The following is a 144,179-nucleotide window of genomic DNA, read 5'->3' as shown; positions in this document are numbered from 1 at the left end:
AATTGGACGAAATATAACAAAATATAAATATTTATTTTCCTCGGATCATTCTGAAATGTAAAATAGTAAAAGATATGTACAAGGCTAGTTGACAAAAATTAATAGTAGAGCTGAGACAAATTTTCTCAGGACTCTCTGAAATCTAAAACAATAAAGAATATAAGCCTATGAAGCATAAAAAAACATATTTGTCTATTATCGATTATTATATCCAGAGATTCTAATAGGTATCTATTATCAGGTATCTTTGTTTTATTTTACGCGTGAAACAAGCATTTTGCCAACGAAATAATTCAGTTTATTCGAAATGAAATTCTCTCACGGTCGAACGTTTCCACCGAACCCGCATCAAAATTTTCCCGGACACTGATCATCGGCAATGGCGAGCACACAAATTTCAGACACACGAACCAACGCGATATTTGTCGAAGAATTAAATTTGCATGCTCAATATGCTTTTCATTATTCGATATTCGGCCGAATTTCACAGAACGTGGCTGTGTTTACCGAGATCCTACATTGTTGAATCAATGATCGAACATTTATCTTGAAATTTCATTCACGTTTATCTTCTAAACGAACTACCCTATCAGGACACATGACTTACAATCCACATTATCTCTTCGCATCAATAAAATTTTTATTTATTAATGGCTTGGATATTCGTCGTCGTTTGGATTTATTATCGTTCGTCATTATTGCTTCCCGAATCAATTATCGAGTTCATGTATCATAATTTCCAGACGTGACCGCGATAAGCAAGCTACGGTTCAAACAATTTTCAATTGCGTCATTGCGTCACAATATATGTGTGCGTGTGCGACGCGATAGTTTCGCGATAATAAATCGGTTCTCGAAACCAGCTGTGCCCCAACTCCACGAACTTCCGTATTAACATTACTCCACCGTATTATACACGTGCGTGCAAAGCAGATGCACGAGCAGCTAGCCAATCTGAAACCTCTTACGCACGATTCCAGATCGAAAAATCAAGATCCAACCCCAATGAGATCATGGAACGAATAAAAGCTGACGTTTCTTTGCAAATAAACGGGGTGGCCGGCCTTGTTTCTCAGTCTGTCGGTCATCGACTCGCTTTCAAATTTTTGCAGATCGACGATAAAATATTCGAGGGGCAATGTATGAAATCTTGAAGGTTTGTAAATTTCGTGAGGTAATTATTGTTTTATAGTGCCTGATTGTGATAGTGGAGATTGCTTTGAAATTTTGTTAGACTCTAGACGAAAGTCGAATGTATTTTTCTTTTTTTTTTTTTTTTTGTTTGCAGTTGAGTCACGTACGACTATGCTGTAGAATTCTGCATTGAACGGAAATTAATCAGATTTTGATCCAGTCTTTTGAAGAATAAAATATAATTTTAATTTATAGCTTCCTTTGGTAAAATTGTTTCTCTATGATCTTGTGGCATATGAACTGTTAATTTCAAAGTCTTCTATTATGTTTGCATCTCACATACAACATTCCACATTTGAATGAAATCATTTGTAAATGAATTGTTTAGAAACTATTAAGTGGAGCAAGAAGTTCGTTCGCTTCTTATTAATATATGGTAGATATATATTTGCAAGAACGTTATAAGAATTGCTTAAAAACTGTAAAGATATTTCAATTTATAGAAAAATAGGATAAATAAATTACTCCTTGGTTAAATAGATTTTATGTAGAAATAGAAGTTGACGTGCTATTGTAAGAGAACGTAAATGAATTAATTGCTCAATTTAATATAATATAGCTAACTTTACACATTGAAAGGTGGAAAAAAATGATGAAATTACAGATACTTTAAAAAATTTATCTTGAAAGTTTGATTCATTTACGTCATCTGCTTTAGTAAATAATCTTGTGAAAGTTAAGCAGTTGTGTTTTTCAAGTTAAACGTTAGTTAAAAAATGAAGGTGATTAGTTTAGCTGGAGAATTTTTAACGTTCAGGAAAAGGGTAAGCACTTTAAAACTAAGTATTCTACGATTTTATTTCGGGTATCCAACATTAGTAAATAAATGTATAATGCGCTACGCTAAACTGCAGTTTTGTCCCTGGGCTGGTATATTATTGCGTAGCCATGAAGGACCCCTGAGTTACAAGAACGCCGTAGTAAAGACCCCTCCGTAATTCTGCATCTGCAAACTCTGGACTCAGAAGTTTCGACGAGGGTTGACTGGCTTCTACAATAAAACTGGCCACGGCCTTGAATTTCTTTTCTTTAATTTTATTTTTTCTCTTGTCACGACCGATGATCACAATTTACCGTTAACGTTCCTTATAGCACTTTTTACTAAGTGTTTTATTACTAGATCGGTTATCGAGGAAATACTAAAGCGTTTACATCAAAGTATAGTATTGTGACAAATGATGATATGTTCTATTGTAAATCGTACTCGAGAGATGTGATATTATGCGTTAACTATCGCATACAAAGATTAAACGACAACGTTGTTGCGTAAGAAGACAAAGGAAGAAAATAGAGTCATCAATAATTTGTGTTTTGGAATCGTTCCTTTGTATTTCAGGCTGTTATGTAGGTACTCAACAATAAGATCTGATTTGAATCAACATATCAGATTTGTAGCGGCACATAAGCTAGAGGACAATTTGAATCATGTTGTTGTTTTGCCTCGGAGTATCAACATCGTTAGGGCATACATAATGTAATAATAAATAAACTCCGGGCAAACAATGTCGCCGCTATGTGCAACCATCAAACTAAGACGATTAATTATTTTTAAATATATTTAACTGTTTCAATATCAAGTAATCTCGTCATTTAAACCACACGATCAACCATCCTCTACAGATTTAAACATAAAAGCCTTAAGAAGATTACTTATAACGATTTTGAAAGACTTCCCTTAAACTTTACAGGTTAATTTTCTGCAGATTCAAAGTAGTAAAAATTACAAATAGAAGAATCAATCTCAAACTTTCTTACAAATCTAATTTTCGAAATGAAGCCTTATATAATGGAACAAAAATTATTACAAATCTCGAACTTAAACAAATTTACATCCAGAATTATTACATATATGTATTTTCATCCTTAAGAATTTTCTTCTTCATTATTCCAACTACAGAAACCAATTCCCAAGCATGTGCTATGTATGTCCCAAATATGTACTCAATATACCGAAATGGTGACAATCACAATCCATGCTACAACAATTTTCGGAATTTGAAACGGTCTGATGAAAAAGTTCTCATCATCCAGCATGAAATATATTTTCATTCCCATGATCCACAGTTTCCCATAAATATTCGGAGCTAGCTGTCATAACGGAAGGCGTTCGGTCAGATGTCGCGACCTCCTCATTAACCCCAACAGGCTGCTTAAAAGAGAGAAAGAGAGGCAAGAGCTGGAGTGGTACGCTTGACCACAAAACCTCTTGAGGAAGATCAAGAAGGCGAAGCCAGAGTCTAAATTTGGAACGCCCACCCTCTGCTACGAGAATCGATCTTGAGATACACCTGCAGCGAAAGGTCCGACAGGAAGGAAGCACAACACCGTCCCCTAGAATCTTGAAAATCTTTGCTTCCGCTGGCCGAGCGTGGGCTTCCTAGTTTCACAGGGATCCACTTAATCTATTTCTTTCTTCGAGCCGGTTCCCTCGACCGTCTTAAAATTAATTTACTTTCACACGATTAATCCCGACTGTATTACGATCGCCTTACGGGTTGTCGGGATCCATGTAAGTACACGCGAATCGATCGAGCTGAGTATAAAGAGTGTGAACGAAGACTGAGTGAAACCGAGAGTCGCCAAAAAAGTCGTTTTTTGTACGGAAGATATAAGGTTTCGTGGTGTGTGAAAGGATGTTAAGCTGAGAATATTGCACGCAAAAAATACTGAATGATATAGAAGTCATTGATAAAATTGCTTTAATTTGTTTTATGTACATACGCATTATGCATTACGAATAAAAAGATAGAGGCTTTCAATACAATAGAATTAATTTGTCTTCGATATCTTCCCCACTACTATGCTTACACAAGAATTATTTATACCACATAATGTCCCCCTGTATATCATACAACTTTTGTACGAACATTTTTTCGATAGTTTCAATACCTCGCGAGATTTTCACCGCTCCCATTTAAATTTAAAACCTCGTATATGATATTATTTCTTAAATATCTTAAATTGTTGTAATTTCGCAAATTTCTAAGTTTTAATGTATGAGAAACTATGAATGATTATCTTTTTGGCATCTTTTGCATGTGAACATTATATAGTAATCTTTTGAAATCGTAAAAAGATTCTACAAAGAATATAAATAATTGGTAATAATAATTGTATCGGATTTTTCATATTAGCATTAATAAAGGAGTAAGGTTTTTTCCATCAATATATGACTGTACTCTGATATTTTTAAAATGATTCATCTTTCAAAAATTAAACAAAGAAATATTAATGATTGATAAATTGCGTCACGTATTTTTACGTATATCGCGCTTCATTCTACAGCACTTCATTCTACAAAAAAAACTCGGATACAATTTTAATTGTGTCAGAAAGGCAGTGTGTTAGTAGCGCATCTCTATATAGCAGCAGTGTAAGATCCGTTTGAAAAAATGCGTGTGTGGGGTCGTTTTTAGCCGACATCTGGATTACCGTCGCAGGGAAATGCTTAGATTGTGAAATACAGGAAAATATAACTCGTTTCCGTGGGAGTTCAATGAAAAAATGTCTCGTTTGCGCGACAGACGGTGCCATTTATTACCATGGGGTATTTGTTTCAACGGGTGGGGTAAAATATCCATGAATTCTGTTGTAATAAAAAAAATCAACCGTCTGCTTGTTTTACATATGCTTTCAGGCTTGTCATACACTAAAATTACTTCAGGATATTTTTTTCTGACATTTCAAAGATCAAAGATTTCTTCTATACATTTCATTCAAACAAAGTGATAGAAATATAATTTTTAATAATTAAGAAGCATTGTGAATATTAAATATTATCGAAGGTTTATGTTTATAGTGTCATCGTATTCATTGCAAGGAGAATTGAAGATCTATCGTATAATGCTTCTAAAAATCTCAATCGTAGATCGAAAGAACCCTATTCAACTAAATTAGGTCAGTGTGCCGTGCCGCTGGGAATTGGGTCGTGTGCTGGACACACGCAAGGAAAACGATTACAATAGTGAATTCAGTCAGGTAATACTGAAGGTAGCTATCTTCGGAAGTACTGGAACCGATTTTGTATCGAAACAAATCCAGCTCAATAGCTACATGCGTGACAAATCTAACAATTGATTTTAAAGAGGTTTTTCAATTCTCGTTACTCGCCTTTGTACTATATTTTATAACTTTTAACAAAGTAAAATCAAACCAACTCTTTCAGAAACACTTATAAAAATATAGTTATTGAATATATACATAGTAAAAACAACTACATAAATTGCGGATGTTTCTACAAATTAACATTTTTATGAATATAAATAAAAGAATGGAAGCTAATTAGAGGTTTGGATTACCTTCTAAATTTTCTAAAGAGTATTTTACATTGAATATTGTTTATATTCATGTATATACTGGCTATAAAAGGTATTAGCACAAATTATTTTTCATAATATCAAATTTTTTTAGATATATGATAAAAATAAAGCGAAATTCAAGATATTTCAATTTAATGAATTATACTGCAAGTTTTACAATAGATGCAATAACATGGCAATATCTTTTGTTTATTCTAATATTTTTCTTATATTATGTGCATATTGTGCAATTTTGCATTTTAAAATTCCTAGAAATACACAAAAATTCATAGTGCTAAAATGCTAATCACTAAATGAATTTTCACCTCTCGATAAAGTTCATATCACCTTCCCAAAAGCTCATTCATAAAATCCAAAGGAATTGAGCATCCAGTTGCATCGCGTTCCCAACAAATCACCTAGGAAATGTCGTGCATCCGAAACCTCTGCCTTGGTCCACCTCTCGCAGTTACGTCTACCCCTTTGCATCTCTGTGCACACCTAGTCACCCTGTATTCTTAGTATACTCCCTCCTTTTCCGGAGAATGCTCAGCTCGGCTGGCTCGTAGAAGTTCGTAGCTGGCTCCTCAGCGTAGCGTAAGGAATCACCTGGCTTGGGTTCCCACGTTTCTGCGATTCGCGTTTCGCTTCACCCTTTTCGCCTTATATTCCGTCGTTCGCTTCTGGTCCTCGGCCGTGCCGGGGGATATTCCGAGCACCCGTAATGCCGCACACGATGGAAAAGGGGGATTCCACCTGGTGGGGGAAGGAACGGTGAAAAGAAAAAGAGAAAGGAGAAATGAAAAAGAGAGAAGCACAGTGACGAGAACGGGAAAGAAGGAAGGTGGAAAAAAAGAAAACGAGTCGTGCCTCGTGCATCCATTATGGGGCCCTGACCGCTACGAAAGTGCGCGTGGCTGACACACGAGGGACCTGCGATAGGGAGCCGGCGTTTTATTGGCGAGGGAAAAAGAAAACGGTGCTAAGTCGGGATCGTTTCGTCAAACGGGCAGGTATGTATTTGCATAGAAAGGCAGAAATTTCATTATGGCCGCCCTAAGACGTAGCGTTTCCCTTCGAGGATCGTGGGAGGTTGCCAAGACCTTTGTGGAAATTCTTTATAAACTTTATACCATTCAGGATATCTGCCTGGTAAATGAGTGACGTTTACAGTAAGCTCGTTTCTCGATTTATGGTTTTATGACATGTACTTCGGGAAGCGTTCCAGAATGCAACTTTGGCCTGACGAATAGGTCTGCGACGAAAAAGTGAGTTATGTGGAAGTTTACGAAATTAATTAACACGTTGTCTGTCACGGGAATTTTATATATATTTTGTATATATAAATATTTTATATATTTAAATATATTTAAATATATATAAAATATTATGTATAAAAACAATATATATAAATATAAAAAATATATATTTTTTTATATATATACATATATTGTTTTGTCCGCAATATATTGAAATACCATTTCATTTTTGCAAAATATTATATATATTATATTATTTTATACTGTGTTTATATATTACATCGTATTTGTGCACTTGCTTGTAACAATGCCACTGTCTAAGTTATTCATATCGCTGAAAATTTTTTGGTCCATGAAATTTATCACATTTTAATAATTCTAAAAAATTGAATAAAACCGTTCCATAATAGGTAACTATCGTGGCAGGCAACATGTTAAAAATATGTAGCTATGAGTAGATGTTAGTAATGTAGAAAATCTATATAGGAATGTACAGATATAAAATTTGTTGCAAAATAGTATTGCGTGAAACTAATAGTAATGTGAAAAGCGATCCTAAGTATATGGCGTGAAAATAATATTCGAAATATAATAAAGTAACAAGCCAGCTACATAAATTCTAACGTGAAGTTAGAAGACTATCCACAAATCATCCGAGAAATATTTCTCGTTAATGAATCATTGGTCTTCGTAGTGTTCCATGACGAAGTTGAGATTAAGAATTCTTGAGACTGTTATGAGTATAGTAATTCAATCTTTTCAACACATCCGGCACAACTAGGACCACAGGGTCCAAACATGCGAGGTGAACGGTATTAAGAATCTGTTCACGAGTCCGTTAAAATCATTCGGCGGCCGATCTTTAGGAAATACGATCTGTTTAGTCTTTGCTGCTTGAAAATGAACCCCTGTCGTTTTTTCGTGGGACCAGGAGCAGAAAACTGTCTGCTTCAACCGCATGAACGATAATCCGCAACAGGAATTGTTTCGTATTGTTCTTGTAATTGCCTCCGTTTCCAAGAATGTTAAGATTTGCTAGCGAGGGTTAAGTCATCCCTTTCTGAATTGAGAATCTCAACCGGACGTAACGAAAGTTATGTTTCTGCTATTGAACATGATCTGCTAATGATCTTGCAATACAAGCTATCTTTTTTTAGTTTAGTAACAGATGAAGATCATACGTGATAAATATGAGTGCATTTTTGTGAATTCTATAAATTTTGGTGATTAACAGGCAATAGTTTATTATAATATGGTTGGAAGAAGAACCAATTCGTTACATTCGAAGATATAAATTTATGAAATTTCGTAAATGATATTTTGTAAAAGAAGTTTTGTAATGGATCAAGAATATTATAATAACATTTTTTTAAATATAATAAATTCCACTTTGTAAAATTACATGGTGCATATGTATACTTCTTATTTTATAGTTCTTCCTTTTTCACTATAATGTAACAGTGACTCACGAAAATATTCGAACGGTCTTAGAAAATGCGTTCATATATATGTTACACGATGCATTTTAAAATCTCATTATCTCTGCAATAAGACACGACTATCATGATTATATTGGTAAAATTTGAAACAAATCTGAAAATGTACGCATATAGAAGACGTGAGATATTAGTTGGAAGTATTCACCTTGCAATTATCACCAAGGTATTGAAACAGTCAATTATTAACTACATTAATTAATAACCCAATATGCGAAACTATTCTTAGCGCAAATTGTATGTTGAAGACTAATATTTAACTGTCTACTAATTTTTCATTAATATACATCTGCATTAAATGTCTTGTAATTTCTATATAAATCTTCAGATTGGTTTCAAATTTTACTATTATGATGGCAATAGTGTATCCTCTGTGTTAACAAAATTTCAAAAATTTCACATGATGCACATAATATATCCATAACAAAATTCTGTGGCGAATGTTAGGACACTGGTGAGCCATTTTATTGAAGTAAATATCTTTAAACTTAGCATAGCACAACATAGCTGACTCTAGCATTCCTGTAGATCTTCAGCTGAAAAGTCACGAGCAGTAGATTGCACAAGCGAGAGACAAAGGACTTGGCGAAAGCAGCGAGGGATATCACGTTGGGCCCGCTTTCGAAGCCGGTTGTCGTCTGCCGTGATTTCAGCGAGGTCGACTCACAACCTCACGGCAGGTTGCTACAGCGACGTCAGCTACGACCTGGTCACAGGAGAGCGCCAACGAGAGCGGCGACGCGCACAACCTTGGTCCTCGTGGAGGCGCTCCTCGCAGTCAAGCGCCTCCAGAGAGAGAGAGAGAGCTGGTGAGAACACACCGCGCCACGCGTTCCCACCATCCTTCTCGGCAGTCTTCGTCCATCTCTTCGGACGTGTTCGGCTTTGGGTTCCCGATATCGGCGCCTGGGTTCCTCTATACGACGGGCCCGTGGTCTGCCTTTTTGTTGCTCAAAATTGGCAGCTTCGCCGGGCCCCTGTTTGCTCAGCCAAACGCCAATGATCAAGATGTCGCAATAAAGCTTCGCAACTAGTTGCACGATAAAGATTCTTGCGACCTATGTTGAAAGCAGGGAGGGTTAATTTACGCCAGAACGGATTTGGACAGATGTGTTGTCTTAGGATTAGACGAATCTCCTTAGGAAATGGAAATTTATGATTTCAAAGTAGATTCTCTTTTTCGGGCTGCAGCTTTTTAGGGATGGTACAGTTCGTGTGACTTCTTCTTATTGAAGAGATATCTTTGGATAAAGTAGCAGATTCTTCGTAGAATCGGAAGTTTGTGTTGCTAAAGTTTGTTATTATTTACAATTTTATGTTATTAATTTCCATTAATGTAAATACATACATATTTGGATAAAATATTAATTTCTCGTGTATTTAGATATTTATGGCCCTGTAGATTCTTTCTCGGATCACTCAATGACTTTTTGCGTTGCTTCGCTTCCTTAATGTAGAAATGTCTTGAGATCCAATTTTCTATATAATTCCTCACTTTGAATAATTTCAGAGCTGCTAAAAATATATATATGTTTTTTTATTATTTTGCACATATCATACTTTATTCTTAACGAATTATAATCCAGGTATACATTATCCTCTTCCGTTTAATCAGCCATGTTCCCTGGAAAATTCTATATTCAGCAATTTCTATTTCTAAGACACAAATAATCTACCATTAATGACTGACCTAGCTTAATTTCCGACAATTCTCCATATAACAGAATACTCTACCTACGAAACCACCCATTAAAAACTCAGTTTTAATTCTGACTGATAGAAATTACCATTTAAATATCCGCAGGGGTTCGCAGGCCATAGTTAAGAGAGGATTATATCCCTTATTTCTTTGAATTTTAAGGCGTCGAAGGATCAACCGAGGCAACAATTAAAAAGGACGATGTTCAGATCGAATGATTCCTTGTGCAAGCATCTGCTGTCCACGATGATGTAACACGACGTTTCAACAATAGCTCGTTCGTTGAAGCGGCGATCGACAGGTCCCGTTCCTCGAAAAGCAGCTCTATGCAAATTTTCCAGGACGTCCCATCGGGGGACACGGCACCTTCGGTGAAATTTGTCACTTTAGACGAGTTAGTTCACGTAAGTAAACCGGCTACTAGGCCCGCAGAAATCGCCGCTGCTTGTCTCGCAACGAGAACAGAGGTATTGTCTACGCTTTAGTTTATGCGAGAAGGCTGCTTCGTTTGAAGAAAAAAAAAAAAAAAAAAGAAAAAAGAAACGAGCGTAGCCTTTCTATTGCTTTGGGTTAGGTCTTAGCAGCTTCGTTTATTTCGGTGCTGTGCATTATTCGATGTTGCGAAGCCTTCTTTGGAACACGAAGGTCTAATTGGAGCGAAGAGAGTACGGCGAAGAATATAGTATTAATGGTATAGCTATGTCGAGAGTAAACTTTCCTGCGGTGTAGAATATTCTTGCAGTGAACTTTTCTGCAGTATAGAATATTCCTCCATTCTAATAAGTTTAAAAATAGCAGACTGCCTTGCTACACTCTAAACTAATTCATCGTTACTTTATACATATGGAAGTTATTAATAGTTTTCCTCTTTAATATTGCGCATAGTTCAAAATTTGATCTTTAACATCTTTCAATTCAATATCTTCAGCATCTTCAATACCCCAATATAATTAATTTTTTACAAGAATCAATGCTAAGTTCAGGAATTACTTTCGAATAATCTTTACGTCAAAAGGCAAGGAATTAACAAGTCTTACGGCATATCACTGTGATTATCCTAACTTTCGGAAACCCAATAGTAACCCAAACCTTTTCTTTTGGAATAGAAAGATGAATAGGTGGCTAACTTAATACAAGATAATTCTGAATGAAAAATTCTCATAAATCTTTATGTCTCTGAAATGTCACAACATTTATACTTCATATTTTTTGATGTAATTCGATGCTAACTAAGATGGTTGCATCAGCTGGAGGAAATATTCTCGTGCTTCGAGCCTGAGGCATTGAACAATGTACCAGTCCAGTAGGAATCGCAGGGATCCTTCTTACAGCAATCTTCGATTTGAAATGGCCTTCGGCTCCCAAAAATAACGGCACGCGCCAGAAGTCTGCCTGCAATAGATTTATTGATTTGCGGAATGCAGCTGGAGCGAAGAAACTGATGACGCACGAGGAAGACGTGGTTGACCTGTTTCGATTATGTAAAATTCTAGGAAAACGTTTTTAATTATCTATTTTTGTATCTCGATTCGGGACAGGAATAACAGAAACATGCGAAAAATTTGTTAGAAATAAATTATTAAAAATTTTGTCATCCTTAATATAGAAGATATAGGTGTCATTATAAGCTTAAAAATAGTTTTTCCATTTAGAATTGACTAGAATGAATTTATTATTTACATGCAATTAATAGACAGGAAACAATTTTAATGCAGATATAATCATAGCAATCAATTTTCTAATTTCATACTATCGTTAATAATGACCCTTAAGCTCTATTCATAAAAAGTATCACGTCTTCCAGTCCATGACTACAATTTGATATTAATTACAACAAATATACATCCTTATAAACTGTCTATGCTTTTAAAGGAAACATACCATTTAAACAACCCAACAAAAATATCTCTAACCTCGTCAACAATTCCTTCCTGCTTGAGTACTGCCAGAAATCGTGACAAAAGTCAATCTTAGCGGGATACACGGATCACTTCAAGATGCACGCGCTATCCACCCAGGTTTTAGATCCTTGCCTCTTATTCCGACCTATAGGGAAACCCCTTAACAACATTCGTCCAAGAAGGGTGCCGCGGCCTTCTTCGACCCTATGTTAAGAGGACCACAAACCATGAGCGAAGAAGGGTACATGCACAATGGTTACGCAAAATACATTTCTTGCCGGTAGTGAAAGGAAGGGGATCGCTTGGCACGCGACCAACGTCACCTGCCTACGTTTCTCTACGGCCTACCGAAGTCCTTGTATCGATTTTCTTCCACATGCAGCTGCGATGTCGTGCTTTCTTGCGTCGATCAGCGGACCGAAACGATTTCGTGTCGTTATCTGTTTCTGGACGACATATGGCAGAAACGTTGAGATTCTACTAAGTTTCGTGGGATTTCTTGAGGTGATTTCGCGCTACCTTCACTTGAAAATCCGAAGGCGTTTCCGTGCACCTGCTACTACTTGCTACGATTTGAATAAATTGCTTTCCAGGTTACATATGGTCCGCTAAAAATTTTCTCTGCCCCTTCAACCTTCGTTTCTTAGGATTTTATGTTTTATCCGAAAATTCATTGTGTATTCAAAATATTGAAATGTAAAATGCAAATGTAAGAAAATGTGATTGAATGGTGTTTTATTATGAAGAGGTGGTAGTTCTAAAAGGTTAATGTCATTTGTCTGGGACGTTGTCGCTGATTGTTTCTTTTCAAGAATCTTCTTCACTGTTTATTAACACCTTGCTGATAGAAGTCATACTTGAGATGCCATGTGTCTTAACTGTTAGTGTCGTATAATGATGTCTACAGACATTGTTTGACACCAAAGAGCAGTTGCTTCTCATCATACTATAAAGATATTTCAATTCTAAAATTACACAAATTGTGTCATTTCTTATTTATTTTGTATACAGAGAAGTAAGAAAATTAAATGTTGTTTCAATCGAACATTTCGTAAATCAAGAACTTAGGTTAACTTCCATTTATTAATTTGTTTATTACGTACGGGTCTTTTAGCAATTGTTACCAAAGAACCAACCAAGAACATCTACCTATCTTTGCATTTGAATTATTTACTTTATTATTTAATATTTAATATACATATATCTTTATCAGACGTTACTACCAAAAACAACACGAAAAACTAAACCACGTTTCAATTTTGCTACCCAAGCATAAATTCCGTATGACCACACTCTGCATTCCTCAGTTACCTCGAATTTTCCGAAACCCCTATCAAATCAAATTTCCTCCCATCGAACAAGAAAAAAAGTAGAGAAAAAGAAGCCGAAGAAGAAACGAAACTAGAGGACTTAGCATTTTGAATGGCCCCTCGCAGTCCGCAATAATCGTCTCTTTGATCAATTCTCGAGACCGCCACGCGAAGTCACACGAAGGAATCCCAGCACACATCAGAGACCGTGCTGATAAATGCCCGAAAAATTCCAGGTGTAAGTGACACCGGGCCAAAAGAGGAACGCGTGCCGTTTTCCCACGTGTGCACCCCTCGCGTGTGCGCCCCGCGCAATTCCACTTCATTCTCCTCGCACCATCTCCCCTGCTCCTTCTTCTTGCCGCTTCTCCTTCGAGTTGTGATTTCTTCCCCCTTGATCCACGACCACACACACATACACAGTCTGCAGATGTGCTCGAGATTTCGTGGCCCCCTTCGGTCGATCGACGTCACGCCACATGACGTGTGCATGGCATGACGTCACGAGCATGTGCCACGAAAACTCACGTGACGTAAGAAATAGGGGTGCACGAGGTAATCATTTCTTTCTATTCTTTTCTTCTTCTCTGCCCTTTCTTCCTTTATTTTGAGAGTCGTCCAGGCTGATGATCCCTGGGGGTCGTGGGATCGTGAAATTTGCAGATGCAATGTACGACAGATGCGAACGAGCACGTGTGCGTCTTGATACGTGTTTCTTACGTATGCACCGAGCAGGAAGCGTGTGCTATCGAAACACCGAGGGATTCCGAGCAAAGACGGGCGAGAACGAGTTTTTGTTCCGGTTTTCGACGTTTTTATGATATTTTGGAAATAAGTGAAGAATGGAAGAATGAAAAGAACGAGTCTGGGGTAGGATGTAATGAATCGCAGGAGTTTAGTAAGTAGATCCATGTTACGTAACTTTTGCAAATCGAGAGATTTCTTCTTTATGTACTCGGAGTGAAATCGGTAAAAGAAATATTTAGATCGCACATGTTAAGTTTCATTTTTCGTTTCTTCGAAATGGTACATAATGAGACCATAGTGTCTTAACTATCGAGCTTTCTATCGAAGGCGGTCAATGAAATTTCGCTCGTCACACTATGTCCATTGTCTGTTTCATCTGTCTATATTACGTCAAATACATACATTATATTACGTACAATTTTATATTCAAATAGCGGGTGTATTTTGGTAGCTAATAAAACCACGTCATACTATTGTTGTATAGTTAGAAATAAATTTCAAATAAAAATTTAGAAAACTTATGAAAATTATGAAAACTGAATGAATTTTTATGTTACAACATTGTTTGCGAATCAGAGTCCAGAGTCCAGTTGTACCGAATGAGTCATTTCAGAGCTAAATTACCATTGTTATTTTTTTTTCATATTATACATAAATGCAATGCAATCTAATATTTCTGGAATATTCTCGGAGAATAAGCTGCGGTGAAATTATTATATAGACGAAGAGTATTCTATGCATCTGTGCTCAAAGAGCGAAGTGATTCTACGTGCCCTCGTATTTTTCAAGAGTAGGTTAATCTTTCTCGACATACAGGATGCGTACAACAGCTGGCAGAGCGGACTTGTTATTGTTAAATTTAGGATTATGCAAAATATGCCGGAATATTCTGCAGTTTGCTTAACTGGCACATGCATTTGCATCTAAAGACGCGAGGTCTTGCTCTTTACTCGATAATTAGAGTACTATTTTCTACGATAATCCTGTTTTTCCACAGAGAAAGAAATTAACGAGCTTAGATGTTCGATACTAAATTAAATATTATTAATAGGTTATCATGGCAGATCTTCGATCATTAAAGTATCGCCGGTGTGCTATTATATTGAAATCGTTCGCCATGAGAATTCGATACCAGGTGCTTCCACCATACACATGACATGTGCATGATTGCGAGGCTATCGTTATGGGAATGTTTCAGTTCAGATACAAAAGCAACTTTGTTTTTGTTATGTACAGGCGTCGGTAAAATAGTGAAACTTATAAAACTATTTGAAATCAATTACATACATTTTTTAACTGATTCGTCAAAATTGATACAAAGCTACGAGCCCGGGCTATTTGGAAATAGCTATCGGGGTTTAATCAAAATTCTATTTGAAATTTAAAAATTTACGGTGAAGTATTGCACTGTCAAAGATAGTATTATTAAAATTTATTAGGTATCAAACGCTGAAATTATGTAATTCTATATCTGAATTTCTTTAAAAAATGCAACAAATCTTGGTAATAATTCTTAATCATTATTAACCCTATTGTTTCAAAAATTTCACGTAATTTTATTACGCTATTAACTGGTTAAATTTTAATTATTATGGTCATATTTTCTGTTTTTTTAAAAATGTTTATGGTTGCTTCAATTAATTCTGCTCGTTCGAGAACCATAAAGAAGCGAGAAGTGCGCTTTTAAACCAGCAGGTAGCACGATGCGACTTTAATTTATATTTAACGAGAAATAATTACGCATTTACATACGACATCGTGTGTTGGACCACCGTGAGAATGCGCGATGAGTTATCAGCACAATTCCCATGGATGCCTCAACACCTGGCAGAATGCGGTCGAGGTGGGAAAAGTTTTGTCCTTAAAAAGCCGGGATCCGGTCGCAATGGTAGGTTCCAACGTTTGTTCCTATAGACAATAATTGTCTGTTAATAACGTCCGGTGGGTCGGTGACGCACATGGCAAATAGTTTAACTCGTTGTGACAGATGTTATTAGATGAGCCTCGTTTTAAAGAGGCGTGTTACGCATTGAATATGATTAATTGTTCAAAAATATAAATATACAGTAGATCAATACAATTTTTAGATATTACGAAGTATAATCAAAGTATGATCCTTATTGTTTGTATAAATATTTTATAAAAAGATTAGATAATTATAGTTACGGTGTAGTTTAATATATTTTAATTTTTAATAAGCGTTACGAAATAAATTGACGTCTTATTGTAAATGAAATTAATTAATATTTCATAGATAAGGTGCAAGATAGGTCTATCATTCAATATACTTTTTGCCTTATTCGTTCTAGGTTTAAAACACCTTTTCATGTTAGTGTCATTTTCAATTTTATCGATTCAGTATAGAACATGATTGTAGCGCCAGTAGTGGTTGGAACTAAAACTACGGACATAGACAAGACATACGCTATAAAATTAATGTAGATGTTTTATATATATCTCTACATGTACTTATTGCAAGGATAATTAAGTGTAATTACAAGTAGAATTAGAATTTAGTATTCTAATTGGTAATAGCTCGGAAAGTAAGATTTTAGAAATAAATAGGTATAAATAGGAATTAAGATAATTATATTTTATCTAGACGAAATCTTCTATATCATCTGTTAGTAATTTAGTATTTTTAGATACAAGTACATCGACTAAGGACTAATAGGATAGACGTGATCACTAACGACATACAGAATCTTTCTTGTACTTCGTCTGTGGTAAGGTTGGTGATCCTCAAAACATAGGATTAGAATACGATTCGATCGTCAACTTGAAAAAGCACTGAATGTCGTATCTATTCCTGTAGCTCGTTTGTAAACTTACACGCATTTTTTCTAATTAACTGTAGATTATTACCTGCTGTAGGTCTATAGAAGATGTAGCATTCTCTAAAGCTTCAAGCGCTTTCCGTTAGGTGTCGAATCGAACTTACGTTAGTGGTTCTCATTTAAAAATATATTAAATATACCAAACCCTTATCCAATATCCAATACCCAAACCCTTTACAAAAATTAATAAGAAAACAATAGCGATTGAAAAACCACGTCTTAAACAATTACAACGGATATAGCAACATATTTTTCTCGATATATTTACATATGTATTCTCCTTCTTTATAGCCATCATAAAAATTCTACCAATTCATAGAAATACGAAAAACGTATAACATTTCTGTATAAACTGTCTGTAAGTAATATGTTTAATACAATTTCCTGTACACATCACGAAATCTAGAAGTATGTGAAAACTGTAAATCTTCGCACCGGAAGCAACGCCTTTTTATAACGGACACAAGGCATCATTTTAAGAACGCATCACAGGTAAGAAAAATTCTTTTCATATTCTGGAGCATACAGCTTCCGGAATGCATTTCAAGGAAAAGAAATCCTGTTATGTAATACAGTTAGTTTCTTATGAAATTCTTCACCTGCTGTGATCTCGCAGTTATTACAATTGATCCCATGTCGCAACAGCGACATATGTACAGGAAACAGACATTTTTGTTCTCAGATATCCAATGTATTATGTACGCTTATCTCTTTCTAACGACTAAATACTCTCATCAATTCTTAATATCCATTCCATAAAATTTTTATTTTTAAGATCCATTTATTCCCATTCGATGTTTATTTCTTAGGAAAATATTCCAAGAGAAGACTGAAAATTAGTGTTTTAATCTCTACAAATTCTTAATAAATTGTATAATAAATGATGACTTCTCAGAAAAGTAGCAGTTCTTCTTCCAGCGAATTATGAGCTCGTCTTCCTCGTTTCGTGTATCATTCAAGTATCATTTTGCATCAATCGAATAAATCAAAATAATTTCTTTTATAATTTCCATGCATACTAGATAAAATATATCAGAATGTTTTCTCCTTATTATATATTACATTCTTTTTTTTTTATACACGCGTAATTCATGATAGTTTAGTTTTAAATAAGAAGATCGTAAAAAAATTAAATCATCCCCGAAAAGAAATCTTCCTCGGTTCTCGTAAATGATATTCAAGTAGCATCATCATTGATAATTCGAATGGAGTACCTTCAATAGCAGACTTCACTCACCATGATTATAATTTTCTTTTCGTGATAATTAAAAATACTTCGTCTCCTTTTCCGTGAAATTATACGCCAAGTATTTGCACAGCCTGTTTTCTCAGAAACAGTACAAAGTAACCAGGCGTGTGTGTGGTCGAAAATTAAACACATAATAACCTGCATCCTCGTGGATATCCGTCGCATTTAGCCACACTCGTGGCTCCCTTTTTTATAGCGTGCTACGAATACTGGCTCGCCGCGCTCCTCGTTAGCCCAATTTTACGATCTAGCTCCAACAACCGTTATTTTTCGTAATTCCGTGGCCAATTACGCCACTATAGTTTCGATGCTCTAAAACTGCGTCGGCCAGGGTAATTACATCGGTTGCAGCGTTTTATGGACTGCGACTATACGGACCGTGCCGTGTTTCTCCCACTCTCCCCCGTTCACCGAATCACCGAAATTGATTGTAATAACCGAGCGAAATTACGAATGCCATGCTATTACAGAGTAATTCGCGGAAAAAAGTCCGAAAAAGAACAACCCTACCATTCACGGCGTGCGTTACGACCTAGCAAATGGATTTTCATACTCTATATTCTATATAGATACTTTGTTTTTCTTTCCTCCCTATTTAACTGATATTTTAACCCCGATTGTTATACAATTTTTGACTCATTTAAATGTGATTTTTATTAATATTACCTTAAGCCGAGTTTAGGGAAATTAATAGGTAGGAGAAAAAACTTGGCGTTGTAATTGGGGCGAATATTATGGAGGATAGATAATATTTGCTTCCTGTTTTTTGAATAGAGATCATTAAAAACATTAAAATATCCTCTAGGAGGAATAAACCTATATTCCTGTGATTTATCGAGTAATATTCGTTTATGTATTTGATTACTCTCCCCTTGAAGACTCAAGGTTATCTCCTTGAACTTCAACTACCAGCATTCATTAGTCAAATGGACCGGCGCAAGGAAAATTAATAGGATATACAGCGCGTCCAATTAGACCTTCTGGTTTCAGCAAAGGAGGAGGGCTCATAATTGCTTCTAAGGACATGATGAACTGCCTGTCTTTTTCGAGTCTTATAAACTACCGAATACAGAATTTCCACTTAAAAACCGATAAGCATTCATTGTCCAGAGTCGTCAGACTTCTTCATCACTCTCTTCTTCAAGTATTTCGAATTTGCTAAATCGTATTGTGTTATAAGTAACGTATAGCTATACATTAAATTATACAAAATAATTTACTAATTATAGTAATATATCAAGTTAGTACTTTTATGATATGTCTAATCTATTTCAAAATTCTTTATTATGCCCTAATGAAATTTGAAGAAAGTAATCAAATGAAGTACGATTTTACAATAAAAGCTTTCAAATCACTATGGAAGTGAGACATCTTAATTTGGATATTCTAACATCTTGCTACGCCTACTTTTCTGTAATTAAACTACTATATGGAAGAAATTCGTATAGTAATACAAACACAAATACAAACAAAATAGCTGAAATAAATTTGCCACATTTCACGTTTCAACTCTATTAATACGTTGGCCGTCATGCTGGTCATCGATGATCCACATTACTACATTTTTAACTCTATTCCAGCTAATGCCGGATATATCCGGCATGCATGAAATGATCCACACAGTCTAACATTGACTATTTCTAGCATACGCGGACTCATTTATTAATGAATGTCAATTTAATATCACAATTACATCACTTTACTACATCAATTTAATATAGCATTTAAAACTGTAAATATAAGAATAAAATTAAATAATATAATGTTGCAAGCATGTAAAAACAATATAAACATTTATACAGTAATTGCGATTCGTCAAAATATAACACTAGCAGTTAAATAATTGTCACGTTGCTTGCCTTATTTATTAATATAAAAATGATTATTATGCTTTCCCTCGCATATTACTTAGTCTATAGTTACATATTTTAATATACCTAATGTACCCAATTCTTTCTCAAATATTTTTTGAAAAAATTTCATCATCCGCAATATGCAATATACGTATAGTGATATCCGCCGTTATGAAATGGTTAAAATGACTAAAATAAGATAAACTTCATGGACTAAAAAGTTCTCAATAATGCGAATGATTTGTCAGGAAAAGCGCGCAAATTTATTTTGCAAAAATGAAATAGTGATACGATACTATGGTACTATGGTGTAGCGTATGCCAATATATTACGGCTGCCTGGGCAAGATATACAAAATTTGTATGACAGTCAACGTGTTAAATCATATTCAACGAAGCACAAAAAAGATGTTCTCAATTAAGATAATTTAAACATCCTCGTATCTTTCTACGCTCTCTCCTTTAAATTTTAATTTCCCCCGTTCGAGTACATCTTCCAGGATACTCGTGGCGATAAATTAAAATCAGCTAGATCCGTAGGAAGTATAATACCAGCATACAGTGCTCTAACAAAAGAAGAGTAGATACACGAACGCAATTAATGCTACTCATAGCGGTTGCGTGTTTAACAAGTTCGCCTTAATTGCACGACGCGGTGCTGAGCCTCACCCTCACTGTTCCTCGAGAGAGAATCGCACGGGGCGAGCGCGTGGGACTTGCTCCGCAGGATCGAAACACGTGGTAGGCATCGGTTCACGAACAAATCCGAGAATTACCGAGTACGAACGACCAGAGGAACGCACGATCCACGTGTGGAGAGCGTGCCACGCGTGTACGGGTATTTGTTGGTGGGGGAACCCGTACAACGGATGGAAATGGAAGGGGATCCATTGCATTCCACGAAATGACCACTGGACTCCTGTAGTCCCGTGGCGGCCTCTTGAAGACGTTCAGGGAAGCGAAGCAAACGTCCTGCTTCGCGTTTCGATCGTAAGAAAGTTTTACTTTAATGCTTTATCTTTAGAGATTTAATAAAAAGGCTGGAAATTTGGGGAGGAATTTTTTACTATGTTAGAATTTGTTACGATTAAGAGTTTGTGGAGTGGTGGTTTAAGATTTATGAGATACAGTGGCTACAGAAAGTTTTCGTACACCATTCGATTTATTACAGTATTTGTATAACAATTAATTGAGTTTAATTGTATTAAGCTTCATATCATTTAATAGTACTCTCATATTACGAAAATGAATGAAATGGAAATATGAAACCTGATACTTAATTGTAAAATAAAGGAAAATAAATCTGAAATCGGGGAGTTTTGCCTTTTGAGAATTAAAGGAAGAGTTTCCTTCTTCCGAAAATGTTTTTTTTTTAATTTCGTTACATAAAAATATAATTAACATTTGGTTCTCAAGAAACAAGTAAATCACTTGCATTAGTTCATTCATCGCAAGAAGATGACATAAACAATGGTAAATTCTAAAGTCCATTACCTTTGTATACTTTACAATTTATGGAGTTGATTAACGTAGCTCCTGAACGGCTGAATTACAAAAACAAAAAGAACGTCCGATTAAGAAATAAATGATGCTTTTAATGATCGATTACATATATTTATTCTCATCTGAATGAAAATGTCGAAAGAGAATGTATTCCAAAAAATCGAGGGAAAATATATATTACAAAATATATTATATACAAAATATAAAGTATTTGTATATATGTATAATATGGCTTCTGAACGATTCAAACGTTTCTCGACGTAAGAAAAGGAGGAGACAAAAATAAAATGGATAAGTTTCTTCCTTCTTCGGTTCATCTACAGTTTTTCAGTTTAAAAATACCATCCAAATTTCTTCATCGTTACCATACATACAGAATACAATTTCCCCTTGTGGCTTCTCTATCGAAGGAAACGGAGAAACACGGAGAAAAACGGCTCTGTCCAGCGGTCGCGAATGTCTCACAGAGAAGGCATGCAGCGCGCAAAATGACCCGACTCGCTTTTTCCCGTAGTAAAAGTTAATTCGAACTTTTTGCCGGGTCCAGCTCGCGGTCTCGCTGAGCTCAGGTCGCGATCTTACCGTGTGTCCAGATATTTTGATGAGCAGAAACACAGTGGACCTGCCAGAGAATCATAATTTGAATTAGCTGCGAGAACCGAGGTTAATGATCCCTAAAGAGCAAAACCACGATGTCTGAATACACGAGCCGACGACATTACGCTGATTTTACAAAAAAGCGCCTCACCGCTATCCTGTGCAAACACACAAAATTCGTTTTTCTTTTATTGCGCTACTATACCGATAAACGTCGTCCAATTTAGTGCTCACCTCGTATTAATCGAGAAGAAACTAATGAGAACTGCTACAATCGTCGCGCCAATTACTATTGCTAATATTATCGTTACATTTACTTTGGTTGAATCGAATGTCACGTTTGATTATCATTTTGTGATACGACTAAATGAGTCAGATTAAAGAAATACGTATGTATTTGATATATCTCTTATATATACTGTGTATGTAATATATCCATCCTTCCGGATTGGGAGCTACATAATTGTATTTACTATCGATAAAACAAGCTTCTAATGAAATTTCTAATTTTTTTGATTGAGTAGGTATGTTATGAGGAGACATTTTAATAATAATGAGATAAAGATGTTATCAGATTGCACTGGGAATATTTTGATGAGTATCTATTTCTGAAATATTATTTCCTATTAATTAGTAGGATTAGAATAGGATTATAGAAAGATGTTCGTATAAATAAAAAGCTATTGTTCGGGATAAAAAAATTATCTTGGATAATGATTGATAGAATAATTGGTAAATAGATATAAGAAAATACCATCGAAGAAATATCTCTAAGCATACGTGTGTTACATTATTTCTATCGAAAGAATAAAAAATAATTACATTCTTTTAATTCAATAAATTTATGTTTGGGAAGATTAACATTTAAGGAAACAATAATTCCTATCTACTACCAACCCCAAAATTTCCTTTTCATTATTCATAATTCATCTACCGTCAATAGCTCCTTCAATCCCAATTTTCACTACACAATACACATCCTCTGAAACTTGAATTTCAAAATACGAGCTCGAGTTCACCTCCAGGGAATTACAATCCGCTTGTTGACGATGCATTACAAGACCATCGATAGTTTATGAATATCTACAAGCATGAACGATCAGCGTGGCATACGAAACCGAGTTGTCGGCATTTCCTGACTCACAGAAAAGTCTCGGTAGAACCAACAAAGAGGAAGGGAGGAGAAAGAAAAAAAATATGAAAGAAAGTCTGAAGATCTAATCGCAGTCCGGTGACGTGAGTTACGTGGGTAACCGTTGTCGGCGAGAGACAAAAGTGAGCTGGTGCTCGGCTTCAGGAGCCCCATGCCGCACGATCAGCAACACCCTTAGCCGCCATATCGCTGGTTTCATCATATTTATACACCTTGCCAGGTTGTGGCTTTCTTCGCGCCGTTTGAGGCTTCACATGGCGTTTCGCTTGTTCGTTGCGTGCTCTCCATCTTGATACGCCTCATCATAAGTGTCATCGACGTTCCGTGCACGTAACATACGCGCGACACTTTCCGGGACGGCCCTCGTGAGAACTTCAGGGACGATCGATCCTCCATGTTATCGGTGAATTCCAATTGATTCGCGGTTCGGTAGGAAATCGTGTTCAGAAAAAAAATGGTTGGTTCTATGGAAATTTGGGAGTATAATATGTATGTGGAGAGGGGAACGTAAGGGTCGAGGTGAATGTTTATGAGCGATGTGAAGAGGGAATGATAACGATTCCTATAAATATTCTTTTGGTACTAAGAAGTAGGGAAATGTGCAAGCATCGCGTATTTATCTAGGTTAGGTAGATATTGAAGTAAGGGGAAAATATGTTAACTTGTATAATATAAAATGTTTGAAGCATTATTTACGTAGATTATATAAAAAATTAAGTGGTTTGTTTGTATTATGATTTAAATACAATGAATCTCAATTTTATTATTTTTTGTTTGAAATAGTATTGGATGCCTTTTAGTATCCTCTTTAGATTTAATTAGTATAATAGTATTGATATATATAGCGCTTCGAAACTGAATATACATTTATAAAAAAGATAAAAAATGAAAGATTGAGAATCTTACTAAAAAATCCACATCCGACTATTAGAGAACTTACGAAATAATTTATTACGATTTTAACAGCACTTCGATTAACAGACATACTCTTACGAATACTAAAGTTATATTTATAAATCGAAAGGAACGGGCAATTATATTACTTCATAGAACGGTAATAGTATGGTACATTACTACAGAATCGATATAAAAATTTTTAGAGAATACGTACCGTTCATTAACCCATACTTTCTGATACTTTTCATCGTAACTTACGAAGGACATAAAGAATCTATATGGTGGTTCCGATTTTACCAACCATAATGAATTTTTCAATTAAAAAAGATGTAATCTTATACAGCCGGCACAGATTGCTTTGATGCAATTGAACGCACGTTATAATTGATATCCCTATCCTAAATGAACGTACATTTAATTAACATTCCAGCGGTAATTAATTCGTGAAAGTTTGTTAGAATCGGAGGAAGGATTACGTCACTAGTGGACCGGAGAGCTGATGAGTTTCACGAAATTACACGTGGCCACGAGGCAATTTTTTCTTTCCGAGAGAGTCCAATATTTTTACACTTCCAGCAAAGGGGTTAATTACGATCTACGAGGGTCAAGGGGGAAGAGTCTCTCTAGAGGAGGATCGAGGCCGCTCTTTGCTTTTTGGCTTTGCCGATTTTACACGGGGAAGATAGATGAGCCAATTACGGAATCGACGAAATTTCACACCGTGGACGAAAATTCATTAGGGAGGTCCGTGAGCATAAATAAATTTCGTACACCTTTCCACGCCCATTCAGACAAAGGCAGGTGTCGGCGTGGTTTCTCGCTACGGACGACCACGTGATTCCAGGATGGATTTACAATTTCAGGAACCTTTCAAGGGAAAGCTTTTCGTTGAGCTTGTAGGAATCCAGAGAATTCTTCAAAATGACGATTACTCGGTTTCTCGGCATCGGTTACATGGTAAGAACACGTAAGGAGAGAGAAAAATTTAGATAACGAAGCAATACAATCCGTAAAACTGTAGTTTCTTCGACACGTCGAAGCTGTTCTTTTAGTGGAGAAATGGGCCGGTGTTGATGTGAATGGTTTGAACAGATCTCATAATATCAGGAAATTAGTTCGACTAGATAAATAGAGATGTTTAAGTAATTAAAACATACCCTATAAATTAGCTGAATTTTTTGAATTAGACGTGTTAGAAAAATCAATTTTATTAAGTGCGTCTATCCATTATATAGGTTAATTAGATGCATCAAATAGATCACCTCTGATAAACTAGAATCATTCAACGAACCACGGATAACGTATAGATAAGTTCAATTAAAATAAATATCTATTCAGAGTAATTTAATAATCTGGTCTTCAAACTTGTCAAGAATTAACTTCGTCAATACCGTTAATAAATGTCTAATCTGATCCTAGAAAGAATTTTCTGGCTCAAAATTTACACGTGACAAGCAACAAAGACAACGATTTTTAATTAAGAATATTACAACAAGAATACTCAATATGATTTTTTTTTTCAAAGAAGGAAGATTTCGCGGGAAACGAAATAGGTCAGGATGTTCCACGTAACTGGCGGGTATCTTCCCCTTATTCCGTGAATTTTTTATCTGGCAAGAAAGAGAAAGATAGTGAACGGTGTTTTTTATTTCATGGCCGGTCTTCATGAGCGGTATACTCGTAAATTCATCTTTTAAACCCTCAGCAACGTCTTCTCGCTGAGTCGGAGACTTCTTAGAGGCCGTCGAGACTCATTTATTATTCAGATTTATAGCCAGACTCGAACTGACTCCCACAGATCGGCAGGTCTTTGCGAAAGTCTCCAGTGGCCGCGAGGCCCTTGAAGAGAGAGAACCTTGGAAATTCGACGTTTTTGCATACGACACGATCTTCGCTCGATTCGAATGAAAGCGGCGCATAACAAGCGACTCGCGTCGGATCTTTGTGCCCGCCTTTTGCAGAACACGCGTCTCGCTGATCTTTCTGAACGAACAATCCCACGTATCTTATATCCTGTGTGTACCACCGCAAACTTGCTACAATTCCAAAGCTGTTACTGTAGTAACGACATACTGTATATTCGAACGAGTGCTTTAAACCATTCACACTAACACGAAACTTTAAGCGAACCACCATCGAGAGAGAGGAGATCCATCGGGAGTCCCCTAAAAACCGGGCAAACTCGTTAAACCTTGTCGCTGAGGCAACGTCCTCTAATCGCAATGAAAGCACGATACACGAGGCTGACTCGTTTTCGTTCAAGCCCATTGCCAGGGAGCAATAAAAATAATTAAACAATCGCGAGAAACGAGCAGTGACAGCCGGCTGGAATTCTTCGAGCCGGCATTCGAACGTTTTACGTGGTTTGGGCGGCGAGGGACTTTAGAAGAGAGGGAGAGAGCAGCGTGCGCGAGAACCGGCGACGGCGAACAGACGGAGAACGGATGGAAAGAGAGGAGAAGGCAAAAGCGGCGAATGGATGGACAGACGGACACGAGGCAGACAGTATCGGATTGATCTTACCGAGTGAACCCAATTACCCACCGAACGGCCAGATTTATTGTTCAGACGAGGCCCTGACTGAGGGCTCCTGATGGCCCGATGGTGGCAGCCACTCTTTACGACGGCCCTGGGTCCTCTCCTGGACCAACGCGATCCACTGGATCCACCGGTGTGCTCTCGAAGGGAGTCGTGTCGCTTTGCTCACCCAATTATCAGCGGGTCTGACAACGTAGAACTAAACCTTCTGCGTTTGACCGCTACCGTATCAAACATCGAGCCTTTCTACGCTATGAGCCGTAGGTGCCAAGCGATTCGATCGAATCTCGGGATTCCCGGAGACCCGCAATGGATCATAAACAATACATAATTGACGTGATTTATCGGTTGGCCTGGACTATCTTCGCGGTCACGCGAGTGATCGACGCAGATACGTATCTCGTCAGCGGTGCTCCAATGGATTGGAGTCTCGATAGTCTCTCGCTCGATCGCGATTTCCTATCGTAGAGTTTAACTTGTAATGCTGTAGCTAGCGGGAGAGCTAGATTCAGCGATGTGGTTTCCAGACCTATCGCTTTGGATTCAACTCGATAGGCTTTTGCGTAACTGCAATTATCGCTTGAATACTTGTCGGTATACGACAAGATAGAGGATTGTTCCTGGAAACGCAGGGCGTGTTTCTTATGTTCGATTAATTTGTTAATGCTGTTCGACCGGTGGTTATGGAGATAATTGGTGCGAACGCTGAATGGTTGGATAAATGCTACCGTTAATGAAGGGAACGCGCGTGGTAGCTTTTACACAAGATATATCCGACGATAAACTACAGCTAGCTAGAGGCTAGCGGTGCAAGTTTACGTTTGATGGAAGAATATGTTGCTAGACAAGTTGCAGTTTGCTAACTTGTAGTGTGTTTTTGTGGGAGCTGCTATGCTAATCGCGCATGGTATTTTCTTTGCAATGTTCAGATTAATTCGAAATAGGAAAGATTCCTTTCACTCAACGCTGTTTAAGTAAAATAGGCAGCTTGATAATGTATGTAGATGTCATAATTTGATTTAGATGACGACGCAGTAGTATTATGTAATTTTTAATAAGGTGGGTTATGCATATTTTTAAATCTATCATACGCGGAGTATATTATCAATTCATGGATAAGTATACCGGCTTTTTAGTTACATTTTTGCGTAATAAAATTTTCTGCTAAATTTCATAACACTTATTGAGGATAGTTACTAATAATAAAAAGAGACATTCATATTTATTGTAGCACATCGTAGGTGTAATCAGTAGATTACAGTAAACTACATTGGATGCGGACGATCTATTATATCATCTATGAGAAATTAAAAGTGAAAGATTGTACCAAAAATAAAAAATATCTGAAATATCTCAAATAAAGTATTTGTTATAATATTTAGAAAAAGAATAAATTCTAAAAAATTCAAAAATGCAAAAGAAGCACAAAACGAGGAAGCTGGTTTAGGAGGCCCAACCCCATAACCAGAAGTTTTAATAGCTTTAATATTTAATCTCCAAAACTAAAGTTGGCTGAAAATAGAGCGTTTCCGCGTCGTCAAAAGTGGCGTTTGGCCTGACGCGCGAGAGTTATGCAGATCGACGACAAAGGGGTGCCTGTTTGGCGAACGGCTGCAGCTGGCTGTCAGAGAGGGCGGGCATACTTTAGTCGAATGGGACCAAAGTGGAAGGATTCAGGCTCTTTGCGAAGCCGCCGCTGCGCTGCTGTCTCCGACGCACCGCCGCGATGCTAACTGACGCCTTAGAGGCCACTGATTGAAGTATTTATTGCCCTAGCCCCGGCTGCCTCGCCTTTATGCCCGTGTAATGATCCACTTTTGCATGCAGCCCTTATCTACGCAGCCTCCTGTGTGGCAATCTTCGGTCATGTCCACTTCTCCTTGGTCCACGTAGAAACCCTTCTTCTTCCGTCTTGCGTCCATTCTTCTTGCTTTCCCAGATTACGAGCAAACTTTTTAATTTCTTTATCCGCCGGCTCCAGAGAGATCAACAGAGATTTCTTGCCACGGATCATTTGCTGGGAATGGAAATTGCAACGGAGTTGGCGTGCCCTGGCCGCGGCAAAAAAGTTCCCTTTTTGCCTCGTGCGTGGACTCCACCACCGATTACGTTTCTGATCTTCACAGTTAGAGTGTTCCTCTTTCATGAAACCACCTGTAAAAATGTTTTTTATGTGGAGTAGCAGTGTAATTAAATTCGTGATGGTTAAAATTTGTGTAGAAGAGATATTTGACAAAATTTCAAGAAGTAAGAGAAATGTTTTAGTTCGTTCTAAATATTAATTTCGTTAATCTATTCTTTACTTTTCTCAAATCTTCTTCTTTCAAGTAAAAGGTTCCATAGTTGAAGAATCGCATCCATTTAGCATACAAAATATCCCTCTTTCTTTTTGGCACAATTTAATTTAGCAGAAATGTTTCAATGTAAACGTCAAAAAGGTATTTCTATAGAAAATTTTCATAGCAAAATCCAAGACTAAAAATTTACAACTTTCAAGCAGCTACCGAAATATCAATGTTCTTCCAATCCTATCTGATCTCACTTTCTCTTCATCCCCCGATTAAACTGTTCACAGTGTCATTTTCCAATCGATTTCACGATGATCGAATTAGAATATCAGAACGTATCCTAAACACATCATCACTAAATGGGCGAATCTGTTTTATTAGTAGTAATCAAAGTCCACTGACTGGTTTTGAACTATTACAACTGGTTCCGTTTATTGCAAACTGGAGAAACGTGTCACGCGCAACTCGTTCCTCTTTGTAAGCAGTTGCTATCGGGTACCGTGCCGATGTTATTGAAATCCATCTACGTAACACCGGGCCATGAACAACAGTCCAAAGAATTAAAAAAGAAAGCGAAAAATGGAAAAAAGAGGAAACGATAAGAAGGAACCGGCGATCGTAAATCAAGTGCGCTTACGCGATCCGCGGCGTCTCGCGTAGAGAGGCAAGGGAAGGCAAGAAGTTGAAACTGAAACGTCGAAAGAGGCTGGCAGTCCTATAATTATATTATTACCCGCTGCGTAGCTCATGACTGCGAAGCCAATTTGTCTTCGGCCGCAACGAGTTCGTGCAATTTGTGATTTATCACTGTCCCTCGCCCTCCCCCTCTCCTCGCGCCTTTTCCTCTTGTCCGAGCCCGCCGCGGCACACAGTTCGAAACCGTATAATTTCTACAGCGTCGCGCGGATCCTACCGAGCGGATTCCGCTCGCCAGACGTCCATTCTGTTCTCGATACGACTGACTCAAGAGGAAGTTGCCAAAATGAGTTACATAGATAAATGATCCTTCAGTCGGTTACGAGCCGATCGCAGCAATCTCTCGGTTGCTTCCTCTTCTAAAGAAGACCTTACGCAACCACAGATCTCTATGCGCTTGAAAATGATTCTGAGCATAGAACTTTGATCACAAATGTAGATAAATTTCAACGCTGGATTATATATTTAAACGATGCATCATGTAATACGTGCAGATCACGATCTAAACTTAATAAAGATTTTTTTTCAATATATCCTTATGCTTTTATATACGTATCTCATTTAAAAATTGTGGACCCGAATATGAAAGTAGAGCAGCGCACTTTAAACTTGACCATTACAAAGATATAATACAGTTACGATTTTCTTTAATTGCTATAAGTTATGACCCTTACTATGACCCTTACTATGTATATTGTCATATAGAGACTACAAGTGTTCAATTCTTAAGCATTAGCTCTCTGCTGATTATTATGTTATTGTATTATGGTATTGTATTGTATGTATTGTATAAGCTATTGTATTCAAAATTGTAATTTTATGTGGCAATAAATGCAAAATAAAAGGGGGGGGGGGAGAAAAACGGAAAAAGGAAGGTGTGACCTTTGAAGAATACTCCTTCAGGTTAAGTATTCTTTAATTCAAAATTCAATCCCTGAGTTTTCAATTTTTCTTTGATTATCGAAGTATTTAAAGCTCCTCTACGCTATTAAATACAACTTCCTAGTCCTGATAATCTGATATAGACAGAGTCTACCTTCCTGTGTTTTTTTACACATGAAAAAGTAATTCATAATGTTGAATTTCAAAGGTCAATTTTAAAGATGGGAAATTGCAATTTCTTCCTCGCTTTCACAGAAAGATAAATTTCAGCACTTACACAGTTTTAAGAGAACACCGAAGAATTAATTGCAGCAATACGAAAAAGAGAACAGTATAAAAGGATATTAAAAAGACAGCCTCGGTAACTAAAGTTAGCAGCGAAAGAACATATGAAAAAGAGATTCCAATAATATAGAACGCAACGGAAGAATAAAAACGTTAAAATGTTGAGATCGCATCAATGGAAGAATCCACACTACATTAACAAATAAAAAAGATGTTACATCAGTACAACGAGCAATGCAACGACATAAAAAAGGAAATTGCAACAGCCATTTTCTTTCTGGTGTATTTATGGCAGGGCAAATACACCAGAAAGATATTCCAGAACTAAAAAGATAGCAAAAAGAAACACCTTGTAGAACCCATTCAGACACCAAAAATCATATATATATAAATAAAAAAAAACCCTCATCTCCACCGAAAGATAAAAGTATAACCGTCAAAGTGTTTCGGCCAGGGGGTCAGTTTAATGACACCCAGAGCGACGGATGAAGAACGATCGCACGAAATCGGAGCGGTACGAGAGCGAATGTTGCGAATCACACGTTGCCCGCTAGATGATAAATCGCGGGGCGGCTCTGTGGAGTTCACCACGCGATAATTAAAATCGGTCGATTATAAGTGCATTTGGCCGCGGTAATAGTCGGTTGCCCCGAATTCCCTTAAATAGCTACGTCTCAATTAGAGTTTCTTCCCTTACAGTTTTCGTGGCCTCATCCCCATGTTAGTCCGATGCTCGCGTTTAATTGGTCGCGCAGTTTTAACGGAATGCAAAGGGAACTCCGGTGGCTTTCAGGGAACAGAAGAGAGCAATTACCCTGGAATTAGAGCGGTGGCAATTTCAGTGCACGAATTACGCGTGCGAAAGAAATCCTCCAACTCTCCGAACGAGGAGAAGAAGAATGTCAGCGTTCTGAAGCCTCTTCGAGTCCTTCTCGGACAGGAGAAAATGTTGAAAACTTTGGCAGAAGAGAAGGCTTCGTGTCCTTCTTCTCTCTTCCCCGAACGGTTGATTAACGTTCCCCAGAGATCGACCGCTTCCATGAATACAGATGGCAAAATGAAAAGTTTGTTTGCAACAGCTGTTGTCCCTCGGGCTCGAATTAAATCAATTACGCATCTCGTCCTCTTTCATGTTTTACGGTCGTTGCGATTTTGTTCCTTGAACTACTTCACCCTAGGAAACCCTGATAGGGAAAGAGAATCAACTGCTCGTTTGACTCATTTTTATTGAAGCTGTTCCTTTCATTGCATTTTTCTAACTTTCTGTAGCTTTTATTGTTTCCTACTTTACCCACCGTTTGGATGGGAGCACCGATTGTAATTAAATTCTAGTGTCATTGAATATCATGGAAATGGTGTACATTTTATTTGCTCATATTATTTTAGCCCTTGCCACGTCGTTGTTAAGTTATGAGCAGCAGAAAATATACTGAACATGACTCCTGGAATTTTATATGTCAGGATTAATAGAAATTTCATTTTCAAATAAATTTCTGTCTGGAAAGAGGAAAATCTTTCGTCCTGAAAGATATATTCGATAAAATACATCCTTATCTATTGCATTTAAACCCTATACTTATCTTGAACGAAACCAAAATATATTTTCCTAGTCTCCACAAACATCTAGACTGCAAACGTTTATACAAATCAGGAACAAAATTAAACATATGGAATCTAAGCAGAGATTCATTTCACCCTCGAATAATACTTTATATAGGTACCTATCTACATATATCTGCGTATTAGGTATGTGCACTCTGTATATTTTTTCACCTTTAAATTTCGCATAAATGCATAGAAATGCATAATCTATTTATTACTAACGTGTGTCTAAATTTCTAAACCTTCTAAAGTTGTCCAAGTTTCTCTCTCCCACCCCAAATTTGAAACTTCCATAGGTAAACAGTTTCGAGGTCCACCGTTTTTCCTATTCGTTGGTCACGACGAATTACCGATTTCATCGGTGCAAATTAAATTTTCACGTGACGCCGTTGCTGGCCCCGGTCATTAAAAGTGAATTTAGTCGAGATTGGAGCCCGGTGAAAAGCAGGGCATAATGGCGCGTGGTCGAAAAAAGGCGAAATGGCGGGACGGTAGCGTAGAGAAAAAACCGAGGCACCGTGTAGACAGGAGGCTCGCGCGCGAACCCGACAATGAGATTTGCATTTTTATGCACGGGTGTCGTCCGAAATTTTGTGGCAGAGCGTTTTTGTCTGGGACGAGGGGCCGGTCGGGCACGCGACGAAAAACCGCGTATGGTCATTTTAAATTCATTAGGCGATTCTGAACGGGGCCATGAGTGAATCTGGCCGCTATAGGGGGAGGAAGGACGATTTACCGCCGCTTTCCGGCCCGCACGCCGTGATTCTTCGTAATTATTTTCAGTCTTGTTCCTCTGGCGGATCAAAGCGTGTACGGATACGAAGTTTTGAATGGACCGGGGCGCATAATGGCTCTAAAATTCGTCCGTAATTACCCGGGAGTTCAACGGGTGCGCGGGGAAAAAATTTCAATTTACCCGCGAGTACGAGAAACAGGTCCAGCCATCGAGGAATAAATTGTTCTGCGCCAAGACGGTCTGCCTTCTTTGGGGGTGTTCGCGGTTATCTGCGACTTGACAATTTGGTTTTGTTACTGTTTCTTCTGGCTGATATTATTATAATTTACATATGTTTCTCAATGCTTGAAGATAATTAATGTCTACGCATATCTATCCCGGCACAGAAAAGAATAAATGTTCTCATTCAAATTAGATCCTTATATACAAAATTTATGTTAAAAATTCGCAGATAGTTTATAGTTAAAAAATACGTTTCCTGCAAGAAATTTAAACATTACTCCTATCTTTTCTTATTTATTTTATTAATTTAATTTACTTTCTTAAATTATTACATGAACAGCTTGGAAGCCACATGCTCACCGTAATAAATTGAAAAATACAGAAAAATGACGTTACATACATTGTTTTTTAAATTTACAAATCCCCTAGAATTAAATAGTAACCGTGTCCTTATATGGATGAAATGAAGAAGCGAATGAAAGGCGAAGCTGATCAGTTTGGCTCCTAAAAGATTTATATATTTTATTGACTATATATGTAATAATAAAAATACAGATACAGAGTCTGTAGACGAGCATAAACATTAATTTTGTTTACAGTAAAAATTGAATGTTTAAAATATATTTTATTAAAAAAATCTTCATATTTTGTATCGATATAAGAAACGATTCGTATCCTTCGTTTTACTCTCATTCGATAGCCCATGGATCCAGCTAATCAGCTTAAAGTTGGTCGATTTTCAACCAGTCCCGCGAAATTTGCACAGGACCGACTTTTTCGACGAACATCAGGATTGTTCGTTACATCTAAGTGTCTAACAAGCCGAAGATACGGGAGCCACGTACTGCAACGTCGAGTTAATTAATTCGCGTAATAAGGGCGGGCAACTGTGTGCACGGCCATCCGCTTAATTAGGTAATGATCCGATCCATTGAAGTTGAATGCGACTTTCGATCAATCTCCACGGCGAGCCTAATTATCGCAATCGACCGGCAGATGTAAAGTTATCTTTGGCATCTAGGAATCTTACGATTCTCGTATACTCTTTTTCCAATCGGAGAGCTCGAGTACGATTGCTCGGAGTTAATTTAGTCTGTTGGGATCACGGAGATTCTGCAACATCGGCAATCGAATCGTCATGGTCGATTTATATCTCGCAGATCGTTATCGCTGATATTTACTTTCATCTGTCTCGATTGAAACGGCTCGGTTAATTGTGCTAAAATTGAATTAAACGGATTGGACCTTACTTAGGACGAACGTTAATTAGGAATACGAGTTCTAGAAATTAAACAGATTCTTTTGTGAAACGGTGCTTTGAGAATTTTGTGCCTAGCAAGATGAAAAAATCTCTAATAAATTTGTGGGGTGTCCAATAAATTCCTGTTGCAGAGCATTGATTTATGGAATCGTTTTACTAATAAAGCGCTTCGTTGAAAAGTACATATCTACGTAATAAAACGCTTTTAATATATTAATTACTCTATTTCAACCATCCATAAGCAGTTATTAATTTACTCATTGAAATTGAAATATAATTATATTTCAAATAAATTAATATAGAATATTACGCTACATTTTAGAATATAAAATATCTTTTACATTTCAGATTTTGTTTGCCATCTGTCAACTACCATAAGACTAATTAAAAAAAAATCACAATATAGAAGAACGTTATTAATTCTCTGTAAATAACGCTCAGTATCTAACAATTCAATATTTCATTAAATCTGAAAAATTTCGATGCGTACATATTTGCATTTATCGATATGAAATAAAATTTCAGAAAATATTGCGCGTTTTATTAACAACCACCCGTGTCGCGTCTTCCACGGAAGAAAGCACGAAAAGAACCAGTTGTACCTGTCACTACCTTACCTGTCCGGCTTTTACACCAAAAAACTTTTGCAACGTAAATTGCCTTCGAGTCTCTACAGTGCTTCTCGATAAAGTACCGCGTGGCCAGAGGTTCGTAGCACATTGCCGCAGTGTGCAACCCTCTTGTATCTCGTTGCATCTAGCGATGGGCATTTCATGCGATTTCCTCAGAATTTTCAATCAAATTTATCGATACCCATACCGTACACATTCCACAGGTAATAAAATATCGATTGCTTCCAGAATCGGGGAGATCTTCGAAGATGCAAACGACGGAGATTTCTGTCCACCTGCACAGTTAAGATTTTTTTTATATGTCGATACCTCGACGATACTGGAAACTGAAGTTTATTGGAATGTACCATATGGATGAATGAATTTTATTACATTCTGTACAACCTTCTTTAAGTTTCCTTTATACTGTTTTGAAGTTTGAAGATCCGGGTAGGAATTACAAAACTAATGATAAATTTAAAAAATTCAAAATTAAGAATATAATTATACAGTTTCTTTAATAGCGAAACTGTAAAATTTAATAAACGTACAGCATAATTAATTTTGTGCAATAGATAATTCAAGGGATTTAATTAAATTTAATTAATATAAGTTTGTAGTAAATAAAATTTAATATGTCGTCCCGTTAACCTTAATAAAAAATATTGAATAACGTAAAATAAAATACAAAATAAAGTAAAAATAAAAATATTGTAAATTAAAATGTAAACAGAAACAAAATCATATGAAAATTTGATTCTTCCTCCAAAATAATTATTCTCCATTTACTTTTAAACATTTAAAATAAATATACAAGCAAAGTAACAGAATCCACTAACTTTTTATATTTAATTACTAATATTTGATACTTCCACCAGCAAAAAACTTGACTCGAATTCCAGTACACCTTGCTCCCATCGCTAGATCCAAGGCGAGCCAATCCGTGTTTTCTGCGGGACCTCGTCGTTAGAAGGATGTTACGAGAAAGAAAGCGAGACCACGAGAACGGAGAGAGAGGCGAAGGTGAAAGGGGAGCGTGCAGAGAGTGTGTGAGAAGGATTGCCAGAGATGCTGGGTTCACGGTGACCTGTGACCCGCACGGTAACTCACCGCCCACGTTGCACCTGCTTCGCCGACTATCGCGCTGCTTTATTGGTTTATCTCGACTGGCTCGAGGGGTTTATGAACTCCCACAGGGTGAGATTTTACGTGAACCTCGTCCTCCGTGTACCACCTTCTGGGAACTGGTTATATGTAGGTCTTAACCCTTTTATTTCCTTCTTATTTCTCGCCGTTTTTACGACTAGTCTCGCTGATATTCCAGGTTGAATTACGCTATGTCGATAATGAACTTCAAGACCACCCTATTGGTAGGAAAGTTTATTCTATAATTGTATATTCAGTTTATTTGAGTACGACGCAATTGCTGAAAGGAATTAGTTCATTAGCGATGATTTTTTTTGTATTTCTTCTAGTTTCATATAATTCTTTTCTTACAATTGAATTTTTAGCTTTTCTGCTTCGTCTTGGCACCTATTTATTCTGCTTTTGAATTAACTTGAAAATTCTTCGCTCTTTCCTCTTTGAATAATTTCTATCAACAAATATATCGCATAATAAACATCACATTCAGTGGATACTTCTTAACCTGTAATTAAAAATCTTTCCTGTTGTACGTCGCTTATATATCAACTTATTTAATGTAAATATAGTTGTGTAATATTCGAACCTTTCACTCAAAACTTTTTCATTATTTCAGAATATAATTCATTTCGGAGTAAAATAGGCGCTAAAAATTTTTATTCCGATACGAATCAATTTTTAAACAGTTCACCTTCACGCGCGTACTTTTAAAAATTGGAACAAATATCTGCTATCGAGCAAACGAAGCATTGTTGTTATCAAAAAATTAAAGTCCACACGAGTAACAGTATGTAGAATCAAAAACTCGTTAAAGAACATCGATACAGATATGAATAAGATTGCTATAATTAGATCGTTAAATATTCTCACTCATATAAAAGCGTATACATGTATGTATCTACAAGGTTTCGCGTATTTGCGGTGAGCATAGACTCTGCCTCGCGATTATCTTATTTATTGTCGCATCGATGACTATTATTAGCGGTAAATTTCTACTTTAAAGCGGAGATAGCGGCACGATGAATGCACGGTGCCACACACGATGGTCTTTCGAAATTACCATGGCTGTTAGTAATTAGTTGTGCGATATGTTGGTTCAAGTTGCTTCTGTAGGATGCTCTTTCGCGGAATTTTTTAGATAGAAGCGGAATGTACTCAACGAATTTTATCGATATCGTTGAAATTAATTATCAAACAGTGCCTGCAGACTAAAATGTTCGTAGGAAATATGCGATTTCAGTGTTCAATTCGCTTGTATCACGATGGTTCGTTCCTTTGCCTTCTTTTATAGGCGTGCTAATTAAAAATCATTGTTTACGTTTCCTCGTTAATTTCGGGAATGCAGTACAATTTTACTACCTTTGTGTGTCTCGCGACTTTTATATCTTTTTATTGAATTAAACGATGGTCGTGGTAGAACAAATGCATGTTTTTCAAAAAATTATATTTCTCTACTACTTCTTTCAACTGTCACCATAGTTTTCTCAAATTAAAGATTTCTAGCATTCTAGATTACACTGGCTCAAGAAATTTTAAAGAATTAGTGAAGTAAAACCATAATATTCAATTCTACTTAAAAGATAAAAGACGCCATCTGACTAAAAAAAATAAAAATAAATATCTTTAAAGCTCTATATTTTAGATCTTTGACTTAAAAATCTCTAAAATTTAAATTGGAAAAAAGTTTCAAAGAAATAGGGTTTAAAATAAAACGCCATAGAAGGATTAAAAGTTGAGGGTAAGTGATCCAGTTCTTTGGGAGAGTACAACAATCTGGAGCACGATCGTGAAACACTCGTTTGATTTCAGTAAAAATACTTGGTCGCCATTATCGCAATCCTGCCGATTGTTCCATTGCGAAGGACGAATCGAAGAGACTGTTCTTTCCGACGATAACACTAAAGATACAAACTTAACTGGTTTGGTCTCGATAAGGGAAACAGACGAAATAGTGTAGTGTGTATCTGAAGTTATTTCTTTTATTGCTATCGCTTAATCTGTACCATTAACGATTATGAAAACGATGTTACACAGACTCTCCATGTTATTTCTTTAAAAGTAGAAACTCGTTTGTTCCTACTTCCAATAATTAGAGTTGGATAGTTCGAAGAAAATTTGGTTTGACCGATATGTAAAAATGTGGTATTAGATTGCGACGTGTATTCGTTCTATTTTCAGCGTTCATATAATAAATCTAAAAACAGGACAAATTTATGTTAAAACTCAATATTATTTTAATTTTCAATGAATGTTCTTTGTTATCTTCCCAAATCGTGAAAGTTTTACATTTTGAAAGTACTAGTAGATAATATTTAATTGAAAGAAAGTGTAAAATTTTCATTCTAAAAATCTGAATAAGATAGAGATAAGGTACGATGCTCTTTGCATTTGAAAAGATTCTCTAAATATTACAGAACCTTTTTCTAATTAACCTTTGTCTTATTTATATAAAATATCTTTTTTAGTTAACGCTCCGTAACCTACTTTTCCTATTAGCATAGTTAACAACGTTATTTAAAAATATTAGATATTGTGCGAGAAAATGCATTGTTTTGCGAATCGTATCCCATCGAGTCGTCGCTCGCGTGCGAATTACAATCGGCGCGAACGATATCAATGTTGTAGCACGCGCGAGTACTCGCTCGCGCCACGAGATTACCAGAACGTCCGCGAAATATACACACGATGGACCACACAGAATATCACCTGCAGTGCGGCTTTTGCACGTGATACACAGGATAATACGTAACGCGTGAGTCGCTCGACCGGACTCACGGCATAATTCGCGGCTTCCGGGCGAATACAGGACCGTTCTGAGTAAGGCATTATCGAATTTCAGATTCGATTCAGCCAGCCCTCCGCCCGTGTACGCCATCGCGTATAAATATTTAACGTGCCGATCGTTTCATTTGGCCCTGAAATACGGCCAGTAATTTTCGATCAGTCCGTATTCAGGATGGTTGGCGTATATAAAAAGCAAAACAAAATTTGTACATCGGAAAACGTAGAAATGTGGAATATTTTTGTCTTAAGAAATTGTAACATTTCTAATTCTTTAAATTTTTCAGTTTAAGATATTAAAAGAGATATGTCCTGAATTATTATCAAAATGTTTGCTGAATAATAGAATCTGACAAAAGTATATGCTGATAGTTATGTACTAAACATATCTAATCTTATATGTACGGATAAAATATGTACTTTCATAAATGATTCTCTCCAAATACAAAAAAATAACAAAACTGAATATTACACGATGAATGTTTCCCTCGCTCGTTGAGCACAGCCGTATTTAAAGAATCAAAGAAAAATTCCAAATAATTTCCAAATAGTGACCAAATTATCTACGAAAAGAAATTACAAGGAGAATTGTAAGCAAAACTAGAAGTAAAAATACGTTAAAAAATCCTTTTTATAAGTATCCCAAGTAGATAGTAGATAGTCCGAAACTAATTTTACCGCGGTAAACGAATATTTTACTCCGACGTCCGTGCAAATTCCCAATATACAGTTCGGCATTCTTTTCCCAGCGGCCTTGAACAAATTGCAATTATCGAGTGGATCGTAGATCAATGAATTTTTCACTGAATACGCGAACGAAATGATCGAGTAGCCATTACGAAGCGCTGCTCTCCCGCGGAGACTCTTTTTGTCCGTGATCGTAATTAAGTTCGCGAGCTTGATAGAGACAGCGTTTTAATTAACGTCTTGCATTAAACTGCCGATCAAGTGAAGGTGACGCCACTAAAAGAGACCTCGGCATCCAAGTTCCCGATGAGATTGACCCGTCAAACAGGTGATGCCGATGAGGCCGCGTGTCGGCATTTTTGCAGACGCCTTTGACCGCCGGCTATGCCTTGGCTATCTTCGATCGACCGAGCAAAATCGGATCGAGCCACCATCATTTCCCGTTACCACGTTTCGGTCTCATCGGTTTCACGACATTACTATCATCAGCGTGAAACTTCTCGTCGGATATAGTATCGTCGCGCGATCACCTGTTTGCCGCGAGAGATAATAATAAACTGAACGATCTCGTTCGAGGCGACCGGTATCGATCGGAAAGTCTCTTTTATAAAGGGCTAGGGAATTGCTGAGGCTCGTGGTTAATGGTTTAATTGAAATACAGGAAGAGGCTGCGCTCGCGCGAGGATCTTCCAATGGAGAATACAAGTGGCTTTTGAGGATATAAAACGTTTTATAATACGATGATAGCATGGTAGATAAAGTCTGAGTTTTAATTGGAAATTTTCCAGAACATGCGATTTAATTCGTTCCGTGGTGAAATTGAATTTTTTGGAGAATTTTGAAGATGCGAGAAGCTTATTCGATATTTTGCAATTAAAAGCTCACGAAGTTAGGAGTACCAGAAGCGATTGACGAGGAGAAGCATCTCACGGTTCATCTTTACAAACACGAGTACCACACGTCCATCAAATCTCCTCTGAAAAGCACACGAGCAGAGCCTCCCTGTTGAAGTAAGACGTCTCGCAATGTAATCGAAGTTATGCATGCGCGCGGTTGCGGTCAGCCACGGGCGTAATTGAAGGAAGCGATTTTTTCCGAGGGTGGCCACCACCACTTCATTAAGTTCCACGCGGGACCGAAGATTATCGATTTCGTTCGGTACCGATATCGAGCCACAGCATCGTGATCTCTATCAGTTCACCGGTCTCTCAAAATCGACCTCCCAACCAGGCCTCCTGTTCGTTGCAACAAGAGGGGCAAAACGATCTCAACATAATGAAATAACCATAAACATGCTTGCACCATTATCGAAGTATCTTCTTCGGTGGCCGTCCGCTTTGGGTCTACCGGTCACTGGAAGCCGCTTCTACGCCAGCTTTAATGCGAATTCTGAACAAATTCCGAGGGCACTCGCGGCCGCGATATCGTGAAAACCAGGTACCAGTCCTCAGAATTCGTGTATCACCGCAGTTTATTGTATTGCCCCGGTAGCAGGAGAATATAAGTATCGATATAGCCGTGATGAAACGCGTGGGAAACACCAAAGTGATTCCCGCGTGTATGCTCAATGCGTCGATAGGATTGCTCTTTTTAATGAATTAATTTCTGCCTCGATCTGGGAACGTGTTCTCTCGAGGATGATTTAATGAAAGGCGAGATGAGATTTCTTCTCTGGAGGTGGAGAGACTCGATGGTCCTACACCTTCATGTTTCTTGCAAGGGTGAAGTTGGGTTGTTTCTTACAGGCAGTTTCTCTATGAAGTTGGGCTGTTTCTTATAGACTGCTTTTCTGTGAAGTTGGGCTGCGGTTTACATATCATTTCTCTATGAAATAAGGCTCTTTATATAGGGTAGATTTCGTTATTTTAAGACACTGAAAACAACATTGAAAGAATTGGAAAGAATTTTATAAATGCCACTTATAAGAAATATGGAAGGCACTGATTATTATACTTTAAGTATAGGTTCAATTTTATTGCCGAATAGTTTTACCGATTAAACGAATATTTCATAAAATAAATTTCTCGTTTTCGGTGATGCTAAATATTTAGCGTCCATAGAAGTCACGGTTATACGTCCTTTCGTGGTGTATGCATATATAAAAATTCAAATGCTACAATAAAAAAATGGGCATACATGAATGCAGAAATCCCCGCCTCCGCAACTGGAAAGGAATGACTTCGTTTCAGCTGATGGCAGCATGAAACTTGGCATTATAATTATAATTGTTTATTCGACTATGAAATACGAGGGTAATTTCAGATGTCGTTAAAGGCTATTAAGTGGAATAAGCACTACGACCAAGCCAGATACACATTCTTCCATCTTCCCCGTGGTGCAACGCCGTAAATCTACCTTTATAGCCGTCGAATTCGCCCTGCGAATTCTCTTGTTCTGCCATTCGGAAGATCCTCCGAAATTCGCGCGCGATTATTGCTTTACATTGTCAGTTTTTAATAGCTGGATCCGCATAAAATAACTACTTACATTCGTCTCTGAGTCATAATTCGTACGAGATGCATTTGGAATACAGAAACGAAAGGAATATTTACTACAAAATTGATCTATACAATGTATCGTAAAAGTGATTTTTAGAAAACTGGTTTAGAAGATATGTATGTTGTTATACTGATGCCAAGTGTGGATGAAAAAATTATTTCAGTTTTTATCAAGCTGAGACGTGAAAAGAACGTATGTATTCAATGTTGTCAGTGGACATTATATTTATAATGGTTCTGTAAGTCCCAAACAAATTAATGTATGACATGATATTTTAAAAATTAAATAGACACTGTAATAAATATTGCTGTAGATCGTAATGTTAAAGATTTCGAATTGTTCCAAGGTAGATGAATTAATTCTCAACTACTGAGTTGATACTGATCATCTTATCCATTCTTCTTAAACTTGTTGCGATCATCGAATTCTTTATGTCTCAATCTCATTTTCGTTTCAATGGAGAAAATAACTCTTAATCATTAAAGAAAATCTTCAGCATAGAACTTTAAACGAAAAATCGGGCATATCCATAACGATTCTCTCGTATCTTCTTTAAATTTGAAAAATCTTCTTCCGATAAAAAGATATGGTTCGATGAAAAATGACCCGAGATACGCACGGAGCTTACAAATTCTTAGCAACGATCAAACACTCATTAATTTCACATAACGACTCTAGACATTTCAATATCTAACGTACAACATTTTCAACTTCCAACATCTTTACCAATTTGCTCTTCGCGCCAATCCAAAGTCATGTACTCGTCTCGCGACGTCGTCCCATCTGAATCTTCGATTTAAGCACTCGTAAAGTTGTCGCATTTGCGAAACATAAATGCTAATGCCACACAGCGGCGTGCAGAGGTCTCTGTGATGAATAGCAACACGACCGGTCGGTGTTAGTCGCGGCTTGTTCCTATATTTTTTCGTGGCTCGTGAAATTAATTGGAAATTAAGCGCGCTGCCACGGCAACGATGATTCGCCGTTTTCTGACCATAGGTCTCCCTTTTCTCCAACAGACGGTCCGGCCCCCATGTATGTATATCTTTGATCTACGACAGCTCGTTTCTAGTTATTGGCCGTTCATGGAGATCCCCTTTCGCGGTGTTCGGCCGCGCATAAATTATCAAGATGTGGAAACAGGACTGAGAAGCTCCGAGACGGCGTTCGCGCGTTAAGGCTTCGTGCTGTCAACTTTTATTGAGACTACGGCAGAGTGTAAATTCAATTAAGTCGGGGGAACGCGAGTATGCACGCTGTTTAATGATTACTCGACATGGGTATGTAACGTGGAACGAATTGCAGTTGTGAGCATGGTGGAGTTGATCACGATTGCGAATGCAGGTAGCCGTTAGTAGCTTCGACTACCGTAAACTCGTTTTCGTAAAGCTGCTTGGGCGAAATTCGAGTTATCATTAGGAGAATTCACGCGTCGTGTTGGGTGAGCAGCTGGGAAATATTCTGCCTTTGACTGGGATCATATGTTGCGTAGCGTTGTGGTGGAAACTTAGTGACGGAGAAGTTCGAGTTTACGCGAAGTACCATCTGCTTGACGGTTTGAAGTATGATGTAAAAGAAATTGAAATTTATGCAGTGTCATGCGACTCCAGGCTTCTATATTTATAGAAACTAACTTTGTAATTGAAAGCTTCGATAAGGATTCTGTCATCTATTGAAACTTCGCATAGTCGACGAAATAATAAAATTCTCCTTTCGTCGAATTTGTATATAGTACCTAGAATAATTTGATTTTTAATCAATGAACTATACATTTTTGATGACGTAGAGTAAACTCCTATTTCTTTTAAATCACATACCTTTCTCGTTGTTAACATGTTGTGACCAATTATTAAGTTACAATTACTCCTGATTGATATTATAAAGATATTGCCAACGATAGAATATGAATCATACAGTACTTCTTCATCCATCTACAATGTATTAAATTAGCTTATAACTTACGATACCAAATTGTGTCTGCTCCAAAATTATTTTTCCTTATTATACACTCTGCGTGTACCCAATGAGGTATTAAACTATCAAATCTTAATGCCGAAAACAAAGGTCTTTCGATCTTAGAGTAACAGAACCTTGTATGAATATACCACCATAATACATGTTGTTCGACGTAAAAATGGTTACTAATGAACTTAGCAGTTGGTGTGACTTTAAATAACAATAACAGAAACAACAAATTATCTTCCCAATAATATACAGAAAAAATTCTCTTTCTTTTAAGGAACAGAATTCCCGTTCGTTGCTATGGATTTTCGATTTTTCTTAACTCGAAACGTGATCGTACTGTGAGCTAGTCCAATTAAACGTTTAATAAGTTTCCAGTAGTACGAAATGTCTGCAACAGCAATAATCTTCGAAAGTTTCATTAAACTTAATAACTTTAATTTTACGAAGGAGTCGTACTTTTGAAATTACACGCTGCCTCACGTAGAGAAAATTCGATTGTTGGTTACGTTCATAATAATTCGAGCAATTCCAAGACTATAGTCTGTTATTAGCGAACTTTATGGATTGGCACGGATTGTAATTAGGTCTTTATCGATGATTACGCTGGCACGCAGATTTTTATGGTTTCCATTCGCCGGATGATTGGGCATAGATTGGTAGGTGAATATGGCGCAGGTATAGGTGCTAAATGCTTTCAGTGGTATATCGAAACAAAAGCTCTCGCGATAATTATTGGCCAGCAACGGGATGAGATATCGTTAATGTCCAATAAATTAGGAGGAACGATGATACTAACAAGTATTACAAACGATTAAACTTGTTTCTAATAAACACCTGACCAACGTCCAATGGTTCCATAAATATTTCCCGCGATTGGGAATTTAATTGACCTCGGATTAATGATCGTGATAACTATGACGGCCGTTTATATTTGAAAATATTGATATTCCACAATTGCATACTGTACTTCGCGATTTCTGGCAGCACAGTTCACATTTTACGTTAATAGCTTCTTAATTTTAATACTGCAAATTTTTTTTCTAATTCTTTACTAATTTAAGTAACATAAATAGTTATGTAACATATTTGTGACCCTTCGGGTTTTGATCGTGTTTGTAACAAGAATATGTTGCGCTTTTTTCCAACATTTCGGGAACGTTCCAATTCATCTCTTCAGAGCAGATTTGAAAAACACGATCATAACATGGGTAACCATTAGTATGCAGTCGTGAAAGTTTAAAATCTAAAATAAATAATTATAATTTTAGTAATCTTGCAATAAACTATTTCCAATCGAAAGTTTAATAAAGAATTGCGATTGTATAATTTTTGCTCCTTTTTAAAGATCCCACAAAAAAGATGATAATTACATGATAACGACATAAAAACGACAAAGTATATAACATTTGTTTGGCTGTGTTATTCAATACGATATAAAGAAAGAGTTTCACGAGGCGGCATCAATATCGAACGATCCCCGGAACAAGGCCATCGTCCTTTTTCATCCCGGCTGTAAATTGATTTCGTGTGGTGGCGATATTTCATACCGTGTCGCGTTCTTCATCTGTCATTCTCGCTGTTCTCTTCTGAACATGAATCACGGCCTGAAAGAGAATCATTTCACCGACAACATATGAGCGTTGCGGGCTGCCGTGATGCCAGTACTAATGAATGAACGGAAGCTACGAGCATGGGCCCTACTATCCTCGCCAAGATGGTAGATAAGATTCAATTACATGGAAAAAAGCACGATACAAATAAAGACGCGTAATCAACCTGATCTTTTATCTGCTTTGTATTTTCGCCGCGTCAGAAGTTTCATTTCAGACTATTCGTGTGTTAGTAGATTTTTATCTTATGATAGGAAAGTGGCTTTCATAGGAAATTGTTCATAATTTAATAAGGAATAGGAGAAAATTGTATATACGAGACAGAGGAAAATAATTATTGAGAGAACAGCAGGAAATGTGATAAAATAAAACTCGAGGTCACTAGGCTAAAAAAGAAAATATTTTAATACTAAATAGAGTAATTTATCATTCACGACTTAAAAATCAGATTACTTTCACATTCGTATTTATTATTCATTGCATCGCCTTTCGACTATATCTGCAACCTGGTGCAGGCCACAACCGGTAGAACTTTATCAAGATATCGAATCAATTTAAAAGATGCTATTTAAAAGAAGCCACTGAAGCCAGAGTAAAAGGGGGCGAGTGTGTTTCTTATTGAAAATCTGAGAATGTCAATGGCGTTTGACGTGGCTGAATACATAAATCGCTTTCTTGCTCGGTTTCACTTTAAAGATAACGAGTAAGAGAACAGGTTTTGTAAGCGGCTGTACGTGCTGCCGGGCGTTACATAGTGAAGACAGCGATGATCGTGTGATAACGCACAACCTGGTCTTACGTCTCGAAGAATCATTGTAGTAGCTACAGTTCGTGCTAGCCATTTCCGGCAGATCTTGCATCGTTACGTGCGAGTAAAAAAGCGAAATCTCCTAGTATCGATTCAGGAACGAACGAACGAGAATTAATCGAGTAAGCTCGATCGTTAAGGGTAATAAAGTTACAAACACGAAACCTACTTCCTAATAACATTTTCTAAACATTTATTACTTTATTGTACTGTTATAAGTATTTGGTACTCTGTTACTATGCTTTTTAAAATTAAATCTGGAATCATAATTCATTTTATAGCTTTGATATACCATTCATAGACTGCGAGCATTTATGCATTTGTATGAAATTTAAAGATGCAAGGTTATATGAAATATCCAAACTACGGTATTCGTTGTTATATTTAAAGATTGAAATAAATTTCTGTGTATAGTTAGATCTTATTTCTGTGGTTGTATTCGTTGAAACACGAATTTGAATCAAGAACCGCAGTTAAGTTACTTAATATTTAGAAAATTTCAAGGATTCACAAACCTGAAAGGTTAGAAACTTCGAAGAATCTAAAAGGATCTAAAAATCTACGATCTACCAATTTCCTTCACACACGTAGTCCTACCATTCACATTATACAAGATATCATCTACCTTAGCATTCGCCATCAACCTTTAAAGAAACATTTCCTTCGACAATCTATCGACCAATATACTCGCTAGTGGCCGTCTATAAAAATTAATTAGTATCGAATTAAACGATCAATAGACGTCGAGATTTCGCGCGAACGTCGACTAAATATCAAACGGGCAAGGATCAAGCGGATCTAATCTAGGAACGCTTGGATCCACCGGGTCCTAAACCTGGAACCGGTCGCCAAGGCTGCTCGTTCCCGTCACGGCCTGGCCCATTTTTCAAAATCGTAATTGCATTTTTTATCCTGCTCGCGGCCTACCAGTATCCCCCCTCCTCTTCTCGTCGTTCCTCACCGTGTTCTCTCCTCTCGTGTGTGCTACGTTGCTGCTGTTGCTGCCACTTCTGCGGGCCCCGTGGCCCGGGAGGCAGGCATCCATATTCATACGGAATAAGGTGCAATTAAACTCCGCGAGGTGTCAGCTACGAGGAGGGCATTAATCACGCAACAAAGCCACATTTGACGCACTAACCGCCGCGGATAGCATTACACATGGCCCGCGTAATAAGCCCGCATTACGATGGAATGATAATTTCACTCTGAGATTCGTAACGATTCGATCGTTCCAGCTTGGAAATGTTACCTTAGAATCTCGTCTTTGTTACTTCGTACCCTTATCTTTTCTTGTATTTTAAGGTTCTGCTTCTTTCTGCTTCTTTATTTCTTTTAGAGGGTGTTCAAGCATGATAAAGTCGCAGGTGTAAACGAGTTCTTGGTCATATCGCTATGGCGAATCTTTTTTTGGAGAGAGCAAATTGTATATGAGTTAAAATAGAAGTTGAAATGGTGGGAGCAACGACGAAACAAAATAAAAGAAGAATAGATAACGACAGAACGACAACGTAGCATCTCATATTTTAAGCCGACCTTAAATAAGAAAGAAGTACATTAGTGAAACATCTCTTACATTTGTAATAAATACGTAATATAATCATTTTAACGATTTAATATTGTACATGTCTACGATTACTGAATAGTAGCCGAGCCTAACATAGTATTGTATAAGTCTATGAAATAAAACTGTATACTATGTTAGTCGCTGATTCTTAGAGGACTATACGACTTTAAATAAATAAAATAAAAAGAACAATAATGTTGAAAAATTTCCAATTTACTCCCTACATCCATCCCACGAAAGAAATAAATGTAATTCAGAATACTCGTATTTTACAAAGAAAGCGATCGTGTAAAATTACTCCAAGTCCCGTTACTCTGGTTTGTCCCAAATTTTTAGTCGGTAGGTAGATACGTTCCATGAAAATTTCATAAGGTAATTCAGGCTTATAAGACCTCCACTGTGGATGTTGTCCGCTCGTCGCGGCTTTTATTTTTACTTCCCCGTTTGCTCCACGACATAATGCCTCACAATGTAAAAATACTCGCAAACGCTTGAACAAATTATGCCGCAGGTGGCCCCCGAGAGGGAAAGTAATGTCTACATTTACACGCAAGCATGCAAATTGCCTGGTGAATTTATTACTTATAAATGTGAGATTATTCGCTGGTGATTCATCTTTATTATAACTGCGCGCTCACCGGGGTTGCGGCTTAATTTCTTTTCACCATATTTTTACCCGTGATTGATAATCGGTCTCACGACATTGCATCACGTTGGCGACGAAAAGTTGCATGGTTATAACGAAATGAAAGTCCGGAGACGATTTAAGTACATCGAGGGGGAGAATCATGGCAGTCAGGGTTAATCATCGGTGAAATGAACGGCTGCCTAATCTACGGACTTCAAATCGGTCGATGATTTAGGAGGAACGCGCGATTTATCTCCTCGTTATTGTACCCTCGGATCGAAATTACTCGTTCAGCCTGTGACGATCGATACCACCGATCCTTGATGCGGTCACTGTCCCATAAGCAGAACGCAATAATCTCTTCGAGAGAAATTGGTTTCGCCGGACATTGAAAATTCTACTTTTTCATTTACACGATGAATATAAACAATGTTCTTATAAGGTGGTATTCCTACGATACGATCGAGAAGAGTTGATAGAAGAGTTCATAATCAATATCAAAAAACAATAAATATATTGTATATTTCACGAGAAAAATCAAAGAAAGATTGATATCGTACAGTATATTACTTAAATAAATGGATATTCTTCAAATCCACTTATTTCAATTAAGATCAAATTTGCCTATTCACATGAATGCAATAGAAGAATTCCTCTAATTCGAGGAATTTTCGAGATACTAAATCAAATATATTTATCATCCTTTTAAGAATTTTTAAAAAAAATATGACTGATTGCTGATAAAAGAAAATACCTGTGAAACATATATTTTTTTAAACTAATAAATACCAAACTAATACCAATAGATTATATACCAATAAATCAAAACCAATAAATGTCGTATGTGTAAATAAAACGAAAATAGCGTAAGTACTTGCATTAATTTTTGGAACATACCATTATTTCTCGTCCCAGTTCTTCATATAATACAAATTCTCATAAAACAGTCTTTTTTAAAGAATTTAATGACCATATTATACAGAAGTTACTTGCACAAAGCACAAAATACTCTCTTAATTTTATAACATAAAGTTGTCCGTTTGCGGTTAAAGAACTACGTTTATCATGCGAGCGTTACATTTAAAAATATAAAGGAGTTCGCGCGAAAAAACAAGACCGGCCCGCACAACGAAGCTCGCTAATTATTTCAAGCGGACTTTTTCACCAGGACAGTCGGCAATTAAGCGTCCCCAGTCAACTGGTTAAATTGTACGCTTTTCCACGCGTTTTTATTTCTACCTGGCCTGGTGTGGTTCGTTGTGCGTGTATGATTAATTAACAGCCCTGAGAGGAACGACAGACTGTGATTAAGGATACGTCGACCGTAGTAATAATTGTGCTCCTACTTTTAGCGACTCGAAAAATTCGCGTTCGATGACGCCAAAGTTCATTGGAACAACTTCCAAAGACTTCTAAACGTTTTCGTCCTTTTTCTTTCTTCTTTCCCCTCTGCTTGGTCTGCTCGCTATTCGAAAGGAAAGGAAGAAAGCGCAAATCACGATCCGATGGTTCGTTGGCTCTGTCGAAGGTCGTGAAACGCGTGAAAGCGGCCGTGGTAGAGGAAACTTTCATCTACAAAGTCTCGTAGGTGTGATCCTTCATAATAGCGTGTCAACGACGCGAAACGTTACGAATCAATTTGTACGGGTCTAGAAGACGACTCACGAACACCGAAATAATGTTTCACGGTATGGTTTGGATCGAGTTCCAGGGAGAAGGAGAGAGGGAAGGTTGTCTCGAATAGCCCTAGGACACAAGGGAGGAGTGACTTCGATGGAATTCATCGTGTCGATGGGGATCGCCGATTGTAATAAAAAGGAAATGCTGAATGTCATGCCAGCATCGTTCCACGAACTTGCGATTTTCGAGGGGCGGCGGTGCAGATTAGCATGAATGCGGCGTTAACGGGTGGATGTACCTTCCTGCAGGCAAATCGGGAATAACAGTGACTGATGTTGTATTAATACGTTCTTCGTTTTACGGGTGGATTGTATGGATGGTCAGGTGCTACGAAAAAGGTTTCTGAAAAGCTTTGTACAGAATTTTGCGTCATGCAAGTTGAAAGCACAAATGGTCACATCTGTCGAACGATATTGCTGAATAAATTTTTTGGTGTTTTACAACGATATCGCGAAGATACATTGTTAGTCATATTTGTTCAATGATATTATATAATAAAATTTGTTGACGAGATTGTAGAGACATTTACATATCCTTTCTTATATCTTCAGATTGGAAATTATTGTTACGGGATAATTTGACGTTTATGTCTGTGTGTGTCATATATTCTGAAGAGATTCTCATTTATATAAGAATTCTGCAGTGAGTAAACTGGTAGAGAAGACTGCGGTTAACCAACATTTAAAAACTTTTATTAAAAATTCATAAAATAATTGACTACTTTCTTCTGTTGCAATGATACTAAAAGACGGATAAATAATCACCATTCAAAGATGGAAACAATATCCAGCCCAGCCCACATCTATATTCCTTACATTTATACAGTTTACACCTCACACTGTATACCATCTCCTTCTACCAATTCCGACACTCTTACATCACACTTTACGGTTCAATAAATAAATCGATCTCTGTTTCTTCCGCCATCTTTCAACTTAACCGCCAATAGCCGATCGAACGATTTGAAACTTCTCCATCCTTCCATCGAGAAGCAACCATTCACTGCTCCACCGAAAGTGTTACGTAAAGTTCCTTAACGGTGCCCGGCAGCGATCGTTGAGAAGAGAGGAGCATCAGGAACGAAGCCAGTGGAAGGAAGCAGACATCTCCTCGCTCGTAAACAACGAATCCTTTTCAGAAGGGACGAACGAAGCCCGCGAAGTGGCGCATCTGCCGGCTCGTTATCTAATGGCGGCTCATGCCGGCCGATAATTGAGCCCGCTGCCACCTGAGGCGAGGCTCCAATAGATGCTGCCTTATTAGGCTCGATGCTGCGTAGTCCGCGGTAGCCAACCCACGAATCGGTGTTATATATCGATTCTTGATTAAAATCCACCCTCCGGCTGCCACCTCATTACGCCTTCCTCTCCGTCATTTCCAACTTCTTCGAGTTCCTCGTTTATCTCGATATCTGTTTGTGTTTCCACGAAATTGAAAAATCTATCGGAGGTGACAGAAAGAGTTGCCTTATCGCGAAGACTATCGTTGAGTTAAGAAACGAGCGTAGAACCGGGTGTAGGAAGCAGGTGCAAAGTGATACTCGACCTTACGAAGCTGATCTTCGTAAGATATTTGTTGACCATGAGATCTTTAACTTTGGATCAAGGGGAAGTTTTCTTAGCGTGGGATGAAGATGGGATGAAGGGTCGTAAGAAATTGAAATGTCGAATTTATAGTAGAAGTCTAGACTTCGTAGTTATAGTTTGGCAACTTAGCTTTCGAGAAAATTCTGACACATAGTGTAGTTTGAACTTGAAAGAAACAAGTTAAATATTTTAAAATAGCCATTAGTGCAAATATTACGAGTAGAATATATTAGTTCAATATTCTAGCCGTCTAGATGCTCTTGCATGACATAAAGTTTCTATTTCTTAGTGCTTCAATAAATGTTTACTGCGCAAGTAACTACTATTAATTAAATAGGGTAATCAAATATCGAGCAATTTGAAAAGTTTACACAAATATCGTGCAAATTTCTAGTATACTAAGTATACTACATTTCTAAAATCCAATAGTTTCACAACTACCACTTCGAAATCCAATACCTCGAACCACAGTGCTAACTTCGATTAATCCTAAATTATCTGAACCACTTCCTCGAGAACTGAGTCTTGCAACAACGCTAATTGGAGTGAGCTATCGAGGCTCGAATTACCGGCCACCCAGAACGGTTTCAATCCATTGCAACGATCCCAGGCAATTTATTGATCCCGTCGATTCTGTCGATGAAACGCTTCTTAACAAGCTTTCCGCATGAACTCGCGCCACCAGGATAAGCAAATTGTTGCCAGGTCACTGAGTAACCTTATCTACGATACAATTACGATATCAGCTTGTCCAGCAACGTTGTAGTTACATCGACTGATAGAAAGTATTCCGACGTTGCGTGAGTTACTGGGGTTGTAAGTCTCCCTTGGAGGTGCCCGTATGCATAGAAACCGACAACCGTAATAAATATACGCGACTGAATCGAGTTGCATCGCGACGGAAACGCTGGATACAAGCCAGATTATACCTTCTTCTCCGTACGAGTAGATTCTGCCTTTATGAAGGCTAAAACGTGTATTTCATTGATAAATTATAGCTTTTTTTAAAGATAAAAGTTACGGAGGAGTTGCTAGTTTCTGTGGGAAGGTTGAGTAGAATCTATGAATGCAGCAATATGTTAACTCGACATTTTCAGATTTTCAATTTCTCAAACGTAATAATCTCTTTATTTGCGGATCTTCGTATTTATATCAATTTGAGACAATCTATTTGCTTGAAAACTTACTCTTTCAAACTGTGCCTTTGATGAACATATGTGATCAACCTGCGTGATTATAGAACTTTCTTATTGCAGAATGATCTGATAAATAGACCAATGAAGACCATATGCAAAGAGTTTACACGACAAGACGGAATATTTCAATAATTAGCAATATAATCTGTATTTTCGCGAGAAGACTTTTTTATACTTTATGCTAAAAAAAACTTCCGTTAGGATTATTTTCCAATAGTCAACGATAATACGCTTACAACGAAAGCAACGATTTCTATAAAGTTAAATACAAGCTGCAAAATGTACAGTAAAGAGAAAAATAAGTGGAATCTGCAACAATGGGACTCCCACGAAAACTTTCACCAAGACCGACGATAATCCCGGTCATGTTTATGGCGACCACTTAGCATGTCCATGGGACTGTTGAATAAGGGAACGAATGGAAATAAACAGACACGCGTAAATAATGCAAAACGAGGAACGGACGAAAAATTGACGGTCTCCGGCGTAGGCTGGCCGATCGCGTATTCACCGATTTTTCATACAATATCCCATTTTCGCGAGCGTCGCCGCTTCGTCTGCATATAAGATGATATCGAGGCGTATGGTTTCACCATCCCTCGGGGAATCGGGCAGGATCGTGTCAATAAATCGGATGGCGTGCGCGAGCGCCCGACCAAAGAGGAAGAAACACTGTTGCACGAAGAGAGTGTGTGCAACGAGAGAACATCTTGAAGGATCGACAATGTACAGTGGCTCCCAGGCATGATCGTACGCGATCGAGAACAGCAACCAGTCACGGCATTTCGAAGATTTAGCTCGAGGTTTCAGGAAGCATTTTGCACCTCCCCTAATCCAGTTATGAAACCGTGCTTCGGGATTTGACCATCTGTTCCGGGCTGTCTTTATAAATCGTTCGAGTTCCGACTAGTAGCTTTTTATAGTTAATAGTAATAATAGCCCATTTGGTTAATATTTCTTGTGCTTCTGGTACAATATGTACTTTCAACTTTTTTATAGGACGTAAATATTAATTTTAAAATCACCATAGTTGGTGATTCGTTCAAGTTTTTCTACACCACACCGCGAAGGAATTAAATTGCTATTTAAAAGTGTTTATAAAATGTTTCATATGTGTATCCTCTTCCCGTTTTTTTACTCTATTGTGCATCAATTCACAATCTGTTTTCGTCACAAAATTAAGACTTTTTCCAATGCGAAAAAATTAAATTAGTATTTATCGACAGAAATTTTCGTGGATGTGTTTTCCTTCTTTTGTTTCATTCATTTTGTATATCAACATATTACCCTTTTTTTCGCATATACCTATTTCCAATTCCATAGCTATTTCCGTCAAAAGTGGGAATATTCACGATATAACCATTTACGGGTTCTCTGGAAATCCTGTATTACATCGTAGTAATACATCTCGAGTCACCGGTGCAATCGATCGTAAATATACGTACACCATCTAACACAAGATCTAAGGGAGCAAAACTGTTGGAAGGCTTTCTGGATAACGATGTCATCAAGCTTTTTGCCTGTTGACCAACACTGCACACGTACAACGAGTCATTAGAATGGTACATCCTGGGACTGCAGAGGAATTTCGACCGCGGCAATAATATAATAAATCGGCGAAAAAGACGTATGTACGGGTTTTGGTTGGCGGATGGAATAGCTGGCGCGCGGTTATCGGGCTGCTGCATTCCCGATTCAATGTTTACGAGGCCGGTTGGACGAAATTTATGAAAATTATTCGCGGCTACCTCGATTTCGCGTATTCATGCGCCAATGTCTCTCTCTCTCTTTTCCTTTCCCTCTCCTTCTCTCTGTCTCTCTTTCTCTCTCTGTGTTTCGATTCATGAACGTAGCAACGACATCCGGCCGGACCTTGTGTTCCCATTGTTCTGCCCGCGACATGTCGAAATTTCCATACGCGACGCGGGGTTATCCAATAAAGTCGGACGGAGATATTCCCGCTGACTTCACTCGACTTACTCACCCGGAAGTTTCTACACCGTTGTGTTCTACCTTTTGTCGATGCACCTCGTGTTGCCTTTTGTATGCGCTACTCGTCGACTGTATCGTTTTCAGGATAAACTATTATGCGAATAGCCTACAGGGTAATTTCGGCGACTGATGGTTAAATTGCACCGTCCTTGATATGGATTTGAAACTCTAATTCTAGTTCAGTTTGCTGGCGGTGATTGTGTAACTCGATGGTACCAGTGTGTTGTATTAGTGGATCGAGGCGCTAAGTTTTAGACTCCAGAGAATTCGCAGAGTCAGCTAATTCTAGAAGGATCGACCTACACGATAGTTTTGAAATAATCTAAGTGTTTACTTCACATTGGTGAAGTTTAAAGATAGAGAATTTAGCAAAAAGTTTTTGAATGAGATTATATACAGTGCGACACAGAAGTGTTCGTATCATCATAACAATTTTCATCAGTGAAAATAATAATTAATTAAGTTTAGTTATATCGATCGACATACATCATCATTGATAAGAATTTTGATATTTGCATCGTAAAAAATAGTATTCCTTCGAAGTCGACAATCAGAAGCGTATGAACATTTCTATAACTCGCAATATTAGAATATTTTCGAATTATTTTCATAATCTTGAAATTGCAATTCTTTATTAAAAAGTAAGAAAGTTCTTAAAAAGTCAGCAAAATTTGAATCACGCTTGATAAGTATTAAATATATTAATTTTCCAAGCCTGAAAGCTGATTTTACGAGCATAAGGAAAGTTTGCAATATGGGAGTCAATTATCAGGAAATCGATAAATTATCCATTACATGTTTTTACATTTACAACCACACAAGTATCGCATGGTAAAAAGTGTTATTTCACGTGGCTACATTTACTTTCTTCCTGTTTACTTTACACGTGCAAACACGAATGGATTCTCATGAACGGAAGAGAGAAATAAAAAGGGGAATCGAATGGAACCCGAGTGTGTTTCCATCGAGATAAACGCGAGCATTGCGGTGACTATCGTCTCCCTTCACTGACCATGTTCTTCATATCCCACGGGTTTCGCTGCTATCGGCGTTTCTTCATCCGTGACCGGAAATATACTTCTTGCCGTGTAAAAACGAGATGTAGAGAGCCGTATGTCGACCACAGACTCATCAGGATTATTGTACTCTAGCGGGTGTTCGTATAATTTCAGTTGCTTTAATGTCTCTCATTTTGGTTGATATCTCATAGTCCAAAGAATTTCAATATCAGAAAAAGATTCGCCCATTCTGAATTATTGTTTTAACTTTTTTAGACGAATGAAATAAAATACTAGTTAAATGAACTTGAATCGTAAATAGTAAGAATGACGATGGAAAAATCATTTTATTTGTATTTTCTGCAACATCAAAGTGTCTTAAAGAACATAGAACTACAAAAATGCAACTTTCCCACTCAAATATTTCTCTTAGCATGTAGTTTCGAGCAGTGAGATATTGTCAGAAATGTTTGAAAATATAATAAATCATCCAGTTCGTCTTTTTTCATTTCAAATTCTAATTATTCCGAACGTTTCCTCGGTTTTGAAACTCATCTCCCCTTCCTCAAAACTAATCACTCGTACAAACTATAACACCCTCAGCCCTCCCAGCGAAACTCGTATAATTTCAACTTCTGAATTTGAGCTACTCCTTCCAATCCCTCGTTGTCAGAAGCTACGTGTTCAAGCAGCTCGTCTATCGAAACTTCAGAAACTTGAACAGACAGGAAGTTGAGTTCGCAGATAATTCAGCGTGAAACAGCCACTTTTGCGAGCCGACTGTCAACCTTCCTGAAAAACGATCTTTCAGAAACGGAGAGGGAGGGAGGGAGGGAGGGAGAGAGAGAGAGAGAGAGAGAGAAAGAGGAAGAGAATAAAAAAGAGAGCAAAAGCAGGCCTCGTTCTGTGAGCGTCAGTCGAAAGATTGCTGAACGCTTCTTTCTTTCTTTCCATGTTTTTCAGCCGGCTGGTGATTCACGCAGTTCGATCGTCCAGCATTTTTATTCGCGAACGAGATAGCGCTAATGGCGCCCGCTGAGTTACGCGCTTCCATGGCCGCTGGTTAACCGGATGCTCGGTTATCCAGCCGTCAACCTGCCAGGGGTACCACCTGCTGCGAGTAACCTGCGCTGGACACGTTCCTAAATCCCAGATATGGCACGTAGGGGATTGCTTCTCCTCCTGTTTTCAGCCACCCTCCTTTTTTTCACCTCTACTATACTTTTTTCAGATTAAGAATACCGGGGTTCGATTTGAGTGTGCAGTTAATGAGCACAGTCTGCTGTTTGAATTGATTACCCCAGTGTAATTAGGGTAGGTATTGTATAAACCGGAATATGTTTTCACAGAGGTTTTTGCTTCGGAGAGACATTTTATTACCTCGTGAATAATTATTTGCTTGAATTAAGTTTTTATAACGTGTACTATTGTATGCATTGCTATGTATTGCTATGTATTGTATGTGTTGCTTCCAATTAAGGTTTCGAAGACAGTTTTGTTTCAGAAGTTATTGCTTTTTCCTTTCAGTATAATTATGAATCTTTGCCATTAAGTTAGTATGTTTATTTATGCAATTATTTTTATATTATTATTATAATATGATTTCTTTCTAAGAACAACTTTTTGTTGAATGTGTATGGACTAGAATATCCTATTGAATTTTCCATTACTTGAATGTAATTAAGATTTATTACGTTTCCTTCATGATTATAGGTTTCATGTCCGTAACTAATTGTAACAATTTGAATACAATTCGGAAGACGTAAACGTACGTGTCATCGGGAATTTCTATTTTATTGTGGATAACGCCTAGGTACACGTTATAGAAAAGCCGATTTTCGTCTCCAGGGATCGCCTTTGATTTTGTATGCTGCATTGAATGTGTTAAACTTTCTAACTGTGCATGACTCCCTCAATTTTCTTCGTGCATTTCTTTTTCAACGAATCTCGTTAGAGTTTCATATTTTCAACATTCCATCTTGACATTTTTTCTTGAACCTTGTTTGAACATTCCTATTTCTCTTTCGAAACCTTGATGTCACAGAAAGATTGCCCGAAAGTGGTCTAAAATTCCATACATAAAATTCCACAGAGTTCTCTGCTCCGTCTATTTCCATCTCTACATTAGTTCTACTAATATAATTCTCCTTTATCTTCCACCTTAATGTCCCTCCATATAAATTTGTAAAAAATTTCTAACCAAAAATTACACATTCACGAGCAAAATTCAATCTTCGACTTTATTCCTCGTTGAAACTTTTCCCTTCTTCTTCCGTTGTTCATGCTACTATTAAGTTAGTTGTAAAGTCGAACAGAGTTGCCAGGCGATTCCGCTTTGAAGGCCAATTAAGGCCGATTCGAAGGATCCACGCAGCTTCTGTTCCCTCCCCTGGTTGTTCGCGATCGGGTCCAATAAATTCGTCTTTTTTATATCGGTCGCTATTAAGCCTCTTACGCGACCAGTTAAAATTTTATTTTCCTTCATTATTTATTCTCGAACGACGCAGGATCCCGCAGCGCAACGCGCAACATTCTCCTGTTGACGCTAATTGAACAGGGTCTCGGAATAATGCAACGATCTATCGGCGATGCCGCTCCCGGCTTTTCCCGCGGGAATCAATCAGAACTGCTTCCCTCGCCTGGAGAACCGTGCACCTCGATGTCATTGCTTAATGGACGAAGCTCAGTGAATCAAGAGAACGCGACTAATTCGTGGCTCCACTTGATTGACCGATCCAATTTTCGATGCTAACCGACGTAGAGATACCATGTCGAGATTATTACACCGAGATTTAGGTAAATCGATTAATTGTTGCTTTGTATTACGGGCAGGTTTGAAGTTTCGAAATTTCTATATCGGATCACAGTGAAATTTTAAACATTAGTCAAGAATAATGGATATTTAATTTGCGTGAAAGAAGAAATAGAAAATTAGAAAGTAAGTTAACGGCTTTTACTTATTTATGGAAAATTTGGAGATGCAAAAATAGGTAGAATGCAGATAATCTGCAGGAACGCTTAAAATATCCAAAGTATAGTAATACTGTAATAGCTTTTGTAGTAAATAAAATAATTTAATGTAAGTACCAGATTTTTGATTGTATTAGTGAAAATATGAATTAGGATAAATATCTGCAATCCAGTGATAAGTGATAAAATTAATTCTGAATAGATTAATCTAAAAATTCGTACTAGTTCGTAACACTAACCACATTTTTATTGTATCGTAATGGAATTTTATGTATCGGTAGAACGATACATGTATGCAATCGATATCGAGAAAATTTCAACTTGAAAAGATAGAATAGAAAATTAAAAAGCAGTAAGAAAGATGAAATTAGTAGTGATTATATCGATAGATCTACGAATTTCAGTCTCAAAATTACGAAATTTCCTTATTAACGTTAATTAAACGAGTCATAACGTTTTCTTGATCCCCGAATGCCTTCCCACCGGAGCCAATCAGAAACAAGCCGCGCAAAAACCCGGATTTATGGCCAGTAGGCGGTACAGTGAGGATCTCGAGACACCAAAGAACTACCAACTCACACAAGAACTACACCAGAAATTTAGCTAGATAAAGGGGTTGAAAAATGGATCCTCTAGAACTAGTAGAACTCGAATAAACCAAACGATCAAATAAAACAAATATGGAAAAAGGAGAGATACAAAGAAAGAGGTAGAAAAAAGAAGATATAAAGAATGAAAAAAAGGTAGAAGAGTACGAAGAAGCGGAGAGAAATATCTCTCGTGTTCCCTGAAGAGGATCAGCGTCGCAGGTAATTACTTCGCGGCTGCACCGAGAAGACGATTTTTTGCCGGCATGCTAAGTGTGTTCCTTAATTGAATTAAAGGTTATTTAATATGCTTTTAGCCCGCTATCTTGGATCCCCTTACATACTCCTAGAAACACGAAGGGATCCGATCGATCGAGGTAGCCACGTCGTGGTACCTTCTCTCCTCTTCACCAAACCACCGTATACGCTTTTCTCTTCCTTCGTCGGCGGTCTGTCTCCCTAGCGAAACGTCACCCATAAACCTGCTACGTCCTGAATTATGTCGGGGCCTTATCGAAAATACGGGCTTAATTTCTGGCCGCCGTCGCGTCGTTTCGATTACAAAGCGAGAGGCTCGCTCGCCGAGGGAGAGATTTAATTGATGCGAACAGCCAGCCGATTGTCTCTCTTGGCCCGGCGCTGTGTTCCATCAGTGCTGCTGTAAATCCTCGAGAAATTAACGATTCCGCGCCAGACCGTCACCGTTTCAGCCGCTGTCCTTTTATTTCGGACCACCGACTTTTGGCGATCGTAGAGTACAGAAGTTTGATAGTTTAGTGGAATAATCTGAATGGTGGAATTTTTGGGACATTCCTCTGTTAAAATAATGATTCAATGCACACTGTGACCGTTTAAGCGATTTTTCCTCTATTTGGAACTGAATTTGATGATCATTGAATATAAAAGTTTAATAGTTTAGTAGATTTTGAACGATGAAATCATTGAAAATTTTATACGGATAAATCTTTTTGTAAAGTTAATACGACTCAGCATCAAACCATAGCTGTTTAAATGATTGTTTCTTTACTTAAAACTTGAATTCGATTATGACAGAATATAGTTTGATGGACTCTAAATGTAAAGCAGATAAACATAAAGATTTTCTAAATTACTTTAACAAGTCTCTCAACCTTTTCATATAACTAATATAACCAATACTAATTTAAACATGGCAAAATGATTTTCCAATCCGCGGACAATTATTCTCTTTTAGTCAGTGCCGGTGCACCGCCCAATGTTTAATCGACGTGACATTTTTCACGCCGTTGCCGCGAAATTAATCGGCTGCTGAAAAACAAATTTGAATATCAAATGACCGGGCTACCGGATACTAAATTACGAAAGTGGCCGCACGCTGTGACAAGAAGTTTCAACGACATACGCCAAAGTATTCCGCGAATACGTGCCTTAAATCAGGTCGCTGGTATCGGTCCTCGAGTATATAGAGGGACAACCGGTGGCGGTTGCGATCCATGGACCGATTTACGGGGTGGTTAAATAGCCGATGTAATTTATCCAGCCTCAAAGAGTAAATAACCTTCTGGTTGGCCACTAATTACCACCGGTTTACCACGAAATATCGACCCAAATCAACCTTCTGTCAATCTACTGGATGTAGGACCTGATGTTCCCAGACCTTTTGAAGATGATTTAAGTTAATAGAATGCAGAAATTTTCAATCAAAATTGATCAAAACATCTTTTATAATTAACTTGTTGAAAATAAATTGTTTAGAATTAAAGATATTACTATAAATGTTCAGAGAATATAATAGTAAATATTGTAGTAAGTAATTATGAATGTAAAAGTAAGAACAAGATGTCCTATAAACGTAGGCTTACGAATATTTCCTTAGCATAGTTAATAAAAATATGAAATTATAGTTTCAATTCAGATTGACAATGTTTGTCTCGATTCCATTTCAAAGTGCTCAGTTGTAAAAAGTGAATTCATTATATTTGTAAATTTCTAATTTTAATTTCAGTGAATGCATTACAAATAACTGGCTCCAATTCCTGCAATATATTTATTTTATTTTTAGAGAATGTGCTATTATAATCCTGTAGAACCAAACTAGAACAACCAGTGACACTTCCACGTGGCACAAAAATACCCCTTGCATAAATTTGCACAAACTTTTTGTGATTCTATTTTATCAGAAAAGAATTAAAACTCTTTACCAGTACCTACAAATTTTTAATAAACTGATCAAGAACAAATTTAACAACGAGTGTACTATTTACTAAGTAAAATTACCATAAACTAGTACCACACCTATTCTTGCCAAAAAATCAACACGAACATCGCTCCCTGCTTCGACTCCAATTAAATTAATTATCTCCAATTAACCTCGATTTCTCCCATCTCCCTAAACTTAACCAGACCGTGTAAACGCAGTTTATTAAAGGTACACAAAGGAGTTGGTCACGGTAGGGTATGGGTACCATTACCAGCCCGGTGAACTCGATTTCAAATCGAGCCTGCTTATTATTTCGGAGAGATCCCCGCTGTCGGATCTTTACGTAAGCCGACGTGGTGTCAATCAGACTGACACGAGCCACATGCAAGGCAGTCACGATCGTTAAATCGGGCAACAGTACACACTGGCCGTGCACGAATGAGAAGTCAGCTTCTCGCGTTAATTGTTGCAATCACTCTTCTGGCAGTAGCGCAGTAGTTACCTATAAGGAAACCGTGCAGACGATCGACTCCACTGAAAGACGCCAGAGGTTCAAAAACGAACATCGAAAGCGGAGGATGCGAATCGGAGGATGCAACACTGTTGTGGTACGATGCATTGTGTTGCGTTACTGAAAATCGATTTTACGGTCTTCCAACTCGAGGAGTTCTTTATCTGATCCCGTGGTTGCGATAGGATAGCAGTGTTTCATTCATCAAAAGAGAAGCTTGGTTCGTTCTAGCTTCGTGTTAGATTGGAGAGTTCGTTGGTGAGCTCTATTGGTCGGCTGTTGGAAATTTTTATCTTATTATGCGCTTTCTTTTTGTCGGTGGAGGCTGTATATACCTAAATTGATATAATTTTGATGAGAAATTTATCTCGGTTTTAATGATTAAATTGAGAAATGAAGCTTTACTGTAATTTATAATTGTCCAATATTCAATAATTCACCGCGGCTTATTAAATATTCAAATTACATATTAAATAATCTATTGGTATTAATCAGTATATGCGAAATTATTCATTAATTTCGACAGCACGAATTCATTTGATCCGTCGAAGATTTTAAGAATAAACTTATTTCGTGAAAATAAACTTAATACTTGTACTTTTAATTATACAAACTTATAAATTCGTTCTACTTGGTCCAAGAATAATTCATTCAAAGGCTTCTCTCTATAAATATATAATATTCAAAGCTATTGCCTACAGAAAAATAATCTACTAGTCTTGAATACAATGCTCAAGATTACTTTCTAGGTGGAAAGTGAATTAGATCGAAGATAACAATTCGCTTCGATACGCAGTTAATCGTGTGGACTGACGTTAAAGAACCAGAAAAGTTAAAAATTTCGACACAGTCTACGGGAACAGAACGGCCGAGGTATCATATTTCTGGTTGAATCTAATTTATTCCGACAGACGAACAGTCAAAGATTTCTAGATTCCGTCCTACCTGCGAGACTTTCTTAAATTGCCAAGCCGAAAGATTTCTTTGGAGGAGGAGAAGTTATTACCAACCAGCGGGGTGTCCGACTATTTCATGTTACTACGTTCGAATAACAATTACACGCCGAGCAATTATATTTTCCCCAGTGATGTCGGTCCCAACAAAGATTGACAGGTATCATTTGTCTGTCAGAAACGACGCGAATAATTAACGTCCTCCTTCCACTCGCCCGTCTCTAATTAAAGGACCGATTGGTTCGTACACGAGACGATCATCAACGTCATTGCCTATTTTTAAAGCTGCAAATCGATATGATTCAAATGTGGTAGTTGCAGGGTCGTCGAATATTGCGAGATACTATCGTATCGTATTCTTATAGAAGCAGTAGCTTTTGATATCATATGACGAAACTTGTTTTTTCTTTTTTATTTGAAAGATTCTATCGTATAATTGTTTTTACATAAGTAAGAGCTTTCTAAACATTATTTGATAAATATCGTTTTGTTCTGTTTGACTCAAGAATACTGAAAACTGGAACTTTTAGGTTTATGTCTTCTCTAGAAGTAAAAGGAAGCTAACTAATTGTTGAATTAGTAGATAGAAGGTTCATAGACTTAAAAAATTTGTAAAATATGTAATTATGTACTATTAAAGAGTGAAAGACGTCGTAAGTGGCAAAGTAGTACAAGTAAATGATAAGTGTACCAAATATTTAAAAAAAGCTTTTAAAAGTAAAATACTTGAAGAAGCTGTAAAAAAATAATCCTTCGAAGAAAAATCTTTCGAAGCGTGCTCAAAAAATGTCCAAAAAGTTATTAAACGAGCATGTGAAGGAATATTTAAAAACTTGAAATGATGTAAAAGAATATTCTTAAAGAAATCATCACTACTAAACAACACCAAGCCTTCGATGAGAAGTATTACTCATATTATACCAAAAAATCGAAGAAAAATAGCAAAAAGAAGTGTCGCGAGGGGGCAATTTAACCGCTCCTAGTCGTAGGTGGTAGCCGTGTCGCGTTTTCAAAGGCTGGATTCTCCGTCAACTTTCGATAATTAATCAACGATGGAAGATCACTATCACGGCTGAATTATCCACGTGTAAACTAGCCGTGTGGCTTGTACCTCTATTGTACGAGCATTCAACCCTTCCATTGTGACCGCATGAGAAATCGTCCGACGTTCGAACGGTTCCGTGGGTTTTGTTTTACTTGGAACGCTTCCTGCGAGACGCGTGCAGACCTCCTGCTTCAGCTTCCCTCGGGAAGCAATGTATCGCGCCGTAATATAACGACGAGGAAACGGTGGGATCGGTTTGTCGGGGCATACTAAACGCCTCGTTGGAATATCTCATCTCGACGTGCGACGCGGTAAATTGTCGTGAACGAATGGGAGGCGAACGTGAAATGTGATATTTACATTGTAAATAGTTTTACACTAGAACCTCTTCTTCTGCTAGAGATGCGAACATTTTTAACTGTTGTGAGAGGCAGAAATTGCTTCGACCTTTTTCATTTGAGATACACAGGCTCACGAAAGTATTCGAACATTTGTACACACTTTTCATGTTATATGTGATATTTTTTAATTTCATTAATACTGCAATAATGAGACTCGATTGTTAATGACTGCATTGGTAAAGTTTGAAATAAATCTGACAAAATATATAGAGTATATTTTACAAAGGTTACAAAAACATTTTAACAATTAATTATTCATTACATAAATAAATCTCAATATACACTGCAGCCATATTTAACGCTCATTATACGTTTAAGATAGTTATTTATACTGTGTATTACTTTTTTATTACATACATATATGTTCGTAACAGATAAAAATACCCTGCAATTTTCGTATACATTCTCAGATCGGTTGCAAATTTGCCCAATATAAGAATTGGACAGTCGAGTCTCATTACAGCGCTAATGAAATTTCAAAACGTTTTATGAAACAATTCTGTGGTAAATTTCCAAATATTTTTATGAGCCAACATATATTGCAGAGACATCGGTTTCGCGTAAATTTTCTCTTTGTTCGGGGAGGAAGCACAAAATTTTTTCGCTAAAGTGTAATGAATACAGGCCACGTCCCACAATTCGCTTCGCCACAAACGACCTCCGTTAGCTTGAAAATTTATCCTGAAAACACTCGCCATAAAAAGAACGGCTTCCACATTTTCAGGACTTTACGTATCCGTAATTAACCAAGGTCTGTTCGCAGGTGTTTTTAAACGCGCGAAAACAGCGTGTCCCGGTTTCCTCGTGGACCAAGTAGCATATTCGTGTCTTTTATAAAAATGTCCACCTCGTCGTTCGTAATTATCCCGGACATCGTTGATGAGATCGCTGGGAGCAACGAGGAATGAAGCAACGTCTCGTCGCGAGATCTACGCCAATTATGTAAATTCGTCCGACCAATTAAGCTTTTCATATTTTTTTCTCCATTTTGCTCTTTCCTTCAACCACGTAGGACGGTCATCGTACATCACTGCACGCTTCTCTTTTTCATCGTCGAAATCACACGTAACCTAACTGGCGTACCTTTAATTCGAAAATTATGACTGGCGCGTGGAATAATTTGAACGCGTTGATCGTTATCGTTGGACTGAAGGGTGCTGCAGCAGGGGGTGGAATGGATGACGCGGAAGAACCGTTGTAACACTGCTCGTTTTCGAGCTGAACCCTTAAACGTCCACGTCGAAACGTTGGACGACCAATCATCACGGACACCGTTCACTGACTGAGATAAGGATCAGGGGAAAATCATAAAAGTTTGCTTTTTCGGACAGCTTGCTCCTCTGCATACTAATTTTAACCGTTCCATAAGGATTAGTTGTAAATTATACCTTTATGTTGCTTCCATTCGAGTTGATTGGCTCGTAAACAGCGTATAGGTAATTTAGTTCGAATGGTTGTTGTCATTAGATACTGCCTTTTGGAAGTCGTAAACGAATACTTCTAAGGGGTTAAATAGAGTTTTATAGGAAATTAATCTCGCAAATTTTAACTATAGAGTATCTATACGAAATTTAGTGACATTTAAAGTTTCATTATCGATCAGAAGTCATTTTCAAACCGCTTGTCACCTTTTTTTTATTCCAAATAAAGTGGAAGTCAGATATTGAGTTTTGAGAGAGATAGAATTGAGTCTTAATGGAGTCGTAAAATTCCTATAGGTGTCACGAAATATTTTTATCTTCCATGCTGCGAAAACAACTAACTTGTTCCAAGTCCGAAAGGTGTCCAAGATGACGGATGGGTGGTCACGAAGAATGCCGTAGGACAACGATATTCCTTAAGAATCTCCACGAGAAAACACCTGCCCTGTACAAACAATTTTTCATCGTAACCATTCCTCGCGTCTTACATCGTTTCTGGTTGTCCGCATCCTCCACGTTGGATCTACGATATCCATCCATCCATCTACTTGCTGCAGAGAATTTTGGTGTTCTTTCCGTTATCATCTCGATTTTATTACTTATCTGACTTTGTTTTCCGTATGCTCCATTAATTTGTAGCATTGCTACTCTTGTTAAAGGTTCCAACCATTGTCAGAAGTTAAATTCAAACGACACTTTAATTATTAACATCCATAATAGTATTCTCAAATACACTTTAATTTTAAAAACAGAACGGATCGATTATTATAAATCTTCGATGATATTTCACGTTACAAAGAATTTCTGGTAACTCAAATCAGAATCATGGTTTAAATCTTATTTGTTTCATTAAAATTATGCGAAGATCTTGAGATTTTATAACAGTGCATCCAAGTTCTAAATATTTTTAGTAAGCAGAACAGAATATCAACGGTGCATCAAATTGATCAAATTTTTTACCGATTCACAAATATTGTAACCAACTATGAAATATCCACAATACAACGAATCTGCATTTTAATTCTCATACACACCTACGCCTGAGTTTCGATACTTCGCTCGATATCGACGAAACACGTGTTAATATCTTCTCATATCGCCATAATAATTTCCCATTGGCTTCTTTTGGTGTTTGCCTCACTATTGACTTCCATCGAATCCTGGCATAATCCTCGCCATGCATTCCAGCTCAGGCGTGTCGAAACGAACAGAAGTAACATGTTTTAGTTCCTCTTTTCTCTCATGACACCAGGGGATCCCATTGTATAGCAACGTTTGTGTACAAAATACAGTATTTACACGTTCAGAGATGATCATTAGTGTTCATTGTTGACGATATATATGTCGAATAGTCCCTAACGCTTCATTCTGATGTTCTGGCACGTTCTAAAGAGATCAGTTTTGAAAGATTTCGTGAAATCGCCATACCGTGCTTCCGGCCTCGTTATCGCGTACTCGCTAAGTGAAAGACACCTCGGTTGAGTCACGTTTCCTACATAAATACAGCCTTTTCCTACCTTTAACTGTTGACACATGAGAAACCCACCTTGTGCGTACAACTGAAGGAGTAACGATCAGCAAACCTAATTCAGACATCAATCTTTGCCGTAGGTGATGCTTCTTTTCTTTATCTGGCGTTTACATTAACACCTTTTAATACTTTCAACGGTATTCTTTATTTGAAGCTACTCAAAGCTCTTGACATTCTGCACAAGTGTTCTATATTCCGCTTAAGTAGCACAGAATTTTATTCATCGATACATTAGAGGTGACTTCGAAGAGATTGCTATTTCCCACAACTTCCTTCATTAAATTAAAATTCGGTATGTATAGAGAATATAAAATGTGTTAATTCAAGTACTATTTCTTATCAGATTGTATTATATCAAATCTTTTTCTTTTGTTTTAAAACTTACTAAGATTTTTGCTTAAAATTTACTACGAGTCATTAAATGTATGTTTAAAGGTACAAAAATATTTTGGGCCACAAGATGTATAATTTTGTGATCATAAAAACCATATCATATCTGTCATCGCATAAACACATTTCCGTTTAAATATTTAAAGCCTTCATATACTTTTTTCATTTACATTATACCAACTTCCATCATAAATTTTCCATCAAGCACTTGTTATTTTTAAAATTCCACTTAAAATTCGTTAATTTAACCATCGTTACCAGAGTTACTTAGCGCACGAGATTAAAAGCTCGCAATTAGTAAGTATTCTGGGCAGTGGAGAAACATCCGGATCCTCTGTGGGGTTTTAATAATTGGAGCACGTGGAACGCGATACGACCACGCACAGGAGTGAAGTACGTGAGCGTAGCCGAGCGACATGCCGGTAGAGTACTTAAATCTGAAGAAGCCTGAGGGGAGGCGAACGAGAAAGGAAAGCATCGGCCCTTGGAAGGCGGTGCAATTACAAGCAGCGACTTTTAATGGACCTGCCGGGAAATATTCTGCCCGTTTTCGCCGTGCCACACGTACCTACGCTCTGTTCGGACAAGACAATTAAAATTAATTGTCCTTCTTGTTACTGTACACCGATCACCTGAAAATATTCCGTCTCTTGTTCCCCAGCTGTTCCATGGGTTCACTTTTTGCGGGTTCCCTTCGCCAAGGAATGGAGTTTCGCTCACGTTGGGGAATGTTGAATTTTACTCCTCTTTTTTTTTTTCGAAAATTTTACCTCTGTGAAGGTTTCGAAATTCGTCTTTCAATAATCCCGTGAAGAATGGAATTATCAGAAAATATTAAATAAATTAATCTTAATCATCTCAATTAGAAATTCTTTGTCATCAATTTATTAGAAAATGAGACACTATATTCGTCCACAAATGCAATGTTTCAACTCATTCTAATTCTACATCTTTCAATAATTAAAAAACGCAAGAACTAGGATTCTTATTAGAAACTTCAGATTTTTCAGATCATTAATGTATCACAAACAAGACATCAGAAAATAAGCCACGTGTTTAAGATTTTGAGTTTGGTATATTGATAGAAATTCGTAGAAAAATATTCGGCTTATTTTTTAATTATTGTAAAATTCCAGACATGTAAGTAAAAGTTTATAGAACTTTCTCAGAACGTAGTACATAATTAGAATTCTCTTAAACAACCGACAATTCTTATTTTCCGTAATGACTATCCATAATATAGGTGACTTTGTACTAAATTAAAGAATGTTTTTCTCCTAGAATTTCATATACCCGTTACATATTCATGGTATAAGTATTGTCGAATAATTAACGCACCAGTGATTAAATCACTGATGTATCATCGAATTGTCAGACTACGATGATAATAATCTCGAACCTTGTTCGCGCGTAATACTTTCCACAGTATAATATCATAACTTCCTTTAAGAAATATATTTGACAAACTGGTCGATAAGCTCCTTCGAATTCATGGCTTGTACACGTTGGTAAAGAGTTAATAAGTGCGGAATCAATGTCAGGAATCCGATTAAGTATACGAAGCAACTTCTGCCGAGCGAGTGCCATCAATTTACTTTCCTCGCAGCAGATAGGTGTGCTCGTAATTACCAGCCACTTAATTAAAAGCGAAATTTCCTGATCACCTGTTGATCGTCAACTCGTTTTGGCTTCGCGCAGCCATGGAGGGAATACACGGCATAACATGATTAAGGCAATTTATAAAATCCAGCTTAATTCCACAGGATTCGCAGCAGTCTCGCGTTTAATAGCTGTAATTATGGGGTGTAGTTTTGCACCTTTTCAGACCGCCCTTTGATGCCATGCTATTTATTCCAACTTTGTCTAATTGCGCAACTGCATAACGTATGCCAAAAAATCAGTCGTTGAGTTTCAAACTTGATGGTCCATAGGGTTATTCCAGTAATTTTCTCGTTTTTGGTATTTTTTCTTGCTGCAATTAAAGTACACAATGTTTCTTCACTTTTTCATTACGCATACATTACATATATGTATCACATACTTTAAAGATTGATAGTATCTCATAATATACAACGAGTTTGGTTATTCCGTAGGAATACTTAAATAGAATTTTAAAGCGATGTTTAAGCCGAGTTAAGTGATATTAATATCACGCTATAATAATATGTGGAAAATTCAATATTTCATCTTAAAACAGATATCATTAATAGAAATATAGTCATTGAAAATAAATTTTCTGCGATATGATTGACGCAGCATTCCTGGCACTGATAGATCATTCGAATATGAGGTGCCATTGCTCTCGGATCATTAAGGCTGTTTAAAAATTTCACGTAATCATCGAGGTTATATCATTGATGCTCGAGGTTATATAAAAAATAGAAAAGTTATCATGACCATGTTAGTAGCACTTAAAATAATAATTAAAGCTATGTCAAGGAAGTCATAAATTGACTTTTAAAGCCTTCATGGTTATGTTATTTATCGACAAAGTAGAAAACTCTCAAATTTATTTCGAAGTCATAAAGGTGCAACGTATGCGGCTAAAGTATATGAGTATACACTCTATACTGCATCTCATTTGCATCAGTATAATTAAGAGTAGAGGTTGTTCGCAAAAGCAGTATATTAAATCTCTTCTGACAATCATCCATATTTCAAAATTCATTGTAATACTTTGTTACATCCAACGTAGATATTATTTTCACTTTCTGTCCTGAATTCGCGTTCCAAGCTTTTGCGGAACGTTTTACATTGTTCGTGGTTGCAATGGAAACCATTTGGATTAAAGTTGCCCAGGAAAGGCGTATGGTATCCAATTTCCGCCATGAAGGCAGGTGTAAAATGTCGCAATTAATTCTCAGCTTGAAAAATTCTCCTTCATTTACTGGCGCGAAAGTGGAAACTCGTCTTTTCAATAAACTGAAACTTAAATTTCTCTATCAACGATGCTAATTCATCTCCAGGATGAATAGTTCAGCGTAATTATTTGATGTTATCGGACGTTAAATGTGAAAAATATTGTAGATCGACGTTTATCTTCTCTATAACAGCAAGTTGTTGTAAGAGACTTCTTGTATCAAGAATCGTCCACTTCAAGGATCGCGTAGCTATCGCGAACACGGCTAGAAGATCGTTGCAACAAGGTTGCGAAACAAGACGATTAATGATCGGAGATCGTCGATCGAGGGAGATCATGGGAATCGGAACGTTGGTCGAGCTCCAGGCGTCAAATGCATCTGCATCGATCGATCGAACACGTCTGCCTCGTAAATTTCTTCAACGATATCGCGGGAAGTTCAGTAATGAGACGTCCATTATTTTTACTATCCTCGAATCACCGGTCGAATCGTTCGACTGTCGCAATTGAATCCCGTATTCTGGCGCTGTCAAGCAAACCAGCTGGAACTTCGATAGATCCTCGCGATAGAAACGGTGAAAGGCAAAGCTGGACTGTTTTCGTTCAAGTTATCGATTTAGCGTAGATTGAATTTTTGACACGATTGTTTCAATCGTTACAGAATTTATTTTTTTTATAACACAAAGGGATTTAATCAAAGGACTTTTATCAGTACGAAATTTGCATTCATCTTTTATCAGCGATTTCACATACCCAACTAAATTTTTTTATACTCGTCCAATAAAATATTTGACTCTTTCGAGATACAAGAAAGTGTAATTAATTTTGCAGAACGGCCTATAGTTAGTTAATAATTTCATAATTTGTTGAAATTTCTACAAATTTTTGTACTATTTTTAACTAATAACTTCATGTAACTGAATTTTTATAATACGAAGTGGTATAATATTAACTTTTTACGAGTATATTCAAGCAATTATATACTGCCTCAATTACTTCACAATGAAATCTTCCCATAAAAAATTTCCCATAAATACGAGCAATCACTGATAAAAAGGGGTAGGTAATCGTTAACCGTAATTAAATAAAACATTACTACACAAAAAAAGAATTTTAATACAACTTCAACAAGCACGATCACAACGTCAAAACCTCGGAACATCTTTCAGCATTTACATCGTGGCAACCGTAACAATTGAACGATGAAGATGAGACAGGACCTGATCGAGACGTTCGATGCGGTGACAGAAGAAGGCAACGAATTTCACGTTTTCCTAACAAAATTCTACGATCGATTAGCCCGATAAAGAAGCAATTCCCTGGCAGGAAAGTTCGCGTCACGATAAATCACTGTCGAGGTAAGTAGAGGGCGGTAATCGACGTCCAGGCGAAACTCGTGGCGCGTTCTATCCGCCAATAAAACGCGCAGTAATTGGCTCTTAATAATCTCGTCATGACTTGGGACTGTGAGCCTGATCGGGATGCCCGCCACAGTGCTCTGTTATTATCTGCGACGATTTAATTACAAAATTAATGCGCCCTATTAACCGAGTAAGCACGGGCAAACGGTCGAACCGTGAACGAGGGATAGAAAGGGAAAGGAAAGAGTAATTTCAGAGTATCCTGTGACGGACTGTGTTCTTGGAAAATGATACTGAAGCGTAGAGTGCTTAGATGTGATGGTCATTAGACGTGAGTCCTCCAATGTCACTTCAGATAGTAGAGTAAGATAGAATTATTTGAGTCAGAAGAATTTTTCAATTAAGTTAACAATACGTAATTTACTTTATAATTCATCAAATTTGGTTATGAATAGATGATGGATATTTATGCGAATTAATATTTTTATAAGCGCTACCCTACGCAGAAATTTACTTTACATGTTAAATATTATAATGAGTATTCCGTTTCGGGTATTTCATATATTTTTTTATATTATGTATATTTTATGTATATTCCGTGAATTTTTGCTCCTTAATATTTTAAAAGTCTGATTATGAGCAATTTTTTACCTAACCCCAATCTACAGTGGCCGACTAAGCTATTCGAACATTTGTAAACATCCATTTATGAATATATTATGCGTGTTATATGAAACATTTTTAAATCTCATTACGTGAAACTACAGTTACTACAGTTTTACGTGGAATTGTATTTTGCAAGCTACTATGTAGGGACTGCAGTATCTCGTTACTACATTTCCTTTTATTTTTTGTATTCCTTTTGTGACTCTCATGCTTGAAACATAATTATACCATTTTTATAAGGACCTAGTTTCATTGAAAAATGTTCATTTGTCTACTGGTAAGAAATACGTAGTAACAGTTAAGGCAATTTTTGCTAGTTTTATTGTAGGTGAATTTTTGCATATTCAAATTTATCCTGTTCCAGTGTTGGAGAACTTTCAGCATGGAAAAATTTCTAGCAGAAATTTGACTATCCAAATATTTTTCACTACCATGCCCTAACTCAATCGCATATGTTTGTTTGCGTTTATATTTCATATTCTACGTATTTTCCCGATGCTTTACGTCGATGCGAGATATCTTATGTTTAATTTAATTTAATTTAATTTCAAATAACGTATATACGATGTAGTTAAAACAATTTATGAGTGAAAAAGAAATGGTGATCAAACATTGGAAGGACTATAGAAATAACATTAAATCGAAACACGAGTCTTGTAGAAAGAACGTTATCAGATTGAAAATAAAGAATAAAATTTTAATTAATTCTTGAGTAAATAACAATGAACGAAAATTAAATAAATTATACATAATTTAACACAGTGTGTAAATTCGGTGTTTTACATGTTTCGTACAGCAAATGAACTGAAAAATACAACCTTACAATTTGTTGAAGCAGCAGATATGGAACACAAGGTTTCATTTTATGATCAGCACGCGATATCGAGTAAATGTAAACTCGATAACGACGTAAGTGCACGTTTTGTATAGCTGGTAATACCCCCGCTGTGCTATTGGTTTTAATTAAAAGGCCGATTTATCTTGCCACGGATTACTACGTGCCGATTACAAAACAGGGTATCGTCGCGTATAACGGGCGGTTTTCGTTTGACGATCGCCACGGCTGATATCGGTTCGTTTAATTTTAATCGGCATCACTCATCCGTTAATGCAATCAAAAGAAATAATTCAAAATGTTTGGTACGCGTAACACGTTGCGATTCCTAAACCGGATAAAACCAAAATAAAAGGTATTTTCTTTTATGTAAATCCGAATATGGGAGCACTATTTTTAATTGTAGAAAGTCCAATTACATCCGGATAATTCGTTAGCAATGATTATTCACGATATAACAATCTGAAATCTTTCCATTTTGTATGTGTATGAACGAATGAATATTTTTCTTTGTTTGATATAATTCTGGATTGATCTTTAATAATTATTTTTAATGCATAAAAATAAGAACCAAATGTTGAAAGACTGGAAAACTAATATGAATGCATTTTGTTCAGATATGAGATATTTATTAGATTGTTCGGAAACTTCGTAGTGTTTTTGATGTAATTATTAAATTGGCAGAGACTTTCTCTTTTCTCTGTTGCATTCGAACAATACATTCTGCCCTTACTCGAAAGAAATAATGTATTTATTCAATGAAATGTAAATCGTATGAAAGTACATTTTCTTTAGATATTGCTTGACTTTCACTATGAATTTTTCGAACAACTTAATATTTACATACAGGAGATGATACAAAAAATCTATACTCACCAAGTCATAAAATGTATAAGTAACAAACTTTAATCTGTTCTCGATTAAAAAATTGTTTCTCTTATGTCATCTGTCTGAACAGACTTCCAAACAGACCACACAGAAACTGTGGTATAACACAATAAGGTATCAGCTTCACAATGTGCAACAAATACAAAACGAACTTAGTTAATCAATTAAAGATTCAGTTCCACCTGTGAGATAAAAAATTTATTAATAAATTTTTGACAGGTTTTTTTTGAGTCAGAATGGACTTGGCGAAAAAAGCCAGATAAGATAATGAATTATTCATGGATATGTCTCTTTCGCATGTTCTTATGTTCGACCACCGGGGTATGGTTACTGTTCGAAATCGCAGTTGCTACACAGACCACCCTGAAAATCGTATTAGGTTAATATACCACGCAAAATCACGCTTATAATGATTGGATAGCAACGGTTGTTACGAATCCAATGGTTTCGCCGTGTTTCTTTCGACCAATTGCATCGAAGCATAGTGTTGATCGGTTTCGTTCTCGCTAATATCGAATATGTGTGGAACGGTTTAACATCCGTGATTCCTTCCACTGAAACGATTCTTTAGTTCGATTCAGAAGAGTAATCACGGAATCTAACGAAAACTATCAATTTTCGTGATAAAATCAACGAGGTTCTATAATTTCGTCGAGTTTTAATTCGAAATAGCTTCTACTTTCACGGATCACTGTAACAAAGTTAAATTGAGTTTGGGAAGCGCGAATGAAAAGTCCGATCTGTCCCAATAATTCAGAAAATCTCGTAGTCAACCCATCCAGCAACTTTTATCTTATATTACATACTATGTTGTCCATAACTTTTTAAGTGGCAGTTCTCGGAAATAGTCTGTGGTTATTCATCATTTTTACATCTCTCTTTGACATTCTCGCGTGTTCTTTTTATCTTCCAATGAAACTTCGACTCCATCAATACGAGTATTCCATCCTACATCCAATAGGTAGGTTATTCATATACACAAGAAACATACACGATATATATATGAAGTTTTCGGAAATAGTTTAAAAAGATTAAACTTCCAAAAAGACTTTATTTCACCTTAATTCATTCCATCTTTCCGAAATTTCAATTAGCGCTCTACTGAAGTGAACACCTACTCATTGAACATATTCATCTCAACGTAAAGTTCTATTATACGAAATATTATATGAAATGGAAGTATCAATGAATTTCTATTGTACAATACGGTCAAACAAACAAGCTTCTATTATTAGTTTATTTAATTGTAACAACTGCCATTAAATTGTACAAATGATATCAATGGTGAACAAAATCAATCTCGAAACGCCCCAAATTGTTTCAGTATTACACATCACATGTTACATTAAAATTGTTATTTTGAGATGCTCGAAACCTCCCTTACGCAAGCAGACAGAGAACAATCTTAATCTGGTATGAAAGAATCTTCGGCTTTCGCAATCGAGACGATTAAAGATTGCCATAAACAGCTTTAGACTGCGTTGCGTTACTTCGTACATTGTTTTCGCGGGCGTGTTTGCCTCAGAAAATTTTCCCTGCATGTCAACGAAGCGGGCAGGTGTTTCTGTCGGTTCCTTCACGGTCGTCGCGTGGCAGAAGCGGGGTCGAGGCGAGACCAAAGCGAACTCCAAGCATTACCGGCTCTCTGCCTCCTCTTTTCTTTCGTTTTCTGTCTCTGTTCTTCTTCAGAGATCGAACGAAGAACCCTCTCTGCTCCCTTTTTCTCTCTTCTTTTATCTTAGAACATGTAACTCCGATCTTCCTTGTTTCAGATTCTTTCTAGCGTCTTCTCCTCTTTCGTCTGAGTTTGTGTGCTCCGTTCTCTGTCGTGGCGAGTGCCTTGGTCCCTCTCTGGTTCTCCAGAAGAACGAGAACTGCCATTAGAAGCACTCCGTTCCATGTAATTTGACCACGGACAATGTGGACCACACGAAGCGCGATGCTTACCTACGCTACGGTACGCAGAGGTTCTCACAATTGCTAGTTAATTCGCAATATTATTTATATTGAAATTGTAGGGATTCATTTTGCGAGAAGAATATAGTAAATCTTAAGTTTTGTTATGTAAATTTCGATCAATTTCAATTAATTTGTTTAGAAACTTTTTTTCAAATTCAATCCTTTTTGTAACTTTTAAACGAAAATTTAACTTTATAAATATCAATACGATGTTCATATTTTTGTAATTGATTAATTGAATTTGCGTTGACATTTCTCTTACATCAAATTGAACGAAATAACGACCAGTTCCAGATAGAATGACAAAAGATGTAATAAATTCTGACCCCGTATATTTTAAATTCTCGTCTGAATATTTTTTAATTTTATCAAAATTCATATAAGAATTTAAAATACAATTTTAATTAATCCTAGTCTCATAAAAAGTATAAAATTCTTCACTCATAACAAAAATTTAATACACCTCGTATTTTGATGTAGAAATTAAAAATTTTAAAATATCTTGTTATTTGGTATTTTCCTAACTCAACAAGAAAATAATTTTGACACTTATTATCTCAATCCAATGGATTTTTTGACATACATACAGAATGTTCAAGTTAAAGAAACACATTCAAAATACGGTACTCTTAATTGCGGCATTGAAATCATGCACGATCGAGGCTACATCGGTAAATCCTCGATAAACCGATGAAATTACGTCATATTGGTTGCACAGCGAGAACAGGACGGATTCTTTTCACGTTCCATTGCGAGGCAGGTGCACAATCATAAAGCGTGTTTCGATGAAATGTTTCGCGACCAAGCTTCATGCCTTACATTATTACTGCATTACCGCTGATGCATCGTTGGTTGCAAGCATACGTTATTATAGTGTTGGTTCGCGTTCGATACTTGAAAATCTCGATGTCGTACGATCGCGAAATTACAGTACACAGTCATAAAGGCGTACCTTTGGAACGTACAATTGTCCAGAATGACGAGTCGTCAACGTGGCATTATCATTATTAATTAATCACGAATCCATTACGAAACCGGATTCTTAGTAATTTCAGGACGTATAATTGAAATTTATTTCATTTTTGGGTATTAAACTGAACTGAAAATAACGTAGGAAAAACATTAATTGATACATCTTCCTGTAGAATTATCAAACAAGTATTTCTTGTGATAACATTCATTAGGTAACCTAATGGCTGGACTGCGTTTACTCTAACTGAAGGATGCAGCATAATTAAGATTTAATATTCTAGATGAATATAATGGATTAATTTTATTGTTCACGTTTGAGCATCACTGAAGACAGATGCTACTTCTCTATGCAAAGCAAAATCGCTGTTCTTCGGTGTTCACCAGTCTTTGAAACCAGAATCCACGCGCGCGCATATAATTATAAGACGATCATCATCGTTCTCCTCGTCACCAGAAGGATCTTAACGTTCCGTTCGCCGCCGAGAACGTTCCAAACCATCTGCAGAATTGCCTATTCATTATATTCGAGCGCGACCTTAGGACATTACACGAATCGAGTCCCATCGCTAATGAATCATAATTTAATAGCAATCAAGCGACACGAAAATGTCTTATTTTCCAAAGACCGAAGAGGTCTGTGTTAATAAACAGAGATAGGTATAACAAACGTCTTTCGGAAGATGATCGTGCGTCAAGATTTCGTTATGCAAATATGCAGACGGAATTTTATTTTACGTACAAGGAATCCAGACGCGCGTTTGATCATCAATCACTTTCTGTCAAATTTGCAAAATAACTTCGATGCGATTATCATTCAATTCGCCGATACTCAGGTAGAAATCATGTATCTGAATATGGTATGATGAAGAAAATTATCCGACGTTGTCGATGCTTTGCTGAATCACTATGGTTTTCATTGTAACACACGACTTTCTGTTACAGGTGCGAGATATTCATTTCTCGTAAGACAGCACAATGGCTTTTTAATAGATGTGCAAATTGCCTTGAGAAAATAATAAAATTCAGCTACGTTTTTCTCTCCGAGATAAATTGAAAATATTAATGGATGAAGACATTAGATTGCATAATGAACTGTTGGAGATATTATTTCATTGATAGCAGGATTCTTCGATTTTTATATTAAATCTGTGAAAAGAATAGTTTGTCAAAGCCACTATTAATTCTATAGGAAACAGACATAACGTCGAAATTTGCGAAGCAATCAACTTCTACCATCTGCTATCGCGTTCAATCGTGTTTTCATTAAAGAAATCATTTTGCACAGGGAGGTCACAACGTCATCAAATGCGCCGCTCTCTGGTGGAGGTCCATGTTGCGATTAATGAAGGTACTGCCGAATCACTGACCGAAGATAGAAGCTGTTGCACATGCGAGCGGACATGGTAGGCACTTTTGACTGACTTTCAATTAGGCTTCTTTGACCATGACAGAGGTTCTCAATTCGCTTTATAGAACGTTTGTTATTATTTAATTGCAAATCTATTCTTACTATCATAGCAACTCATAATAACTTAATAGTGATCAAATTTAATAACTTCAAAAACATAACCAAACAGAAGATTAAAAGATATTCGGAAACATATACGCAATGTTAAATTACTGTTTAAAAGTAACATATCTATTTATGATTTGTTACGGTTTTTACTATTTTTAGAACAAAAAGTGAAATAATGAATTTTTGTTATATTCTAAAGTATAATTTGCTAGTGACAATAGAAAAATATTTGGAACGGGTGCAAATTTCTAGTGTACACGAATTTCACGGTGTAAACATCCATGTAGCCGTAATGTTCGAAAAATCAGAAAATTACGCGAGCCGAAAAGGATAAGTGCCGTACGAAAATACCTCATTTGCATACCTTTGACTCTCTCTTTCTCTGCCGCCGTAATAAAACATCCTTAAAGAACGGCCCGCCACCGATACACGTTCCTATAGATCGCGCCTTAATTGGCGGAATATGCCTTACGTAATCAATTCAAAGGCTAATTGGAGTTATAGGGATATCAGATTTGGGTAATTAAGAAAGGACACTTGATTACATTACATGCAAGCGGTTCAGCAACTAAGGAGAAAGATCCAAAGTTCCAGCAAAGAACGGTAAAATTAAAAATTGCTCAAATTATTGCTTATTGCTCGAAATTACTAAACACAACCCTTTCAGAGTATGCACTTTGGAAACAGTTAATTATTGCAATTTAAAAAATTCTTTTTTAGGCGCCTCTTCTCGTACCATTGATTACGTCGAATCGAGATTTGCAGTGAAGAGTTCCGTACTATTTTAACACCCAGTAATCCATGAATTCTTCAAGACGTGTCATCTATGTTCTCCCATAATCATCATGAATCATTGCTATTACTTGTGAGCACACGGTAAAGCTTTCTTTAAATCTAATACACGTTCTTGATTTGATCTTGCAGTATCGTCCGATTTAAAAATACTTCCTATTTTATAGATACTGAATTTAAAAAATCATTAATCGCGTAACAATTATATCAATTGTTATTCTTCAAATTTATCTACCATTTTCACCAATTTTTATTATTCTAAACTCCAAAAGTCTTCGTTAATGATATTATTGCTTCTCTAGGTGGATTATTAATGTATTAAATTATTTGTATAGCTAGGTCCTGATTGCAATAAAAGGAAACGATGGGTATTGCAGCGATGGTAATTTTTTATTAGCTGTGATGTTTTGCGAAACAATTCCTGGCGTGGTTTTTGTGAAAAGAAACCGTGTATCGCGAGGACCATGCACTCACAGAATCACGTCCGTCCGTGGTAGGGTCAGGACCCCGGTTTCCCACAGATTACGACGAGGCATGCTCAGCAGGGAATGCCATTACATTCGCGATCGCCGATCTTTATGATTCCATCCAGCCAAAAAGGTCGGGCCAATCTTAAAACCACCCCACCAGCAAACCTCACTGACAGCTACGAGTCGTGCCACAATCTCGGAACAAGTCAACCAATCTCTCTTTTTACATAAATGTATAGCAATATTTAGGAAAAAAGTAATACCGTCCTATATATGTACCATGTGTAAATTTGTGAAAATATAGTGAATTTTTCCTTAAATTAATTTTTGGGTATAATTTGTTTCTTCATCATTCATATTAAGTACACTATTGTAATATCTCACCTAAACGTATTTCGCAATAATTTTCTTCTTTCGTATTTCTTTTGCAGGATATCTTATTAATCAACGAATTTGCTAAATAATAAATTCAGATGTAGATGTTAATTGGTAATGAAGAATACCGAATAGAGAAAGGTTTCCCAATCGACATTTATGTAATGGGCATATCATATAGTTATACTACTGCGACACTGTTATTGCGGGTGTTGAAGTCCTCAAACATTAGCCCGGCGCTTTCGCTCGAAGCTTTCGCTTTTCGACATTTAATCGTATCAATCCCAAACCACAAGCAGTTATTACCTTACATTCTATACTTTACCTACCACAGATCACTGTTAACAAATATTTATAATTTATTGAGAAAAGTAACTTCTGTGCTCAAAGAATCTCTAACCCTTATGCATAGAGTAATGTAGTAAATACTCCAAATTACTTCGATAAATTGCATGAAATAAAAATGGAGTCTTTAACAAATACTTTACATTAAAACACCAACAAGCATTTTACAAACTGTATTGTATGCATTATGTATTTGTGGTTCTTCAGGTTTCAGTTATGTTTTTGTTAGTACATTGTGCTTTATTCATGAAACGTTGGAAGTATGTCATCTAATTATCACGACAAAAATTTAAATTTTAAACTTAAAATTTTTGCGAAATTTCGTGGCCCTTTTAGAAAAATTTTACACACAGATCGTCGAATATTTGATCAGCCAGAGTTAATGGCAGGAGTTAATACGCGTAACCAGAAGAAATTCGTTCTCTCGTGACAGTTCGTTCCGTTCTCTACTTAGAAGCCGGTTCAAGGTCACAGGGCACGCGTTATACGACTGACTCTTAATTAGGTTTGCGCTACACGGACGAGCGAAAGTTAATCTGGGACGCGTTTACGATCGCAAAAAACTATCGACTGAAATTGGAGACGCGCCTATTAGTCCGTGTAGTGTGTCTAGCGGCGATAGTCGACTGTATATTGGCGGTCTCCGATCAAAAGCAAGCGAACCAAAGTGATTGCGAGAGGATATGTTTTTTTTTCATTGTACTAGCCACCGGCCTTGTTGCTGGAATGAGTTTTTAGCGCAAGATTCGTCTCGGCGATAATCCTCTAACGGCTACTGGTTATTGCTCGATATATAGAGAAGTCTGGAACGGTAGGTCAAGGTAATCCGATACCTTTCAAGCCACGTTCCATCGTAGATTATGCCATTACCTTGCCTTCCAAGGTATTCTCGATCGTGTTTCATCGTATAGACGAAGCGACCAAGCACGGTAACTTTATTTGCTCGTGAAAAGATGTCCACGTATCGGGTTGGGACATAAAAAGATTAAAAAAGTGTTAAACGAAATGGATGGTTTTTTGTTTCGAAGATGTTGAGAAAGATTGAAAGGGTTCATAGAATACGAGACGCAAGGTGTTACATTTTTTGCATGTTAAGTGGTATTCTTCGTGCATTTCTTGCGATACCTAAGTGAACGTAGTTATTAATATAAAGTAGATTTCTGACAGGGTGATTCTATCGAAATATGTCATCAATCTTGCCAGTGAATAGGGCAAAGACGCGTATCAAGTCTAACATTTTAGACGTTTTCATTTTATTTATGTAAAACACCTGTTCAAGAAGAAGAAACACTAAACCTTTTACCGTTGTTATACAGTAAAAAAAACACACCTAACAATTAAAAAAAACAATTATGCTCTTTAATAACGAAATGGTGTATATTACTCAAAAATTTACTACGCTAAAGCAATAGAAATAACCAACAAAGCCAAAGTCGATCATTTTTCACCAGATGGTCAAAAAACACTGTCGAATCCATTACTGGCGAATGCAATCTCTCGACCAATCAAATTTTCAAAAAGTTAAGAAACGAATCACAGATGTTACGTGAAAATCATCGAAGGCGAACACTCCGTATTTTTAACTCGTTTTCGATCACGGCGTCTGAGTTACGAGGAGGATTCCTCGAGCAACTTGTGGGCCATTGTGTGGCTGGAAACGCCTCGCCACGCTTTAACGCGCATAATACGGCGATGCTTTTGGGTACCCACCACTTTCCTAGCACATAACTTCTACCTCCGGCACCGGTTACGCCTATGCCAACTGACTTACGCCGAAAAACTTATAATTCGAGCGGGGCAGGTATGCCATTTCACCTCGCTGCTGGACCGCAGCTACGATTAGTTGTCACCATAAAGTACAAGAACGCTTTGTTTGGGAGCCGTTCTAATTTTCCGACGGTGCCTCGTGCACGTGAAAACACATCGTTTATGTCACATAATTCAAACCGGCCGGGAACAAACGCTTGAAATTTATTCGCCGTAACAATTGTACGATTATTGGAAAATAATCTGAAGCAGATGGATTACACGGTCACCGGTGAAAGTTGCTTTCGTGAAGAAAGTCGAGCCTCGCGAAGCGCCACTTTTCCCCCGTGTTCTTTTTGGATATTTTACGAGACGGTGTGGGAGGACGTGAAATAGAATTTCATGCGAAGAGATAAATTTGGGAACCTCTGGTGCCTTGGAAAGACAGCTGTGAAAATGGAATTGGTTTTTAATTTTATGGAAGGCGGATGCAGGATTTGTTAATAATGGAAGAGGGTAACAAGTTACAGTTTATGGAATAATAAACTCGAGAATTCGTATAAATAATGAGAAGATCGAGAGATTATTTTATACGTTATTTCTGAAGCGATAGAACAAGGTAATGGGAAAGCTATTTTTGCCAAGAGGAGTTAATGAAGCTTCTGTTATGACAGAAACTACAGAATCATTAGAGTGATTAGTCTGAGGGGATCAAAGGGAACGAGCAAAGATCGATCGAAGATTAAAAGTTCTCGATAAAGAGACCGCTTAAAGCGTGCCTAATGTGAAACTATTAACCCGCCAATTTCTGAAATTAAAAATTCCTTATTCGATAGCGTTTGAAAGAGTAAAATGTTATCGGCCGTACCCATTTGCGACGGGATCAGGTAAAATGAGCACGGAGAGTATGCGAGAGATCGATCTTCGAGACGAACGAGATACTGACCCGAAGATCGATCGACTTAAATTAAAGATTCGCGATAAAGTCTAATCTAAGCACGAATCTCGGATGCAACGGATCTTTGATTAAAGTGTCACTCCTTACACCATAGAAACGTCTTTCTGTCGAGATGAAGATAAGTTTGTTTCGAAAATTAACATGTTTCTACAATGTCGGTTTTAATAAAGCAGAAATGGGACAGACATCCGCTAAAGTCGATTTGTTGGAAGCTTGTACTCTTTACTTACTATACGACTCTCATATAAATGTTATACAACTCGGTTATTATTCTGTTGGTCCAAATACTCCGACAGAACATACATTTCCACGAAAATTGAGAAGAGAAAATTTATCATGGAATCACGAGATGGTACGACAAATGGACAAATGTCATGTTAAAAGCTAAGCTATTTCAATTTCATGAAAGTAGAGTTCTCTGTTTGAGAGTGTTTCACTGATAAACAAACTTCAAACTTTTAGGTAACAAGTAATATACGTATTTACAAATCTGGATTTGGCTACATCAATACCTATGGCTCCATGTTTTCAATTTACGTTTTTCCACCAGTAACGCCTTTTCATTGAACTTATCAAACAGGATAAATCTATTCACAAGCAATATACGTCTATTACACTCTACGCCTATGCCAAGCGCAGAAAACGCATCCTAGATCGGCAACTCTATCGCGAATCTCTAATTTCGAATCGATCGACGCCAGCCCCCTCGGTTTCGTCTAGGATCGATCGTGGACGAGATCCTACGGGGTCCTTCCTTTTGTGCGAAGGGCGCGCTTATTCGGGCGCGGACATCAAAGGGCTCCCTCGAAGCGACCTGTCTGTAATTACAGACACGAGGCGTGGCCCTGTGGAAGAACAATAGGACCGCTCTTTATCTCCCTCCCCTCTCACTCCCACAGACGCGATGGGATCTCCGATCTGCGCGCTTTTCGGCCCCTCTGCGATCCCATCTACCCGCTGCGGAATATCGATCGGCTATCGATCGTCGATAAGACGATTTTAGGCGCTAAGGAGTTTCCATTCGGACGGCATACATTAAGCCGAATGGCCCTACCCTGCCACCACCCAGGGGAGGATTTGTCAGATCTGAAACACTCCAGCATTCGACGAAAATGTTGCCTTCCGCCACTGGTCCGGAATATTAAGAGGATTGCAAGGGATGCTGCGCGAAATACGACGGTTTAATGATTTAATGTTGGGTGTCTTGTACGGCAATAAACGTGTTTAAGGATGACCGTTGGATGTATTCTTGGATTTAGGATTTGAGTTTAGTGAAGTTGGAGATTACTATATTCATCTTGCTATAGAATTTGCAAATTTTGTTTGGAAATGAATGGAAACATTTGAAAAATTCAATCGGAAACTTTATGTTTTCTTGAGTTTAAGTTTGGAGTTTAGTGGTCGTTTCTTTTGATAAAGGAAGTTTGTAAATTTCCATAAAAATGAATGGCTCCAAGAAGAGATGATTATTATAAATACTTTTATAAAATACGTTATTCGTTATCACAAGAGTATTTTAGAAGAACTATTTTCTTAAAAATATTTGGAAAGTCGATGATCTTTATCATCTCTATATTCATTTTATAAAACGACGAAATAAGAATTTGGAAATTCATACAAATAGAAACGTTACAGAATAAATATCGGAAATGTCTAAAATAATAGTTTCAAGATCTTAAGAACAACTTTATATGTACGAAAATAAGCATAAAATCTTTTATTAGTCTTTCTCCATTCAATCTATGAAAACCATCAGTAGGTATTTCACACGTGATTAGATCAATTTAACGTGTAAAATGTATCATTCTTAATGAGCCATGTACTTAATGAATTGGAACAAGTATATAATAAAAAGAATCAACAAAAATCGCTTTACTGATCGTTTAGATCGCACCAAGAGATAGACATAATGGGCATAATGCAATGCTCGTAAGTACCTATGCACCTGACACTTGGCGAACGCCTAAATATATGCCTGGCCGACTAATTAATGATGCCGCCGAAAAAAAGGAACAGTGTGAAACTGTTCGATCCAGGATGCACTGTGTTTCGTATCGCGGTCAATTTAGATAGCCATCGAGTGGATCAAAAATTTAAACGAGGATGGGGGTGAGCGTAATATTCCCCGTCAGTATTATAATTAATGAACCTGATGCACTCTTACTGTTCCCTTTTTTCAAACTTTTTATTCCACTTTATCATTACATTGTCTAATAAAATTCCGATAATCATATACAAAAATACCGTTTCTATCGAGATTATCACAGCGACCAGACATATGTTGGATCGGTCGATCCAATCGAAAGGAAGATAGCAGCGGAGCGGACCGGATAATCGAGCGTGCATCGCAATATCGTGAGTCTTTATCAAGCGTGAGATGGAGACAGGAAGTAGTGATCGATCGGGTGAAAATGAGATGCTTGGGCATTGATCGATCGAGAAATTCGTCTTTTGTTTTTGATACTTCAGATACGTAATCGATATCTTCTTCGTATCGAAATTGCTCGCGCTCGTTAATCATCCTGTCAGAATGTTTAATACATAATTGCAAGGCAAAGCGACGAATGCTCTGTTTTTCGAATAAGTTAATCTGGGATCCAATTAAACCTGGTGCGGTTCTTCGATCAGTTTCGGCTCCTACGTCTTTTCGTTAAAACATCCCCCAATTTACCGAAGGATACAAACAAGCTGTTATTTTATAAGGTCTTCTTAAAAAAAAAGAAAATTATTAATCCCTTAACGCTTATGCCCGTGAGACACGAACCAATCATCTTTTTTTTTACAGAAACACTTGGTTTCTTGTTTCACTTCCTGCCACGCATTTTGCATCTTATTATATTAAATTGAATTGTAAGGTGTATAGCACTGGAATTATAAAAAGATATATTATTATATAGCGAAGAAGCAATTCCACGAAAAAAAAGTTGTGCATCTTTGATCGATTAAAGTATAAAGTGAAAAGATAAAAAAAATTGTACATTAAGGTATTAATAATAATTCTTAAAAAATTCTTTGGCGATCAGGATGAATAATGCCCATACCAACCTACTGTTACAATATACGACATAATCAATACTTCAAGCACCTCTAAATAAGGTTTTCTAATTATCTTACCAGCACATCCCCATTCGACTCATTCCCTCTTCCAACAATTAATTTCCCTTATCTTCTCGCAAGAATAGTTGCACTTCTTCCACCCGATAACTTCACAAATCAAGGAGTCTCCTAACAAAAACTTTAATATCAAACTCCATAAATCCAGCCCGAGCAACGTGGAGCAAAATCAAGATCCCAGCGAACAATACCGCGGCTTCCAATTCCGCCGTTCCATCCAGGATGGGCGAATTAAAACGGGTATACCGTGCGGCTCGTGCCTAATTAAAATTAGCAGAACAATGCCTTTGAAATAAGAAGAACGCCCTTTTATACGCTGGAGGGTGGGGAAGTCGCATAGCCGCGAATGTTCGAGGGGGCAAAACCGCGAGTCACGGTTAGAAATTGGCGAAGGCGGAGAATAAAAAAGGTAGCATCGACAATACACAGCGAGTTGGACCGTTATTCTGAACGCATGAAGACGTCCCGGAGCGCGATCACGCGTGAAAAATATTAATCCACGGTGACGTGGACGCTCGCTAACGGGCGTCGTGTCTGTCAGTCACATTGGTCCCCTGAGAAAGACGCATTGCCGTGCACTTCGCTCGCTAATAAGCGGTTATGTCAACCGAGCCACCGGTAGATCGGTGAATGATAGTATTTTCGGCGGTTGGTGCCTCCGTCAATTATGCTAAACTAAGTGCAAGGATACAGCGCGGACGACAATGGCGGCGCGGCGCTACCGCGCGTAGTGACCGCGTCCAACAGAAATCGAATCGGCGATCGGCGAGATATCGCGCGTCGAGAGAAAGATTTTGATCGATTATCGGGACGTAGATGATGAATAGCAACGAGTCTCACTCGCTGTCTCATTCTTAGCCTTTGATCGATGTCGATCGCAAAGGATTAACGGCAAAGGGACAGGTCGATCGATCCTGATTCTACAACCGTGCCTCGCGAATGCGATTAATTTTCTTTACGGAGCTTCGTGGTAGTTTTTTGGAGAAGCAGATGCGGGCAAGATCGATGGATTAACTTCTTCTTTCAGGTACTTTGACCAACGTTTTGGTCTTTCATTTTAATTGACTAGCTTGATATTTTGAAGCGTTGTGTACATGCAGTGCTATTCGCACGCTAATTATTTAGTTCCAAGTATATGGCATTTTATATCATTTAGCGGCACTTACATATGACTACAAAAATTTGATATGAAAATGGAATATAAAACCTAATAAAAATACACTTCTTTGGAAAATAAAGGTATGTGCAAATACTTGTTGTAGGAATTGAGCTTCTTCTTGTGTTATCGTAGAATGTGTTGAAATTGAAAAAGAATGAATTTAGTGTATTAATAGATCTTAATAGATCTAGTACATTAATATAATATAGTAGATCTAAGATATTAATAGATTTAATAAAGAAAATCGCGAGTTCTCTTATGTCTAATAATATGTCAGTGAACATATTCAATTATATTATAGACTTGGTGATTCCGAGTAACCATGCATGTTCCAAGACCAATTTGTTGTTTTACGTACTTGTCTCGTTCAACGTTCGACATCACGCGAGAGCCTCGTTTTCCAGTCGTAAAAGGTACAAGAATCAACCTGACTGCCAATAAGCTACACCTGCCCTTCAAATTTTTCAAACGATCCGCATTAACCGAGTCATTCAAGCTTGTTCTAACACACTTTGTGGCCTGACATGCAGTTATTAAAATACAAAGAAATATATCTTGGATAATTTTTGTCTATTAAATATTCATCAAGCGGTTTATTATTTCCATTGCTTATTACAGTGTTCACACTTTAACTCGTTACAAAGCAACTAAACCTCTTCAGAAATTTATCAAGGCCAGGAAGAGATAATTATCTTCGTTCCTTTTTATGGGCTATAATCAATGGGGAAGTATTAATGTAATGTTGTGGATATTATGGTTAACTATTCACGGAAGGACTTCACAGTTCAATAAAGATTTTATATGTTACTTTTACGTTCAGAGGTACATTACATTGTATAATAAGCATTTTATTTGCACTCTAAAGCATGCTTTGTACTTTAAAAATATTTTTTTGTTACGTATGTCAAGTTTATTTGCTATCAATCAATTACCGGAGATTATAAGCAAATGTGACGTCAGTACAGACTTTTAGCAACACGGGGTGTGTTCCTCTCTACTTTCTAATTTCAAATATATTCAACCCTTCAGTGCTTTTGTTCTTTTGAAAAACGACGGGGAAGTCTAGCATGTGACGCCTCCTGAACCTTAATATCTGTAGGCTATTGTCTAAAAGATGAGTGGCGTGGTGATTCGGATGAATTTCCAACCTAGGTTTAGGTTCGAAATTATAAAGGAGTACTACAAATACCACTCTTTCAAAGATCAATATTTCCTCAATACTCCGGCTACGAATTAAACATTCAACACACATCGCTTAGCCAAGTTCAAAGAGCTTTTCAATGCCACTTGTAAGCACCTCCCAAGCTACCGTAAATCCTCTCGCGTGGCGCGAACCTGCGAATCGCGAGCTACGCAAAGGGAAAAAGAAGGAATGGCACGGAATGGTCTGCCCACGTAGAGGTGGTTCCGTAATAACGGCTAAGTAGGATCTTTATATTCCTAGCCGTGAGGCAGAGAACGTGGCCCCGATGGGAGAGCGACTCAGAAAAGGCAGAGAGACGTGAACGACTGCGAAGGAGAAAGGCCAGACACGGTAGAACAGAGGCGCGAGCAGAAAGATGAAAGCAGCGAAGAAGAGGGAGAAAGAAGGAACGAAACGGGCGAAAGGGAACCGAGAACAAGCAGCCAAAGTGAGTCTCATTTTAATTAGCATCAGCTGGTGCGACGTGTACTTAACAACTACGACTCGCCGTGGAGGAACCCGCGAGCGTCTGCGTCGTCTTTCTTTCTCTTCACCCTCGCGGCGCACACAGGCTGGAATTCCTCGCGAGAGATGTTTTATTCAGGGACACCGCGGGCCTCTGCCAGGGCAGAAACGAGCTGCTGCCCTTCCACCAGCCGTTTAAATGCGCCAGCCTCAAGTAGCCGCTACCGCAATTTGCATACAATCCACGCTGATTCGGCTCTTCAACCGAAGAAAGAGCAAAGGGGCACCCACGAGCGCCTCTCGATCCTCCAAACGAAAGCAAACGCCTCTTCGCCTTCCTGAAACGAGCGCCTTCTTGAATCCGGTCATTTCGATGGACGCGTGCTGCGCCAATTACCGTCCTGGCGAAAATCACCGTGTTTTGAGGTACAAGTTGTCGACGAGGGCAATTGGCATCGTTCAAGAGAACATTGTGTATTGGTATTCGATTGGCTTGATGAGAGCATTCGTAGCATTTGGCGGGATGATGCGCATATGTAGGTTTAATCTTGTGGGAATGCTTGAGTGTTTTGGAAGAGTGATGATATATTATGAAGAGGATTTTGAAATTCTATGGACTAGAATCGAATAAATCAAGAGTTAGGTATGGGAATAGTTTAGATTAAAATTTTGTAGATGAAAAATCGAAAGGTTATTAAAAGTTTATTAAAAGCTGTCACAGACTATTTGAGTTACTTGTAAAGAATCGAGATTAATTGCTTGATTTCTGAAGAATTGAATACCAATTATGTGCTTTAACGCTGAAAGTGAGAAACTTAAAGAAATTAAGTGAATCAATTTAGCTCCTGTGTGGCTTGTTTATAGAATACCTGAAAGTAAAAAGAGTATATAAAATATTCTTCCTAATACCGACGTAAATATTTTATCAAATTTCTTCCGCAAAAGTCATTGAATGCTAAATATTTTGATAGATAATGAAATCTAAGGTAAATAACATGACTAATTTACAAACGAGCCAAGAAGCGAATGTCGAAATATATAGAAAATTTGATCGCACTCCAAACAGTATATAGATTAACGTTTTTAAGATTTTCAGAGAAAACCGGACGCTAAAGAGCAGCGCAAAAAAGTTAAGCGCGGTGGGAGGATCGCTTAATTTGTTTTTAATATTCGGGAAAAAGACAGGGGAGCAGTAAATACTTGTAACATGATCAACCACGTGCAGGCAATCTGCAGTCAGTGTGCTTAACTTCCGAATTGCAGGCATTCGCCTAAGGAGGAATAACCCTCGTAGAAAAGCATCAGCTTCTTCGAGCCGCGAGCGACTCGATTTGCAGTCTTGCTACTGTTTCATAATTACAATCACTCACTTCGAATCTACCAGTAGATGCTTGGATTCATTTCGTTTTGTCATAAACCGTTCTACTCTACATTTCTTCCATATATTTCTTTTTATTATTTTTTTTTTTTTTTTATTTTCAGATTATGATACACACCCCCGCTAAAGCTGACAAGATGGTGCCTCCTAAAAGCATCCCGCTAAGTCTAATCAGTCGACGTCAAGATGACCTCCGGTGAATGATGAGGAGAAGAGTAGGACAAGACGTTGCACGCTACTTATGCATTATTCATTCGTGTAATGCAGCCTGAAGGGGACTCGCTCAGAATTGGATTTTGATGAATTTAATCTCGAATTTGCTCTGGGCTCTGTGCACCTCAGAACGGGATTAACAAGTTCTTTCGGTTTCGTTGTAATCTTACCTGACCACGTGTTACATCGCTACTCTCGCTATCCCGCGGTGGTTGCCTCTTTAAGTATCGAAGCAATTTTACAAAATTTATCTTTTAGACACTTTTTCTCTATTTCTTCGTAACGACAGGAAGAGAAAATCTAGCAAATTTCTTGGAATGATGCAATTATTAATATCCTACATAATGTATAATATACAGATTCCAGGAGGAAATTTATATAAGATATCCAATGAAAGAAGATATATTTTAATTTTCAAAAGGATATCAATCTTATAAGCTTTAAATGCCCGTCGTTATACCTATTCACATGATCTTTATATTGAATTCCCCAAAAACGTTAACTTCTCACCTACGCCTCACGCAACACGCGCGACACAAAGAATAAGCGACGATTACAAAACACGCTCCACCAGAAGCACCATTCCACTTGATAATTGTCTTCCACGTGTATCGCGAGTTTAAAGGAATTTTTTAATTAATCCGAAGGAAGATACGGAGGGCTGAGGGTCTTGCAGCATCACGGGCCGATCGAGAGCAGCCTGTAAAGGGATTGCTCGAACGTATTGGTGAACAGTGGGTTCGGTGTAGGCGGAGAGTCTGAACGTTCCTTGTCTGTGAAACGAAGAAGAAGAAGACGAAGAAAAACCAAACGAGAAGAAGAAGAAGACGATGAAGAACCGAACGAGAAGAAGAAGAAGAAGAAGAAGGAAGAAACAGAAAGGAACGATGGGATGGTGAAACGGAGAGGCTTAATTAATGAGACGTACGCGGCAGCTGCAGATACCAAGATGCATTGTAAATACACTGAGGCCAGAAAAACTATTGTCCCTGAACGAGATTTATACCTGTCCCAATTACACTCGCGTCGGACCGTTCAATTTTTTTCGCTCGCTGGACAATTCGTTGAGCTTCGGAGATCCTTTCTGCATGAACCCCGTGGCTCGATAACGTTCCTCCGTTTGGTCGACCGCGATCGTTACACTCGAGCACAAGCCAGACAACAAAATGTCCATCCCAACCTCCCCGATGAACGTCCAAAACGTAAAAAGAGTCGTAAAGCTCACCCACGCGGATTAACGTTGGCGCGCAAGAGTCGCCAACGTTTCCATCCAACGTTGTATCAATCTTCGCCAAGGTACGCCACACAGGCATTGCTCGTGTAGACCAACGCCTAGCAATTTGTTTCCGCGATATTGGCTAACGACAGGAGAACGCGGTGCACGCGTTTCAACAGGTGTCGAGCGGCTAGCTAGGGCCTCCGGAATTTAAATATAGCGAAATATTATGGGTCCAGAAATTGATGGACGTTGCGTGCATAAAATAGGTTGCTCGCAGATCGGGGTGTTGCGTTTAGAATTTCGATTTTTATTACTGACGTGTATAATGATCAATGTATTAGCACGTCGTTGATTTTTCGATTAATCATGATCGAATATGATGAATTCTTTGTGAAAGATTATTATGAAAATGTATGACTGTCGACACGTTTTGATAAACCGATATTTGAGAGAGAAATTTTGTAAACTGTATTATCGTGTGTAGTGAAAGTTGGATTTCGTGGGTTATTCACTAGAAGCGAACATCAGATACGATATTGCGACAGAGTAAATATATTACCTTAATAAATATCTGCCAACTTACCAGTCAATGTATGTACATATTAATTTGATGAGCAAGTGTATTTATATTGTGATTATTCATCTTTGACGAGTAATGAAATTCAAACTTTTATTAGCAGAAGTATACCTATTGCAATGTCTTGTAAACGAATATATCTTGACTATAAATAATATGCACATACAAAATCTTACGTAATACATATATTGACTAATCATTATATACATTTAGCAAATTTTGCACTTTCGCTATGACATACACAGAAACATCGTAACCAGAATTCTAATATGCATTCAGTGGCTAAATCAGTTAGAAAGTAGAAATAATATCGTAGCTAGCTTAATGACCGAGGAACCAATTTCAATCTGGCTAAATAGTGCTTTCTTCCAACGTGTAGCTCGCGCGTTAGCACAAACAACGGGTAAATTACATTCTAGTTAATTGTACATGCAAGCCGCGTGCGACGTCCGGCAACGTTGAAATACCATTATTACGGGGGAAGTGTACTCGTTGGTCGCAACATATACGCATAATTACGGTAATTACGCTCCTAAGTACATTTCGCGTTGCTCGACGACCTGTCGCCTCGGCATGTTCACGAATTCCTGCGCCGCCACACGTAGGATAATTCTACGTCATTTTACGCGGCTTGTTTGAATTGTCCACGACAGCTGTGGTTACGTGCGAACAGGATTTTCGTAAAATGGCAATAATCTCGCCGACTACTCTCGCGGTGGCTGTTGTCAGAGAGTAATGACGGCTTTAAACACAGTAAGCGATAGCCCGTTTCGACATGATAATACCATGGCATTAGCATCTTTATGTGACATCACGTATGGACGCAAAGCGCTTGCTGATTTTATCGTGAATTTCGCGCCAGCCATCTTACACGTACGACACCGTGTAACGCTGTGCCGTACCTGTCAATAAGCATACGACCACGAAGAAATCGCCATTCGTACGCTTCCATCGTGTCGATCGCGACTTACTAGCTTTCCTCCGCCGTCTCTGCTTCAATCCTATCGCCAAGAATTTTAATGCAGCCGATCCCTGTAACTCTAAATGCAACGCGTTGCACTTTACACCAATGTTACAGGAGGTTCGGGCTGTTTGCTCTTTCGCAAAAGTCGTAAAACTGACGTAATGAACAGAAGATAATTAGCGATTTTCTTGCTGAAAGGATTCATGCATGCGAATGAAGTTTAAATAATAAACACTTCTGAAGAATACAGGGGAATTTATTATTCTAATAATTGTATCGTCGATCTATTATCGCATATATAATTTCAGATATACAGTCGAGAACAGAAATAAAAGTAGTAGGAGTAGGCATCGATGAAGTTTGATGGAACTAATGTCATATACCTTAATTTTACTTAATATATACTACTTAACTTTTATTTACAGTATGTAGATTATTAAGTAAATAATTAAAATAAATATATACGTTTTTGTATAGACAAACCGTATTTTAACTAATACCTGTTCCATTATCTGTCCTCTTATTTTTATTCCCGGCTGTACGTATTAACGCAAGACGAAGTAAAAATAAGAAATATTTTTCGTGCGATTCTGGTTAAGTTTTTAAGCCCCCAGCCTTCGAGCTTCTAATTTCTCTGAAGTTACGTGTTAGAATATTGGCTATATGCACTCAAGTTTTTATGCAAGAAATGTGTCGAAAGCTTCTTGAAGTTATCTGTAGTCAAATACATTGAAGCATCAAGCTTGAGAAATACAACTTCCAATAAAATGTTGAACATATGATGTTCAATCTTCTCTGTAAGAAAATAACGATAGTTTTGTTTTCAGAGACACGGAAATATGGACTTAAATTTTCAACAAGTATAGTATTTCATTCCCTCGACTATTATACTTTGTCCGACTTTACGACTACGCTATATTTCTTTCAAAAGCAACGCATAGTTTCGATACGAACAATAAGATGGACAAAAGAACGATTAGGAACTATAAGAGGAAAGCAGCGGCAAGTTCGCATAGGCAGAACTCAGTGTGGTTGAACGATGTCAAACCGAGTAGTATAAAAAGTCTCGTATTTTATCGCGAGTTATGATTGCCAGCGCAAAGAAAATCGAGCCACAATTTATCGGGCCCCGCGCGGCTGTCGTAGCTAAATCATTTTTGCCCGATCTCGTTTGCTGCTGTTCTTTGCACAGCTGGACGTGAGAACCAGCATGCGAAATCACTGAATATATTCGCGCGGATACGAAAGATAAATTACGCCCGGCGTCACACTCGTATGTCCCGGCTTATGCTTTATGGTTATCGATTAACGTAATTTCAATATCAGTTTTCAATGCTTCTTCCCCCTGATCTTCCATTATCCGACCCGTTGGATCCTTCTTATTCGCATTCTTGTTTCTCATCGGTGTTTTGTAGCGGAGAAAAAGAGCGTGCGCGTGCTCTCGTTGGCTTCCCTTTGCGATACTCTGCATTGAAATGAACGCAATCCGATTCGAGGGATCGCGTTTGATTCGTTGACGTTTCAGCTGGCGTAATTCCGGCTTAATGAAGTATCACGTGGTGCTGTTTATCGCGCAGGTGTTGCGCTTCCGAGCAATAAAAAATACATAAAAGCAACAAAATCAATTTGTCAGAGATAGACCGACATTTTCTAAATATCCGTATATTACCATCCTCCTAATGTTCCTTGAGATTTCAATAGCGATGAAACCAGCTCTACCTTAACTCGCAATTTGCATGCTAAGATTCTGTACAATTAAAATAGTGACATTCCCCCAAAATCTTCCAAAAGTGTTCCAGGTAATATAGCATGATATCCGAGGTTCTGTCTCGTTAACTACTTCCAAAAATTTCGAACTTTCCACTGCAACGTCCCCAAAATGGTTCCCCTGTCGCATGCATAATGTAACAAAGTTTACTCGTCTGGTCGATAAAAGTTCGTGGGCTTGTAACAGAACCGAGTCTCCTTGATGGTCCATTGTCGAGAAGTACCAGTATACGATGTTCTCTGAACAAGGGGTTAGCGTGTCTCGCAAAACGTTGGTTAATTGGTGAAAGTATAAAGGCTACGGGTTGAAGCCTGTGGTTACACGAGGATTATTATTTACAGCGTCGTCGATGTGATTCCTTGTAAAGTAGAAGCCTCGAAAAAGCAATAGCCAATGGAATGCCAGGCGGCGAGCAGCAGCAGCTGGCCGATGCGCCGCCAAAGTGCTCCCGTTATTGATTTACGTTGATAGCTTCTTGGATCTTCGGTGCGCGACTCCTCTTCCCTCGCACGCTTGCGTACCGAGGCCAGTGTAAACAGTGCGTAAAATTACTTTTTGAGTCCGTCCATCCACGGTGTTTCGAACAGTATGCCGTTCCAAAGCAAATTACCCAAGCATTCACCAGCATGCGTTTAGAGGGAGCTTCGAGTTGTGCGGCGATTATCGTGATATTTTTATTGAGCTCCGCCAACGTTCGTTTCGCTTCGTAACAGGCAAGCTGCGTCATCGAGATGGAGATCTTCAAACTCCAACGTTAATTGTTCGCTTCTGTAATTGCATGGGCAACTCCACGCTATACGAGTTACGGAATATACAGTTGTGGTTAAAAGAAAGTTAAAAACTGGAACTTGTATACGTGTATTGGTAACTTTATACAGATTGCTTTTCACCATGTTAGTCATCTATATTGAGATATACATATTGCCGCATAGTTTAATTTTTGATCTAATCTTAATAACGAACCAATATTTCAACCGATGAGCAGAATTGTATTTAGTCGTAAATATACACATCAAATTTATTACTCCTCAATAATTATATAAATAAATTCCCACTTTGATTATTGAAATTCAACATAAAATAATATTAAAACATCTTACACTTTAAATCATAAAAGTCATCACATATGTTTTCCATTCCTACCGCAATCTCTTAAAAAGTGCATAAAAAGACACCCTCCGCGAAGAAAGTAAAAACAAATTCCACGCTAGAGATGTTCTGTAGTTTCCCTGAACCGTTGATATCGATTTGTAATCAAGCGAGTGGAAGATCGAGGAGAATCCGACAAATCGGAATTCATCCTGTGTGTTCCGCGATGTTACCCCGCTTCCTACCACCATTCGTTTCATCGCTTCGAACCGATAGCTTTCGTATTTTGCGAAAGACGGGAGAAACAACGCCCCTGTTACCAGATTTTTCGAGTTCTGGCTAATTACGCGTTGTAAACACTGGTCCCAGGAAAATTTATGTAGCTCGTTTGCTCCGAGGGAGATGCGCTGCCTTCTTTCGACCAGCTACAGTCGAGTGCTCAGGTGCACAGGGCAATTACGCAATGTTTCCGGCCGCGTCGCCAGCAGGAATGCATCGGTCGAACGCGATTCTTCCACCCAGCGGCCATAGTTACGTCTTCATGCACGAATTTTGCGGAGCCAGGCCGCAAATTTTCGGAATTGCCCGATCTCGCTGCGGGATTCGTGAATATACGAATGAAATTAAAATGAATATCGAGGTTCGATACACCTCAGGCAGAGTAACATTTTTCTTTTATGAAATGAAAAGTTGTTGCCTTCTTGTACAAACAGAAAGCGTAAAATGCATTAATACATACGAAATCGCTGCGAAAAATTACACGTTTCTTCGAGATTTCACTTAACAGATACGAGAATCGTGCTTGCGTGTATTGTTCGTTGTTAAAAAGTTGGATAGCAAAAGAAGTACAGGTTTAATCGAATCAGAAGAGAGCACAATATTTTGTGACATTTACAAATCAAAATAGGAACGAGCATAGTATGTTCCCTGTTGAAAAATCGACGCCTCTAACAAATCTTCAATCTTGAGGTACTAGAGAAATTAATTATCTTCTGTAATGGAAATGTCATTAATCTACCTAGTCGAAATATGATATTTTCGCAAGAAGTCACGATTCAAAAGTAGATTTAATGTTTTATTAGAGACTTCTAAAACTCAAAGATTGTCATCCAAATTATAAAAGAAGATAAAATAGTTCCATTACTAAATGATCCATTCATTAATCATTTTTTCACTTTGATACACCAAAAAATTTAACTTTTCCTAATCGTGTCACTCTTGTGGCAAATCGTGAACACATTCTTCGAAGGTACAAGTTTCTCGATGGTGATAAATGTTTCATAATTTAAAATTGAGCTGCGTTTCTATGGAAATGCAAGGTTGAAACGCGAGATTCGACGGGGCTGGAAAGTGGTCGAAAGCCTCGCGGGCCGAGTCAAGGAATCGTAAAGCTCGGTCGGTGCCGAAGTTATGTGAAAAGGCGAAGCTAACGTTCATATATCACACGGCTTTAAATTAGATCACATAATAAATTCTTCCCTCCCGGCTGCTTGGTAGCAGCATTCTGTATGCATAGGGTAGCCAACATCTTGCCAGGTTACTTGTTGCCGTTGCAGGTTCTCGCTCCGGGCACCGACATACCACCTTTGATTCCGTGAAGAACAGCTCCGCTTTTCGATATCGGAAACTTCTAGCAGAATCAACGTTCGATGTGATGATTATAGACCCCGGTGATCCATAGTGATTTATTTAGTCCAACGCTGGTAGTTGATACTCTTATTTTCGAAATATTATTGGCGTTATTTATTATCGTATTATCGAATTATCGAGTTGCGAATTACCGAATTATCATTCAGCGTGCGAATCTGGAATCGAATATTTTATAGGGAATCGCTCGCGAACTTAGAATTTTATTCAAAAATTTGAAAGATCAGTTCCTTCTTTGTTGCATTACACTTCAAGTCTGTGTCTAGACTACGCATCTTTTAATTTATTGCAAATTTTAACGATACTAACTAAGTATAACTGCATAAAGCAACAACAAATTGTATCTTTCTGCAAGAAACCAAACAAATTCTACTCGTAAAAAGAAACAACGTTAAAATTTGATCAAAAATACACAGAAGTAACGCGCTGTTTCTTTGTTAGCACGAGCCAATTTCCATTTCAAACGAAACTCTGGGAATTCGTGACCACGTTGGCCGAATGCTGTCCTCAAACGATCATTTTGACGAAGAAGCAGGCTGCAAAGAGCGAAGCCCCATTGTTCAGCGAACAATCGACCGTCCGCTGGGTAAATTGGCAAAGTGATAATTTGCGGGTCACGATTAAGACGTGGCATTATAAATCGTCGTCGTGGCACGTTCGTGGTGCGTGACCAATCGGCCATTAAGGTAACGTCCGAATCACGCGAGAGGTGCCGGGTTAATTTGCGAGTCGTGTTTCTCTAAAATTATTTCCAAGCTACCCGAGATTCGCACGCATGCCACGAGGAAGCCCGATTTCTCCCTCGCGGCTCCATATTTTTTCGACGATTTCCGGAATTCGAGTCCCGCACTCTCCCGCATGACCCACTGAACGACGATGAAATTTCGCAAAAATCGTGATCACGCGCAAACTGACACACGCTTTAAAATGATCTTTAAGATCGTTTATGACCCTTTTAACTCGACACGCTTAAGAGTCTCCCGAGGATATTTGCTATAGAGTGGTCGTAAAATTTCAATTACGAAGGAGAGTCGAAGTAAATTTGTACGGAGCGAATTGGGTAATTTGTGACACACAAGCGAATTTTTGGATAACTTTAAAATCGTGTCTTAAGGTCGCCTAACTATTTTATCGGAGAACTGAAGTTACTACTTTTGAATATTTGATTTATGAAACTTTAGTCCGTAGTTTAATAATATATATACTTACTCCAATGGATAAAATTATTCTTAAAAATTTAACATTCTTATACAACATTTTAGTTGCCTTTTAAGTAAAATTCCAAAATGGTCGAGAAGATTGTTGGTGTAAAAAAGTCAGGAGAGCACGTGCGTGACACGAGAAACACTCGAGGCCAGTTTGCATCAAAGTATCGCCGCCTCCTCAGACCGATCGCCACGTTGTGTCGTGACATCTGGCACACGGCAATCTCGTTTGTCTCGTTATAAATCGGCGAAATTGGATAATGCGCGCAACTTTCGCGCCGCGCCTTCATCTTCCGCTAAGAATTTTACATTCCGCAATTTACCGTATCTCCTCCGAGGCAAAGAATAAACTGAAACGAAACGTGAAATAATTAAAGAGTCTACACGATGAAATTGTGGCCTTTCGCAATTTTACGAGTTCCCTTCCACTCTCACGTTGTTCAGAAATTCGTCCCAATTTGGCAAATACGATTGACTTAGAAAAAAGGAATATAACGTAGAAATTGTAAACTAATACACAGAAGAGTTTCTTGAAGACGGATCAACTCTATTTTTTATCAATTTCTTAATTTCGTTTTCAAGATTGCAAGAATATCTGCTTATTTCGATTTCGTTGAAAGTTACGCCACTGGTCGGTGGGTTCCATCGTCGCGAGGATTCACCATGGCAATTTACGCCTCATTATACGGGGTTACGCTAACAAGGCGCGGCCAGGGAAGGAAGCTGAGACGCGTTTACGTGAAATTGCGGACACAGGGACCGCGATGACTCCGTAAACTTGCACGTGGTAAAGGGCGTCGCATGTTTGCGCCAAGATACGGTTGCGTACAACCGCGATTAATTCGTCAGGTTATGAGGTTCTCCGCCTCTTTTATTCGTTCTGGTGACGGAGAAACGAGAGATTCGCAAGCATGTAGACGAGTTCACGCTGCGATGCTCGACAAACGACACTCAAGATCCCGAAATTGGTCGACACGATCGAGCGAAGACAGCTCGTGGAACATTATGAGCACGCAACGCGGAATCTGCAAAAAAGAAATCGGATTCGATGGTTCTTATTCAAGGAGGAAGGAGGAGTTTTGGAGCTCGTTTGCCCAGGCACCGAATCTTCCTCTGCACGCGTCCCTATCGTTTTATTTCCAACCGACGCGACATCCCATCCTGGTCGTATGCCTCGTAACGCGCACACTCGTCTGTATATTGAAATTTTAAGGGTGAATATATTTCCGTGAAACTTTTGGACGCTTCGATACGCACTGACGGACTGGGAATTTACAGGAGAATAAGTGATTCCCTGGTGCCGCTACGATGTTGTAATATAGCTGCATTTTGTTGTTTCGGTAACGTTTCTTTTAATAATTTTTCAAGATTATGTTTCTTTTCATGATGGCGAAGATTCTTCTCTCGAATTTTCATTATGAAAAATATCTTCTATGTTGAAGCTTTAAAAGAGTCAGCGTTAGAATACAGCGATGTTTACGTATATTACACTTATTACTTTAGAATATGTTACTTCGATAAAAATTCTACAAGGAATATTTTCTAATAATTTCCCAAGGCGGAGTTTCTTTTTGCTTTTGACTGTTATTAATTCTTTGATCGTGAAAATAAAAAATGAACTACAATAAACCTAGACTCTATAAAAGATTCAAGCTTTTAAACGATCTTATAATTCTACAGGCAACCTCCGTTATCCAAAGAAAGGCACTAATCTACATGTATGTATCGTAATTAATAACTAGATTAGAGTAATAGATGTATCGTGCGTATTCTGTCTACTATTTAATTTTCCCATAAATGCATGGAAATCCACAGTCTACTAAGGACTTTTATGCTATCTAATCCACCAATATGTTCTCTACAGGGAATATATCCCCAGTCTACAATATTATAATCCAACTTTCCCGCTATGCAATCTATCAAATCCCGAAACTCCAAAATTCTTTCCACCTATCTGGCAATAAATTTCACTAAGACCTAACTCGAACCAAATTGTTCTACTCGATATTACCACGAGATCCGCTGACTTCCATCCAACTACAAATCCCTGAATACGAATCAGCCCACACTGTTTTATCGTCCTCGAAACATTTCTCTGTCCGTTCAACCGACGGGCAAGACACAGAGAGTTCCGCGGGCAAATAGCATTTCACGTGGAACGCAATCGGCCGCGCGAACGGGGTCGATTCGTTGACCGGTTTGAACTTTTCGCGAGAAAAGTTAAAGTCACGACTCGGTCCGGTGAACACGAGTGGGCAGCAGTTGGTCCAGCATCGCAGGCGGGTGGCCTGCGGACGTGACTTTATGCGATGTAGGACTCTCGCTCGGATCCACGAGCGCCGGTGATATAACGCGCAAGCGACTGGATACAATAGAGTGCCATCCTTCGGGGTACAAAAGAGGACCAACGTTTCTCCCAGCCTGGTGTTCGCAATTGATGATCGTGATTCAATTCTAAGAAGTTCGCGTTGGGATACGTGGGGGATCTATTAAATGCGATGTGATTGATAATCGCTATTCGTTCGCGGACGCGTGATATCGTTCCAATTGCTGGTTGTACAAAAGTTTTAAGTTTGGGGCGAGTATAACTGGTAATTAGAATCGTCGAGTTTTCGAAGACTATCGTGATTAGAGGTACTCTTTGAATTAAATTTATGGTTTTGCTTCTGATGAAAAGGTTCTGCGAGTAACTTTCTTAGCAACTTTCCCTGACTTTTTCATCGAAGATTTAGGAAAAGAAGAGGGCACAAAAATTTATGAACTGAAAACATAGTGTGTCTAAGCTACAAAAATAAGTTATTACATTTTTCTATTTTAGAATTTGATAAATATGATATATTTAAAAGTTCAAATTCTTCACGCCTCTTTTAGTATCATCGTTTTTAATAATATTTACGATCCATTAAATAAATAAAATTACTAAAAATAAAATCAAGTTTCTATTCCAAAACAACCTGCTCAGTTAAGACCACATTCTACATTGTATACCAGACACCACCTGGACCCAATACCTACACAGATTCGAACAAATTTCATCGAATGAGATATAATCGGTTCTCGTTAACACAGTCGCCTAACTTCGAATGCTCGATTTACGCCCTCGGAATTGTTGTCGCTCGTTCTTGGAAGTCAGATGTGCCGTTTGAGCGTTCCAATTAAGGGAAGACACGAAACGATCGAGCTCGAATCTCGAGACACAGACCTGGGAATCGTGATTATCACGCCACAAGTATGTTACGTGACTATCGAGGCTTACCGAATCAAGCGAGCGGAATCACGGCCGAGGGCAACGTATCCGTGACAATAGTCGACTTATTTCTCCCACGGTGTCAGCACGAGGTCCGTGAAAATCGGCCGACGATGCTTCGAATCGATTTCAACCGCTTCGAAAAACGGACTAAACCCCGATGGTGGTCCCGAGTCATGGATCAATGGCGACGAACGAGCCTGATCAAAGCAAGGTTCGTTTGGAATTTCAGCCGGAAAATCCCGATCTTTGAGATAAGGTTGTATCGATCGTTTAGTGTTCTCTGAGGTTACATGGAGAAAGTAGGAGAAAGAACGAAAGAACAGGAGAAACGTGGATTCTTCTTATCGTGGGTATCTGGTTTGAAGATTAATTGCGTGTCGAGACTGTTTCTGATCCTGACTTACTCGAGATACTTTAAGGGAGGTTTTCTAAGTGACTGGAATTTAATTTGATGTTTCCTTCGTTACTTCTAAAATAAACTTATAAAAGTTTAAAATTCTCCGAAGAAATAAAATCAGAGAAAACATAAATCGTTGCTGAAAAATTGCATTTAAGAGTAGTATTTTACAGTAGACACAGAAAACGTTCAACTAAATCTTCCTTTCTTTCAGCATATACTCGATTACACATTTATCATTCCCGAACGAGTACGACTATCCAACTTAATTTCTTCAAAAGTTCATTTTATGACTAGCAATTCGATCACTCAATGTCTTCACATAAAAATATTCTTACACTATATCATTCTTTGCCACTAGGTTAACGCTTTAATTACAAGCAGAAAAACTCTTCCCTAAATCACGTGTCGGCTTATCGGCTAATAAATCTGGAGCTGACAACCAAAGAAAAATATCATATGGACCACATTTGCAATCGACTACCTGAATCTCCGCAAAAAGAAAGATGCTCATTGTGTTCGATTTGAATGCAAGAAGCAGCCACCGAAATGTGCTTTATCGCAGGTACGATAACTCAACGTTAAAGCGGAGAAGCCGCCGTATTTGATCCATTTAATGCCGCGACGACGACAACGCGTTGTCCCCGCGGGATGATTTGTGGCGGCGTGATTCCTCGTTTTCTAATGCCGCGGCTGGAAACCGGGCGATAAATTAACGGCGATACAGGCCGCGATAAACCAAGAACTCGATCGCAGCGCGAGAATGAATTGCAGGCGCGTGTTCTTCGTGGAAAACGAAGAAGGATGGGGCGCAGGTGTAAACGCCGATAGGCGTAGGAAACTGGAGAACGCGAAATTCGTCTGTAAATCTCGTCGCCGCAGGGTTCCACAACACCAATATCGATCTGCAATTATAATCTCTGCCGCGTAGACAGAGGCGACCAGTCGTTGACATTCTACGAGCCCGAGAGCTCCAGTATGAGGAACGTTCCCGTATCGCAAGCAGTATCGTGCCTGAACGAGTTAATTCAGACAAGTACTGGAAGATTAATTGCACGTTTCTCCTGTTTCCTTCTTTACACATTGTTGTAAGGATTTATTAAAGCAGTAGAATTTCAAGTGGAATTTCAAGTAGAATTTCAAATAGAATTATTTCTTCGTAAAGGAGAAAGAGTAATTTATCTCTACGTTTTAACATTCCTGTATTTAACATTTTTAAGATTTAAAAATATCCTACAAAGATATTGAACGTTGATTAGAATTTATCCATCTGAAAGAAAATTCTTTTAGATTAGAATCATAATTATAAATTCCAAACTTCGTAATATTATTAAAGGGAGGGGGAAAATTTATTTCTTATTCACTTTATCTTCTTGTAATATTACTATCTTCTTGATATATTCAAACCGTATCTTTAATTTATAACGTACATAAATGTTGCAAAGTAGTCCATCGTGTCATGAATATTAATACTCATCGGGCTTTTTTTTTAAAGTGATGATAACATAAGGATAAAGTACATGTAGCCCTATATTAAAAGAAAAAAATAATAAGCTGCACCAGGAACTTACGCGCTCTGGTGACAGGTTTAAGAAATAAGATGTCCCTTTACTCTAACGTTATGGCCTAATATCATTATCATTTCGGATTTATAATATTCTCAGAATTCTACAAAAAACGTGCCAATAAAAATTACTCATAACATAGGTACAAACATAATTTATTAACCGCGTAATCGGTTTATATAATCGGAAAATATAGATTCTCTACAGAAGAGAATTTTCTTCTTTCGTGTGTGCAAAGTAAAACGCAGAGAGGGCAGGATTTGCCGAAATAAAAAGGGGGCATCTGTGAAATCTGAAATTATGCAGATCGCCATCCATAACCCGGAATTTTGATGGCTATGTGCTCCAGATTAATATTAATTTAATTCCTTACTCGCGGCTATAAGGGTAGCCGGACGTTCGCTGTTGCACGTTCCTTCAAAGGGATTCCTTCGTTTTTTACAAGCAGACTAATGATTAAGAGCGTGGAACTCGGGCATGCTTCGCTTCTGTTATTACGGTTCGCTTCGCGTACGATTGTCTTACCATTGAAAAATGTTGCCTTGATCCTCAACCAACCGGGTTATTAAAATTTATCCAACATACCATCCGATCGCGCGGTTGTAATTAAAACGTACGGCCAACTGACTCGAGCAAAAATCTTTCTAGAAGACTCCAAATATGACGTTTCAAGAGCAACGTTCTTAGACGTCTGAGAATCTTCCAAGCAAATCGACTAGCTTTGTTGAATATTCAGCCTTTAAACAAGACTGTTCGGTTCGATATCTCGTTTTAAGGAATTACGAATATCTCGCATATATATCTGCATTTTGATGGAATTGAATACAAATTAATTGTTTGTTGCTTGGATTAATTTTACAGTCCTTTTAATATCATTGCTTTGAAAAAGTTAATACATTACTGCCAAAGATCTAATTAATGAAAAATCATACGAGTGCCGTAATTGAGTTATAAAAAATGTATTACTTTCAGTACGGTCGATATTTTTGCTGTGCTTCAAAGGAGAGATCGAGCTACGTCTGTTTCGTGTATCGGTACGCCTGAATACAACGGACCCGGTCATCACCGTTGTAATTTCAAGAACCTTGAATCTTTCCTCTCTTATGCAAACGTGAACCTCGGAAATTTTCAAATTGCTTTTAAATTGCCTACCACTCACCAATTTTAAGACTGGTTTTAAATTGCAATTACCACCGATACGGTTTTGTGCTATAAAAGTTCCTTTATTGACTGAGAATTTTTAACTTTTTGTACATTATATACATTTGTGGTATGTCATCGGTTTCTACTGAAATGTTGGATATATTGTCATTCTATGCGCATTTTTCAGAGTAATTTAATATCAGGTTATAAAAAATAACGATTTTAAACAATAAAATATATAGATTAAACACTTCTTGTTTATATTCTTCGATGCTTTACAGCAATTAAAATTCATAATCGTGTCGATTCCTAAAAAGTACAACTATCTAGATCCCCAGACGCAACGCTTTAACAGAAATATAAAAAAATCTTGAATAACGAATTCTCAAAACTAACGAGAAACTAGAACGCAATAATCCTTACAACAATCACATCTGAGATTCTAACATTAAACGCGCATCCAATATTCAAATCAAGCACTAACTCGTTACACCCACATTGACAAGAAAGCTTTCAAAAGAAACGCAACGATATATTGGACACTGCACTGAATACCACCCAAACCTCTCGGCTCCTCATCACCAAAGAAACAGCACACGTTCTCCATTTTCTTTAATTAAAAGCAAATCGGCACACCTTCATCATGCCCGATAATCAAGGCGGCTCGGTAATTAAACAAACCATGTTCTTCTCGCTGGTTCTTCATCCGCTGTTTAATGGTGGCTATCTCGTTGAAGCAACGCGTGAAAGTGCGTATACACGTCGACAAGCAAGCGTGATATCCGCAACGTGACAGTGAACGTTCCTTTGCATGACCCCATGGCACGCACCTGCCTGACCCCGGCCGACCGACCACATGCACTCGACCAACGCGATGCACACTACCCACGCGCCTCTACGCAACGCTTATGCAATTCTTGAAATATCTCCAAAGAACATGCAAAGGGCGTTGAATCTGTACTTGCCGTGAAATGACCGTAAAACGTGCAAAGATCGAGAGGATCCGCCTGAAATTATTTGGCCATCGACGTGATGGAGATGCCGAAAGATCTGAAGGTGAGTGTGTGGATTGAGTAAGACGCGATTGGTATATTGGAATAAGTGAAATTTGGTAGCGTGTTTATCGAAAGTGACCGTGGAAGGTTGGATTCTTAAATTTGGGAAATATTAAGAGAAAGAGAAATTTTTACGGCGTAAATTGTGAAAATCAAATTATTTTCATAATCGATCCAATATGCAATAACATGGGGTAATCTCTTCCCTTAACATGAAATTGAATTTCTATGTAAACGATTCCTTTTGTGCTGTGATTGTAAACTTTTGTGAGTTTTAATATTGAGAGTTACATTATTTGTGAAATTCCGATATTGAAGGTATTTTCTACGATTATAGCATTGAATTGCAACAACAATGATTTTATTTTATAGATACAAAATTATCATGAATATCTTCCTTCTTTTATGATTTTAAGTGGTTGCAAAGAGAATTTAACTAAATGAAATGTATCTATTCATTAAATATTTCTATAACAAATTCACAAGATTTAGTATAAAATACTTCACTTACATCGTAAATTTTAATTCCCAAAGTGTCTTCAAATTAAAAAATTTTAAAAGTTACCAAAATATCCAATACGAATGCACAATACACTTCTAATTGTAGAATCAAGTACTCAATACTACAAATAAAAGAAGTTAAAACGAAATAAAAGAAAATGTAATTCCGTACGAAAGGTACATCTTCAAAAAACTTCACTCGTGATTGTTCGCAGATTACCCGATCGAAAGTTCGTTTCTTGTTTCCCTCGAGCATGCCTCTTTCCCTTTCCTTTATCGATCAGGCACCGATGAAAATTAGGGCGGAGTACAGAATTGCTCCAAGTGGGGTCAAGATTCAGAAATAGTCGATTCCATGAGATTATAGGTTCGATTAAAGCGGCGCGGCGGCTGGCCGGGCGACGCTGAAATTACCTGGGCAGCTCGTAAAAATCATGAAAACCGAGGGGATTCCCCGAGCGCGGGCAAACAACAGACTTTATGGTGATTGAAATTTTACGGAACATGCCCCAACCACGAAGTGTAAATCTCGGCGCGAAGCCGATATTATTAAACGTTTCATTGTAATTAACAATTGGTGGGGTAAGGCGGCTTGGATTAGGAAATCTTAATTAAAATTTTATGCCCGTTAATTTTTAGTTGGCCGCGCGTGACGCCGATGTAAGAAACACCGTGACTACCATTATCAATGAACCATCTTCTTTTCAAAGCTTCAGTAACTTAACTTGATCTTGATGCGAGTGAAAAAACAAAAAAGGGAAAAGTCAGGTCTAGGATTTATATCGTGTTTGTCACGGTTGATAATATCGCCGAGCACTTTCTACGCCTTAAAAAGCATCGCTATTTAATTCTTAATTCATTTCGTCGCTCAAGAAACTAGATAACTTTTCTCAATTTTATGCGCCATTCGAGACTTTAACTAACAACCCATGTAACGTTTAAAAATCCATTACACATTCTCGTCTAAGTCGTAGTCTTGCTATTAAAAGTGAAACTGATCAGGTATATGCGTGTACGTATAAGTGAGTACTTATCGGAGACACATCTCATAAATTCTGTTTTAACAGGATAACATCGATTAAAAGCTTACGACCAGTTGGATCTTATCTGGGCGCGTGGACACATGGACTTACACAGAAGCCGCCTTTAATAGTTATCGATTGGGAATCTTTGGTATGAGAATTCTGGAACTAGAATTTATGTTCTTCGTGGTTTCTTGGTTCTAGAAAGTTGAATCTGGTAGTAGAGGACCACCCTTGGAAGCTGCAACCGGGTGCACGCGTGAGCAGTCGTGCTATCCCTAATTCAGGAACTTGTTTAATATATTAACGAAAATAATCAATTGAACTTTTCTCTATTTCTTATTTTAACTAACGTGAATTTAAATATTATTTAAGCCAATTCTTAATACGTGAATACGTATCAGATATCACAAGTTCGATAAAACATTACTAAAAGTTTCTTGTAAAATTCGGGGGACTATAATATTACAAAACCATTTCTAGTGCGAAAAGTCATTATGTAACAAAAATTTAAAGTTTGCTCTACAAAAATCATGGAATGTAAATTTAAAAAAAACAAAAGAATAAATCAAGAAATGGTTACAAATTTCACGTACATCGTCAATCATTCAAATCAAACTTGAAAGCCAATACACAATTTCCCAATTGCAAATTAGGCATGTACCCATTTTCTGGGATCGGTTCGGCGAATGCCCAGAGGCGCGTTAAAATATTCAAGCGTGCAATAACGACTGTTACCCATGGTGCATTTATTCCCATCGATATCCAACGCTGCCTATGTTTATTATCAGTCGCAGACGGTCAACGCAATTTCTGCGGTCCAATGCGAACCGCCAGTAAATTCAGCCGACCCACTTCTACGCAATTTCACGTGGCAGCTTTTCGTTATTGCTGCGTCGTTACACCGTCGTTCGTCGAGTATAACTTTTGCCACGACGACCACGAGAAGTTCGATTTACAACACGAGTCTCGGAGAGTTCGTATCGTTTTGGTATCTCATGCTGGTCCACGTGCATCGAAAGGTACGTTACGGTGCAGAACAAATCGACACGGCCCATCGATGCTGTTGCACTTGTGATTCCCAAACGTTTCACCTGGCCTGGCGACCTGTTGACCCTCCACGTCAAGTACGTCGAGTCAGGCCCGGCCTTGGACCACGAAAATGAGAGGAGGCATGATTTATAATGGTGTAATGGGAGCGCGAGATGATACCGCCGTTATTGTGGAGCCGCGAGGCATTATTGCAATGCCTGACCTCGGACTGCCTTCCAGGCGAATGCAGCCTCCAGAGGAGATGATCCTTTGAGAAAAGTCGACCGTGATCACACGAGATTGTGTTGTGGAAAAGTATATTGAGGTGGATAGCTTGGTTACTAAATGCGAATAAAATTGATAGTTGGCATAATAAATTGAGAATAAATGGAAGAATTGACATAATAATTCTTTATAATTCACCACAAAGAACAAATGATTCTTTGATCGTTATTATTTTCCGTTACACCTAGAAGTTTAGAGAAATTAATAAATTATCTACATACAGTAAACGTTCTTATACTTATGAATACAAATGATGAAGGATATATGGAATACTCTGTGAAATGTATGAATACATATTGTGTAATGTATGAAACGTATACAGAATATGTTACTACAATCAAGTACAGGAAGTTTATAATGATTAATAAATCGTATTCTTTATTACCTGAAATCATTTAATAACATACTGTGATCGAAAATAGGAAATTGTATCAAGTGTAAAGAAAAAAGCAAAATTTGAAAGCATTGAAAGATTAATTCTTTTGCAGCATTCAAGTTATTTCAACTTATATAAAGATATGTTTGAATACTGCAAATAAGTATCTCGTCTAATAAAGCGTGCTCACTTGATAAAAAGATAAAAGTAATCACAGGAAACAATGTATATAATTGCGATCTTACCATTACATTCAATTTCCAAGAAATCACTACTAGTCGTTTGGCCGTTCTCGTCGAATCTCCTCTCGACGTATTCGATATCTATTTCTCGATGAAAAATCGCGACGACGCCTATGAAGACCACGAGGCGACCTCGGTTATTACCATAATTACGCACTATGTACAATTAAGCGTACTCATCGTTGTAATCATGATTACCACCTTCATCAGAAGCAGCAACGGCAGCATCATCATCATCATTATCGTGGTACGTTCGGTGCCGCGTTTCTGTTTCGAGAGGGTTGCATTTAAAAGCCGCGACCAGGACTATAATTTCCCGAATAATTCATAAAATAATGTTCGATGTAATTGAAATAATTCCATATGTACTTGAGCGTTTAATAAATTAACCGTTGACTGTAATTTCAACGATAATTTCACCGGCAAACTGGGCGCGATCCTGAATCGATAAGCAGACTCTCGGCCACCGAACCTGCCACGGCCACTAAAGTGAATAAATCAATCAGGTTTCAGAGCGATCCACCAGGTTTCTGTGCATCACTGACAGAAAGATCGTTGCTTCTTGATTGAGAGATGTCGTTAGTTAACTTATCGTCCATTTTAATGCGTACAACTTTCAAACAAGACTCTTCTCGTAACTATAGTGCTTTAGATTATTATTAAAGATGTAATGCTATAAGTTATAAAGTTGCAGAAATTTTGACATGCTAAATATAATATTACGTAAGTATTCGCACTTGAAAATTTTAGAAATGGACATCGAAACGATTACATACATACCTATCTGATGTGTTTTAGTCAGACGAAATGAACAGTGAAAGTACAATTGAATGATATACATTATCGTCATTAACGAAGAAAGTTTCTTCAGCAATTTATAGAGTGATCACAGTTGCACATTTCCTGGAACATCCTAATGCAGCATTCGTATACCATATTGCAGATAATCAGCCGATTAATCACTTTCTATAGAACATAAACTTAATGGCGTAAGATACGACAGGAAGCGAATAAAATATAAGCGTATAATTCACAAAGTCCTTAAGCACAACAAAGGGAAGGCTAAAACGACTTTAATCGCGCCACGTATACACTGTGCCGTTTTCATTCGCGAAAGATGATCGTATGTTCCATTTCGATCGTAACGATCCCTTTTGGAAAAGAAAAAAAGCGCGCAGGATCGATCTCACGGCACCCACAGTGCCTTGTAATTCATTATCTGCCACCAATGAATAATCTTCCGGTACCAAGCAACCCTGTGTTTCATCTCTTGGCCACCGACAATGTAGCTCACCGTTGCACGTACAGATTTTTTCAGAGAAGAGCCTCGAGAACTCAATCCACTTGTACCATCGCTGGAATTACCTATCGAACAAAGTCACCGTGAAACAGCTGCAACGTTTGAAGTTTCGTAAAATCATTCAAAAGATCAAAAGGTTTCTGCTTATACTAAGATGGCTCGTAAGTTTGCAATTCTCATTTCAAATTTCTTGTCATTTCATCGGGATAGTCGAGGAACCTGAGTTTTCTTTCGAGATCAATGTCTGCTGGCGCTTTCTGTCCCTTTTCCGCTATATTGAGCAATGTTCCACGCCGAAGACACCGACTACCCAACGGCTATTCAATGATTTCATAAATAACCATTATTGTCCCGTTTAGGAGGGCGACCCGTTAAATTCTTTCAAAGTAAAAGAAACGGATATCATAATTTCGGGGCTGATTTGAAGCTGGGTTCGAGATTGAAAAATATGTCATTTCGAGAAGAGGTCCTCGGGCAGGTTTCGAGATATTGAAACGACATAGAGAAGCTTACATTTCGAAATGATTGAGCGTGATGAATCAGAATCAAAATATCCTGTATCGAATATATACCCTCTTTCAGGAGTATTGAGAAATTTATGGAAAAATTAGGAAAACTTTTCAGAATTACTTTCTTGTATCATACTTCGTATTATAATAAAATCAATTATTTAAACTAAAATTAAATATTTTCTTATTATCTCTATTGATCATATCTTTTAATATTCTTTTTCATCGTCAGATTTTCTATTCTGTTTATTACTAGTTTCATGCACGTTGCTAATAATCATAATAAATGATTTCAATTTGATCAAATTTCTGAAAATTCCCTTATTTATCACAAATTATACCAATAAAGTTTAGCAAATGTAAAGATCAACACATAATTCTTCTATAATCCTTACAAATTGTTCGATCTTTACAAAGTTTTGTCCTCCATTGCGAATCGTTATCCAATAGTGGTACAAACAAAATGAAAGCAGCTTGATATTATATTTATGAATGTAGGTGCACTCTTTTAAACATTTCTTTTATCGTACAGTTCCTTTCGTCGATGTACCTTCGTTTCCAGTAGACAAATCTACCGTGCATAATGTTGAACATTTGTCGTTTCAACAAAATTTATTGGACATCGCCCGTCAACGCGCAAGCGATGGTCGCGACTGATAACGCGTGACAGTTTAAAAACACGAGACGGCTGTCAATAACGAATCTCCGTTGCGTGGTACCGCGAGACGGCAATGAGGAAGTCGTCTGACCTGCGGGACCACTCGCGTAAGTTCACACGGGCGTAAATTTACCTGACCCGAATGGGAGAAACGAGAATCGCGGACGACAGAGGCGCGAAACCGCATATGACTACTTTTTCTTTCGCCTCTCATAAATGTCGATGGTCAAACCCGGTAGGTTCCCCGGACTTTGTCATTTCGTATTACACGCGTGTGCCAGCAGGAAACGTAAATCGCTACAATGTTGAAAGTGTTCGTGGGAAGGGAAGGTCTTATTACGTGAAATAACCGATGATAACGTGCAAAGAAATGACATTTAACTTCGTAGAATTTTTCAAACGTGGGTGTGGAGAGAATATTTTTTAGTACAAAGAGAATTTTTACAACATGGGACATTGGTTTCTTCTCTCACAGGATTGTATAAAATATTTATGAATACAGCGATGTTGGGTAATTTGATATCTATGCTTTTCAAATGGAGATTGCTATCTAAATTGAGTCTTGAAATGAGTGTTATGTAAGACACATTCAAATGAAAAGATGTATGGGTGAAGCAATTATCGGAATTATTGTGCAGGATGTCTGCATAGAAAGAGTACTAATTAAAATTGTTGCGTGTCTTCGAAAGGGCATCGGATAAATTAATTGTTCAAGTGCGTACATAAAGAAACGTTTACAGGCGAAAGGATACTGGATTAATTAAGGTAATCCAAAGGATGAAAAGATACTGACTTGTAATCTGAAGGAAAATATATTGCATCGGCTAATGTAATATTTTATATAAAATGTCAAAATTCTATATTAAACTAAAACTGGTCTTACCTGAAATGTGGTTGAAAGCGAAATGTGAGCACTTTTTTCACTCGCCCCACCAAGATTAACTTATTGCATTTCCACTTCACGAAACTGCATACCCATCACTTGCGATACATTCTTACTTTTAATTTATATCCTGCAAGTACCATGGATTGCAGTATCAATTCCAACACGATCATTTTCGCGAGCATGTGATAAAATTGCACGTTACTGCGTCGTGCAGCGCACGCATAAATTGCTTTCTTCTTTTAGTCTCCGCAGCCTTTTTTACCCTCCCTATCAGTTTCTCCCTTCGTCTTCAATTATGTTTCTCAACTTCAAAATCTCTTCGTTATTTCACTTCCCTGTTATAAACTGCTTGTTTCTTTCGTATTATTACATAGGATTTCATTGTTTGATGTTGTATGTTCATATGGGCCAAAAAATATTACTTCAATTATTGGAAAAATAAGATGCATACCTAACAATGTTTTCGATAAAAAGCATAAGTGGAAATTAGATTAAACCATTCTCCATCGAAAGACACGTTTATCAACTATAGATATTTTTCAAACCAAACGCGTTAGTCACAATCCATGTATTATTTACAAGTCCATCAAACTGGAAACAGATTTTGTTTAGTCATATAACCATCGAAAGAAAAATTTTCGTTGTAACATATGACGACGATGATTTTTATTATCATCTTTCTTATTATTTTTATCCTTCAACCTTTATATTTCTCTTTTCAATACCACAATTCAACTTCCCCAAACATTTCGCATCCTCAACCTTCTTCCCCAACGCCTCCATGTCCTTACTTTACCTTACATTCCCTCCAACAATTTCATTTCCTTCCCCTCTTTCAATTTCCTCTGCCTCGTCCCTCTCCTCTATGACCTTTCAGGTTCCTTCCTCGTTCATTCCTCATCTTTCACCTTCCTTCGCAAACTTGTCCCTTTTCTCCCTTCGCTCGGCGCAGCGTGCACGAAGGGTACGGTAGGATACGTGATTACCAGCAGCCTCCGTGGCAGCAGACAGTGCCCAGGGGTTAGGGGTCGTCCCGCCTCGGCTTACCGGCCAGGCTGCAAGTAATTGCAGCCGACTGCGATCCCGGGAAACCGCATCCTGGCCAGCTTGTAGACGAAAAATTGCGCGACCCACGTGAACGAGCGCACCGTTCTGCGTCGGACTTTCGCGTCCACGCGAGAAAGTCAGCATGGAATTCGCCACACGAGTCGCTCGTCCGATCTTAATGGCGGATTATCACGGATATTATTGCGGCAATTACACGATGGACGAGATATCGAGCGTTTCGTGCCGGTCGAACATTCAATCGGTTCTTCTTTCTCATATTATTCTCGATCGAGTATCGTGCTACAAGCAAACGGTTGGTTAATGGTTCTCCAGGTTCTTTATTGCTCGTTCTCAACGATGAAAGTATTCGTTGTATCTTCTTTTATAATTGGTTTATTGAATTAGTAGAAGGTAGGATGTAATTTTGCATCGTGACGGTGATTGCATTCGGTGGAATGATAATAATTTTTCGTACACCTGTTCCGTCGCCGTGCCGTTTCATCTTTATTGCTGTTAATTTTCATGCATTAAAATATATAAATCCATCTTCTCGAAGCAGAGTGTTAAAGACGTAAAGAAATTCGAGGTATGCGTTTCATCTTTCTTTGTCAGTTTCTCGTCGTTATTCACCGTGTAATTTTCTGGATGGCGGTTACGACGAGAAGACATAGGAATTTTGACACGACTGGGGACACACGCGTGTGGTACTGTACCGCATATCAGTTGGGAAATTATTAGTTATTATTGAAATTTGCGACCGAGAGGTACAATTTTACGTACAGACTTTTTGGTTATTCAATGGAATATCAGTTAATAAAGTCACACGATCACGCGCGAAGAATTCTCGCTCTACGAAGCCGACACCTGCGTCATCGTGCCCCCTATTTACCACGTATCAGGTGATGGTAAACTCGGCATCGTTTTATCCAAACCGGTCATTTCCCCCTTGGCTAAAGTGTCGATGCAAATCTATTAAAATTTCTGAATATACATACATATATATGCTTCGAATGCAACATCGTCAATGTAGACTGCGCCGTTAGTAACGAAGCAGAAAGTATAAGAATATATTTTACTATGATCTCACTCGTGTTGCACCATTGAATTAATATTGTTAGTGAAATTTTACGAGGTTCTTGTAAAACAGGTACGAGTCTGGGGACGAAGTAAATGAAATTCGACCAATATATTTTACAAGTTACGAGCTGTTCGATTATCCTATTTAGCGAAAAATGATAAGATCATAAAACAGAAGTCTATATGCTATAATTTATATCTTGGTAATTCTATATTATTATTAGTTGGTCACTTCGTGCCCAAGAACACTATCATATACGCAATTTTAACAATAAAAAGATAATTAGTTTCGAAGCTATTCTCTTCTCGTCACATTATTCTCTACACCGTAAGAGTTAAAACTTCATTCACTTTCTAATAATAGATGGAAACCGATACAGTTTCATTTTCATCGAATCACTAGCCTAGTTACGAGCATAAGGAGAACAAGTAGCCTGGTGTTGAAAAGTTGATAAATCTACAACGACCAAGTATGCAAACTAGACGAGCCTCGATCATCGTCTGTAATGAAAGATCGAGTCAGCTTCAAGCAGGCACAAATATCCCATGAACTCTCGCGTTACACTCCTCCAAGCCATAAATACTTATCTCTAAGCACGCACCTGTCAGCGATTCATCGTCGTCCGGAAATTGATCCGTTCGTAATTCACGGTAACTATGATCAGCGGCAAATCAGCGGTAATAATGAGCATTAAATAACGACCGCCGTTATAGACCAGTCGATTCCCGTGTATTGTAATCAAGTAATTCGCGGGCTTCGTATCGCCTTCAGCCACGCGGTACCAGTTGCTTGGCAAAGTTGCCGAAGATTCACCGAGAATATCAAGATATCTTTTATGTACAAGCCTCCTATCGATCCGTATCGATAAATATCTACCCACGTATAGCCGATATCCGGCAAACGTATACACTCATCGGCCATACTCGTAACGATTATCGATCATTTCCGCGCCGCTGGCCCGGCGGGGTCAAAAGTTAATGCAAAATCAACGCCAATTCGTACTGCTGCACGTTCACTATGATTTGCTTCGATGTTCGTGATGTATCATATGGTGGAAAGTGTGTTAGATAAGAGCCAGAGTTGCAGATTTGGTTTGTCAGGATGATAAATTTGTACTTGAGAGTTGGAATATTCCAAGTCGATCGGTTTCTAAAAATTAAGTTACATATATCATCTTAGTGATCTTTTTCCACTTTATTAGAATAATAGGAATGTATTTACGTTACGTTCGCAAGAAGATGTTACGTAAAGAGTCTCCGATGTTTATGCATTTATAGTTCTAAATAAAAGAAAAAAAAAATGCATGAAATACAGGAAAATATATAAAATATTCAAAGTATGGCACTCGTTATAACGTTCAGCGAGTGTGTTTACATTTAATTCCTTAAGCTGCATTCACAAAAATATGAGTATGCATGAAAACCTCTAAAAAGTAAATAAACAATAATTAATAGAACGCTGACTTAGATCTGAAAAAATTGACTTAGATTCTTTTGTTTTTCAACCATTGTATTGTAAACAAATTGTTTCAGATTTAGTGCAGACTTTGTAGATGCAGTGTTTCTAATCTATATTGGTGTGTAAATTCTCGTACGAATACTATTCAAAATAAAAAAAAATTTGAAATTAAAAATCTCACGATTTTCAACAAAAATATGTCAATAACGAATTTAATTCAGTTAATGGTTTACGATATGTAGACACAGTGTCGTATTCACAAAACTACCTCCGCTATACCTTCATGAGTCAGCACAGAAAATATTTTCAAAACACTTTGAATATCAAAATTTGAAAGCGGTGGATCATGCAGGCGGATCCTCTTTGATTCGATTGTCCGTGTTGCATTAGAACCGACAACGACGACGACAATGGCCTTACAAGAATATTTGCAAACGACGTGATTCTATTGTCGGTGTGGAAGGTTCGTGGATTCCATGGGATACATGGAAAGTCGAGTTTTGAAACGCGTGACGACACTCGTATAATGGCTCGCTAACGACTCAACATCTGTCGTGTAGTTATTCGAGGCAAATGACGCTCCGACGCCTTCCCGCAGAGCGAGGATCTATCCGTCTAACTTTTTGAACGTTCTTCCGCAGTTTCCCCTGACATTTCGTAGCAATCCGACGCTATTTCGTAACTTAATAGTAAAAATTAACAAATAATTCCAAGGGAAAATTCCTGTATTCCTTTGCCAATACATTCCAATTTTTTTAATTTTCCAAATCCAAATTATTCTACAGCAATAGAACGATTTTTAAAAAATATTCAATATGGCAGTTACATATATAGCAAAAATAAGCGAATTAAGAATTCAAAAAACAAAAAAAAATATTTTCAGGAAAATCGAAATTGAGAAACTTTTGATAAAAATAATCTACAGCTCTATCGTAAATATACAGGATGGAGTATTTAAGTGCAAATACCGAAATATCTCTGTTATTAATGGTCATATGAAAAACTTCAGAGGACAATTTTTGGAGATGCACATGCAATGGCAAATGACATTCTTCCTGGAAGGCATATTTTTATCAGATTTTAAGATCTGATCGTTTTTCAAATGGAATCATATGTCTTTTAATATAAAAATTTATTTGCCTATTTATGTCGAAAAATCGTTGGTTTTGGTATTTTAATTTTCATCCCGTATAACTTATCGTATGGAAGACAAGAAAACAAATAGGAAATAGTAGAATTACTATAAAATTTTCCAGGAAGCTCTTCAGACTCTACAAAACTTTTTTTTCAATTCCTATCAACAAACAGTTCCTACTTACCCATTACACATTTACAAAACTGTTTCATAATAAAGCAGCGAAATTGTTTGAAACATGTTTGCGTGCAGAAATAGAGTAACGTCTATAGTTTCATTTTTTATGGTTCCTACTTTTGCTATGGTTTTATATTGCTACGTCAAAGACGGTGAAAGCGAGATCAGGTCGTGTTCGCAACGAAGCGATACGAAACAACCATTACCGGTGCCGTAAGGCGAGTAGGTTGGTAAATCGCGATTGATATGCAAATTCGTCGCATCATTAGTGGCGCGTACGTGAGCCGGCAAAGAAGCAAGAGGAGGTGTGACCATTGCAGGAAAGAGGATTCAAAGGGTGCACGCTGTCGTACATTCACTCTCGAAAGGAGGAGACACGGATGGTCATCGGTCGTTAAAGTGAAAAATTATGCTTTCCTACGATCCTCTCTTTCCCTTCTTCCCGGATTCAAATTCAAACGGTTACATCTGCACAATGGTCAGCTGCATGGGGTCAAGCCAATTAGAGACGAGATGTTGTGGTGAGAAAGTAACGACGTAAAGGGTGGGTGAAATGGAATTCTCGTGACCGATATGCTGGTACGTAAATAGGCTGTTATAATTAGGATGTGATTATGGAACCGTGTAAATTTAACGGAAGAGGCGAGTGGATGCTATTCCTGAAAATTCTTCGAGAAATTTCGATTTTGATAAAACTTGTTCCAAATTAAATCCTAAAAAGTAAAAAAGCAATTTTAAAAGAAAGAGAAATTAGTTTCTTCGTTGCTAATACATGAATCACAAAGTGTAATTGGAAGTTCATATATCAAATTAATTTTTCAAGAAATATTATTTCAATAATTCTGACAAACAAAAATATTTTAAAAATCGTTCAATGGTTTACGATATTGCAATAAGGAAAGCTTCATAAAACATAAAGAACTATCAGATGCAACCAACCGCATGCATTAATACTCTTCCAGTTTCATAGAAAATACAATATAACAACATTTCCTAAATACACCAATAAATATTCCAGTAGATTAGCTAAAGTCTATTATTTTCATTGTAAAGGAGAAATTTGCTTTGGTAGACTTAATGAGACGTGAACAAAAGGATCGCTCCAATGGTTATTGTCGTCCTTATATAATTACCATCAAGTTCAAGTTGGATTAATGTAAGTACCTACAGCTTCATCGTGGATCCGAAGAGAGCCGGTGACGACGAGAAAAGCACAAACGCACTTCTGGTATTTAGCGTGAAGAATGGCGCACGTCAGCATGATGGATAAACTCGGTTTCCCGGCGTACTTTATCGTAAATGGCGGACGGAATATTGCGGAGGCGAAAACACAGGTGGTCATGGCTGTGCATTACACGGAGGAATACTAGCTTCTAAGTAAGAGATTCCTTGGGAATAATTAAGAACATTTATTTCCAAGCAAGAAGCTCGTTAGCAGTTGCCATTGCTAGGAAAAGTTCAACGTCCCTCGTTACGAATATTCAAAAATGATGAGAGAAGCTAAGTACCGTAAAAGGAAGTATAACAGTGGAAGTTTTCAAATTTAATGGAAATTAAAGCGAAAAAGTTTTGCATGAATACTTATAGTAAAATAGAAATCAATGAATTTTATAAAAGCTCGTGAGAACTGATTATTGAATTTTAAGATTGCTTGCAACACTCTTGATGTGTGGTTTTTATTTATTTCGTTTTATCCATTTTTCAATTTGATATGGTTTCTATATTTCTTGACTCTTTCTTTTCTTTTAATAATCATCGACCTTAATTTCTAATATATTTCTCAATGATAAATCTGTCTTTCTAAAAGTAATAACTGCAGAAGAAAATAAAAGTTAAAGAAACAGCTTGGCATTTATTTAACCCGTTCTATTATACAAGAAGTTTCTCGTCTCACTATGCAAATCTTCTTAGTAATCGCGCAACGATGCAATCGTTATTACTGCTATTAAAACGAAAAGAACAAGAACCGACGATTATCTTTCACCATATTACGCGGAAAGTTGTTAACATCGACATTGGCTAAGTCCATCGAAACCAGCTGGATCTTATACGTCGAGGATCGACGGAGGATAAAGTCAGCCGTATCTTTTTGACGAGTCAAAATGTTTCTTCTCTATCCCCGTCATTATGCTAATCCTACCGTATTTTAAATTTCATGCCGGCTATGCGACCTATTTTGTGGAGACCTGTCATTTTCCCCGCGGGTATCCTGACAGGATAATGAGCCATCTTGCGAGCATCGGCTTACGTTCAACGAAACGAGGAAAAACGAGTTGACACGATACTATGCAGTATCGTTGGATTTCATAAGAAAATAAATTAAATAAGATTCTGCTAATCGATCAGAGAGTGTAAAGATAAATTAAAATTTTTTTCCTTGCCTTTTTTTAAGAACGATATTTTTGTAAAACTACATTAAGGTTTAAAAAGTAGAAATAATATTTTTAATTCTTTCACTGTTAAGTATCAAGATGAAAGTTCTCTATAAATTTACCTTTTTCGATGTAGTGATTGTTTGGGATATTTTTACTGTAAATAATAGTTTCTAGAAATCTACTTTCTTTATAATATAATTTCGAAGAAAAATTGATAACATTGCGTAATATTATATTTTTCAATATTTTTAAATACTTTTATATTATTACTTCTTATTTTGAATATTTTTTAAACATAGTAGATGTAATTTAAAAATAATTAACACAGATCCAGCAATTCAAACGCCTCGTTGCAGCATTTATGATAAATTTAAAACTTCCGTTTCTCAAACAAAAGTTTCCTCAAATACACCACCACCATCTCGCCGAGTACTGTTCGCAGAAATGCGCATCGTACGAGAGCAGACACTCGGAAGAAAAAATTTCAAGCACATAAAGACGAAAATAAAAGAACCGAGAATCCTGATGCAGTTGGAATCAGATCGTTCTTACGATCTCTCCCAAGATTCCCCTAGGGAACAATGCGAAAAGCCAGTGAAGAAGCATAGTCTAGCTCGCTCCTTGTGAATGAATGGCCGTGCAATGGATGTTTAAACCGCTCTCGATATCCCTCGAATGTCCGTAGACGTTCGACACCAAAGAGGGGTAGCGAAAGGAAAAAAAATTAGACAGAAATGACCGGATGTGGATAATCCCTCCGGTTACCCACGGCTACGAATCGTAGCGAAGAGAGTAGGATGAAGAAAAAGAAGGGAAAAAAAGAAAGAAAACAGGACGAAGAAACGAGCAACGAGAAAAAGAGAGGAGAGGATGTCGCTGAAAAATGGACGATGCACGTTTCGCAGCCTGAAGAGATATGGCGCTGAGATCCGGTCGACGCGACGCCTAATCCTGTTTTGAAAACTCGGTCTCGCATGACCGTGACAAACTCGACACCTACAGATGGTTTATGGCGATGGCTCGATCCTGAGCCAAGGATTCAGCGTAGCTTCGCCATTATCTCATACCGCTTGTCTCGAAAGTTTTGCGCGCCTCGTTCGAACAAGCTGCTGCTGGCAAGCCTTTGTATCGGAGGCGAATCTCGCGCGTTCTTCTTTCTCGCGTTCATTAATTGACCTGGTTATCTGCTGACGCCGATCGAATCTCAAGGGTGAGCGTTCAATAAGGCGCCACGATATCGGTCGTTCATTTTTTACGCGCCTTTTATTCAGTCCCTTATTAATCTTCCTTTGTACGACCGGTCAGATTTGATAAATATTTGAAGGAAAACATTCGCGGCTATCTTGATGGAACCCAATACAGGAAACGACTGCTTCGCTCATTTGCGTCCGATAATTAATTAGGAACGTGTCGTTAGAGAGACAATGGAGTTTTGAGAGATTCGTAGAAATTTGTATGGAGAACTTTTCGTATACCTGAAACGAAAACGGAAGTTTCAAAGTGTTTAAGGAACATTTTATCTTTAAACATGCATTCATAAATATTCCGATCTGCCAATGTGATGCAGTTTGAATTAAAATTGAACATGTTCATCCAGCCTGTTCGACAGGTGCATAATCTGAGGACACGTTTCTTTAAATTCCGTTATCTCTTTTCAATTCGAGTTGCGTTTAATATTTCATCTAAATTAATATCTTTTTCATATAACTCTCTCAGAAGTCATTTATCTAACTGTATTTTTATAACCGTACAAACAGCTGCATAAATGTATTTTTGGATAATACATAATATATCCAAAATTAAATCAAGTAATTTGATAACCATAAAAGAATAACTTACCCATAATATAATCATAATAGAAAAATATCGTTAAATGCAAGATAACATCAAGATAATACTTCGATTACTTGAGCTACTTAAAATTTAATCTTATTTCCACACAGGAAATTTGATAATATGAAAATTGTTTCTTTTATTGTTACTTCGATAAAAGATTGAAAAAGGTTCTTTTTTAATTATTGAAAAATTATGAAAAAAAATGTGGTTCAATATTATAGAATAGTACTCTTCAATGGGCACTATTAATGACATACGGAAACTATTATATTATTCTTTCAAATGTCTCGAGACATAGATCTAGAACTTGTATTATCCTCTAACTCGTCAATTTAAATAAACCGAATTCTTTTCACGAACCTGAATTTAATTCCACCATTAAAAGACACGTTTCGGCAATTAACAATATCACGATAAGCCTATAATTCAAACGAAGACCGCCAACGACGCCAATGGGGCAGAAATGCAGGCAGTTGGCGTGCGAATTTCGGTCGTCGCTCGATTCGTGAGCCGTCCGGAAGAAAATTGAATCTGGCCAACGCAGAAACAAACAGTTTGAGTGACGCGGGATGGTTTAACGTGGTCGTCCGTCACGACGCGTGTTTTATACGACGAGATGAGGCCACGCGTGACAGACAGTTTCCCCTCTTCCTCTTGGAAATCTGTCTAGTCGCGTGGCAAGTCGCGGGCGTTACCCGAAGCACGCCTTTCAAAGATCCTATCGTTCCTGTCTGACGTTCCCTTCGTCCCGTTTCGCCGAGCTAATTAACTCCGTGCCACGCGAAATGAGAAACTCCCTCTCCTGCTCCGACTAGCGTAGTACTATTTTCGGGAGAAACGTTTACAAGGAACTTTAACGTCCCTGTTTTTTGCTCGAGACCTGTTAAAGGGTTAAAGGAACAGTTTCCGATGCTTAAAGACACGTGTTTCTGGAAATATGATGAAGTGATGAAGTTCCGTGTAAGGTTTAAAATGAGCATCATTGTGCTTTAGCATTGTTAAGGGTATACAGTGAGTCACAAGATATGTAGATATTTAACAACATTCAATAATTAATTTTCAGACATTATTATAACCAATCTATGAGCATATTATTAATTCTCGATACTCAATTCTATTCATATAAAAACCATACCATAAGAAATGGATGTCCATAAAGCAAAAAGACTAAAGGATAGACCACAAAAATTAAAAAATATCAGGAAAATGAACGTAATAAATTCTCGATACTCGATTCTATTCACAAAAAAGCAATGTTATAAAAAGTAAGAACCGAAAAATCAACAAAGCTAACGAGTAGATAACAAAAATTACAGAAGAACCGAGAAATAAATCTACGAAGCTCCTGTAATCCATTCTATCCCGTAACAGTAGCAACAAACCACTCCTTCATCCCGTCTCTCTATCAGCAAACACTCATCACCGCCTAATCCCGGCAACAATCCTCGACATTGTTCCCAATCCGGCCGTGTACCCGTATTTACCATCCGTTCCGCCAGAAACAAACCGCTCTCGTATTTCCGTGGACCATAATTCTTGCTCTCCGATCGCCGTACGTGGAAACTGACAGTCTACCAAGGAAATGGGTCCGCTACGATAAATCAGCGGATTCGTTAGCGGAATCTTCTGAATCCATTTGTCCGGCAGTTGTGTCAGCCGAGTAGATCCCGCTGTTTCGACAACGTGGTGTCGTGTTCGAGCGGGTGACCTCGTCGTTTTCAAGTCCCTTCTCTTGCTTCGGAGTAGCAGACCGACTCCCGACAGTCTCGTTCCTCCCTTGGGACCGGTGGTACGCGCATCTGCACGCTTCATTGAACATTCCGCGCGCGAGACATTGTGCAACTCGCCGCGACTCAGCTAGAGCAGAACGGCTGCATCGATATTTATGGATCTCGTGTACACGCAGACCGAAAGCTGGCCGTGATTTTTCTGGCCAACTAAACAATCTGGCGAACGATCGGCCGGTTCATGGTCCACGCTTTCCCCTATCCTTTAATTAAATTTATTGGTGGCGCGGCCGCCGACCTTTCGCCTGCTTCCACCATACGCGTGTCCCCACGTTTGTATACGTGGCAATCATAAATTTCTGGATGCTTAATTTATCGATTTACCCAATCGCGTGTTGCTGATTCCTCGTAGATGTCTCTATATCGCGAGCGAATGATTAACGCTCGATGAACGCGATTCAGCAGCCCCGATTTCTGTAGAATTCGTAGGAGGAGCGATCTCGCGAGATTTCCAGATCGTTTTAGGGCTTTGAAACTACTGTGGGTAATTGGAATTGTACAAAGAGGAGTATTTGGTACAGACTGCGAGTATTAGAATTTAGATCTATTATATCCAAATATCTAAGATCCTGCGAGACCAATAATGCGACAAGTGACAAGTATAACTACACGAAATTATTGCACCGCTTTGTAGTTAAGAATAAGGAATAATACGTGTTATATAAATTTTTCTATCTGTCGAAATGGAAATTTGCATAAGTGTCACGAAAATTGTAATTCTAGCTTCTCAAAACTTCAATCTTCCTGTAAGGTTCTCCTTTGAACTTTTCATACATAATATAGCTTGCATCCAATTTTCTTTCCACAGAAGCACAAAATTCTTATTTCTTATTAGACAAACATTGTGAAAACTGTGATTCCTCTTCTAAAGATTTTAATCTTTAATAAAGTATCTTAAAAATACTACAAATGTTTCACAGACCAAAATCGATTTTCGGCTTCGCAAATTGCGCGTTTGACTGAATTCAAAAGCCAGGAGATCACGTGTTGCGTGAACAAGAAGCAAAACATTTTTATTTCTCCTTCCTCACCTTTCACCTTTCCTAAACCCTCCCCGATCGCATATGAATGCGTGAATGCGGTCTACGCATTGAATTTGACATGGATCGTGCCCCTCCACGAATTCACCAGGTTGGATTTATCGCCGAGGAAAAAGGCTCGTAGGATATTCTCGTAATCCTTTGGCGTGGATCACGATGGCGGCTCCTTTGATGCGTGGGCGTGGGCCACGCAAATCGAATCGGTCGTCATCTCATCACGTTCTGTCCGAATCACAACCATCCCGCATAACCGAATCTGATTATAATTTATGCCCTTTTTTCGATTGACCTTGTCGGTTTCCTTCGTGTGATCAACACTTTCGACCATAAAAAACGGTTTTTTATATGTATAATTACACGTCGATTTCTCTTATTTGAAACAGCAGTAGGTAGTAATCGAAGTTGCTGTCAAATAAAATTCTTTTAGATTGGGTATTTTGAAAGACCATTAGTTCTATTAAATTTAGTTATTGCTAAATACTTACTTATTTAAATAAAGAATATAACGTGACCTTCTCTCTGTAATTAAATAATTAAGCAATGAAAAGTCGTCACTCTCTGAATCTAAATTTTGATTGACTCACTTTCACTCGAAGCTTTATAAATCATTATTAAATTATTTTGCTAAAGATTACAAAATGACTAGCTCTTGGTAATAACATAACTGAGCAATTATACATTCCTGAATCTAACTCATGATTGATTTAATTTTATCTAAAAGTTCACAAGCTATCGCTAACTGACATATTTGTTTCATGCCATCCTTGTAGTATTTACGTATGGTAAACCGTGTAATTAAACGCGATACTAAAAGTTGAACGGAGCGGTTGGTTACCTTCTAACCAGCACGCTCTGGAAGTTTCGCAATATATATACGGTTAATTCCCGTAGCGTAGACGCTGTCTTATGAATAGCGTGAACGTGTGCAATGAATCGTGCAGCGCGTGCACCTCGTGGAAAGGATATTCCATAGAAATCTGGGTTATTCCGCGCATCCGACGTTGATTATAATTTATTCCGGTCCCAGGCAGAAACGTTTCCGTCGTCGGCAAAATAGTCTATCTTCGAGATCGTGTTGCAATATATCATAAGTCGTGATTTCACCGTATGTAGAATGTGAATCCCTGCTATGGTTTACTTATTGTTACATACCGTATATCTTCCTCAAATCGAGATAAATATCTTCTTTTAAGTATTATTTCTCCGTTTAATCATATTAAAAGAAGTATCTATTTCTTTGATACATTGTCTGAATTATTTTTTTAAATTCGTTTCATAATCTAATCAACAGAAATAATTGAATCATAATATTTTATATTTTAAATTCTACTGCAGTTTATATGCAAGTATATGTATGACAAATAATTAATAATAAATAATTTGTATTGTATTGTATCGTCATTATGACAATGTAATAATTGCAGCTTTCATAGCAACGAAGTCGGAGGACATACCATTCCACCACTACGAAATGCTGAAATGAGGTTATTTCAATATTTATTACTTTAATTGAAATATTCGTGTTTCATTAATTCATACTGATATATTCATATGGATATCTGTCTTCTGCAAATATTCATACTGATTTTATAATTTAATTTTATAAACAATATATTCTCACAAATCAAATATATGTATGTATATCCAGATTAATTGTTAAAACTGCAATGTGCAGGAAGACCCAATAAACCCTAAATACCCTGAACTATTTACTACTAGTTACTACTCACGGATATAATAAATAGCAGGGGTTACTATGCTCGCAAAAAATTCTACGTAATACAATACTCCCCCGTGCCGATTCGGATCCTACAAAATGATCGGAGAAACAAAAATTTATATTATATTATAATGTTATCGGTGCTACAGGAGACTAGAGGAAGTCATCACAAAGAACTTTATCGAGGAAGAACTATAGGACCATTATAGAAGTGGAGACTGTAGAAAATCTATAACGACGCATGGAGTATTATAATTTATTCTTCAAAGCACAATATTGATCATTTAATAAATTAGTGATAATGAAGGGTGGAGGTCTATTATACTTGAAAAATTCATAATAATAGTAAGAATTGAAATTGTAATAATAATACAAATTGGAACTTTGATAACGATTTGAAATCAATTTTCTTTATTATTTAATATTGAAATTGTAGGTTCTCTATATTTCATTTCAATAGAAGAATAATAAAATTAAACAAAATGGGAAATGTTATAATTTATTCTTAGAATGGAATTAATTGAAGTATAACACATAGAGATACTTACACATTCTTGTATCCTAGAGAGATTTTATCTTCTTGAGAAAACACTGACTCTAATACCGAAAGCGAATATAAAAAAAAAATATGTAAGAAAAAAAAAGAAAAATTAAAGGCAACAAGCTAGTCCGTTTAGGTTTACATTGTAATCAACGAACAAAGACTTTAATATCGCGTGTTATCATTATAATTAATAATTATATAATTTAATTGAGCTATTGCACTCTGAAAAATATTTAAGAACTTATTGCGCAACAAGCACCGACTCTACTGATCGCATTGCGCGCGATCACAAAAATTTTCTGAAAATAAAACTAAAATAGTAGATAGGGGTTAGGTTTAATAAATTTAATTGAATTGATTTGCAAAAATTATATCGTGAATGTTCCTTACCAAAGACAAAAACACATTTTGTAAGAATAAACTACGTAATGTTTTATAAATATTCGAATATACTTACAAAACACTAAAAATTCCTCAACTAAATATGTTTGAGCGTAATGACACCACACAAACAACTCGCGTCTAACCTTATTTCGAAATCCATGTTATCGCGCTTCCTCCCAACCATGGCAGAAAAAGGTTATGTATAATATTTACGAACCATGTTACTAGGCAATTTACAACCAAAACGTCACCGAAACGTAAATGGAAATGTGAAGGTTATTTCAATTTCTTAGTCGAGTCGTTTTCAAATTACATATTTACAATTCCATAATATAGATTGAAACAATAAAATAACACGTTTAGTCTATTTAATATAAGGAAATGAATTAATGATAATTAATTAATATTAGTACTAAAATTAATGCAAAGAAACGTTTCTGGAATCTTTTCTAATTTCATCTTGATATTTTTAATAAACTATGTAATTATTTATGATAATTAGTTATCTTACGTATTAAGTGATAGTGTGATGTGTAACTGATTTGACAGACATATGTATGTATGCATGTATGTATGCATGCATGCATGCATGCATGTATGTCATGAAATAAATAGTAAAAGTATACCAAATATTATCAATGCCCCAAAGAAAACGTTTATCTGAAATTATTACAATAAATTTAACATTACCAAATCTCCATGGAAAAGCATCAGGCTGTTAATCACCATAGCGTTTTTACATTAGGCTCCTTGTATCATCCATGTCAACAATATCATGAAATAAATAGTAAAAGTATATCAAATATTATCAATGCTTCAATGAAAACGTATATCTGAATTTATTACAATAAATTTAACATTATCAAACCTCCATGAAAAAGCATCAGGCTGTTCGTTAATCACCATAGCGTTCTTACATTAAGCTCCTTACATCATCCATGTCAGCAATAATCTTTATGCAAGAAAATTAAGAATTGAAGACGAACTAATAATGTTGATACCAATTATATTAGTATAAAATAATAATCTCATTCGAATCTTGTCTCGAAAGTAGGATTCTGACCACCAAATAAACGATCCATGATCGAAGAACGAAAAGAGGTCGAGTAACTGATTTTGTTATAATAATGTTCCATAAAGTACCAAATAAACGCGTATAAATGAAGCGAAGCTAATACATAATAAAATACACTCAGTAACGAAATAACAAGGGAAGTAACACTTAAATATGTAATAAGTTACCTTAGGTTATGTTACGTACCATGAGCAAAACAATACGTCTTATTGGGCCGATTTTCGATACCTGACTGATACCCCCTCATCATGACGTCACTACGCGAACTTTTAATTGGTGGAGATTCCGATGCGCCTCTTAAACATAACCGCGCGTCGAATTGAAATTCCGTACACTTAGAAATTTTATATTATTAAATCTCTAATAAACAAAATTAAGAAATAATAAAGGTATATAAAATTAATTTTAGAGAAACATAAATAAGAAATTGTTTTTTATATAATATAATTCCAGAATATATACTTCATAAATATTGATTGTTATAATTAGTAATTATTATCCATATGTTTTAGGAATTGTTAATGTTATTAATACTGTTAAAACTATGATTGATATAACTATTATCAGAACAATCACTATTATTAATATAAATATTATAATACGTTATTTAATTATATTCACACAAAGATGTTAAATGAGAAAATCGTTCTATAAAAGCGTTCTTTGATCCTCTAATTATAATACGTTAATTAATGAAAAAACTGGAGGAATATTCAATCGTATGAATACTCGTATTAAATATTAATATTACTTTGAGAAGAAAAAATATATTAAAAGTAGCTTTTAGTGTTTCCACTACAATTGACTATATGCCATAGAACTTTCCAAACTGCTGTACAACTACATATAGCAAAGAGGAGAGCAATGCATGTGGCCACTTTCCGCGTGCGCGACCTACGAATTTACGAACATCCTGGACTACCACTATCTTCCCTCCACTTGGACATGTAGCGCATCCATGCCGACACAAATACGAACATTTCGCTGTCGACACGCCACGGGCATGTTTTCTCAGCTGGTGCCCTAACTCTCGATCTCGAACGATCCTCCTTTCCCCGTCTTCCGTGCTATGGCGCAGACCTGGTGGATCCTTTCAAGACACGGTCGGCTACCCACAAAGGATCTGCCCTTTCATACGCACGTTATTATACTCTTTACAGAATATCGTTCCACCTTCTCCCTTTTGGAAGGAAGGAGAAGGCAGAAAACGGTGAGAAGGAAGAAAAAGGAGGACTCTCAGCCTGATCATGTGCATGTTGATGTTTTACACGTGTATACATACATACGCCTACGCTTTGTGAATCGAGCCTAAAGGCAGGGTGGACGTTTCGACGAAAGCTTCGAGATTTTCTTGTTTAATTTGTTGTTATAGCTGCTTGAGACGCACAGATCAGCCCATTCGCTCAGTCTACGATCCTCAAACATTCATTATGTTTTTTTGTAACACATCCACCAATGCGACTAGAATTGCGGCTTTTGCACGCCACCCTGTTTGCTCTCCAGTTGTGCAGAGATCTGTATTTCACCGCGTTCACCATCCTGGTAACCGTCTTTATTAATCGAGGGAATACGAGGGCGGATTATGGGGTTGCTATTGTGCGTGTGGAAGGGAACTGCGAAATGTGGGCACTGCCTAAGGGCACTGCCTATTGAAAGTACTAAGCGATTAATGATGTAATAACCTAAATATCTCTGAATATCTCAGGATTCTTTCACTTAGAAAGTAAAGAAGTAGTTTAGTAACAGCTGCAATTAAGACATTTTATATCTTACATATAGATCTTGAACTTTATAATTTTTTATTCAATTCTCTGCTATTTCATTACTAGTATGTATAATTAAGAAGATACAAATTTATTAAATACAAATTTCATACAGTTTGCAGAATATTATATAAATTTCAATAATTACGAGACATTAGCATATTGAAGTAACTATTTACACAGGAAATGCCGGCGTTCGTATTATCATATGTATTTTTCAACTTGAATAAGAATGAAACGATGATGCGTGATGGATTGAAATTGAACTCACGAAATTCAATTGAGCAATTAATCACATCCTATCGACGATTGCGTCACGCTTTGCATCTGATGCGATTACGAGATGGTATTATCGCGGTCCATTAGCGATTGTTTGTAAGAAACAGCAAGTCGATTTTCCGCGTTCGATGAATCGTGAAGAATTCAGTTCAGACAGTCTAGAAAACTTAGTGAACCGTTTACAGGCCCTAGACGGATCTCTTCTGTCTGATTTGGCACATTTTCCTCTCCGCTTTCGGAATGTACTGTTAGCTTTCCTCGACGAGTATTATGCTTGACAAAATCTCACGACGAATTGGAAGATACATACATAAACGATGTATTTCCTTTTAAGAAATTATTCCTCGGTATGGATGGCTCCGTAGATTGTCAGTATCTTCCTACACGATCTGTAAAAGTAGTCAGGAACACGTGACGTGCGTCTCTCGAAGGAAACACTGGACCCATGCATTCTAAAAGAAGTTGATTTCTCTCTTTTACGGCGGTTTTGAAATCCTCCTCCGATACTGCGCCATCGCGATCCACGTCTAGCTTTTTTATTAACAAATCTATCAAGTCCTATAAAACGAAAAATATATTACAAATATGGGATTGAATCGAGAGAATTTATTGAAAATTTAAGGAAAATGTAAAAGATGTTGAAATTCGTATAACAAAATATGCAATTTTTCTTGTGATTCAATTATTAAAGCGTTCTAGTACGATACCTATACATATATAGATTACTATACCTTCACGGCTTCTTCTGGGTTTTCATCATTCTGCAATTTAATTAAACATCCGCGCATCATGGGAAATATATGTTCCTTTTTTAATTTGTGAGTTCTCATGTTATCGTACACCTGGAATTGAATTTCGGGAAGCACGGTAAGAAAATTAATTAAGGGAATAATATTAGTTGAGGGTACAAAGATGGTTGTATACTCTATAAGCAAAATGAATTTTTTCGTCTAAAGTTCCGCGAAGAATCACCGACAGACCTTCGATCCATTGTTCAGAGTATATCTAAATTATAGTTTACAATAATTAATCAATATTTAATACTTTTAAACAGTTGTTTACCTGCAAAGCATTTCGTTTGTCGACAACGGAAAACATTCTGTCGATCAATAAATGACGAATATTTTCTGTGAAATCCAAACTAGCATGGAAAATGTTTCGAAATATTAATCTGCTTATCGGACCCAGCATTTGCACGCATTTACGATGGATAATTGACAAAGCTATCAATGAATTAATCAGACCAATAAAAAACATGAAAAATTGTGACACAATGAATTTCTAACCTTCAACTTCTCTCACATCAAAGTGCGTACTGCGTGCCAATCTTTTGAACCTTGGCATATTTTTCGTTCTGTAAACGATTTCTGCCAAGGTATCATTTAACATGTCTATTGGCTGTTCTGCCGGCATTTTGAATAGTTATACTTGTGAATTTTGATCACAAAATTTGAAAAGGCAATTTATCTCTTGAACGACGTCACGTATCTTCAGATTTGTTTTTACACTACAATAGACTTTTCTACTATTTTCTAATTTCATAGTGTTCTATGTATTCTGGTGCTGATAATGACATTAATGTAAGGTTAAAATATTTCTCAGAGTCAACGAGTAACTCTCTACTTATCGATCCGCAAATTGAGGCTTTTCCGAGGACATCTGGAAAAACTTCCATTACCTTGAAACATCCTATATACAAAGATATAAGATAACGGACGAAGAACAACGGAGAAATCTATCTCATTGATCTACCAACGAAAACCGTGCATTTTGTATCAGCGAATTTACTGTATCAAGTTATAATCAGAGACTGACGGAATTGTAGGGATAGTATAGTGTAGTTTTTATTGTACAAAATATTAACATTTTATAAAATATATTTCTTATATTAAAGTAAGTTTACTTATGCAATGGAATGCTATTTGATGCAGAAATACACCAACCAACACAGCGGCCCATTAGCTCAGTTGGTTAGAGCGTCGTGCTAATAACGCGAAGGTCGCGGGTTCGATCCCCTCATGGGCCAAATTATTTTTTTTTTAATTTTATTTAACATCGAGTACTATAATTTTCTATGTAACAATTTGAGCAATGATTTTATAATACTTTTGAATATATACATATATAGATAGAAGAAAAGTTATCACTTGAAATAAAGGTTTACTGTAATAATATATATTGCACTTTATACATGTTGAAATACCGCTTCGTGATTTACTCATATTAATTTATATCTATACGTTGAATTTAATATATCTTATGAAAGTAAATCTGAGTTTCTTCTATTAACAAGTACTACGTTCATTCAAAATTCTATATCTGCAATATATTTTATCTCCTCTAAATGACTGTCACATACTACATACTATTGCACAGTTTCATATCGTGAAAGTGATAAGAAACGTCAATTACGCAATTCGCTGCGATATCTGGCTTGCAAATCCAACACAGGCATTCATATCTAATCCTTCCCTCCCAGAAAGTCATAAGAAAGATTACTATAAAAGCGTGCTCAGTTTCATGTGGAAAGTTGCCGCAAAATGACTCACAATAAAAAAGACCATAAAAGATTCTCACGTGGTTACGATATTTAAGCGAAAAATAAATTTAAAAGCAATGATAAGCAAGACCAATGATCAGTCATCTCCTTGGTTATCGAATTTGTTTCGGGAAACTGTTCAACTATTATAAAAGGACGCCAACAAAATTCTTTCTAAGTATATCTAATGACATCATTTAGATGAACCACGTAATATACACAACGTCATGGGAGTTTCGTTTATCGTGTAAAAACATGGAAACGTCTTAAGAACCATCCGCGAAGGTGAGCATGGAGTTCTGAGGACATCGGCCATGTGGAAAAGGTTGGAGATACAGGACTTGAATATCATATGGGGTTCGAGGCCCTATGGGAATAAACGAGCAGAATACGAAGTTTTGGCTCCTTCTCCTGTCACATGCGAATTGTCGCGTGATGTTAGAAACCGACGGTTACTTGGCTTTGAACGTAGGACGAAGATTTACAGTAAGATACACATTAAGATTCTTGGAAGAACGAGGTTAAGAATTTATGCAGGGTTGCATGGAAGGTTGAAGTTTTATGTGAATGAAGCTAAACTTGTGAATGAATATAAATTGAGCAGAGCTAGCTACGCGATATTCATTGTGATTCCGTGAAGGGTGGGATAATTGAGGAAGAAATGGATTGTGCTTGGAATTAATGAACGAACAAGACCTGTATGCAACTAGTAGCTGCATGAAATTAATCGCGAATTTGTGTAGTATAGAATAATTAAAATTTAAATATCTTTCTTTTTTGAAATCCTTTTAACGAACTTGAAATTTTTCAAAAAATGAAAGTAACAAGAAATTTCAATTTATTTTTCAATGTTTTTTTATTTTCAATTTATAAATTTTCAATCTTATACAACTTGATCTATTTCGAGCTTTGTCACATACTTACGCCCACTTTGAAAATTTCATCTAAACATTACTGTTTCCTATCAATCGCATCTTAACATTTTTTTAACGATGAAGAGATTAATAGAATTTTACCATAACCGTACCATGTCCATTTCTCATCTTTCTTTAATCCTCCATCGCCACCGCTGAATTTTCAAATCTCAATCCTACGAACTCCGCAATTACAGCGAACTCGGAAGAATCCCAGCAAAGTGAAAGACTCCTCTAACCTATGGCGACGCGAACGTAGCATCATCGAGCATACTCGCGAGGCATTTCAATGATCCGAGCTCGGGCCGACCCCTGTCACCGTTAAGCACTCAATCAAGCCCAACAGGCTTCGAGCGAAACAATGCGCGTTCGTGTGTACTCGCGAATGAAATCTTGAGTCGCGCGTGGGCGTCGCGCTTGATAATATGCATTCGCGGCGAACAACGAGCCTGATCCGCGACGACAGACCAAGCGGGGACGCACGAACGGCCGCAAGAAGTTCCCTTCTCGCACGGTCCCTGTAATCACGGGCTCATTAGTCCTCCGCCGGCGGATAAATAACGACGAGGGAAGAAGGCAGCCGCATTGTTTCGCGTAAGTGGGCATCCACGAGTACCAACCACGGTTGGATCGGTTTCAACGAAAGGCGCCATAAGCAGTTGCTCGACTGGACCTCGTGGTAGGAGGTGGAGAGGGGACGAAAAGAGGGAGGCAAGACGCGATGGAGAGAATTCCTGGTGTCTTCTCGGGCTTGAAACCGAACGACCGTAATCTTGGGCTATCTAACGTTGTAAACGTAGCGAGGTGATGATTTGCGACCTCCCCGCAGCGAACGTGGAACGCTCGAAGGAAGGAACGCCGGGACCAGCCTTCTCTTTTTCTCTCCCCCTGGACCCCTTTAGATTCAATTTCGCGGGGCGTCAGCACGCTGACGCGACGTCCGCCCACCTTCTTGTGGGACGTTGATGTACGATACGGTGCACCGGGCCGGACGCGTGAAACTTCGGAAGATTCGCGCGAGACCGGATTGTTTTTCGACCCGTAAACGCTTTGCAAAGTAACGCGTTCGTTTTCTTTCTTTGGATACCGCTGACGGTTTCAGCTGGCCGAGAAGAGATTGAAACCGTGAGGAAAGAGGGTGGAGATGAAGTGTTGCTTTTGTAGTTTAATGGTTTGAAATTTTTACAACTTTTGCCAATCGTGGAACAGGACGATTTAAAGTCAAGTGTTGAGTAGTACAAATTTGATACGAAAGTATGTAATTAAAGAGGATATGATATTTTGCAATATAAGCGATATATAATGGTTTTTCCTATATATTATATGTGCATAGTTTCTTTGACTTCTAGCAAAGTTAATAAGATCTTTCTTTACAGGAAATGAAGAAGTTCGTAAGATGTTTCATTTCAAGATATTATCGTGCAACTCGTTATCTAAATAGGGTACTCATTGCAATTCACCACAAAGCCATAAATTGGTAGCGGCAAAATCATAAAAGTGTTGTTTCGATGAAATGACTAACATAATTTCAGCACAATTTCATGTTTCTCTCGACGTAGGATGTTTCATTTTAACGTGAACATCGAAAATAATACTAACATATCGTCTAATATGAAATTATAATACATATTTAGAGAATAAAGGGTAGAATGTGTATAAAGAAAAAATTGTACGATTGACAAGCTCTTTATATCAAAATAACACATTATGAGATTCCAAAGTTAGTGATACCTCTGTAACTATTTTATATCTATCATATATTTAATTTTATTTCTCGCACAAGAAATTCTATTGCCACCATTCCCACAGCCGAACGATCGCGGCCAAAGGCTCGCCAGAGCGTATCGATCTTTTGAAAACCCGCACTCTTCACTTTTTAAATGTTCCATGAAACAACGTTGTTAGTCCAGTAGAAAACCTGAACCAGTGAAGGTATATACAGCCTGGCGCATTAATTAAGACACGGACAGGCCAGTAAGAGTTGCAATATCTTGAGAGGTAGCTCGAGCGGTTTAGGATCCAGCCGTGAGAAAGACGCATCCCCGCGCATGTTTCACAATCTACATTTCACAAGGTATACGGGAGCGGATCACGTCCTCGATCGTTTAAAGCTCGATTTCCACCGGTGTCCGAGGAAAAACAAGCTTAAGTGAAAATCACAATCAAAACTTTTTGATTGTCAAAGAATATGAATGATTGTTTTATGATTGCTAGAGTGAAAATTTTTATGTGAAGGCATTTATGAAAAGCATTTATGCGGTATTTGAAGGTACGAAAATTAGATAATGTAGGTAATATACAAGGATAGTATTGCTAAAGTATTAATTACTGCTTGCAAGATTTAATAGCTCAAATAATTTTTTATCTAGGTTTCACTTTTTTATTTATATTCATAAAAATATAAATTTGCGTAAATATCCGCAATTTAGTGATTACGATAATAGCAGCTTAACTAAGCTTTAACAGTTTACTAATTGTTTTTGAACTTAGAAGAATTCACTCACAAGTAGAAGCATTGTAGATAAATCTAATGGGAAATTCAAGATATTGGAGACATTATACGTTGGTAATATAATCTTGAAACTCCTTGAACGCAAGTGAAAAGCGAACTTAAGTATCTCGTGTGTATCGCGTTCCAAAGAATTACGCGCGGTGCGGCGGGAAGAATTAAAGATCGTCTATGAAGAAAGAGGCACGATCGGGGAGGGTGGTTGATCGAGGCTAACCTGTCGTTACGCAAGCATCAACACGCAACGTTTTCATCGCTTACTCGCATAGATTTCACGTACCACGGCTTTCATACTGTACGAGCAAGATAAAAACTGTGTAATTAGAAATGTTCTCGGTAATTGGTCGAGATCGTGATTTGGAATAGTTTAGATCGATCTAAGAAGCGATACGTCGATCGAGAAAATAACGAGGTGTTCTATAATGATTCCACTGGCATGGCTCTGAGATAAGCAGAGTTTGATAGCTTTGATGAATTGGGTATTGTATTGGGGATTAGAGCGATTGCAAAGGATGTAATAAGAGGATACATATGGTATTATTAATATGTATATCTTAAAAATATTACTGATGAACTATGGTATAGATTAAATTCATATTAGATCTATATTAAGTTACTACATTTTGGATTTTTTTAAAATTTAGATTACTACATCTTTTAATTTTATCTAATTATTTTAATTGATATTATTATATCTGATCATATATCTAATTATCTTAATTAATATTCCTTTATCTAATTAAGTATCTAAATCCGTAGCGGACATTTATAAAATCTCTATTTATTTTTCTCCGAGAAAAGAAACAGTGATAGCGACCATTACTTCCATCCGTCCAACAACTTTCAAAACCTTTCAAACCACTCCTTCTCGGCCACATACCTTGCAGTTTCTAACCCTCTAACCAAGTTCTCCCAAAAAGATCATTAACAAGGCTGGAATTAATTAGAAATTCAAATCGCGACGAGCCGTGGTCCCATAAACAAGCGGATGCTGATCGAGGCTGCACACGAGGGCCAGATAAACGCCAACATCTGAAAAATCGTGCCTGCCCTCTCGCGCTTAAACACGCGGAACGTTTTATAGGCGAGGATCGCGCAGATTCGGCGCGAGCTGGTTCCCTCCGCGTCATTTACAAGCGGTGCAAGCGGTCCATCATAAATTTGGCTTCCTATCGCCGGCTGGGATCGTATTTATCTAACAAATAATTATTCCCGATTATCTCGCGGGCTGATGCATGCGTTGGCAAACAGAGATCAAAGATACGGCGACCGACATCACCGTGGGCCTTTGTTTAACGCTTAAACCAAGCCGAAAGGCAGGCGGTCAACAATTTTCGCCATTATTTACGATGTGGCGCTGCCTTGAGACGCCACAGGCTGGTGTGCGTACACGTGGGTGTTGATGCAAGGGTTGAGCGCCTATTACCATGGTTGCCTTGGGGGTAAGACTACCCCGATGCCCAGTGCAATCAAATTTTAGAGTTATTGCCGTGTGACTGCACGTGTTCCACGGCCATGAACGAGCGGGCGGTTTCACGATGAATGTTTGCTCGTGTCGTTCGAGACGTGAAGCTTCGCGGTCCCTTCGTTCCAAACCAACGGCTCCAGCGACGAAAGATATTTATTTGACGTTAAAGTGCACTCGTCTTCGGTCGCTTTGGTCGCAGGATGCGGGAAAATAGGGGGAATTTGGTCAATAGACGTGAAGAATGAATTTATTACAACGAGAAATGTATCTGGTGAGAGGTTTTGACCGCGTTGTGGAGTTTAGGAAACCCTTCTAAACTCCATGGAGGATGCATCAATGAATTCTGATTGTGTGAAGTGTGATTTTTAACATAAGAGAAGGTTAGAAATTATAATTGTGTAGTCCGCAATTTAGACGATTAGAATTTTTCTTAATGAATGGAGTAGTTCCAGTGAGGAATTTCGGCCGTAGCGTGGTAATGTAGCATGATTTGCACTTTGTGGGAGCAACATTTTTTGTGTGAATGGTAAATAAAATTGTCGAATGGGGAATAGATTGCTATTTTGAAAAATAGCTGCTTCAGTCGTCGAGTGAGGTCAGGTAAACTTTTTCTGGGAACAAGTATTGCTTCTGTCACGGCAAAAAACGAAAATCAAACAAGGATTTCCTCGATGTAGGAGGAGATTGATTAATTGCCTGAGGAAGTAGTCCGTGAAATGTTTCCTTAGGCATTCTGTAAAAACAGACCTGTAGCGCGCGTTAAATTCATCAGGGAATTTCACCCTTTTTAATGACCCACACTTTGCTCACTCGAAAAACGGGAAATGATTGATGATTATCGAATATTAATTGCTGAAACTTGGTTGATACAGCTGGCAATGTTTTCACAATTGTCAAACATCCTCTCACGTGCAGTTTCCATTACTGCATTTTTTACATTATAGTTACAGTTATACATATGTTAAATGATATTGTTTCGATATCATTACTTTATTTTTCTAAAATTTCCTGCCAAAGTTCAACTCTAATTTTCAAGAAATTAGCTTAGTTCTTCAAATATTCTTCATCATTGTCGCTCTTCCATCTCTTAAACATTGGGAAATTTGAAACATATATTGTATATGAATTTTAAACCTAAAGACGCAAGATTTTTTCTTAACATTGTTATTATTAAAAGCTTCTAAATCGTATTGTGTTCATTAACACTAATTAAGGATGTGCGCAGATACTTTTGTAGTTACTGTAGATTTTCAAACGAATATTTCTTTTTTATTGCACAAAAATAAGTGTAACAAACGATGTCTCCACAGTTTGTTAGAATGATCAAGTTCCACGAGAAAGAAGCTTTCAAACATCAACTCACAAAGAGCAACCAGGGAATCTCAGTTCCCACAAGGCGATCGTCGACGGGCGGTTCGTGTCATGAACACGCGGAATTGTTATGTAACAACATCGTAGTAAGTTGTACGACAAATGTCGAACGAAGGCTCGAACTAAGTGAACCGTGAATCGATGGGATCACGGGTTCGCAAGCCGCTCCGTTAAGAATTCTTCTCGTTGCTGCGTTTTCCCCCATTGTGAATGGAACACCTTTGGACCTCATACCGGGACATTGTGCAACTTTTACGAAGAGAGAATCGACGATCCAGAGAATGGAGGGATGCTTTTTGTACGATGAATGCGTGGGTGGCAGAGTCACACGCCGCCAGAAAACTCGAAATCCGGTCTAATAGGGCGTTCCGACGTTACAACACGGCTCGTTAGATTTCTCGAGCGCTATTTACCTCGACGCAGGATATATATTTGCAATGGTATCTTCCTTAGAAAAATATTTGGAACCGTATAGAAACTCCGTGAAGTCTTCTTTATTCGTATAACCGATTTGGTGTTAATAATCCTTTAACGCTAGAACTGCAAACAACTAAAGAATAACATTTTTACCAAAGAAATAACAATGAGAAATATTATGGGAATAGGGAAAAAATAAGTCTTTATCCGTATAGTTTACAAAAGATATTAAAAAATCCCAGGAGGTGCATCTGTAAATTGTAATTTATAAAATTGTTATGGGAAATTATGAATTATTTCCAGCACTTTCAATTTGGTTTGGTAATTCCATTGTTAAAATTCAAAGAATCTTCTAAAACTAATTTCTTTTATTTTAATTGCCATATTTTTTCTTTGTGATTTATTGATGGAAACATTTGGCAGAATCAAAACTAATATTTTCGGCAAATAAAAGAAGCGAAAGTTTTTAAGTAATCTCTAAATTTAGTTGGACAATCTATAAATACACGATTGATTTCAAATGGCCTGTAACAGACCGCCCTCTATTATCGCGAGCTTACATGAAAAGGGTGACGAGAACATGAATAAACTGCTGGCAATTTCCGGTGTATTTATAACCGAAAGATGCGTTCAACCCTTCTTATAAATGGACCGAAAGGGATCAGACAAATGGGGTGTTCTATGTCTGGTGTTTCGAATAACAGTCAACAAGTTCGCTCACGAAAACCTATCATCCGCTATCAACGCGTTGGTAAGACTGAAAAATCGCGCCAACTTTGTCACGATGCCTCTTTTGACACAACTAAATCAAGCGAGGCACCTTGAGAAGTGGTGGGCGTTGAAACGCAGTCTGTCTTGCCGTAATGGCGTAAGTTCGGTTGTCGTCGACCACAGGAAAGCTTCTAGTACTAGATCGAAGGAATAAATTACCTAAGTCAAAGAGAAAAATGAGGAAATTATTCTGGAGTCTTTTAAGGCGTTTTAGGTGTGTTACGTAACTTTTTATTCCTTGTTCGTTTATGGCGAACTTGGGGGTTTCAGAACGTTTGTTGCGGAATATCTTAATCAGGAAAGCGATTTTGATCGAATTTATTCCTCAGAGATAGGACATCTTATCGTATAAGAATATTCCTGAATGTAATTTTCCTTGCATGAAAATCTTTACGAAGCTGATAAATTGATAATTGCTTATAACGGATTGTAACTGATCGCCTGTTAAAAATGGAAGAAAAATTTCTTTCTAATTTTTGAGTGTAAGTTTTTATGGACAATAGATTCACCTCAGAAAATATTTTCTATACGATTATATAATCTACATCTCGATACTGCATACAGGGGGCAGATGTCCACCGACAAAACGGTGGCATAAGAAATATTTAATATACAGGAGTGAGAGGGCCAGTCCTAATTTTCAGTCTGGCCAGCATCCAATCTGAGTCGTCGAGATCCACAATGCCGCTCTATTTCCTTGACGCGTACACAATCGCGTCATAGTAATCCTGTTAGGAAACGCTTCGCTGGCCAGAATACACCCTGCTGGGAGGAGAAAAAGGGGGTGCCATCTCTCAGTCGGGACCAACCAATCTCAGCCCACGTTAAAGCCAACTCGATTTATCGCAAAATAGGTTCTGCCCGTAACTATCATCGAGTGGATCTGCCCGAGACAAGCTATTACGAAATTTGCACGAGAATTTTATACAACTTGAACGATAAGCTTGAATTATAATAAAATTTATGGGTTTTAAATATTCAATATTTTTGATATTTACATACTTAAATGTTAGACATTTCAAATATTCGCACCTTCAAATGTTCAGATTTTCAAAAATCTGAATTTTTTCATTTTTTCAACTCTTCTCAAATTTCATTCACGGCAAAGCTAAAACTCATATTTCTTTCACATATTTGCTTCATTCTCGATTTCCGAATAAAGTCAAAGCAAAATTATTTACCTTTACCGTTCGAATATCATGTTATAAAGCTTTGATCCTACCTGTCCAGTTTACATACAACTTCCACGTTTTTCGATAAAACCGCCAAAAAGTATGATTCAGAGGTAACAATCTCGAAATGCTTTTCAGATTTTCGTCCAGTAAACAGAATTCCCTATTCTCGAGCCAGCGGACAACATACAGAGAACTAGTCAAATTCCTCTTGATCCGTTCCTCTATGCATACACAGAGAGAATCTCGGAATGCTAAATAACAAACATCACCGATACGTGGGCATCGGAATAATTCACGCTTTTGTGAGCGCGTAAAGAACGTGTTTGACAGACATTCCGTGACAAAACGCGTTTCCCCTGTCCAGTCCAGGTCTGGCGAATAATCCTTTCGCAGTAAATTACACTTTTAAAGGAGGCTTTCGCGAAGATCGGCCACGAGTCGCATTAAATCCCTTACACCCGGTATTGTGGAATCTGCATGTAAACAAGATTTAAGGATTTGTCCCATAGTACGAAAATATGATAAGCCTTTCGTTTTTCATCGTTCCCTCCCCTTCGTCTCTCTTCTCCTTTCAACCCCTTCTACATAACCCCTTGTACTTGATCTTCCCTCGGACACATCGTCGTGTTTATGAAACGTAAAACCGTGAAAAAGCTTGCAAAGGGGATTTTAAACTTAACCATCGTGGACATATCCAGCATCAAACGAAAGATTGCTCGACTATACTGTCGGTAGACAGTTGGTTTCGGTGCATGGACCATGGCTGCATACGGTATAATATCGCGGAACATGATATTTTTAATCCACTTTTTCTACCGAATATCAAGTACACATTCGGCTCGATCCAGGAAACTTAATATTTGATCGAGGCTCTCGTGTTCCGCTGATTCCCGTATTATTTCTCCAAGCAAGAAGGGATTACCCTGTGAGCGGCTATATATTTTTTAATCCCAGCCGCGCCGCCCCGTAACCGGATCACGCCGATAGATCGTGGTTTATCGATCTTAAATTACCGATACACCGGTCTGGAACTGGGTCGCGTACACCCCTTTTACTCCCACGTGCGTATAGGCTTCTTCGTTTTTCGCCGACTAACCTGACAGCCGACGCATTAAGAATTACCCCTGGCGACGG

The 144,179-nt window shown here is 37.6% G+C and overlaps 2 protein-coding genes and 1 non-coding gene across 3 annotated transcripts; 1 reads left to right on the top strand and 2 right to left on the bottom strand.

Moving 5' to 3' along the window:
- Positions 1 to 28,356: 28,356 nt before the first annotated feature.
- On the bottom strand, positions 28,357 to 92,908 carry LOC132911195 (uncharacterized). The gene is made up of 2 exons (XM_060967614.1): positions 92,719 to 92,908; positions 28,357 to 28,684 (listed from the first exon to the last, which is right to left on the bottom strand). The coding sequence occupies exons 1-2, from the start codon at positions 92,804 to 92,806 to the stop codon at positions 28,395 to 28,397; spliced, it is 378 nt and encodes a 125-aa protein (XP_060823597.1). The 5' UTR covers positions 92,807 to 92,908; the 3' UTR covers positions 28,357 to 28,394.
- Positions 92,909 to 131,708: 38,800 nt separating this feature from the next.
- LOC132911481 (calaxin-like) lies at positions 131,709 to 133,367 on the bottom strand. Its single transcript, XM_060968134.1, has 5 exons — positions 133,168 to 133,367; positions 132,944 to 133,104; positions 132,806 to 132,886; positions 132,613 to 132,723; positions 131,709 to 132,439 (listed from the first exon to the last, which is right to left on the bottom strand). Exons 1-5 carry the CDS (start codon positions 133,292 to 133,294, stop codon positions 132,251 to 132,253), a joined length of 669 nt encoding a protein of 222 aa, XP_060824117.1. The 5' UTR covers positions 133,295 to 133,367; the 3' UTR covers positions 131,709 to 132,250.
- Positions 133,368 to 133,833: 466 nt separating this feature from the next.
- Trnai-aau (transfer RNA isoleucine (anticodon AAU)) lies at positions 133,834 to 133,907 on the top strand. The gene has a single exon. It is a non-coding gene; the product is annotated as a tRNA-Ile (tRNA).
- The last annotated feature ends 10,272 nt before the right edge of the window (positions 133,908 to 144,179 follow it).

The sequence above is a fragment of the Bombus pascuorum genome, chromosome 10 (assembly GCF_905332965.1).
Source record: "Bombus pascuorum chromosome 10, iyBomPasc1.1, whole genome shotgun sequence".
NCBI lineage: Eukaryota > Metazoa > Arthropoda > Insecta > Hymenoptera > Apidae > Bombus > Bombus pascuorum.
The sequence above is the reverse complement of the archived record's forward strand: the minus strand, read 5'-3'. Positions and strand labels throughout refer to the sequence as shown.

Excerpts from the sequence above, each read along its gene's own strand:
- LOC132911195 (XM_060967614.1), bottom strand. The coding sequence starts at position 92,806 with ATGCCTGTGTGGCGTACCTTGGCGAAGATTGATACAACGTTGGATGGA. Across the intron at positions 28,685-92,718 it reads GCCAACGTTAATCCGCGTGG|GTGGTTTCATGAAAGAGGAA; the intron begins GTGAGCTTTACG and ends ACATTTTTACAG.
- LOC132911481 (XM_060968134.1), bottom strand. The coding sequence starts at position 133,294 with ATGCCGGCAGAACAGCCAATAGACATGTTAAATGATACCTTGGCAGAA. Across the intron at positions 132,887-132,943 it reads ACAAACGAAATGCTTTGCAG|ATATACTCTGAACAATGGAT; the intron begins GTAAACAACTGT and ends ACTATAATTTAG. Across the intron at positions 132,440-132,612 it reads ACCCAGAAGAAGCCGTGAAG|GACTTGATAGATTTGTTAAT; the intron begins GTATAGTAATCT and ends TTCGTTTTATAG.